Source organism: Hemibagrus wyckioides, linkage group LG07, assembly GCF_019097595.1.
Source record: "Hemibagrus wyckioides isolate EC202008001 linkage group LG07, SWU_Hwy_1.0, whole genome shotgun sequence".
NCBI classification, from domain to species: Eukaryota; Metazoa; Chordata; class Actinopteri; order Siluriformes; family Bagridae; genus Hemibagrus; species Hemibagrus wyckioides.
The window spans coordinates 26580188-26711057 of NC_080716.1; the positions used below are offsets into that span (position 1 = coordinate 26580188).

General features: G+C 37.7%; 4 protein-coding genes across 4 annotated transcripts in view; all 4 read left to right on the forward strand.

Moving 5' to 3' along the window:
* The first annotated feature begins 59204 nt into the window (after window positions 1–59204).
* LOC131356068 (desmoglein-2-like protein) lies at window positions 59205–78984 on the forward strand. The gene is made up of 15 exons (XM_058394840.1): window positions 59205–59384; window positions 60542–60667; window positions 64351–64497; window positions 66970–67111; window positions 67757–67923; window positions 68902–69051; window positions 69154–69339; window positions 71160–71425; window positions 72067–72209; window positions 72539–72760; window positions 72884–73114; window positions 73984–74111; window positions 74653–74712; window positions 74822–75064; window positions 75674–78984. Exons 1-15 carry the CDS (start codon window positions 59334–59336, stop codon window positions 76640–76642), a joined length of 3231 nt encoding a protein of 1076 aa, XP_058250823.1. The 5' UTR covers window positions 59205–59333; the 3' UTR covers window positions 76643–78984.
* Window positions 78985–81922: 2938 nt separating this feature from the next.
* LOC131356378 (desmoglein-2-like protein) lies at window positions 81923–103471 on the forward strand. Its single transcript, XM_058395348.1, has 14 exons — window positions 81923–82030; window positions 82431–82556; window positions 85725–85871; window positions 86121–86262; window positions 86489–86655; window positions 87072–87221; window positions 87747–87932; window positions 88505–88770; window positions 90450–90592; window positions 91693–91914; window positions 92054–92296; window positions 93580–93701; window positions 99847–100095; window positions 100617–103471. The coding sequence occupies exons 1-14, from the start codon at window positions 81974–81976 to the stop codon at window positions 101349–101351; spliced, it is 2955 nt and encodes a 984-aa protein (XP_058251331.1). The 5' UTR covers window positions 81923–81973; the 3' UTR covers window positions 101352–103471.
* A 13210-nt stretch (window positions 103472–116681) lies between these two features.
* LOC131356280 (desmoglein-2-like protein) lies at window positions 116682–118340 on the forward strand. The gene is made up of 3 exons (XM_058395185.1): window positions 116682–116792; window positions 117369–117554; window positions 118078–118340. The coding sequence occupies exons 1-3, from the start codon at window positions 116682–116684 to the stop codon at window positions 118279–118281; spliced, it is 501 nt and encodes a 166-aa protein (XP_058251168.1). The 3' UTR covers window positions 118282–118340.
* Window positions 118341–127925: 9585 nt separating this feature from the next.
* LOC131356281 (desmoglein-2-like protein) overlaps window positions 127926–130870 on the forward strand; it is a 23947-nt gene continuing 21002 nt past the window's right edge. Inside the window, exons 1-2 of the mRNA XM_058395187.1 lie at window positions 127926–127931; window positions 129289–129414. Coding sequence (XP_058251170.1) covers window positions 127926–127931; window positions 129289–129414 — 132 coding nt within the window. The remainder of the gene's footprint in view (window positions 127932–129288; window positions 129415–130870) is intronic.

The window sequence follows — 130870 nt, forward strand, 5'->3', positions numbered from 1 at the left end:
GTGGTTGTGGTATTTAAGGGTGTGGTTGTGGGATTGTTGGATGTGGTTGTGGGATTGTTGGATGTGGTTGTGGTATTTAAGGGTGTGGTTGTGGAATTGTTGGATGTGGTTGTGGTATTTAAGGGTGTGGTTGTGGGATTGTTGGATGTGGTTGTGGTATTTAAGGGTGTGGTTGTGGGATTGTTGGATGTGGTTGTGGTATTTAAGGGTGTGGTTGTGGGATTGTTGGATGTGGTTGTGGTATTTAAGGGTGTGGTTGTGGGATTGTTGGATGTGGTTGTGGTATTTAAGGGTGTGGTTGTGGGATTGTTGGATGTGGTTGTGGTATTTAAGGGTGTGGTTGTGGAATTGTTGGATGTGGTTGTGGTATTTAAGGGTGTGGTTGTGGAATTGTTGGATGTGGTTGTGGTATTTAAGGGTGTGGTTGTGGGATTGTTGGATGTGGTTGTGGTATTTAAGGGTGTGGTTGTGGAATTGTTGGATGTGGTTGTGGTATTTAAGGGTGTGGTTGTGGGATTGTTGGATGTGGTTGTGGTATTTAAGAGTATGGTTGTGGGATTGTTGGATGTGGTTGTGGAATTGTTGGATGTGGTTGTGGTATTTAAGGTTGTGGTTCTGGAATTGTTGGATGTGGTTGTGGTATTTAAGGGTGTGGTTGTGGAATTGTTGGATGTGGTTGTGGTATTTAAGGGTGTGGTTGTGGGATTGTTGGATGTGGTTGTGGTATTTAAGGGTGTGGTTGTGGGATTGTTGGATGTGGTTGTGGTATTTAAGGGTGTGGTTGTGGGATTGTTGGATGTGGTTGTGGTATTTAAGAGTATGGTTGTGGGATTGTTGGATGTGGTTGTGGAATTGTTGGATGTGGTTGTGGTATTTAAGGGTGTGGTTGTGGAATTGTTGGATGTGGTTGTGGTATTTAAGGGTGTGGTTGTGGGATTGTTGGATGTGGTTGTGGTATTTAAGGGTGTGGTTGTGGAATTGTTGGATGTGGTTGTGGTATTTAAGGGTGTGGTTGTGGAATTGTTGGATGTGGTTGTGGTATTTAAGGGTGTGGTTGTGGAATTGTTGGATGTGGTTGTGGTATTTAAGGGTGTGGTTGTGGGATTGTTGGATGTGGTTGTGGTATTTAAGGGTGTGGTTGTGGGATTGTTGGATGTGGTTGTGTGGTTGTTTGGTGTGGTTGTGGGATTGTTGGATGTGGTTGTGGGATTGTTGGATGTGGTTGTGTGGTTGTTTGGTGTGGTTGTGGGATTGTTGGATGTGGTTGTGGGATTGTTGGATGTGGTTGTGGTATTTAAGGGTGTGGTTGTAGGATTGTTGGATGTGGTTGTAGGATTGTTGGATGTGGTTGTGGTATTTAAGGGTGTGGTTGTAGGATTGTTGGATGTGGTTGTGGTATTTAAGGGTGTGGTTGTAGGATTGTTGGATGTGGTTGTGGTATTTAAGGGTGTGGTTGTAGGATTGTTGGATGTGGTTGTAGGATTGTTGGATGTGGTTGTGGTATTTAAGGGTGTGGTTGTGGGATTGTTGGATGTGGTTGTGTGGTTTTTTTGTGTGGTTTCAGGATTTAAGGGTGTGGTTGTAGGATTGTTGGATGTGGTTGTGTGGTTTTTTTGTGTGGTTTCAGGATTTAAGGGTGTGGTTGTAGGATTGTTGGATGTGGTTGTGTGGTTTTTTTGTGTGGTTTCAGGATTTAAGGGTGTGGTTGTAGGATTGTTGGATGTGGTTGTGTGGTTTTTTTGTGTGGTTGTGGTATTTAAGGGTGTGGTTGTAGGATTGTTGGATGTGGTTGTGGTATTTAAGGGTGTGGTTGTAGGATTGTTGGATGTGGTTGTGTGGTTTTTTTGTGTGGTTTCAGGATTTAAGGGTGTGGTTGTAGGATTGTTGGATGTGGTTGTGTGGTTTTTTTGTGTGGTTTCAGGATTTGAGGGTGTGGTTATGGGATTGTTGGATGTGGTTGTGTGGTTTTTTTGTGTGGTTTCAGGATTTGAGGGTGTGGTTATGGGATTGTTGGATGTGGTTGTCTGGGTTTTTTTTTAGTGTGGTTTTGGGATCTGAGGGTGTGGTTATGGGATTGTTGGATGTGGTTGTCTGGGGTTTTTTTTAGTGTGGTTTTGGGATCTGAGGGTGTGGTTATGGGATTGTTGGATGTGGTTGTCTGGGTTTTTTTTAGTGTGGTTTCAGGATTTGAGGGTGTGGTTATGGGATTGTTGGATGTGGTTGTCTGGGTTTTTTTTAGTGTGGTTTTGGGATCTGAGGGTGTGGTTATGGGATTGTTGGATGTGGTTGTCTGGGTTTTTTTTTAGTGTGGTTTTGGGATCTGAGGGTGTGGTTATGGGATTGTTGGATGTGGTTGTCTGGGTTTTTTTTTAGTGTGGTTTTGGGATCTGAGGGTGTGGTTATGGGATTGTTGGATGTGGTTGTCTGGGTTTTTTTTTAGTGTGGTTTTGGGATCTGAGGGTGTGGTTATGGGATTGTTGGATGTGGTTGTCTGGGTTTTTTTTTAGTGTGATTTAAGCACTTGAGGGTGTGGTTATGGGATTGTTGGATGTGGTTGTCTGGGTTTTTTTAGTGTGGTTTTGGGATCTGAGGGTGTGGTTATGGGATTGTTGGATGTGGTTGTCTGGGGTTTTTTTTAGTGTGGTTTTGGGATCTGAGGGTGTGGTTATGGGATTGTTGGATGTGGTTGTCTGGGTTTTTTTTAGTGTGGTTTTGGGATTTGAGGGTGTGGTTATGGGATTGTTGGATGTGGTTGTCTGGGTTTTTTTTAGTGTAGTTTTGGGATCTGAGGGTGTGGTTATGGGATTGTTGGATGTGGTTGTCTGGGGTTTTTTTTAGTGTGGTTTTGGGATCTGAGGGTGTGGTTATGGGATTGTTAAATGTGGTTGAGGAATTGTTGAATGTAGTTGTGGGTAGTTGGGTGTGGCTGTGAGATTGTCTGATGTGGCTGTGGGGCTTTTGATTGTGGGTGTGAGACTCTCAGTGTGGCTATGACAGAGGGATTGGTTGGGAGTTTGTCTGGTGACGCTGTGGAAGAGTTAAAAGTGGTTGTGAGATTGTAAGATATAATTATGCTATTTTTAGATGTGACTCTGGGATAATGTGACTGTGGGATTGCTGGGTTGTCTGTGTGGTTTAGCATTGTTGGATTATTTGCTGTGGTTGTAGGATTGCTGGGTGTGGTTGTGGGATTGTAGGGTGTAGCTGTATGATTCCTGGGTCTAACTGTGAAATTATTGTGTGTAGCTATAGCATTGTTGGGTGTGTTTGTGAGGCATGTGGTTGTGGGATTTGACAGTGTGGCTGTGAGATTTGGGGGTCTGGCTGTGGACATTTCTGAGTGTAGCTAGGGATTTGTGGGGAGTGGTTGTGAGGTTGTGGGATTGTTGGGTGTGAGTGTGAAACTGTTGGGTGTGGCTGTGAGACAGGATTTTGAGTGTTATACTAGCAGTGGAATGGTAAGGGTTGATACTGAGTGGAAGATGTTTTCAGAACTTAGCTAAAATTGCCTTGCGTTCAACCAAACCGAATAAATGCCTGCTCTTCAATGAATCTGAAATGAGAAGAGACAGAGGGCCATAACCAACCCTACTGACCTGCAAAGGACAAGCAGAGGGAATTTGAGAGGACAGAAAGCAGGGCATACTTTTTAAAGTCAATCAAAATGATGTATGCATCTATGAAAGAACAAGAAATTGAAAAAGAGAAAGAAATTTTGTCTGCATATTTATAATGAATTTTAAACTCATAAAAACACAAGGAATAGACCATGACCAACACTGTGTTATGCTAAAAGCTCATTTGGTTTGAAATGAAAAAAAAAAAAGAAACAGTGAATGATCTGCTCTAATTAACTCCACTGTAGTCCTCAGCAGCAGAGACAGGAACAGTTTATCTCTCCAGTGCCAGGCACCTTGCTCTCCTGAGCCTCTCTGCATACCAAAACACTGTCGTGTTCTCAAGTTACACCCCTGATATATTTCCATATATGGATGTAAGGATCTCAAGAGTGCATGCCAAGTCCATCTCTCATACAGACATAGTTACGGCCAGTGAAGTAGAAGTTCCGTTTTTTAACGGACATCTGGGGAAAAAAAAGTTTGGTCTAAAAATAATTCCACTGTCTCACTCTCTTCTTTCACTCTCATTCTTTTCTCATACAAAGGTAATGGCCTGAACCTCAGTGGTCTCAACCTGTTACTCTCCCGAGCTCCCATAGCTTCAAGGTCACTAAACCTCTTACCCTCTCCCCTGTCCTCGTCCAAGGGCAGGCAGTTTTCCTGCCAAGTGGACCAGAATGACAGAAAAAGAGAAGAAGAGAGAAAGTAGAGTGCAAAAAGAAAACAAAGTAAAAGCAGATGTCTCAAAGCCATGAATAGACACCTTCATCTCTTCATTTCTTTAACCCCCCCCAAAAAAAATAAAATAAAATAATAATAATAATAATAATAATAATAATAATAATAATAATAATAATAATAATAATAATAATAATAATAATAATAATGTGCAGTGATTTTAGGTGTGTGAAAATCATTAAGGTGGTAAATTAATTCCAAATAAAAAAAAGTCATGATTTAGAGAAATTCAGTAAGTACAGTATTTTTTTTTTACTATGTGACATACATCTAATTCATATCATCTCAGAGATCTACACATACTGTATTTTGAATACAAAATACAAAATAAAAACAAATTTAATAGAGTATTCAGGCCCCACAAATGAACAACATTAGTACTTTGTTGAAAGCTGCTGTTGGCAATTACAGCTTCAAGATTTTTGTGGTAAGAAATAATTAATTTATTTTGATCTTTTATTTTTTCCAGCAATGTGGTTCATTTGTCTTGGCAAATCATTCAATTCCTCGGGGTTATAAGGGTCCATTTGATGAAATTCTAAATCCTCCACAAATGTTCACTAGTATTCAGGAGTCCACACAAGGCTGGGTTATTTGTGCTGTAGGTTTTATTGTTGTTGTTTTGTTGAAACATCCGTCATCTCCCCAGATTAATTTCTTGGGCGAGATTAAATTCTTCTCTAATAGGTCCCAGTACATCACTCCATTCACGATTCCTTCAATGATGTGGACAATTTGCAGAGTAGAAAGCAGTCTATATAACATTCAATCTCATACATCAATTTCAGTTTTATTTGTTTAGCACTTTGTTTAGCACAAAGGCAGCTTTGCAGGAATATATACTCATTCAGGATAAAGTTTAAATTTTACATTTATATTTAGCCCCAATGAGCAAGTCAGAGGCAAAGGTAGTGAGAACAAACTCCCTGAGACAATATGAGGAAAAAACCTTGAGAGAAATCCAGACTTCAAAGGGAACCCATCCTCATCTGGGTGATATGACATGATGCTCCATCCTTCATACATCACTGTAGGTATGTTGTGGTGTTCTCAAGATCATACACACGTCTGTTCTTTCTCCAAACATGACAAGTATGATTATTTCCAGAAAGTTCCATTTTCTCTGTGTCTGACAAGAGGATATTGGTCCAAAATAGTTCTGATTTGTCTACAGGTCCCTGCTGGGCTCTTGAGCATGGCCCTTAACCCTCAACTAATTAGCTACAGTATATAAACAAATGAGATGAATGTAAGTAGCTTTGGGTAAGGGTGTCTGCAAATCTCAAATGGAAGTGGTTGAGGTATTGGACTACTATTTGGAAAGTTGTGAGTTCATAACTCATGATCACCAAGCTGGGCCCTTGAACAGGGTACTTAACCCTTGAACAGGGTATCTGAATTGCGTTATTGTATTAATGCGTTTAATATAAGTTTCTCTTGATAAGGGATTAGTCTGCCAAATTCTGTAAACTAGAAACTATTCGGAAAAAAAAGCAATGATCTCAAACATAGTGTTGAAGAATCCCTCCTCTCCTTATCAACACTGTTATAAAGGTCTACTTATTGATGCTTTAATCTTAATACAAATGTTATCTTATGTGACACTTGAGCTTAAGTGTAAGACATTACCTTCAATAAAGGATCTCAAACCCTTAAAGAACTGCAAATGACATTAACTTGGGTTTAATTTGGAAGTCCACCTGTCCTGCTTCTTTCTGCATTAAATGCTTCATTGACCCCATGGGATTATGGGATGGACATTTATGGATATGGTTTGCATGTGGGCTGTGGGCTGGCAGCGGTTAAGGACTTTTACTCTTAACCAGATGTTTATGAGATTAAATCCTGTGGTTGGTTGGGGGGATTGGGGGGTTGAGGGTAGGATGTGGTTTCGATTGAGGTGGGCCTCAAGACGCTGACATTGCATTCTGATCCTCTACTTCCTCTCATGCGTGAGAAGAGATATTAAATGATACGCAAAGACAGAAATTTCTTTCGGGTATTAAAAATGTCCAGGAAAGAAACATTGGTAAAAACTCACTAGGCCCCAACCTAGCAAATGGGATTTGAGTAAATATATTGATGAATCGTTTGCAAGAGCATTTACACAAAAATGTGTTTAAAATCTAACATATTAGGCTGCCTTTAATGAAAATGTTGTGAAACTCATTTGATATCAACAAATGCAAAAAATTGGGTCTAATAAGATTAAACATTCAGTTAGGGGTAAAAAAAGCAGTGGTGTACTATAAACAAGAGAAGGAGTTAGTGTGTGCTTGTGGTAGCTGAGGTGTAACATAGCCTGAGCTACATTATTACAGCATGCCGCATTTAGAAGCTCTGTGCTTAACCCTGTGTTCATTACTCATGGTACTAAATCCTGCTTTTAACCCCAGGTAGAGGAATGTATCACATGTGTAATTTAAAAGTGAGGTTAGTGCTGCTTTTTACCTGGGGTTATGAAACCCTGATCTGACTCAGGATCAGCACGGCTTTTGCAGTGTTAATTCTACATTGCAGTGACAAACGTGTACAGTGTGAAACAGTGTAGTGTTAGAGCAATTACAGCATTTGAGGGAAAAATACAAAAATAATATCAGAAAACAGTGGTGATGGAAAACATATTAATTGGCATAAAGAGGAGACAGTGTTTTACAGTTATGCTCCGAAAAATCTGTGCAGGACAAACTGGATGGCACTCCAATAATCCAGAATTTGACTGAAAAATAATCAAGGAAGAACGTGCAACAAACCCCTGATCACCTAGGGCAAGCTCAAAAAGGCCAAAAAAGATTAGAAAGGTGTGAAAGATAATGATACATGCTCCAGCACAGAAAGGTAGAAACGGATAAAAAGGTAGAAAGGTTTTTATTCTCAACGATGTGAAAGTGTAAGACAAGCCGTTATTTAAAGTGCTGTATTTATCCAATCATGGTTGTGGACAGAAGAGACAGGGTTTAGGAAAGTACAGTGTGAAACGTCAGAGTATAAAGAGCCAGGATTCATTGTTAACCCAGAGTGAAGAAAACCTCAAACAACAATAAACCAGGGTTTTGTTTTCTGTCACTTGTCACTCCTTAAATAGAGCTGAAAAAGACAAAATGGAGTTTTGTGACGCAAGTACAAAGAAATCCTGGTGGGATTTTTTAACTAAGAGAGCATTTACACTCAGCTTTACTAGATTGATAAATGGCCCAATATTCAGACTGGTAGCCATTATTGAGACTAAATACTGTTGTTGTTCTGTATAATGACTGAATGATGAAATCAGCAACTGCTACACTGTGAGACAAATGCGTTCAGTTCAAGACTGATCTGTGAAATTTGAAATTACTTTTTAGACAGACAGAAATAAATGTGAAGACATATTGTATTATTTTTCTTGATTGAAGTAGGGAAGTGCGAGACACTTCTGAGCTTGTCCACTTAAAAGCAACACAAAAATGTCCTCACAGTCTACTGCTTTTCATGACAGATGTGTGAATCAATCTTGGCACTTTCTTCAAAAATTCCAAATCTTATATGAAAATATTAACACTTTGTCCTTATTGATTTTTTTATTTGATTTTATTTTATTAAACATTATGTGACGTGTCTGCTATTTTCCAGACACACAGTCAGCCAGACACGTAGGCGCAAACGAGAGAGACAGTAACATATATTTTAAGTGAAGGGAAAAAAGCCGTGTTTTCAGGGTTATTTGACAAACACCGTTAGCAACAAGGCAAACTGTGACACAGGCCACATATTTCGAAGAGTAAGATCTTTTTATTCATTATTTATGATTCCGTTTGAGCATAAAGAATCAGCTCACATCCTCAGCTGACTTTCTGAACACTTGAATAACGTTTAGTTTTCCTTTGAGAGAATTTTTATGGAAAATTTCTGTAGTTCAACAAGACGTATAGAAGCTTAACTCATTTTATTTCACCTGTAATTTTCGAGATCCATCTTAGAAAATTGTCACATTATAATGTCACTGTAACTATAAAGGAATAATCGTGGTGATATCACTTGGTATTGAATTGACAGAGTGGCTTAGGTAAAGATAGCTGTCAATGTTGCAAAAATGCTTGATTTAGTGGCTTCCCCCCCAAATTTCTGATGTAGCTTGCAGAATTTTTGTTTGCTTGAATTGGCAAAACTGCAAGCACATGATTCTTCTTTTAAACTCCTACCAGTACGAACACATATGTAATGACTTTCCGTAAGAGCTGCACTCATGTTCACATCAATCAGAGAGAGTTTTGACTGAACCTGTGTTATGGTGACATCACACACATTTCTCAGCTCAAATCTGTGGAAAATCTGCAATAATTTAGAAAAATTGCAAGCTCCTAGTTGAATATCCTGCTTGATTTTGTGTTCATGCCTTCATTCGCAAAATTGCTAAATAATGGAGAGACTGATTAATGCTTTGTGAGGAAAGTATTTTAAAAAAAATACATTTTTAATATGGGCTAGCATAGTTAAAGTGGTGTATTCATGAAATCAGATTTCCCAGTATCCAAGCCAATGTTTCCATCAAAATAATAAATCTGATCATCATCTGATTGACATGATTTTGTACAAAGTTATCCTTCATCATTCTGAATTGTGTCCTCAGCTAATTTCAGGACGTTTTGAAAATGTTAAAACATACAATGCCTTTTGGTTTAATCAAGTTCTTTAGATGTATTGAGAACGTTTGTATCTAACATTTCTAAATTCTCCTGAAAGCCTTGCTGCAAAATGCTAATGCTAGATTTTGAACATTGTTTGACTAGGAATCTAAGAACTACCCATTGTATGGCAAAGTATGTATTTAGAATGTTGCAGGAACGTTATTTTAATGTTATTTTGCAAGAAACGCACAGAAATTAAGCAAAATTAAGCAAACTGAGAAATTTTGTCAAAAAGACTGCAGATTTTCTGGGCTAAGGAGTATGTGATGTCATTGCAACACGTCTTCTTCCATTTACATGCAGCAGACATGAGTGCAACTATCACAGAAAGTAAATGCACGTTTGTCTTCACTGGTAGGAGTTTGAAAGAAGAATCCTGTGCTGGAAATTTTGCGATTTTCTGCATCACAAATTCTGCGGTAAAATCATGCATGCAACAATCAAAAAAAGGACTGATTACTGTTGCATTCTATACCGCAGCCATGTAAAATTCTCAATTCTGATTGGTCAGGAGGTGTTTACTTTAACACTGGTAATCATTCTGGAACTTTTCTGGTAGAAGCCCTTATTAACATATTGTAAAGAGATTTGATATTGTGAAATATTCTGTGAGGAAAATAAGATGCTTGCTCAACCACCAACATCAACATCTTATGCCTGCTTTTACTTTACAGAAGGAGTCTCCAGTGTCAGGGGTAAAAGTGTAGCTTTAAGTTTTCTGACGCAGTCTTCAAGGCAGAGATTGTGTTTTGTGGTTCCTTTTCAACATGCTATGTTTTTGTTTTATTATCAACAGATATTGAAAAAAGAGAGTCTGATGAAGGAATAGCTGTTTATAGAGTATAGAGTATAACATAAGTTATAACAGGAACTAAAATCTTTTGTTGGTCTTGAGCGAGTAAAGATTGTTAGCAATGGCAAGCTGTTGTTTGAGAGGAATTGAACACTTCAGGGTGTAGTCATCTTCATTTCACTGATTATTTTCCTAATGCAGCACACCATGTTGTGTTTAATCTTTACATGAACACTTTACTGCAGTTCTGATCATCTTTTAATCACAGCTCCTGAAAGATTCAAAGTTTTTCACTCATCCACTGGTAAAAATTGAGTTTTGTCCAAAACCTCAGGTGTTGATGATGCTTGAGCACATTGCTCACTGAGTGCACATGCAGTCATGTTGTTTTACCCTGCACTTGTCTTGAGACAGTGACGAATGTATAGCTAGCATGCGTAAACCCTCAGGACAATCTTTTATTAGACATCTCAGCATCCGAAAATCCACACTGAACCTGGTCTTTGTAAACCCCCGACGTCAATATCTTGACAAAAGCACTCTGGCAATCGCATACCACACATAATGACGTGCTGATGAGTAACTTAAAGACGGTAAAAAGAAGAAAAGCAGACGTGAATGCGGCCATTGTACGCTCATATGGCAGCCAGATCCACAGATCCACACTCTTATCAGTGCACGCTTCTTGATGTTGCATGTTGGAGTTACACAATAGCACAGATGGAAATCTTTCTAACTGTCAGCCTGTGATGTCCTCAGCATTAGGTCATCACTCAGCAAAGGGCTTTGACCTCACTGACTTTCCAGACCACTGAGGTCTGAGGGGAGAAGATAAAGCCCTGAATTCAGTGCCCACCAAATATAGACCTACACAAGTTCCTATTGTTAGATACACCGACAAAACCAATGGCACGAATCCGTCAATACTGGTATGAATTAGTGAAGTTCAGACAGGGTGTTGTTATTGTGTTTATATAAACAATGCGTGACAGAATCATAGGATTCACATGTTTTTCACACGTGTTTTCATTTTTCCAAAGATTTATTTCGTTCCTGTGATATTTTCTCATGATTTGTTTATTTTCACATGCTAATTCTTCACATGCTCATTTCTCACATGGTTTTATTTTATTCTTTTTTATAAAGACAGTTATTTCTCTCACATGTTCATTTTTCTTATGAAAGCACACTTTTTTCACATGATATCTCACACAATGTTTTCCATCCTGCATAGTACATGTGAATGTTTTTTTTTTTAAATACAATTTAAAAAAAATTTTTCATGCAATTCTTTTATTTTCATGCTATTTTTTATTTTTGTAAGACATATGGTTTCGATTTATATGTGTAATTTTTCTCACACTAATACTTTATTGATCATGTTTTCATTTTCCATCGACACATCTAGGGCACAAGGTTGTTTTTTTCCAACTTACAGTATTTTATATCATATTAATTTTTCACATGAACTGCAGATGGAATTTTTTATGGCATTTTTATATTAGTAGTAGTAGTAGTAGTAATTGTTTTTATTTTTTATGTGTTGATTTTAATATCTGGCGCATCAGATTGGCTTTTTTTTCTTACATGATCATTCCACATATTTAATTTATTTTCATTAATTTTTCACATGAACTACATATGGGATTTTAAATGGGATTTCCTTCATGATGATGATGATGATGATGATGATGATGATGATGATTATTATTATTATTATTATTATATTTTTATGTTTCATGTTGTTCATCATCATGTCATATGCTATTTTTATGTCATTTATATTTCCTGCTGTTTTTTTCATGCATTCATTTTGATATCTAGGGCATGAGGTTGTTGGGGTTTTTTTTCTTTTCTCACATTATTTTCCACACAATTAATGTGAGGTTCTCATGTTAAATTTAGGGCAAAAAAATGTAGAGCTTTTTATTTGATATTTTCTGATATCTAACATTATCTTTTTTATCTTGATGTGGTCGTTGGTAACATGACAGCCATGTGGATATTTCTTTCCATGTGATATCACACACAATTCATTAATTTTTACATTTGATTTTATTTATGCATTTTTTTTGTAGTCAATATTATTTTATATTCACATGTAGGATTATGTGTTTTTATTCTGCATTGTTTTGTTTTTTTTTAAATCATATTTATACTCTGTGTTTTTCCCCAAATTATAATTCATTTTCATTGTTAATGTTGGGAATATTTTTATAATAGTTTCCATAATAATTTTTTCACATAAAGAGAGTAATTTCTGGGTATAACTTACTGAAAAGCATCTTCAAATGGCATAAAAAGTAAGAAAAAATATATATAAATATAAGTGAGAAGAGTTTAGCATTAACAAGACCAACCATGCAGACTTCCAGGAAGCCTGAAGAACAGAGTACTGAACATCAGAGTTTTATTTTGGATTATGTTAATTAGTCCAGTTACTTGATCAGAAACGAGAGAGCACCATATGTTGTTTTCTTTATATCTTTAAATAAAAATCATCTCAAAGCGCAGTCGGCAGTATAGGATGCTTTACTGCTTGTCTTTTACGTAACTAAAGAACACAATCTGCTCTTGCATTGCATCCCCCCAACACATAAACACACACACACACAGAGCTCTTCTGCCTCTTGCCTTCCTAAAACACACACCAGTCAAAGCCTCCACATTCATACATATGGATGCTTATAGTGTTCCACTTCCTCTGCAACACACCCACACACACATTAAGCACTTCAGCACTTCAGAAGGGACAGCAGTACAGAATTTTTTTTTTTTTCTGTGTGAACACAACGCACTGACAGCCTCTGTCCGTGTCGCATTTTTGAGTACGTGCGTGTGTGTGAGTGAGTGTGTGAGTGTGTGTGGTGTTGACAGCCTGTCTCCATGGTGTATGGTAGGTGGCGTGGAAAGCTCAGCAGATGCTGGCTGCTAATTGTGAGCTGGCAGCTGAGGTTTTGCAGAGCACCTGAGCTGTGTGAACAACACCACCACATCGTCACACACAGTCAGACGATTCCAACTGCAAAAAAAAAATCACAAATCAAAAAAGATGGATTCTTACTTTCTTTTTAAACAAATAATACATCAATACCGTATGTACACAATGCCACGTCTTGTCCAGAGTGTAGGATTTTGTCGGGTGGATTAATATGAGGCGGTTGACAAGGGTGAGAAATTAAAGGAAAAATTCATCATCTCTAGTATGCTATGAATTCTAATGCTCATCATTTCCTGCCATGCTTTGGCTCCTGTTGTCCATTTGAAAGAAGTGTCACTGCAAATCAATACGTCCTTCTGATTGATTGCCTTTATTCCACGATGAAACATTTCTATCCTGACAGGAGAGGTCTCTTCTAGGGGTTGTGCAGATTAATGGACTGATCCATTCACTAGTCAGCCCTGTGGGGATGCAGACCGGTTTGGGGCAGTGGGAAAAAAAAAAAGTCAGGCAGGTGGTAAAGATGACTTTATTAGTCTGAAAATGTTTGAGACTAGAAGCCATGACAGGGTCTTTGCTTTGAATGGACTCTTAAAATGTTGATATCACTTTCCCTAGAGTGTATATGTGTGTGCTCTCAAAGCTATATTTCTTGGCCTATACATAACATTTTTCTGTATTTGGCAGACACCGTTATCTAGAGCGACTTATATTTATCTCATATTCACAACTGAGCGTTTGAGGGTTTTAGGTCCTTGCCTAAGGGCCCAGCAGTGACAAGATGGTTGTCCATGGAAGTTGAACACACAACTTTCTGAGCAGTAGCTCACCTTAATGATGGAACTATGACTTCTAAATAAAATGTAAATGAAAGTCCTTGAAGCAAAGCCCTTAACCCTTAACTGAGCTGTATAAATAAGATGTAAATACGTGGCTCTGGATAAAGCCATCAGTCTAAATGCATGCTCAAAGATGTTCCAGGCTCTATTAAGCATTGAGCGTAACAAAACCTTCCATTCACTGATGCAGACGTTGCATCCTTCAACTGTTTAAGCTATGTTTGAGGAGCTTTCCTGCCATACTGCACACATACTGTGAAATCAACAATTTACACCTATGACATTTCACAGAGTCTCTTATCCAGAGCGAATGGCGTCTCTTTCATTGCCGACACTGGTTCACTGGGTCATGGACTAAAAACTCCTGGGAAGAAAAGGGAAGTAATATAGCAAGAAAAGCATGCAGAGGTACACAAGATAGGTTTTTAGCCATTGTTGAAATCCAGCTATTGACTCTAGGGGAAGTTTGTTCCACCACCTAGATGCCAGAACAGAGAAGAGTCATGATGCATACTGCACCTTCCCTGTATCCTGAGAGACGTTGTGTCCAGTCGAGCAGATGATGCTGGAGGATCTGAGGAATTGTGGTGCAGTGTGGAGTGTGAGAAGTGCTTTGAGGTAAGTGGGTGCTAGTCCGTTTTTGTTTTTGTAGGTGTTTAAGATCTGATCTGGGCAGCTACAGGAAGCCAGTGGATGAAGCGCAGCAGTGGGGTGGTGTGGGATTTCAGCTGAGTTTCAGCTCTCCTTTATATGAGCGAATTTTAAAAACTACATGTAAAAAAAAATAACTGAATTTGGAAATTTTATTGAATTTGTAGCTGTGTTTGATATGTTTTTTTTGGGTTTTTTTGCAAAGATAAAACATTAAAATAGTTTTTGGGAATTTATTTGTCACATATACAACACAGTGAAATTCTTTTCTTTACATGCTTCAGCTTGGGAAGCTGAGGTCAGATCACAAGGTCAGCCATGCTATAGTGCTCCTGGAGGTTAAGGTCCTTGATTAAGGGCCCTGGAGTGGTAGCATAGCTGTGCAGGGGCTTAAACACCAAATTCCTGGGTTTTAACTGTTGCCCTATAAGGAAAGAATTAATGCTAGATCTAGGATTAAAATCTTGTTTTAACCTCAGAAAATATGACTTCTAATTAATCACTAGTCTAAAACATATGTCAGGACGACTTCCAGTTCCATCTACAGGTCACCACCCCACAGTTTCCAGTAATGGCACGGCTTGAAGTGTTCTTTCCTCTTCTGCCACATTAGATATTGATTATAAGTTGTATTCAAGAAAATCATGCCATACAATTAATCTGTTTATATGTCGGAAACACAGGTTATCACTTAAGTTACAGCAGTTATAAATAACATTATTATTTATATAACATATATAACATTGTGTTACTTCTCTGCTCTGAAGCCTTTCACATGGCTCTGATACTGGATTCCTTCCATAAGTGCTCTATAAACACCTCCATATGGAAAACTTTTAAAACATTTTAAAACACATGCATTAATACAGTATATAGCAATGATCTGGGTTGCCTTGCAACTGCACTACTTTCAGAAAATGAATCTAAATTGATTTAATAAACTATTTAATATAAACTATCCTATAGGTTTTTTTTTTTAACAGAAGTCAATTAAGTTCACATTTCTGGTGCAACGGAAATCATCAAAATATAAAAATAAAGCAAATGATAATTTAATACTAGGGCTGATTAAATGATCTGAAAGTTTATCAAACTCCAATTGTTTCATTATTTGATATGTCTGATTTCCAGGGTAGATTAAAGGACCGAATTACAGCCTGGAATCTCCACTGAAAATCCATTTTGGTTCATGACTTGGCTTAATGTGTCTCTGGGAAACAGGCCCAGTGATGGGTTGGAGAGCTTTTTTTTTCCAGCTCATCTGGCTCAAATCAGCAATAAACACTTTGATCAAACAATTTAAAGATGGCACAGGGATAATGGTTTCTCAACTCCAACGTGCTCAGGGCAATCTTCTAAACCATTCATATAACCTTCTTATTCAATAGAATAATCTATATCTCTATAGCATTTTGAAGATTATTATATCACCATTATGGCTGTACAAATAGACAGGATGTGTTCGCTTCATGTTACATCACTACTTCATGTTATTATAAACGGATTTGAATTTATTATTTGATGCATTTTTCAAGCCACACAGGAGAACTCTGGGGTAAATAATTTCCTCGAGGCCATTAGTCATGAGCTGAACTGATTCCAAGAGAGAAAAGTGTCTGAGCATTGGGATGCCTTGTGTTACATGATCACAGGATTGCTGTGTGTCTAAAATGGATATTATTTCCTGGTGTGTTGTTGTAGTCAGTGCCCCAGATTTAAATACGGCAGATTGTATTATCTGGTATCTGGTTGAGACTGGTAGAAGTATGCATCAGGACTGGGAAACCCATAGGACACAACACAAACGTCACGCCAGAGGAACTGTTAAGTTTCATGTGAGCACGTGTGCTGATATAAAGCCAGCACGACAAAGACCTCATTTGTTAATTTTAATTGCTATAAAGTTAAGGCTGTGAATTCACACACACTACTGAAAGTGCTTCCTTTTCTACCACCAGTAAATTTCATCTCCATCCATTTTCTGTAGCACTAATCCTACACAGGGTTGGAGACTGGAGTCTGGAGTCCAGGTGTATAGACACCCTGGGTAGGGTGCCAACCCATCACAGAGCACAATCACAATCACACACACACACACACCACTTAACAGGCTATGAACAATTTAGAGATGCCAGTCAGGTTACAATGTAAGTCTTTGGACGCCCACAGCACGAGGTGACCATGCAAACTCTATACACAAAAACAGGACAGAGGCAGGAATCTTGCTAACCACTAAGCCACATGAACCTCACCATTCCTTTTTGTTGCATTATATTTGCTTTATTTTTTTATTATTATTTTTTTTTTTTTACCAGAAGCCAAGTTTGCTCCTGTTTTGTTGTGTTCAGCATATTCAGCATTGAATGTCATGTCCCAGTCCACAGTGGTGGTTAATATGAAACTTAAATGACGGTAGACACTTAGGGCTTTAAGAATTTGTAGTTTTTCACAAGTTTTTCCATTTTTATCTAGCCTATTAGGGGCAATATATTCATAGAAATGTTCCAAAAAAAATCTTCAAAGTTAATGCTGATATCAAACCCATTCTGAGATTCGTATTCATAAGCTTCTAAAATTTGAAGGTGTTATCTTCTACCACTAAAATTCTGTGTGTTATCCAAAAGAAGGAAAGCCAACCGAGTCCTGACTCATTTTATATCAGACTCACAGACTGAAAATCATTTATTTGTTTAAACTGATTGAAAATGTCTCATAAGTCCATTTCCAACACCAGGGTTCTGGTAAAAAGTGGCATTGTGCTTCACTCTTAACCATAATGCATATGTCTACCAGTGTTTTGATCCCTGTCTGTCAATGTCCATACAACACATGTTTACACAGTGTTTTGTAGATTTTACTCAATATATTGTAGATAAATTTGTAGATTCATCTTGATAAATTTGCTTAAGATATTTCCATTTGTTCCTGACTCTTTGGAAACCTTGTATACACAACCACTGCATGTGTTACACCTTATTCTTAACTCCTATTTTCAGAGCTAGTAAAAACTGGCTTGGTTTTACATTGTAACCAAAACTTGCATCATAACATCCCCAAAAGCTTGCATCAAAAGTTGCCTACCCTAGCTTGACAACTTGCGTCATTTGAATTATATTCCTTCTGTTTGATTTGAAGAAAAACTGCAAAGTACATTACAACCTAGTAATTCTGACACTAAAAATGTGATACAGTGCCATCCAAAACACTGCCAGTGTACATAAATCACACTTCTGACACTCAGCTCAACAGCACAAGAGCTTTTAAATGGAAGACTAGTCCTCGGAGGTTTGGATGGCTGTCTGTGTAGTGTGACAGAACTTTCTGGTTTGACGATACAGTGTAGGAGGAATCGGATCTCGAGCAGCACCACACTCACACTATCAAGCAGGTTGTCAAGTAGCGGCCTGCATATTTTCTAATCCCCAGAGTAAGTGTGCTCACGCCAAGTTCTGTGGGAGGCTTTGCTTATGTGCTGATAAAAATATGGCACAATGTGTGAGTACAGGTTTCTCGAAGTCAAGGCGAGCTTGGGGCTGATGAAACGCGTTCCCGTGGCCAGATTCCAATCTGAATTCAAATGAGCCCTTACTTCCCTCGCTCGCTTTTACTCAGCAGGCAAAAACCAACATCTTAATTCGGTGCATTCCTGAATGGTCTTATCCTGAATATTTCATCTTGAAAAGAAGAGGTTGCATGATTTCACCCGGTGCACTCCTGAACTCTAGATTAACTCATGTGAACGTGGCCAGGGGAAGTCAGTTTACTTCCCAGGAATACTTTAACCTAATCTCTGCCTATCACATCTGTAACACATGGTGCCTTTCCAAAGACGAAAAAAATAAAGTTTCCCTCTAATGAATAAGTCACTTGTAAAGGGAAGCCTGAGGGCAGTTGTTTTAAAATCTGTTAATATATACTGTACATCACAAAATCACTAGACTTAGATTCCTAAGAAATGGGTTAAATTAGACAGCCAGGATAATACAAGATGTTAATACAATACAAAATAGCTCCGGTGTGTGCCAACAAGCTGCCAACACAAGTACTTTCCAAAGTAAAAAGCAGACCTGTCTGTTATATTTGTGAATGAAGCTCTATATCAATATTTCAGCATTTTTATTAGACAGTACCTCTCTTGTTACAAGGAAGAATATGTTGTTTTATATATATTTATACACTTTCCTGAAGGCATCATAGTCTTCATACACCATCAATCCAACACAGTTATGTTGCTGATTTACTTTATATTAACAAATATGTTAATACTGGCTCATGTATGTGTAGTTCGCATGTTGTGCTGGATAAGTGGTACAGAGAATAAATGTATAAATGAAGGAGTCTCCACTGATTTCTTTTCCAGCACAGGAAAGAGGCTGGAGACGTAAGTTAGATATAAAACTATAGAAATATTTATAATTATATTCCTGCAAAATTAAATTCTTTAATATACATGGCTAATGTGATGTACCACATAGAGATTTTTTTTTTTAATTACTGAAATATTTCTTTAAACAGTCTGCATTATAATTCAGGTCCAATGATATTTTCTTCACTAATGACTAAAGTAACCTTGTATGTGTTTAGAAGTGTAGGAGTTCTGCAGTCTCTTGACAGTGATACTCCCAAATGACTGCTTTATCTTAAATATTTTCAGTAAATATTCTTTCAGCTGCTGTGGGTGAAACTGAAGAGGTTGTACATCTATAAAGGTTTTCAGTTATCCAGGTCACTGAATTGTCAAGCAATAATAAGTCAAGGCGCCTGTATAATCTTGAAGATGTTCAGCACTCAAGTAGATACTTCATCAGTAGTGTTGGGGACGCATTATAAAACCCAGTCTCTGCCATTTATACGGTACACACTCAATCACTGACATCTCCGACGCGCTTTCAGAATCATGGTTACATCCATTAATCTGGACTCTTGATGTGTGAGTGACTGGATAACATTCACTGCTTGTGCAATCTTCTGTGATTTTCTTTTTTTTTTTTTTTCCTGAGGTGAATCTGAATTTCTTACTGATACACGAACACATAGCAGAAGGCAGGCCTGATTACTGTACTCCACTGAGACAAGGGGAAATGAAGAGCGTTGAACCTAAATAGACTTCGCTGTTGAGTAAATCATTAAGAAAAATTGTAAAATTGTAAATCTTAGTCTATGCAAATCTACTTGCTGAGAATTTAGCACAGCAAGAGCAGCAGAGGTTCTCGGGTCCTTTGTATATGTAAATAATGAAATCCTTATAAAAGCAAGACAGATTAATACTTTGGTCTAAATTACAGTGTACTTCATTTTCAGGTCTCCTCAGTTTAATTGAAATTTATCATATTTATCTACTTTTACTTCTAAGTTGCTCACATTTACATAAAGCTTGTTATCTAGTGAGTTACCCACTTATATATCTACTGTTAGACTTCAAATCTAGCTGTCAAACACCTATTAGATATAGAGTTACTCTTGAGAGCTTTTCACACTCAAAGTTCTGGGTTATGTTGTTTAAAGTTTCATACTGCTCATACTTTACCTGTAGTTAACAATAAATCCTGGCTCTTCATAATCTGACATTTCGCACTGTACATTCTTAAACCCTGCCTCTTCCTATTTGCATATTTGTGCCATCAACAACCCTGAGTGAATAAATCCAGCGCACGGTCGATTTAAATAATGGCTTGTCTTACGCTTTCACATCAGTGAGAGAAACATTGACAGGTCTGGCGCTCTGTGCTCCAGCAGGTTTTGTTATCTTTTACAGCTTTCTAATATTTTTTGCCATTTAGTTCACCAAGAGTTCACTGATATCCAACATTTTTTTTTTCAGTGTGACGTATTTCCCCCACACCATGGAGCCTTTTTTCACATAGTTTACCTCTAGGTTTTTACATGATATGAGGCACACACTGGTTGTCTGTTAAAATCCCACATAAAACTCCATGCTACTGAATCTAAATTACACGTATGAAACTTATCTCTACAAAAGCAGGGTTTATAATGTTGATAACCTAGGGTTAAGCTCAGTGTCAAAAACAACATTTTGATCTAAAGTATCTTAATATTTGTTTCAGATAGATTAACTTTCAATTTGAATCACTTAATACAGTAAGTGTTTGTTTTTTCATCTTCACCTTTATTCTTATATTCATATCAAACCATACATACAGTGTATATGGAGCTTTGTGTTGAGAAGTCTGTGTCAGGTAAACTGTCCTACAATCTACTAATACCTCCTTCTCTTCTCTTCTGCCTTGGTGAGTGTGTTTATATCCATTTTTTTTTAGTGAAACACTATACAAATCATTCAACCTGTTGATATTCCTTTGTTAGCATTATTAGCCTTATTATCTATCACCACTTATCTCTATACACTTGCTCTGTGATGTTGCTCAGAAAGCATCATTCAACCTCCCAGGCTCACCACCACATCAGATCTTTCTCTCTGCAGTTTTTCCTCAGGCTATTCGACACCCAGAATTTTCTAGCTGGCCAAAATGCCACTTGCTAGCTCCATGCCACTAGCATGGCTGAATAGCTTTCTCTCCCTAAGCCTGCTAAGTTAGCTGGATTCTCCAAGCTCACGTTTCCTGAAGGTGAGCCTGCAGGGTGTTCTTTGTTGTGTTCTATGGTCCTTTTCACAGCAGATGGCGTCTATCTGAAACACATCAACTGTTCATCTGCCACAGAGGAAAGACATGTGGGACTGCCATCATTCAGAACCAAAGCCAAACTTGGCAAGGAGGTTCCAAGGAAAAATGTCCATATGACAGCAGTGTATATTACAAATGCGGCACTTATTGTGTGTTCTCATTCACACAAGTAGCATCCTGCCTTTAACCTTCCTTAGTGCCCCCTGGTGTTGACAGAACTACAATGATAAAGCGATTCACTCACTTTTAGATCTAATGAGTTTAAAATTGTGGACAGGGCACTGAGTTTCTTGTTGTTGGTCTACAAAAATAGTAGGTGAATGTCAGATCTAGTGATAAAAGTGAACTGTTCTAGATCTTTTAACTCTAGATCTCCATCTGTTGCCCTCTTCGACAGTTCACTGACAAGATTCGTGTAATGCTCCCTTCTCTTCAACGGAGAGATGAAACAGGGGAAGAAGGAACATCTGGGCAGCAGACCTCAGCAGGTTAAGGTAAACAGCTTCTCCTTTTATGGAAGAGTGTGCAGAGGTACTGTACAGCATGGAAGGCTTTCAAAGCTCCACTGAGGCCACAACATCTTGCTTCAATTTGCTGAGGAATCCATCCACCTCTCCTGGACCTTACGGGAACCGTGGTACAATAACATATACACATACACATACATACACACTACTGAAAAAAAAACCCCCAAAAAACTATGCCTAGCTTATATACAAATACACACACATGCACATCATGCCATTTTAAGGAGCAAATGTTTGAAGAAAAATGAATTAGTGTGAGCACTGCTTGGTAAGTAAAGCATTCACCCTTCTCTCATATGAATTTGTAACACATCTGGCCCATGGCAGCTGGCATCATCCATCAAAACACCTCTTGCCCAGACAGACCATGGCTGCAAAGGAAATGCTGCTTTATCAAGCTCCCATTTTGGGAATAATGTTTGTTTTGGGGGGTCTGAGAACAGAAGGGGGGAGTGGAGACAGAAACAGAAGGGAAAAAAATGAGACAGAAATGGATAAATATTACCATGTTATACCATGCGTAAATTGCTAAATGAATAAAGTTTGGGCTTCTAGATAAGCTGCTCTACATGCTGATAGAATATAGACTGCTGACAAACTCTACACACTTGACTATTAAGTGGTTTGAGTGATGTTTTCTCATCTTTTCTTCTGCATGTACAGTGAAATTAGTTCCAAATAAAATGTTTGTGTCATTTCTGGGTGAAAAAAACATAAACTCATAATGTTTCTAAACAACTGTACTCTTTTGTAATATACTGTAAATGTACAGTATATTAACACCTATTCATGCATATACTGTATATTATCCTGGGTTAATTAATCATCATTCTAAACCCTGTTTTCAATCCCGGGTACAGGAACGTTTCACCCGCATTATTTAGAAGTGGGGTTAATGCGTCTCTATAATCCCTATGGTTATGAAACTCAGCTTTGAAACTTTTGCAATGTTAAACACACATTACAGTGACAAATGTGTACAGTGTGAAGCAATGCCATGTTAGAATGTTCAGAAATTGAAAAGCATGTGCCTCAACACACAACAAAAACGGCTTGGTAGAAATGTGAATAGTCTTAAAGCCTTTATTTGCCTTTAAAGGCATTTCAAATCTTATAATATATACAATATTTATACCAGTGATGCAATTAAATTTGCATACATTATTATAGCTTGTACAGGAAATAGAACTAGTTACATTTGCTAGAACGTAACACAGACAGCTTGAAACGTATTAGAAATTTAGTGATGTAGCTGAGGATGAGGAGTCAAAATAAACAGAACAAGCTGACAGTGTTGATATTTCTACATCTGTTTTCTTCCCTAGTGTTTCAGGATTAGGCCACACCCACTTCCAAACAATCTAAATACAGATACAGATGATATTTGGTGCATCAAACTAGACAAATACAGATAGTGGTGTTGGGTTAGGGTACATCCCTCATTCTTAATGTGACCAGCAGGCACACATCCTGTCAATTTCAATCATCCATTATAGCATATGGATCTAAAGAAATAAATTTAAAGCATCGACTCTGGAAACCCGTGAGAATATAAAACGGTTAGAGTGACAGCTCCTCAATCTAAGATGTACCTGTCACATTTCAAATGAAGTATGCTTCCTCGGGAAAGGACTACGTCCATCATGAAAGGGTTCGTGTGCTCATCGTGTTTGCTAGAGCTCTGAACCATGGGGATAATCTCGCCGGAAATGTAGCCCCTTTTCCGCCCGGTACCGGCTGGCATTTTTGGAATTGCTGGCAGGTATTTCGCCGGGGAGTCCGGAATGTTCTTGTAAGGCAGCAATGCGGTATATTGTGCTGTTAAATCCATGCCCTACAGGCTCTGGAAGCTGAGATTGCTTTCATTGCTCCCTGCTTCCAGCCAATATAAGGAGGTAATAGAGGATGGAGGAGAGGCTTGCGTTTTATAGCTGCGGTCAATGGACACTCGCGCACATAAAGTAATAGGGCTCAATTTCTAAAAAGCAATGCAGGGGCAGATAGGAAAGCTGTTAAGAGCAAGATGTGGCTTTGTCATGTTGTACAAACCTGATTTGGAGATATTGAATATCATTTGGTTGCTTTGATGCAATTCATCCATGATAACGGGACTTTTCCATTCATTCTGATCCTGTTCCTGCAAAACCAGAGAACAGTTGACTCAGGAACTCTCATTAACACCCCTTTTTCAAATTTCTGAATAAAATTTAAAGAAGTTGGTGAGAAATCTGACTTTGTACAGTCTCACTTCAGAGTTTCGAATCATCTCGTCTCTGCTGGTCATCTGCTGTTATATTTATTCTTAAAGTACATCAGTGCTGAAATTCTACTTTCTCAAGGTATGTGGTGGATGTGGATCTCCTCACTTCTGAATACTCAACAGGGTTCTAACACATGAAATAGTTCCCTGTGTAATTGTAAACCCAGTGTAAAACAAAATCCTGGGTTCTGTTGTTTGAGGTTTCATGCTACTCAAACTTTACTCTAGGTTAAGAATTGATCCTGGCTCTTCACTATACATTCCTAAACCCTGGTTCTTCTTATATGCATATTTTCGTCATCAACAACCCTGATTGGATGAATTCAGCATTGATTTAAATTCAGGTCTGCCGTTCTGTGCCCAAGCAGATATTGTAATCTTTCACAGCTTTCTAACCGTTTTTTTTGTCTCTTTTGTTGTAGTTGACAAGGTGATATCCAACTTCTGTTTATTTTTCAGTATGACATATTTCCCGCTCGCTATGTTGTGCAATTCTGTGATGTATAGTGTTTTGCCAACTGACACAATCTACCGAGTCGTTTTTGTTCTGGTTGATCACGTGATATGAGGCACAAGCTGTTCAGTTTCTGGTTGGATGTCTGTTGCTAAGCAACTAGCAGTAACATTCTAACACTGGATCATTTCACACTATATATGTTGGTCAACAAAACCTGGAGTTAACAGTGCAAAAGCTTTGGAGAAAGGTTTCGTAACCCTCGGTGGTAACATCACTTCTAAATTATACATGTGAGAAGTTTCTCCAAATGCAGGGTTTATAATGACAATAAGACCTAAAAGGCACTAATGTGTCAGGAACAGCTGGATAGTTCCCTGCCAGGCCCAGAGAGGGCGCTGACAGGTGAACCTTGGAAGCCTGCTTCTTTGTTTGTATTTTGTGCCACGCCTTTCCCATTGTTCTCCTACCCTGTTGTGTCACCTGTTCCCAATTAACCTTAATGTGTAGCCCTATAAATAGGGACCCTTGCGTACCTGTAATTGTTGAATGTTCTGTGCTATGTTTTAGTTAGAGTCATGTCCAAGTTTGTGGCCAAGGTTTTTGATTTGTTTCAGTTTAGTTACTGTTATGCTAAGTCTGTGTGATTAGGTTAGTCTTCCCCATGTCTGTCTGTCTACGTCAATAAAGCAGTGCTTCGTGAAATCCTGCGTATGGGTCTGTCTCTATGGCGTGCTGGCGCACACACCACCATGGAGGTCCGGGTTCAAGCCCTGCACAGGGCGGGGGTGTCCGGATGTGACATAATGTCATCTGTATTTCAACTCTCAGGTTATATTACTATTATTGTGTGTGTTCAAAGACAACTAAATGTAACTATAAATGGATAAATTAAAAAACCTTACTCATTGGCAAATTGCTGAGGTATAAGAGGAATAAAACACTTTAAATCATATCACCTTCCACATCTTTGATTCATTTCCAATACCAGCATGCCCTTGAGTGTTTAATCCACACACAGCAAATTCCACTTTAAAGTGACTGACAGTGAGATTAGACACAGTACACTGTGTCTTCCCCTGTCCTAAATATAGGTAATGTTATATCATTGGCAATTAAAGATACACATTACTTCATTTCAGTCACTTGAGTCTATTGATGCCAGCAAGCGAGAATCTCTGTGCTGGAGAGTAGGTGCAGTAAATCTTGTTAAATATACACTACAAGTTTCAGGCTCTGCATTTTTAAGAGTGCCTATCCAACCACCCCCTGCAGTGCTTTCACAAAGCTGCAGGGGTCCAAGAATCTGCTTTCAGAAAACCGCAAAAGCATTATGGGAAAAGATCAGCATGGTTCATATACAGTGTAGTTAAGTGTAGCGAGTCAAATAACAAGAGCAGGAGCATGACCGAGTAGGAAGGACCTATGTCATTACCTCCTTTTTTGTTCTTTGTGCCTAAATTCAGTGACTCCTACCTATTGAAATCATAGTGCATTTAGACACCCATTCAGCTCATAATGAGCTCCTTTTGCCACAATCATTTCCTGCTACTTACTCTGTTACATTATAGCAGTATTTGTCCTCAGACTCGCTGTTGTAATGAACACGAATGCCTTGCTCATTTATATGGACCACCTACACATGATGTGAGGTCCTTTGTTTTGTTTCGCTTTCCCACAGAGATTAAAGCTCCTGGGTTATTTTTCTGCCTTATTATTTTAAGCTAGTTCTTGTATTTTTATTTATTTATTTATTTACTTTTTTGTGGACACTTAGACCCTGCCACAATAAAATCTTCTTCTCTTGTCTTATTGGAGTTATCATCTCAAGCTTATTAGGATTTTCTCACAAACTGTACAACACGTACAGCTAATTGTGTGTTTAATGTCATGTTTGCTCTACAATTTCTTATCTTGATATTATTCTTAGCATTACATTGTAATTTGAAATATTTGAATATTTAAAAATTTGTGTCTCACTTTTGTATGCTGCTCTGGATAAGAGCCTCTGCCAAATGCCAGAAATGTAAATGTAAATTGTATACTTGTGTATGCTTGGGATGACAAAAATGTTTCATTTCTTCAAAAAAATGTAAGATATAAACATACACTATATTGCCAAAAGTATTCGCTCACCCATCCAAATAATCAGAATCAGGTGTTCCAATCACTTCCATGGCCACAGGTGTATAAAATCAAGCACCTAGGCATGCAGACTGTTTTTACAAACATTTGTGAAAGAATGGGTCGCTCTCAGGAGCTCAGTGAATTCCAGCGTGGAACTGCGATAGGATGCCACCTGTGCAACAAATCCAGTCATGAAATTTCCTCGCTCCTAAATATTCCACAGTCAACTGTCAGCTGTATTATAAGAACGTGGAAGTGTTTGGGAACGACAGCAACTCAGCCACGAAGTGGTAGGCCACGTAAACTGACGGAGCGGGGTCAGCGGATGCTGAGGCGCATAGTGCGAAGAGGTCGCCAACTTTCTGCAGAGTCAATCGCTACAGACCTCCAAACTTCATGTGGCCTTCAGATTAGCTCGAGAACAGTGCACAGAGAGCTTCATGGAATGGGTTTCCATGGCCGAGCAGCTGCATCCAAGCCATACATCACCAAGTGCAATGCAAAGCGTCGGATGCAGTGGTGTAAAGCACGCTGCCACTGGACTCTAGAGCAGTGGAGACGCGTTCTCTGGAGTGACGAATCGCGCTTCTCCATCTGGCAATCTGATGGACGAGTCTGGGTTTGGCGGTTGCCAGGAGAACGGTACTTGTCTGACTGCATTGTGCCAAGTGTAAAGTTTGGTGGAGGGGGGATTATGGTGTGGGGTTGTTTTTCAGGAGCTGGGCTTGGCCCCTTAGTTCCAGTGAAAGGAACTCTGAATGCTTCAGCATACCAAGACATTTTGGACAATTCCATGCTCCCAACTTTGTGGGAACAGTTTGGAGCTGGCCCCTTCCTCTTCCAACATGACTGTGCACCAGTGCACAAAGCAAGGTCCATAAAGACATGGATGACAGAGTCTGGTGTGGATGAACTTGACTGGCCTGCACAGAGTCCTGACCTCAACCCAATAGAACACCTTTGGGATGAATTAGAGCGGAGACTGAGAGCCAGGCCTTCTCGTCCAACATCAGTGTGTGACCTCACAAATGCGCTTCTGGAAGAATGGTCAAAAATTCCCATAAACACACTCCTAAACCTTGTGGACAGCCTTCCCAGAAGAGTTGAAGCTGTTACAGCTGCAAAGGGTGGACTGACGTCATATTGAACCCTATGGATTAGGAATGGGATGTCACTTAAGTTCATATGCGAGTCAAGGCAGGTGAGCGAATACTTTTGGCAATATAGTGTATATCATATCATATTTCATCACATCATATTAATGTTAAGTTGTTAGGAAAAAAAGCCTAAGAAAGCATGGAGTAAGTAAATATTCTCAAGGCCAATTTCTTAAAAAAAAAAAACATGTATTCAATTCATTTTATTTATAAAGCTCTTTTCACATTAGACAAAGCAGCTCTACTGAATTCAGGGTGTAGATTTAAATCCATAATTAGCAAGCTAGAGGGAATGTATAACCCTGATTGAAGAGGATGTTCAACAAATTAAGTGTCTTCTTGTGATGCAGTGATAAATCCACTTATTGTTATTTTAAGAATTCTTCAAACATCATTTTTATGAGAGGCTGAATGAGGATAAATGCTAAGTCCACTTAATAAAGTTTAATAATTAATAAACATCAACATAAGGTTTTATTTTTGGTATCCATGCTATGTGATCATTTACCTTCAAACGTCTTAATGAAATTGAATATTTGAGGAAGAAAGTGCAACAGCACCACCAATGGTTGTAAGAAAAACACACAGAATGGGATGAAGATGCAAGCTTAGGGCTGATTTCTTTCTAGCCCTGATTATAGATTCATGCAACCTAAATGAATCAGTGACAGTCATATCAGGTGATGACACAGAGTCACACAAACCCCTGATAGGATTATTTACTCTGTTGGCCTGATTTACTCTGGCTGTCCCTAAAATGCTTTTAAAGGAGAATTTATAAAGCACACATTATCCAGAGAATAAATGTCGTACAAAACTGTCAGGTGTTTGGGGGTTTGAGTGAAATGGTTACTACTTGCCATGTTTGGGGTAGTTGTGGCTCAACAGTTGAGGCTCAGAGTTACTGATCACAAGGTAGGAGGTTCAAGCCTCAGCACAGCCGACCTGCTGCCTTTTGAACCTTGAGCAATGCCCCTAACTCTCTCTGCTCCAGGAGAACTGTATCATGACTGACACTGTGCTCTGACCCCAGAGTATATGCTGCAATGTATATGTGAAAAATATCTATATAAATAAATGCTGGCTTATGGTGTTGGGACAAACCTCAGTAAAGCATTACAGTCTTGAAAAAATAGAACTAACAAATACAGCTGTGTATCTCTGTTGGTTTGGGTGTGTCTCATCATCCTATTAATAATGTTATCAATCCTTAGATTAGATTTTAGCCACTCCCATCTAATATCACACCCAGCGGTCACCACATCTAATGGTGTGTAAGGGTAGTGACTGAGTCTTGAAGCTACAAATGTACACTGTATTAACATGTACCATATATAATGGATGGTTGATTACTTTTTTTTTCTTTGATGAGAGAGAGAGAGAGAGAGAGAGAGAGAGAGGGGTCACTCTGGGGCTGCTGTTATTACTGGCAAGGATAGCCCGACTCTGCAGGGTCCAGTTGGAAGAGCAGGTGGTGGATCTGCTCATTTGGGAGACAGAGCATCTCCATCAGCAGAAACTGGCCCTTTTTCACTCACCATGTCTTCCAGCGCACACTGTTCATCATGCTTACTTGCCATGGGGCCTGTTTCCTAAAAAAGTGCTGCTGTTCAAACATGACAACAGCATTTCAGCAAAAAAGAGCACAGCAGGTATAAGTGTATCCCATCTGTCCTAAAGTCACAATGGTAGTAAAGCACTGCAGCTTTTAAGAAGTGCTGTATACAGCATGATGTCATAATTGGAATAAAATATCCAGGACATTCAGGTGAGGGGAGTAGATTTTGTCTTTGCATGGTGTTAAATGTCAGTGTCAACCCTTCAGCAGCAGGAGATGTGTTATTTATCAACACAACAATTGTAACACATCTGTTTCCTTCCCAAATGTTTTTTAAATTTTGTACATTTTCTAAATTACATGTTTTAATTCTTTTCAATCTAAGAGCACGTTTCATAACTGCTTAATCCATAGACTCCTGTTACTATAGTGCTTGTGTCATCTTTAAGACAACAATCACATACTATCATGTAACAAAAATCAGGTTTTAAGTTTATGTTCACTGTAGAATTTAACATTTCAAGATAAATATGTATTATAAAGATAAAATATTTATCTTGAACATAAATGTGTACATAAAATGTTTGTGTGTGTGTTTTAATATGTGAATAACATTGATTATCTCATTACAATGGCACCTTTAAAGGTGTGGTATATATTAGTCATCAGTGACTTCTCAATGACGTGTTATAAGCAGGAAAAATGGAAAAGCGTAAGAATATGAGCAACTTTCTGAATAAACAGGTGTGGCTCAGGTGTGGCTCAGACTTGATATGAATGAAAACCTGCACCCAAACCTGAATATACTGTATTTCTTTATCTTTTATATTAAATATAATGTCATTTTTTTTAATCCTTTATATTTTGCAGACGTCTGAGGATGTCTTTTCTATGCCTCTCTGTCTAAGAGGTATTTCATGTAATGGTAAGGGTTAGGGTTCGTTGTTATTGTAGAGTTTTGGGCTTTTTCAGTGTATGGATTTTCAAAAGAACAGCCAGGTCTTTCTCTTAAGTCTTAAAGAGATTCTGTGCCACAGTTAATGTACCACTTTGTTACTCAGAAATTCCCAACCGTGTCTCTAATGAATGAGGTGTTCTTTAGAGTTCGACTGTAGTGCATGGAAGGAAAGCCTCCATGAGATGGCACTAATTAGACCCTTAGGGAGCTGTGAAGGAACGTCCGGAAACGACTGCTCACCATTGGGCAACTTTCAGAAGAATAGGGGAGTGCTTCTTCCTTGCCTGATCCTGTTATTACTGTCACATTACCTGTGATCTTCAAGAAGTTAGCGTGAGAGCTTTGTGTTAATGACTTGGGTGTTTAAATGTAGCAGTGGATTTTAGACCTGTCTGATTTCAATGCTTGATTACAAAAGCATCTTCAGTGCAAGTTCAGTGCATATTTACTTTCAGGTTCAGTTTTACAGTTTAAAGTACTATTTAGACTGTGCACGATTTCTAAAGATGTTAAATGTCATTGGAGGTGATCTGTAGTAATTATAATCGATTTGCATGATATATAACAGGTCTTTACCAACATGTCAGTTTAAAAGACTATATTGTATAATACCTGCGGTTATTTTTACTGTCCATTTTTATAGACACTTTAATCCTCCTACAATCAACCGATGAAAATGACTGGCAGTATGGATTTGGAAGTTTACTAAAATCCCTAAATAAATGTATAGTTATTGTGTGAAAATATCTTGAATATTGAAAGACAAGTAATCAGTGACAGATGAAGGTGAATCAACAGGTGAATCAATGACAGGTGAAGTAAATAACACTGATTATCCCAATGTTATTTACAATGGCACCTGTCAAGGGATAGGATAAATTAGCTAGCAAGTGAACAGTCAAGGGGCAAAAGGGGCATGTGTAAGGATCTGAGCAACTTTGACAAGGTCCAAACTGTGATAGGTTGACGACTGGGTCAGAGTATCTCCAATACAACAGGTATTGTGGGATGTTATGGTTATGCAGCAGTTAGTACAGGGTCCAATCATATCTGGAAAGGGCCAGTGTGGGGGCAGGTTTTCATTGAAAATAAAAGTAGAAGTCACACATGACTCTACTGAATGCCAAGATTTACCAGGTGTGGCTCCTGCTTGATTTGATTGGACACACCTTGGTTAGTACCAACCAAAATGGTCCAAAAAAGAACAAATGATGAACCAGAAACAGGGTCATCAGAGCTCAAGGCCTAAGCCACCTGCCTAACAGCTCTGACCTATCAAAACTCTGCAAGACCTCTGAAGGTGTGTTGTGCTATCTGATACCAAGAATTCACCAAGTCTTAAAGCCGATTCTTTAAATTAGTGAGTTGAGGCCTTCATGGATCCGACCTGTTTGTCCAGTACATCTCACAGATGTTTGATTGGATTGAGGTCAGATGTCCAAATAGGGTTTGGATAAGTACATCGTGAATGTACTCTTCTACTGGGCTTGGATATGTTCTACATCGGAAGGTTATTTTGTCATGTAATTTTATTATCCATCCATCCATTCATTCATTCTTTAGACTGCTTATCCTACTGGGTCACAGACAGGATTTCAATCTGTCTTTCACCGGGCACACACACTTCCACATGTTGCACAATTTAGAGATGACAGTCTGCAATGCATGGACTTTGGACTGAGGAAGGAAATCAGAGTACCTGCAGGAAATCCTGAGGCTCAGAAAAAGCATGCAAGCTTGACATGCCCAGAGGGGGCAGGTGGAGATTAAACCCCCATCCCTGTAGGTGTGGGGCAAGCATGCTAGCCATCAGACCTCTGTGCACAGACTCCACCACCACTACCACTAGCACCTAATTTCATTATAACACATAAAAGCTTTACAGATTTCCTTCTACATTTACTGTTTTTAAAAAGGCCCTTTGTGTGATTTCCATTGCTATCATCATTGTTCATTATTGTTATTATTCACAAATCAAACAAATGATATACTCCAACAGTATAAACAATATGAAATCTGTAAATATTTTTTTTTGTAATCTTGAGCTTTTTTATTGGCCTGCATTAGAAGAACACTGCATGGGCATTTGGCTGAGAATGGAATAAACATACTCTACATTTTCCAGTCGCTGTTGTTTGCCAACTAATGATTAACAATAAATATTGAATGACCATATGATTAAAAATCAAATGGCGCTCTTCCACTTTTGCAGAGTGCTGAATGTTACAGAAACTGTTTCCAGTACCAACAGGACTTTTGATGTTGTTGTTTTCTTTTCAGAAAATCATGAAGTGACGCATGACACTGTGTACTAATACTGAGACTGAATGAGTGCATGACCACAGACAGTTGTTCCACAGATCAGTGCACAGATCCAGTGAGGTGAGGATTGTGTTTCCTGAAAGGAAATTCTGTTGACCTTCTTTGGAAATAGTTGTTTACACTGTAAAACAGGAGAGCCCTATTCAGTTTTGTGAACTTATTTCTTCTCTTTAATGGCAATTGATATGATAAGTTTTTGATACTGACATTACGTTTAGAAATTAGTAATCCGTTGTATTGACTACTTGTGAGTTGTGAGAAGGTTTTCTTCAGATTTACAATCTACAGGAACAATTTTCTCTAACCATAAACCAAATTTTTTGTTTATTAATGTTTATTTTCACTGACCATTATTCTTTGGAATGAAAAGACTGCTGCTGTTCATTGTTCTTGGAATGAACCCTTTTGTCATTTGATAACTTTTTTTCTTTTACTGTTAATAAGATCGGGTTTATTAACACAGTGCACAATACTTTCTCATCTGTATAAATTAATTCTGTGTTCCATCAACAGGATCCTGTGATGTTGCTGCTGTGGCCTGGATTCGATACCCAGTCACAGATGGGTTAACTCTCAGTGCTGGTCCCAATCCCAGATAACTGGGAGGGTTGCATCAGGATGAGCATCCAGAGTAAAACCTGTGCTAAAAATCAAAATGTGGAGAAATGGATGATCTGCTGTGGTGACCCCGAACAGGGCGTAACAACAATGTTGAACGAAACCATGATTGTTATGTCAGATTTTGACAGCTTTATAATAAATGTAATTAAAGTTTTTATTAAATGCTTTGCTTCGCACCACCCGAGGGTTGGGGGTTCGATTCCTGTCTCCACCCTGTGTGTGTTCTCCCCATGCTTCAGGGGCTTCCTCTGGGTAATCCAGTTTACTCCCCCAAGTCCAAAGACATGCACTGTAGGTTGACTGACATCTCTAATTTACCCGTAGTGAGTGAATGGGTGTGTGTGTGTGTGTGTAATAAGTATAATGGGTTTTTCACCTTGTCCAGTGTGTCCCCCGCCTTGTACACCCCCAGGCTCCCTGAAATATTAATTTCCTGATAAAAGTATATTGTTTGTAATCAAGAAATTACATCAAGCACATTTTTGGAGTTGGATGAGACATTACTAGATTATTTATTTATTTTTTTATTTTTTTTGAGTGACTACTTTTAAGCACTGGACACATGGTGGATTTAATAAAGCAAATACAATCAGCACGTTTAAACTGATGTAATTGACTTGATTAAATGTGTGAATCTGGTTAGCTATAGAAAAGTATGTGGGATATGTGGGTAGTATGTGAAGGCTAATGTTATAACATAGTGTTCTAAAATCATCTAAAAAGTCTGTATATTGCTTTAATATGATTTTGTTCCAGATGTTTCTGCAGCTTCCACAATCACCTTTCAGTATAATATGATTTAGTGCCAGCAGAGAGAGCCAGTTCCCCAAAAATCCTACTCCTACACTGTGTGTGTGTGTGTGTGTCTGTGTGTGTGTCTGTGTGTGTGTGTGTCTGTTTGGCTTATTCACTCCTGCATCCTGTGAATCATTAGAGAGCCAGTCAGTAAAAGAAGCAGTGCAAAGGTTTAACACTGCACATCATTTATGCGAATAGATGGATGGTCCATTAAACTAGCTTTAGCTCCTATTAAAAGCATTAGTTTCTGTCATAAACAGGCTTGGCTGAGTCCACACACACACACGCGCACACACACACACACACTAGCCATAACAAAACTACATTTAAATATAAGACACACTTTCAGTGTTTAATAACACAGCAGCAGTAATGGCGCTCATATCATATCCCAACCCCTCACTCCACTCTCCACTCCAATCTTTCCTTCCTCACTATTCTCACTATTTATTAAGCTTGTTTACTTCTTATGAAACACTACTCTGCAATACGCAAGCATATTTACTGTGGGTTTCAAGATGGACTCTCATCCTTCTCTCCTCAGGTTAGTGAGATAATTATTCATACTAGGGCAAGAACCTGCTGCTTCCTTCAATTTATTTTTAATAAAGGTCGAGCAAAATGATTAGAGAGGATGTTGCCGTGGGCCTAAATAAAGCTCTAGATACATAAATAATTAAGCATTAAGCTTAAGAAACATTTAAAATCTCAGTGTAAACAAACGCACATGCAAATGTAATATGATACCTTAAAGACATGATGAGGCATGCTGTTGAGGCATTAAAACATAATTGCCATTTATCTTTTTTTTTTTCATATAACACCACATCTTGAATTGTTTATACAGTTTGGCCAAAGGTTAGAATTTTTTTAATAGTTCATTATTAATTGTTAATGTATTCATCTACAATCTTCCTGAATGTTATTTAAACATGTATAGTATTATCATTTTGTTTATTTATTAGAGCCACAAAGCTTTTTATTCCTGAACACATTAAGTGAGGTGATGTTTGGTTTAAATCCTTTCACTTTTAATTCTTTCAATTAAAGAAACCAGATGTTAATAACTCTAAGAATTTAAAAATAAATGTAATAACGTGTAATGTGGTGTTGTGATTTCTTTTGCTGTAAATAATTTAAATAAATCACAAACCCTCTGGCTTTGCTTCAGGGACACTTTGCCAGTGCAGCAGTGTCTGTGTGTGTGTGTATGTGTGTGTATGTGTGTGGCCTTGCAATGGACTGGTTTACCATCCAAAGTAAGTTCTCCACTCGTGTAGTGTCCAGCTGCGTTTACACTAACCCTCCTGGTGCATGTAAGTGGTGACATTTCTGACTTTCTGTGTTTTAATAATAACTAGGTTTTATTCCATTTGACATGACACTAAAGACGGGGTTTAAATGTAGAAATGACAAAAGTTTTCTTCTCATTTCTGTAGGCTTGACCTTTATTTCAGTATGCTGTTGGATCACTTGGCAGTATGCTGTTAGATTGTTATTAAAAACCTTTTTGAACCCTCTCCTGAAAACAGTAAAGCTAGTTTTATATTCAGACATTATGAAAATGCACACAGTCAGCACACAAACCTGTCGTAAGACTAGCTGCCTTAAATATGACATCAAAACGAGAGTCAACTACACCTGTTTAAACAAGCCAGAAAACAGAACGAGAGGTATATTTTCTGCCAAAACACGAGAAATTGTTTTCATAGCGCTAAAATCTCAGGGACCGTCGCTACTGTATAGTGCGGCAAGAAAAGAAAAGTTTGACATTACCCCCATAAAAGTCCAGTTTAGTCTGACCACATTTCAACTGCGGAAAGTCTTGCTTTACTAAAACGAGCAATAAAAATCGCTTTACTTGTTGTGTTACTTTATTAAAATGAACTTTTCGCCAAAGTAACTCTGGCAAAGATGGTATACCAGTTTGACCAGCTAGACCGGTGTTTTTGCAGCTTGTAGCTAGACAGCCTTAGGAAGTATCAAAAGTGTATTATCTTTTGGAACAGTAGCTATGGAATGTAAAGCCAACATTAAAACATTTTTAACTAAAACTAATCATTGATCTTGGGGAAAATGACATTAAATGGTAATTAGATGTTAGACATTTAAAAAATGATTACGAAATATAAACCAATTATTTCTGAAAATATTGCTACCAAACTACGCACACCATTTGTAATTAATTATGACTGAAACATGTACACAAAAAAGACAGCATAATGATGCAACTTAACCTTCTCCAAAATACACTACAAATGCGATATTGTCTGACTGATACTGAATGCATCAGTTAATCCTGCAAAAGACATAAGGGTTAGGTTAAAGTTATTAAAGACTTCTGTTAGAATGGACTATACACTTTGGCAAGTTTATCCTTTATTGATTTTTCATGAAAGTTTTATTGGAAGTAAATACAAATGTATACAAAATGTATACAAAAATAAATACAAATGTATATTTTGTAATACAAATACAAAATAAATGGCTAAACATATTGCTCTAGCACAACTTGTGTAAAATGAAGGATCTTCTCTAGAATATATTGCACCTCTTACTTTTCTTTTTTACTTACCTTTTCTCTTTTAATGAATTTTAATAATAATAACTTTAAAAATAATTTTAAAAAATAAGTTCTTTGAGATTACATTGCAATAACTTCTTGTTAGAAAATTAAGAATGATTTTATTTTATTTTATTTTTATTTTTTTTAAATATTTAATTATGCATTTGTTTGTTTGTTTGTTGGTTTGTTTGTTTTGCATGGTCATTCAAGTGCAAAAACACATACTTCCAAAATTCTGGAGGTTTACAGGGAGAAATACACATTTAGGGGAAAATAAAGTTCTACAGTGCAAACAGGCTGCAGGGAATGCTGTTACCTTAAATAAAAATAACCTTTGTGGATTTAAAAGTATTCAAATCAAATCCATGGATAAAGTTTTGCATCCGGCTGAATGTCCTGTAGTTCTGTGGGATGGACTCATGATTTTCTAAACAGAAGTGTGAGACACTGATTTAATAGAGAACCCATTTTTTCTGAGTTTCTGCTAATTCATTAAATAAATAGTAAAACATCTGCAGCCTATAAAAGTTATCTCAGAGATATGTTTCACTCAGTTTTGCAGCAAAGTTTTGGTTGAAATATATTCGATTATTATTTTCCATACTTTTCTTTCGGTTGAGGAGACTCTAAGTGTTAGAGGACATTTTGGGATGTGCTGTTATCAGTTGGTAATTAATGAAAGGGTGTTGGTTTATTATTTTCTCAGAACAGCACATGACAAAATGATTTATTCCTTGCAGCATTTGCCAACATTTATAATTTCCCACTGATTAAAAAAATGACACAAATTACAATTTATGAATTACATTTAATGGTGTTCGGTGACCACAAAACAAGTTAGTACCTGTTTTCATTTACATTATAAAAGCCACGATAATGACGTTTCATTAGGTTCCTTTATCATGCAACTCCTCATGTTCTGCAGTAACTGCAAAACTTCTCAGTCCTGAAGGATTTCTCTGTGCATGGTCAAATGTACATTTTAAATTACAGCATTAACTCGGACTGTTAAAAAAAATAATAGTAAAAAAGCTCTGACACTGCTGAGTAGCATTAAATACTGAGTAAATTAATTATTAATTTATTTATTAATTATTATTAATTAGGTTATTTAAATGTTTTCTTCTTAACATTAACTTCACATATCAACAATTACATGTCTTTTTATGTTAAAACATGTATTTTAGTCCCTGAACACTGTGACTATATAAACGATAATTTATTAGAATGAGTGCATTAATAGAAACCTGTTAATTGCACTATAGCCAGAACTAGAATAGAGTAGAGTAGAGTACAGTAGAATAGAGCAGAGTAGAATAGGGTTGAGTGGAGTTCAGTAGTGTATATTATATTATATTAGTGTATATAGAGTTAAGTTGAGTAGAGAAGACTAGAGTTGGGTAGAATAGATTAGAACAGAGTAGAGAATTATATAGTAGAGTAGAGTGGAATATATTTAAGTAGGGTAAAGTAGTATGGATTAGAGTAGAGAGGAATATGTTTACATAGAGTAGAGTAGTATGGAGTTGAGTCAAGTAGACTACAGTTGAGTAAAATAGAGTAGAGTAGAATAGAGTAAAATAAAGTACAGTAGAGTAGAATATATTTAAGTAGAATACAGTAGTATTGAATAGTGTAGACTAGAGTTGGGTATTATAGAGTAAAGTAGAATAGAGTAAAATAGAGTTGAGTAGAGTAGAATACATTTTAGTAGAGTAGAGTAGAATATATTTAAGTAGAGTACAGTAGTATTGAGTAGAGTAGAGTAGAGTAGAGTAGAGTAGAGTAGAGTAGAGTAGAGTAGAGTAGAATATATTTAAGTAGAGTACATTAGTATCAAATATTTTTTTTGGACATAAGGAATAAAAAGAAACTAACAAGGATAATCTCTACTCAGAACATAAGTAGCAGTGTTTCAAAACTTGTAATCATGTAGCATCCCTAAATGCATAAATAATTCAAGCAACCCTCTGAAATGAAGCTTTAGCTCATTTCCCACCAGAAGCGTGTCTGTGAGACAGAAGCGAACAATTTATTTAAGCAGCATTTAAATCTGTATCCAGCATTTCAAAGAATCTGACTACTCTATAATCTTCTATCGTCTAGCTTTAGACATAAGGCTGTCGCTGTAAATGGATCTCATCAAACTTCTGTAGACAAGCTATAGCTACGTGAAAACAATGTGAGAAAACAATGTGAATCCTATGCAGTCGGATGCATCTTTAGTGTTGAATTCTGTAAGTCAGCACGTCATGTCCATTCAAAACCAAAGCACAGCTCTTCATTTGAAAATGACCTGTAATGGCTTTTCTCTGAAACGGCTGGATTGAAACATAGTTGTCCCGATGAAACCATGATTCCTGCTCAAACTGATCAATTATAACAACTACAGCAAAAACAAAGGCCACAATAAGTTCACAGAGCTGCTGACTGTCCACGTTGATGGATAAATACTAAGGGCGGAACTTCAGGCAATCTCTGACCAATGAGAGGACAGTTACTCACATGTGTCTTACATAACCAAATTTTTTACACTGTGATATTTTGCTGTGTGAAAGCAAACTGAGCCAAAGAAAAAATGCATCATTCTAACATTTTACGGCTCATGTTTTGGAACAAAGCACAGATCTATTGGACTGAAAATTCCCATTTAAATATTTATGACATGTGTATGTGTTTAGTCTCACGTTTCCCATGACTCTTAGACCATACAGAATGCAGTTATAGGTTTTTTTACACTGAAAAGTTGTGTTACAATCAGCCTCCATGTTTTAAATAATTTAAGTGATGTAAATGAGATGGTGTGATGAATAGGAAAAAACGTTTTCAGACGTAAGTTCAGAGACTGTTTTGGCTGAATTGGCCATTTCCCCATTTTTACCTTTTCCAATATGATACAGCACCAGTAGAGAGAGCCAGTTCTCCAGATATCATTTCTCATCTTAACATCACGTGCCCACTTCTGCACTCCTGCAGTCCTGAAATGCACTGTGTGTGTGTGTGTGTTTGCTTAGTTACTCAGGCATCCTGTTAATCATAAGACAATAAGTCAGTAGAAAGCAGCAGTGCAAAGGCTTATTCTATTTATTCAAATAGATATGCAGCTTATTAAACTAGTTTTAGCTCCTATTAAAAGCTTAAACTTCTGTCATAAACAGTTTTGATTGATTCAAGCCAAGACTGAAGCCGACACAGCAAACACACCCTAGTGTTTGAGTGTGTTTGCTTTTTGTCACGCCTTGCATTCCCTGGCTTTATGTGAAATACCGTGCAGTGACACTGTAGTCATTCATATCAGTTATCACCAATCATAAATGCCTCACCCAGGCAACACACACATTTCTGTCATTAAGGATCTTCCACCTAAGTAACTAATGCAGCTCTTTAATGCTATGATGCCTTTGAAACCTAAAAGGTCAAAACTGTCAGATAATTCTATAGAATACATATATGGTTTGCATCAAAATATAACCTCACACACACAAACACACACACACACAAACCTTCTTTCACAGAAATATTTAAGGCTATTATTGCTGCAGCCAGTTAGCTGGTAAGCTGGTAAGCTGGTAAGCTAGTAAGCTTTGATACACATGTGACCTCTATTTTGGGTTTTTTTATTTATTTATTTTGTATTTTTTAGATAGATAGATAGATAGATAGATAGATAGATAGATAGATAGATAGATAGATAGATAGATAGATAGATAGATAGATAGATAGATAGACTTCATATCAGACAAATAGGACACACCCTTTTTCTAACACGGCACCATCAATGAGTTTGAAGGTCATGGAGCACAGTGTGTGTCTCCCTCCAGCAACAGTGAAGCTGAGATGAGAGCCGAACCTTGGCTTTCTTCTTCCACTCGAATCTCCAGTACCAAATCTTTTTCTTTTTTTTAAAATCCTAAATCCATGTCACTGCTTACGTTTTCACAATCTGGTGTTAATAATAATACTCAGTCGTGAATAAGGCACCGTTGTCAAGCTCTTATCAATGGAATGCTGTGGCCTGTTTCTCACTTTTATCTTGGATAGTGAACTATGTATAGGAGAGACCATGTGACCTCTGCTCTCAGCACGGAGGAATGTGTCTGTGCCGGGCCTCAGTGAAGTGATTCAGCGAAGTACTCACAGTCTGCATCTAATCCCGAGAACTCAGCAAATCCATCCTGATCTAATGGATTAGAAGTAGATATTTAGGATTAGAAGAAGATATTATTTTAGAGAGAGTCGTCTAAAATTTGTCTATTTTAAAAAGTGAGGATTTCCTCATACTAAAGCATCTAGGGGAAGAGGGGGGAGAACATTTTCATTCTTCCCCAGTGAAAAAAAAACACATTGAGCACATGTTTTTGTAGAATCCTGATGAGGAAAAGTGGTGAACAATGCAGTGTCCTTTGACTGACCGTTGACTTCCTCAATCTGGTGAAGTTGCACTTGTAAAATTCTCAGCAAGAAATGAGCAACATCCTGTGTTTTGATTAATTTGGCAGCAGGGCTTTACCGGAGCTTTGCTTGCCCATGTGTCATTATTGTTGGAACATGTCAGGCATATTATGCAAAACTATGTAACCTGTAAAAAAAAGGTGCCACAATAAGAAGCAGAAGTAGCAGAAGAGAAATACTTTCTTACAACCCATAATGTCACACCCTAACAGACTTTTCTCTTTTTCTCAGATCAGAATGGGGCTGCTGAAAACATTTTGTGTATTTCATTTGTGTATTTGTTTCATTTTTGTTAGTATTTAAAAAAAGATTTGATTATTAAATCAATGATAATTTGACTGATTGTGACATGCCCAGTGGTGCTTTAATAATAATAATAATAATAATAATAACATTTTTTATCATCATAATTTGTGCATTGTGATAATGATGATGATGATGATGATGATGATGATGATTAGTAGTAGTAGTAGTAGTAGTAGTAGTAGTAGCAGTAATAGTAGTAGTCTTAAAGTATGACCACTGGGTATGTCTTAAAATAAAAATGTAAATGTTATGTACATTTTTGCTAAGAGTTTCTTCTTTAAATGAATAAATAAATAAATAAATAATACCTGTAGTACCACAAAGTGTTGTACAGTAATGTTTAATAAATAGAAAAATTAAAAAACTTAAAATAAAAAAACAAATGATGCACAAAGATATAAATACACAAAATGGGTGTAAAATAATATTAAATAAATTCTCCTTTTCTCCTATATGTCAATATACACTATATTGCCAAAAGTATTCGCTCACCTGCCTTGACTTGCATATGAACTTAAGTGACATCCCATTCCTAATCCATAGGGTTCAATATGACATCGGTCCACCCTTTGCAGCTATAACAGCTTCAACTCTTCTGGGAAGGCTGTCCACAAGGTTTAGGAGTGTGTTTATGGGAATTTTTGACCATTCTTCCAGAAGCGCATTTGTGAGGTCACACACTGATGTTGGACGAGAAGGCCTGGCTCTCAGTCTCCGGTCTAATTCATCCCAAAGGTGTTCTATCAGGTTGAGGTCAGGACTCTGTGCAGGCCAGTCAAGTTCATCCACACCAGACTCTGTCATCCATGTCTTTATGGACCTTGTTTTGTGCACTGGTGCACAGTCATGTTGGAAGAGGAAGGGGCCAGCTCCAAACTGTTCCCACAAAGTTGGGAGCATGGAATTGTCCAAAATGTCTTGGTATGCTGAAGCATTCAGAGTTCCTTTCACTGGAACTAAGGGGCCAAGCCCAGCTCCTGAAAAACAACCCCACACCATAATCCCCCCTCCACCAAACTTTACACTTGGCACAATGCAGTCAGACAAGTACCGTTCTCCTGGCAACCGCCAAACCCAGACTCGTCCATCAGATTGTCAGATGGAGAAGCGCGATTCATCACTCCAGAGAACGCGTCTCCACTGCTCTAGAGTCCAGTGGCGGCGTGCTTTACACCACTGCATCCGACGCTTTGCATTGCACTTGGTGATGTATGGCTTGGATGCAGCTGCTCGGCCATGGAAACCCATTCCATGAAGCTCTCTGCGCACTGTTCTCGAGCTAATCTGAAGGCCACATGAAGTTTGGAGGTCTGTAGCGATTGACTCTGCAGAAAGTTGGCGACCTCTTCGCACTATGCGCCTCAGCGTCCGCTGACCCCGCTCCGTCAGTTCACGTGGCCTACCACTTCGTGGCTGAGTTGCTGTCGTTCCCAAACACTTCCACATTCTTATAACACAGCTGACAGTTGACTGTGGAATATTTAGGAGCGAGGAAATTTCACGACTGGATTTGTTGCACAGGTGGCATCCTATCACAGTTCCACGCTGGAATTCACTGAGCTCCTGAGAGCGACCCATTCTTTCACAAATGTTTGTAAAAACAGTCTGCATGCCTAGGTGCTTGATTTTATACACCTGTGGCCATGGAAGTGATTGGAACACCTGATTCTGATTATTTGGATGGGTGAGCGAATACTTTTGGCAATATAGTGTATGTCAAAATGTACCTGCTGAATACAGCAATACATCAGATTATCTATCTATCTATCTATCTATCTATCTATCTATCTATCTATCTATCTATCTATCTATCTATCTATCTATCTATCTATCTATCTATCTGTCAGTCTGTCTGTCTGTCTGTCCATTCATTACACAGTATCTGGTGCCACTCAGTCAAGGTCTGGTTCAACTCAAGGTTTTTAAATTGCTACCTAACAGATTGAAATTGTCTGATTAATAAAAAATTGGTATTACAGTCTACAGCATAGTTTACAACATTTTCCACATTTTTTGTATTTTACAGAGAGACAATTTCAAGGCCCTCAGGTGCTCAGATCATGTTTTAAGGCAGACTTACAAATATTCAGTTAATTAGACTGAGCAAGTTAGTCCTTGAAGGCAAGACACTGCATTTAGAAACGATTATGGTTATGTCAATCATTTTTTCCTCTTTAACATCACTGCACTCATCAAAATGTCAACACTCAACAGAAATATGTTTATGTCCATGTTACTTGCCTCTGTCACGTAACACCTTTTCTGAACTCTTTAAGCTCTGCCTGCTTGTCTGAGTCGAGTAATATAATATATCCCTGAGAAGCTTGTTTCCTGATGTCAATGTATGTCTATTAATGATATGTCATAAATGTTATAAACCCACAAATTCTACATAACTCACAGTCAGGAAAGATTGCTTGTTCATTTGTATCCCTAATTACACAAAAACTACTGCCAAAAAAAATTCAACCATTACACTTTGATTAGATTTTATACTGAAAAATTTAATGAAAAAATTTAAAACAATTTCAAGCAAACTGTTCTGAATTCTCAGTGAAATAAAATGTTTCATTTTTTTTTGTTTATTTATTCTGTGCATTTTATGTGCTTTAAATAAATAAATAAATGTACTGAATATTTTTTTTGATGTTTTATATACTGTGTACTGAATATTTTACACATTTTGTGGATTTTACTTAAAACATTTAAAATATTGAATGTATTTTATGTACTGATTTTTTTTTTTTCTTTTATTCTATGTACTTTACATATGTACTAAATATCTTGGGTATATTTTGTATTGTATGTACTGAATATTTTATGTGTTTTTTAAATTTACTTTAAATGGATATTTGAAGTATTGGTGTATTTTCCATACTAAATATTTGTTTATTTCCTGTATTTTCTGTATTATGTTTCTTTGGTGTATTTTACATTCTGAATATACATTCTGATACTGAATATACTGAATATTTTAAAACATTTTTAGATTTTTATATACTGTGTATTTTATATTTTATCTCAATTTTGTGCATGTGCATTTTACATACATGAGGTATAAATATAAATATCAGACATTTTAAGTCTTTTACTTTTTTCCCATGGGTTACTTCCCCATTTCACAGATATGAATCTTTACCTCTGCAAATGTATGGTTGGATAGCAACCAGCAATGATTGCAAAGCTTGCACAACAGGTCTAGGCAGGTTTTGTCCTTTTAGTGTCTGATATGCAAATAGTTTGGTGAAAAGGTGCCATGTTCCAAATGTAAACATAACTTGCCTGTATGGTCTTAGTCTTGATTTCCGAAACCGATCAGAAACAAGTGCATAATCAACATGGGGAAAAGCTTTATTCATCTGATTGAATATTATTCACAATCGCACAGGAAAAACAAGCGAAGGTCTATTTTAAAATGTGATTCAAATGAAAATGCACATTCAAATGAATTGAAATAAAGACACACAACCTCATGTGAATATGTGCTCAGACATAAAAATACCAATAATAATTTTTAGAAAATGAATTGTGAAAATTAATGAATAATTTTTTCATTATTAATAAATAAATAAATTTATTAAGGGGGTGCTAATCATCTGAGAAAATAAAAAAAGACCTTATACAGAAAATGTATAAATGAAAAAAATCATTTATGGGGAAATCACCTGTTGAAACAAAAATGGGAATCTTGTGAAATAGCATATGAAAATAAATGAATCATTTTGGGTGAAAATCATGTGTAATGTATGAATCTTTGGGAAATCAGATATGAAAACAAAATAAATGTAAAAAGAAGAAGCATGAAAATAAATGAATCATTCCCAGAAAATCACATGAAAATGAATCAGAGAAAATGACCTATACATAAATATAAATGAATTTTGTGATAAAATGATGCATTACACGTCAAACAGATTAGAAATACATGTAAACAAGGTGTACATTTTCATGTAAATCACAAGATTATATTTCTATGGGAATGATCATGTGACACAATGTTAACAAAGTCAGGTAAACTGTGTATATTACAAATTATAATATAAGTATTTCTACAGTTTATTACTACAGTCATTGTTTGTCAGCAGTCGACATGGTGGAAAAAGGTTCATTCAGATTCAGATGCTGGTTGAATTGTATCCTGACTTGTTGTATCCTGACTAGTTGTATGTTCCAATGTAAATGCAAATGAAATATAACAAATATATGCAAATTATTTACGCAACGTGTGTAGCACTCTCGAGATGGATCTCAGAGATGTTGTTGTTTGTGGATAAATGAGGACTGTGGCTCAGGATTGCTGAGCCACATTTCCAGCCTAACTAGAGGAATCTAGGAAAAAAGGAGATGTTTTACACAGGAAGCAAACTGACTGTATCACCCCCACATTACTGATCTGCAATATGACTTTTTTATCATTTAATTTTAAATAAACGCTTAAAAGTCTAGAGGAATTACAACTTATTCTGCAGGATCTTGTTCGCCTTTTTTAGAATCTTATTGGACGTTTTTTAATGGAACTTAAATTTGCCCTGTAGGATCTTAAGAAATCTGTTAATCTATGTATGTATACATATTAATACATATATATATATATATATATATGTATATATATATACAATTTTATGGAACCCAAAGAATTCGAAAGTTCATTTCTTATATTTAAAGCTTACATATAATGTGGTGGCAGTTAAATATTAGCACTCCATGGTGTTTATGAGGTTACTGCAGCTTGACCAGTTTGCAACATACAGTAAGTTGATATTCTCTACACTGTCTATTCTGAGGTGAGTTTAAAAAGACAGTCAAAAAAGTATTTTTTCATAGTTTAGTAAAAAAAAATCACAGTGGAAAAGTGCACCTTACACAGATCAGCCATAATATGACCACCTGTCTAATTTTGTGTTGGTCCCCCTTATGCTGCCAAAACAGCCCTGACCCTTCAAGGCACAGACTCCACTAGATCCCTGAAGGTATGCTGTATCTGGCACCAACATGTTAGCAGCAGATCCTTTAAGTCCTATAAGTTGCAAGGTGGGGCCTCCATGGATCGGACTTGTTTGTTCAGCAAATCCCATAGATGCTGGATTGGATTGAGATCTGGGGAATTTGGAGGCAAATCAGCACCTCAAACTGGTTGTTGTGCTCATCAAACCATTCCTGACCCATTTTTGCTTTGTGGCACGTCACATTATCCTGCTGAAAGAGATCACAGCCATCAGAAAATACCTGACTGGTGTATATCACACTACATTCTTATATAGAGAGAGTTGAATAGGAACCCAGATGGAGCCCATTAAAAATTCTTTATGCCCTGTCCTGTAAGATAATTTCTACAGGAATCTTATATAAATGAATCTACAATATGGTAGAAATTCTCATAAGAAGTTTTTTATTGGAATTGGATTTTTTTTTTTTTTTACAATTAAACTGTATCTTAAATCAGAGCTTTTTAGTTTTTCCTTTGACTACATATGCAGAAATTTGATCAGATTACTTTTTTTCAACCTGCAAGTTAGTTCCAAAACTACCCCCACTTGGCAACAAAAAAGGTAACCCTACCTACCGTAGGAAGCAATTATTGATATTAATTGTGGGTCTGCTGACTTGTTCTAGCATGACATGATCTGATTTCCTAAGAACCCAGCTCTTATATATATGCAATAAAGCCAGGGGCATACCCATGTTCTTAATTTTACCTTTGTGTCTCTCTCCAGGTCATGGGTTTCCTGGTACTGGATTATTTCTGTTTTGTAAAAACAAAACTTGGAAGTTTAGTATATGCATAACATCCATGCAATAAAACACTAGAAGTTCACAACAAGACTAAAATGAACTTTTTACTGTACCAACTAAATGAACTGAAAGTAGCACAGCGCTACTCATAAAACATTCCAAGCCCATAGCAGAAAAGCGAGTATTACTGGATGGCTCAGGAGCTGCTACAGGGAAAACAAATATTTGGTATTAAGAAAAACACTGATAAAATTTCATCACTTTTGCCCTGGGCATGGGTATTACCATCGCTTTTGCTGTGCCCATTTTCTTCGCAAGGGAGGGTCCGAAAGACTGAAACTGTGTCTAAAACTGACACTACAGTGCATTAAATGACTGGAATTACATTCCAATTGGTGCCAATTTGTGTATAGCTACAGGATTTTTCATCTTAAATATTGGGATGCTCAAACTTAAGACCACCCACAAGCTTGAATCTATATTACCGAATCCACATTGAATCTGTAGGTTTTATCTGTTGTGCTAACATGCTAATTTAAAAGAATATGTGTGTTGAAAAATAACATGAACAGCTAGGCTAACTGACTTAATTCAAATAGGTACATCAGTTCCAAAATAAACCTAAACACCAGCTCAAACCAACAATGCTGGTGTTTCACAACGGACACATCGCCAGTGCTTTATTCTACCAAACATGTTTTAGTTACCTAAATGTGACACTATAGCTATAGTGTATTTCCCATTACAGTAGTGGCAGCATCCTCATGAGATTTCACACTGTAACTGGTTTGATGAATTGATCATGCTCACTCTACATTGGTCAACCTGGTCATTTGAAACCGTTTTAATTAAGTTTAGTATAACAATGATATCTTTTTTTTATTTATTTATTTATTTATTTATTTATTTATTTATTTATTTATTTATTTATTTATTTATTTATTTTTATTTATTTTGAAAAACATAATATTTTTAGGCAACATATACATTATATTTTTTTTTCTCAAACCTGACTGGCCACATATTTTGGTTTTATTTTTTTATTTTTTTTTCATTTTAAAGCTAGCTGCTACTTCATGCTAGGTCAGACAGCACTATCTGTGGCTTGTGACAACACAAATAACCTTGTGGTAGATCTGAACAACAACCTGCCCTTCTCTAACCTGACTCGGTTCTTCTTTTCAACAACAGGAAGACTGGTGTTTTTCTACTTATATTACTGTACATCCTGAGAAGATTATTGCATCTTTCTCATAGTAGATGTTCCCCTGTGTTCCATCTGACTCCTAATTCAAACCCCTCTAAGTTCTCAACCATACTCCATAATGGGTTCTTACACCTGTCCTCATCAGAAAAACTAGAGATTGCCTACAAAGTCAAAAATGTCCACCCCCATACCAACCTGAAGGAACTCATTAAACGCTGCATTACATCATGTTCTTTTCAAGCCACTGAGATTTTTAAACCCATGTCTAGACATTCTTATCAATTACTCAAGCTTGAAACTTGTCTTGTTCTATTGGCTGAATATTTAATTATCTTATATTTATATTCTAGATTTACATAACAAATACACCTTTGCAAGTAGTATCACTTGAATAAAAGTGAAAAATAAGGCAAAATATGTCAATTCTTTTTTATTATGAAATGATTATATAAAAATGTAATAAAACTGTGTTATATAATGAGATAGAATAAGCTAGAATTTGGCTTAATAAAATAAGGTAATTTGTTGATCCCAAGGCAAATTTAGACATTTACCAGAGCATATAAAATGCTATATTTTTGTTTCAAAAATGTAATGAAGAAAATTACTTGAAGTTGCCTATACTGAATAGTAATACAAATAAAAATGTGTAATTTACATCTTTTTTCTTTCAGTGTGTCCTTATAATCTATGTAATAGGCTGTTGTAAGAGCTAACACAATAAGAATTTCATTGTATGGTGCAACAGACTGTTTCCTGTACAAATGACAAGAAACTCCTGAATCTTGAACCTTAAAAGAGGTGCTGTTTTTAACAGTTTAAGGCTACATAACTACTACAGTACTTCAGTAAGTTTCTCAAAATATGGACATCTACCCAGTTTTATATACGTGAATGTGACGTGAGGCCACTGAGAGAACTGCTCACATACTGGTAGTAGATACGGAGCAAATGCTGGTTATAAATAAATAAAATAAAAATTGCTGTTGGAAAATATATGTCATCTAGTGATGTATGAATTGATGCAAGAGGTTTGGTAAGAATGGAAATTTCTTCTTCCCTGGAGAATTGTTGCAATAGCTCTGATTGTCTGTACCTGCACTATGAATCTGCACATGTTCTGGGTCTGGGTGTGTCTGACTGCCTGCCCATCCTTGTTTCTTAAGAATGGTGACAAAACTCTATTCATTCCATTACTAGGCATTATAGTAAAATGGGAGATCATTAGCATAGTTTTTTTTTTTTTTGGGGGGGGGGATAGCTTGTATAACGTCTGTGGAAATTCAGATCACTGATGCTGTTGAAATATCAACAGCATCCTTGTCATCATCTTCACGATAATGAACTACCTCATAGGTTTCCAGGTCATTGACTACACCCTTTCCCACATAGTTTGTTTGTTTGTTTTTTCAGTCAAAGTGTTTCTACAGAACTTGATATTGTTACCCACAGCCTATGTGGATATGTATTCTCTTCTTTTACTTTTGCACCTTCATAGCTAGAGAGCAAAGTAATAAATCTGATTCACAGCCAGATAATACATGATAAGAGATTAAACCACTGAAAAAAAAAAGATCAGATTGAGATCTGCTTAAAAATATGGAAATATGGGGTGAGGTGCAAGTTAGTTGGCTTTAAACATTATAATATTTAGGTATATTTAGGGTTAGGGTTACACACACACACACACACATAAAACCGCACACGCACAAAAATCTGAGAACTGTGTTCCGAACGAGAACTGAACTGTGCTGGAAACAGACAACTGAGAACTGCTTTCAACAGAGAACTATACTGTGCTGGACACACACACACACACACACAGAAATTGTCCTGTTTTCACGCATAAGTCACTTTACACTTTATATTGATCCTGTTTACATGTTAACTTTAATATTTGCACTCACTGTCAACATTATTCTTTTGCACAGAGTCGGTCCTGTGCACTTCTGATTTATGTCTAGTTTAAAGATCGCACCTTAAGTATAGTTTAGTTTTATCTCTATGTTTAGTTCTATGTTTGTCTGCGTCACTGTACTTTGTATGGTCTAGGAGGAACGTTGTTTCACTTCACTGTGTACTGCATCAGCTATATATGGTTGAAGTGACAATAAAGCTTCTTTGACTTTTGACTTGACTTGAAAATACAGCAAACTTTCCCATGTGTAGGTGAACAAAAGACTTTTGTTTTTGTAATGCAACATTTAGGTGCTGCTGGATCATGTTTCTAAGGGTTTCTTGTAAATGACTCACTCATAGCAAAAAAAAACAAACAAATAAACAAAAAAAACCAACAGACACATTCTTGTCTTGCCTAAACGAATGAATTTTAATTGTTGTGTATGAGTGTTTAACTGGTGTATTCCCATAAAGGCATCAGTCATAATAATAATCAATGAATTATAGAGGAGCTTGGATGGCAGACAGGCCACAAATTCTAAGTCTGATAATAAAAAGATTTTAGAAATGACTTTAAAAAAACTTTGATCAAGCTATTTGTTCACTGAACTTTTATCCACAAGTCTCCAGAGTAATCTTCAGCATGCTTACAGAAACTACACATACTGATATTAATTGATGTTTTTATTACTGTTATTATAAATGATATAAGCTGCATAATCAATCCCCAGCTACAACAGCAGAAAACCACATTCCACCAATACTGGACAGATTCCTGATCTTAGCTGATAGGAATGGAGCCTGATGTGGTTTTCTGCTGCTGCGCTCATCTCATCCACCTCAAGGATCAATATTTTGTGCATGCATGGTTGTAAAAAGTGCTTACTATATCACTTCCTGGCAGCTCTGGCCATTTTAAGACATTCAAGCTTGTCGATGTTTGAGATGATTTAAAATGACACTGAATTTCTGATGAAAAGCAAGACAGTGATTGTGTGTTTTACTGTAGGAATTATCGATTTGATTATTTAGAATGTGTAATAACCTTAGCATGTAAGATAGGCTTAGCATGTAACATAGCCTCAAAATTAGCTTGGTTTGCTTCATTTCCACCATCCAAATTACAAATACTTTTGTGTCATTAAGTTAAAGCAAGTGCTCACTATCACGATCGTATATCATGGAGTCACATTTCAAAAGAGCATGCTTTCAGGATAGTCAACATAGTTGATAAATAATTACCAAACACATTCCTCTGAACTACACCAAAGAACTACTATGAGCTGTCTTATGAATCTGTCTTATCTCTTGCCTGGGCTACAAATACAACCTAGTACAGGTGTAACACAATGCCACTATCTATCGGTATCCGGAATGCTGGATGTGAAAATTGTCTAGTAGTCCCTTGTACATAGAGGCCACTGCGGGCATTTTAAGTACAGGTTTTTGTTCTTGTTTGCATGTCTTGGGTGTTTTATCTGCTGACAACCACTCAAAAAACCCTCAAGAACACTGAAGCCAGTGCTCCTTCTTAAAAAAATAAGTAATTTTTTATCATATTTTCCTTTGAACCGCATAATACATTTAACTGGCAGAACACTTACCAAATTTATGTTTTCCTGATGTATATTTATCTTAAACAACAACTTTCTCTCTTCTGGAAAGGTTCTCAAAATTTTAGGAGCATTTAAGTTTCATTAGAATGAGAAAAAGCTTTCATTTTAAAGTTGGTAAGTCAATATCAACAATAACTAGTTTTTGCTATAATTAGCTGTACTTGCTCTCAAGATACACTTCTCATCTATCTAGCTAACATAACTACAAGGCAGCATGACAGGGAAGAGCTGCTCTACTGCAACTTGGTGAAGATTTATTGTATGTAATGACGTGCATAAATGCAGTTGTTTTATTATATGTAGTGATGTGTGTAAGTGCAGTTGATTATCAAGTCAAAGAAAAGTTGTGGCTTGGTAGGTTGTGAGTTCAAAACTGCCAAGCTGCCGCTGCTGCTAGGCCAGCAGCAAAGCCCTTAACCCTTAACTGCTCAGTTGTATAAAAAAGTAAATAAACGTAAGTTGCTCTGAATAAGGGTGTCTATCAGATCTGGTAAATGTAAATGTTGTCAATGAAACAAAGCACAAAATCATTGATTCAGTACCTCCTCTTTTTAGTGGAAAAAGGTGACACTATAAAGAATAAGGAAATGCCACCAACCCCCTGATGTGTAAATCATGATGGTGAATTATTAACTGCTGTTTTGCAGGCAATGTTTTTTCCAGAGGTATTTTTGTCCAAGTCCTGGCTGCCTGTGAGACTTAACTGTAGATGGATCATCCAGCAAGGTAATCATCAAAATGGCAGCAATTACATATGAAATGCAAAGAGACAATAGACCATAAATACACCTGTCAGATGGTGGAGATGGTTACAGGTTTAGTTTCTTTTTTTGGTTTTTTTACAACGACAAACAAATCCAAAATGAGATGCAGAGTCAAAGTGCACAAACAAGAAGAAGCCAGGCATTGTGCAAACAGAGTTACTTAGGCAAGAGTAAATGACATGAAGCTGAATTATAGTCATAACCATAAAAATGATGATAGTAGTGAAACTGAAGGCTTTGTATAGCCAGGTACGTGACACTGATAAATATTTCACAATGAGTTGTAGGAAACGGAGTCCTTATATAATGAGTGAATGTAACTAAGTCCAGGTGTGCAGCCTAAATGGCCGTAAATTTGAAGGTGAAAGAGTATGTGATGGAAGGTTGTTGTAGTCCTCTGAGGCCATGTTTACAGGCTGAATAGCATTCTGGGAACTGTATTTGGAGTCAATGTCTGTAGGCCAATCTGTGTTACCTGATCTGGAAAGTAACGTTGTCTTTGTCTTTACCCTTAACATGATCCCAGAGGAACTCCAAAAGATCACTTATATCACTACTGTATGTTAAATTAGTTTGTTTATTATTTTGTTTATCAGTAACAAATGATGGCAATCGCAAAGTTCCTGGTACTGATTCAAAGGCCACTGGACCTAGAATACATTCTTGGGGATTGTCATGACAAATTAGTTCATCAATTAGCTATGCATTGAACCACAAAGGTTTTTCAGCACCATTTCCTCTTTATCTTTGCAATGCTAAAGCTTACAAATGAAACCTAGCATACAACATGGACCTCTGATAAACCCTCAGATACCCATTATCTCTACGACAAATGTATTTGTTTTGGAAAGTTGAGAGTTCCATTGCTAGTAATCATGGCATTAGAACCACCTAGAAACTACAGAGATAAGATTTGGCTTAGCTTTTTTTTTAGTTTTTTGATTATTTACTATGGCTTATACAACAAATCCATTCTCCTTCATTCAGATCCAAGAATTGTGAGTGATCATGATTTTTATGGCAATTCAAAAAGATTTCAATGCAATTCAATCAGTGCTAAGAATTTGAAAAAGATTGTAAAGACAAGCTTGCTTACAGTTTTCTATTCAACACCAAGGTTGCCTAAGAACTGAGTTTGTGTGTGTGTGTGTGTTTACTGCTGTAGTCAAGATAATGAATAAACCTGTGGTTGATGCGTAAGATAGCAGAGACTGTATGATGGCTTTTTGCCTTGTCTAGAGCAAAGAAACAGGTTAGAACTGGCATTTGACAATAATGAAACGTAAAACTATCAGGTCACCGGAAAAGACAAACATTAAGGCATGTGTGTTTGTCCTGTCCTGTTCTGATGAAGCTGCTTATACAACATTGTAGGGGTCAACTCAGTCATTCACTCACTCACTCACTAACTCAGTCATTCACTCACTCACTCACTAACTCACTCTCTCACTGATGCAATCAGGCATCTCAACAGAGAACTGAGCTGAACTGGACACGCACTCACACACACACACACACACACACACATGTACAACCAAGATCTGATCTCAGAGGAGAACTGAACTGTGCTGGACACGGACACACACACACACACACATACATAACGCAAAAAAAAAAGAGAACTGAACTGTGCTGGACATAGTCAGACACACACACTAAATTGTCCTGTTTGTACGCATATGCCACTTTACATTTATATATATTTATATTAATCCTGTTTACATGTGTTGCTTTAATATCTGTATACACTGTTCTTTGCACATTGTCTTGTTCATTGCACAAAGTCGGCCTACATGTTGTTTGTCTGCACTGTCTTGTCTTGTCTTGTCTTGTCTTCCTGTGCACTTCTGTTGTATGTCTAATTCTTAAAGTCTGCACCTTAAGTATAGTTTAATTTTTTAGTTTAATTTTAATTTTTAAATTATAGTTTAATTTTTTTTATCTCTGTGGTATAGCTCTATGTTTGTCTGCGTCACTGTACTTTGTCTGTGTTCTGTGTAGCACCTCTGGTCTAGGAGGAACGTTGTTTCACTTCACTGTGTACTGCTATATATGGTTGAAGTGACAATAAAGCTTCTTTGACTTTGACTTTTTTACTCACTCACTCACCCACTCACTCACCCACTCACTCACTCACCCACCCACTCACTCACCCACCCACTCACTCACTCACTCACTCACTCACTCACTCACTCAGTCATTCACTCACTCACTCACTCACTCACCAACTCACTCACTCACTCACTCACTCACCAACTCACTCACTCACTCACCCACTCACTCACCCACTCACTCACTCACCCACCCACTCACTCACCCACCCACTCACTCACTCACTCACTCACTCAGTCATTCACTCACTCACTCACTCACTCACCAACTCACTCACTCACTCACTCACTCACCAACTCACTCACTCACTCACCCACTCACTCAGTCATTCACTCACTCACTCACTCACTCACCAACTCACTCACTCACTCACTCAGTCATTCACTCACTCACTCACTCAGTCATTCACTCACTCACTCACACACTCACTCAGTCAGTCATTCACTCACTCACTCACACACTCACTCAGTCAGTCATTCACTCACTCACTCAGTCAGTCATTCACTCACTCACTCAGTCAGTCATTCACTCACTCACTCACACACTCACTCAGTCAGTCATTCACTCACTCACTCAGTCAGTCATTCACTCACTCACTCACCAACTCACTCACTCAGTCATTCACTCACTCACTCACTCACTCACACACTCACTCACTCACTCACTCAGTCATTCACTCACTCACTCACACACTCACTCAGTCAGTCATTCACTCACTCACTCAGTCAGTCATTCACTCACTCACTCACCAACTCACTCACTCAGTCATTCACTCACTCACTCACCCACTCACTCACTCACTCAGTCATTCACTCACTCACTCACTCACTCACTCACCAACTCACTCACTCACTCACTCACTCAGTCATTCACTCACTCACTCACTCACTCACCAACTCACTCACTCACTCACTCAGTCATTCACTCACTCACTCACTCACTCACTCACTCACTCACTCACTCACTCACTCACTCACTCACTCAGTCATTCACTCACTCACTCACTCACTCACTCACTCACTCACTCACTCACTCACTCACTCACTCACTCACTCACTCACTCAGTCATTCACTCACTCACTCACTCACTCACTCACTCACTCACTCAGTCATTCACTCACTCACTCACCAACTCACTCACTCACTCAGTCATTCACTCACTCACTCACTCACTCAGTCATTCACTCACACACTCACTCAGTCAGTCATTCACTCACTCACTCACCAACTCACTCAGTCATTCACTCACTCACTCACACACTCACTCACTCACTCACTCACTCACTCAGTCACTCACTCACTCAGTCAATCACTCACTCAGTCATTCACTCACTCACTCACTCAGTCATTCACTCACTCACTCACTCACCAACTCACTCACTCAGTCAATCACTCACTCACCAACTCACTCACTTACTCAGTCATTCACTCACTCACCAACTCACTCACTCACTCACTCAGTCATTCACTCACTCACTCACTCACCAACTCACTCACTCAGTCAATCACTCACTCACCAACTCACTCACTCACTCACTCACTCACTCACTCACTCACACACTCACTCAGTCATTCACTCACTCACTCACACACTCACTCACTCACTCACTCACTCACTCACTCAGTCATTCACTCACTCACTCACACACTCACTCAGTCAGTCATTCACTCACTCACTCAGTCAGTCATTCACTCACTCACTCACCAACTCACTCACTCAGTCATTCACTCACTCACCCACCCACTCACTCACTCACTCACTCACTCACTCAGTCATTCACTCACTCACTCACTCACTCACTCACCAACTCACTCACTCACTCACTCAGTCATTCACTCACTCACTCACTCACTCACCAACTCACTCACTCACTCACTCAGTCATTCACTCACTCACTCACCCACCCACTCACTCACTCACTCACTCACTCACTCACTCAGTCATTCACTCACTCACTCACTCACTCACTCACCAACTCACTCACTCACTCACTCAGTCATTCACTCACTCACTCACTCAGTCATTCACTCACTCACTCACTCACTCACTCACTCACTCACTCACTCAGTCATTCACTCACTCACTCACCAACTCACTCACTCACTCAGTCATTCACTCACTCACTCACTCACTCAGTCATTCACTCACACACTCACTCAGTCAGTCATTCACTCACTCACTCACCAACTCACTCAGTCATTCACTCACTCACTCACACACTCACTCACTCACTCACTCACTCAGTCACTCACTCACTCAGTCAATCACTCACTCAGTCATTCACTCACTCACTCACTCAGTCATTCACTCACTCACTCACTCACCAACTCACTCACTCAGTCAATCACTCACTCACCAACTCACTCACTCACTCAGTCAATCACTCACTCATTCACTCACTCACTCACTCAGTCATTCACTCACTCACTCACTCACCAACTCACTCACTCAGTCAATCACTCACTCACCAACTCACTCACTCACTCACTCACTCACTCACTCACACACTCACTCAGTCATTCACTCACTCACTCACACACTCACTCACTCACTCACTCACTCACACACTCACTCAGTCATTCACTCACTCACTCACTAACTCATTTACACACACACACATCTTTTCACATAGCTGTGAGAGGAACAGATGATTAAACTGTTTGGCATTGTTGCCTCTATATCACTTTCCATGAAACCTGCCTTTGTCATCAGCCCACGTAGGAGTCAGAGTTCAGTGTTAGCACATACTTAACACCACATGCTGAGAACTAAATTCAATCATTATCAAATTATTGTGCATTTCTACAGTAACAGAGAGAAGAGTAGATAGGCCAGTTGTAGGAACTAAGGGAAATTGATGGAATGTGGATCTGTATGCGACTGTGTGAGCTAGGATGAACTCAGGCAGTCAGAGAGAGAGGTTGTGGATGTGAATAGTTCTCTATAAACCACAAAAATCTTTCCACCTGTGGTTACATTTAATGCTGGAATGACCACAAATGCTGTCCAGTCTTGAAGCAACATGTACCAGCTGTGAGCTATTAATAGAATGTTTTATGCAAAGTGCAAAGGGGCCAGAGAGAAAGAACAACTATCTTTGAGGGCATGAGGAAGAAACTAGAAAGTGTAAAACTAAATTAAAAGAAATTACTGTCAAATTTCATAAAAGAGACAAAGGGTTCCTAAGTATTTTAAAAACATCAGCCTGAAGTTATTAAATTCAAATATATCTGGAATTGGATAGATGAGGATGCTGCCTGCTGTATATTAAGGCAAAGGACTAAGAACCTTAAGAAAAATTAGTACCTTAAGAAGGTAAGGTACTAAAAAAAATTAGTAACCTTAAGAAGAATTAATTTTAATTAGGCACACAAAGATTACAACTAAGCTGTAAAACATCCCTTTCATAGCAACCAGGTGTTAGAAAGAGTCACACAATATACGCTAGATCTACAGAACCCTGACCAACTTTTTAAAATGACAAGAACAATGCTGTGTTTACAATGTTTACAAATCCATGTTCCAAAATCAAGTGTGAATGATGCATTTGCTGTTCTGAACAAGCTATAGCCTGTTCTCTATGCTTCTTTTCATACACGTGTTGGCAGTTCAATCAAGCTCTACTGTCTATTTTTGATTCACAGCCAGCAAGGAGAATTTATATCTTTTCTTATTGTCTCATAATTGTCTTGTAATAATAGAATAAAGATTAGCATGGTGTTAAAAACATGGGAATAACAGTGGTCCAAGATGAGAACTTTGTGGTACTCCATGGGGAACATCAGGTACTCTGGAGATTTTTTTCACATTAATTGTTGCAAAATGAAACAAAATTTTATCTAAAGTTAAAAAGTGCAAATGAAAAAAAAAGTTGTAAATCAATCAAAGCAATTTAGTGCAGGTTTAGACACTCTAGATTTTATAAACAGCCACTCCCTCACCAGCCTCTCTTTTTAAGACCAAAGATATAAATAAATAAATCGCCTTGTCATGTTACATAGAAAAAAATCTGTGTGTGTGTGTGTAGTGGATGTCACATATAGTGTGTGTGTGTGTGTGTGTGTGTGTAGTGGATGTCACATACAGTGTGTATTCCACACCCAGTTTGCAGGGGACAGACTACAGATCCACCACGACTCTGAACAGGATAGATCTATCTACCTATCTATCTATCTATCTATCTATCTATCTATCTATCTATCTATCTATCTATCTATCTATCTATCTATCTATCTATCTATCTATCTATCTGTCTGTCTATGTCAGAGTTTTGTTTTTTTGTTTTTTTATTGAAATAACTTGAAACAATACAACATAGAATACAAAGCACATTAAATACAGTTAAACAACAACAATAACAACAAAAAAACATTAATTACAACAAATCAGACACAAAGGACAAAGAATTATAAATAATATGGCAGTCCAAGTAAAAGTAAAAGACACGAGAGGATAGTTATGATATATAAACAGTGGGAAAGATGTAGCAAGAGCTATATTTACTTCAATTAAAAACAGTGTCATAGAAATGTAGAAGTCTATTATTCTTCTTATTAAATCGAAGTAGTTTAAGAGAATTAAAAAGTCAGGGCATTTCCATTATGAAAAGGTGGAAATTCAATTGTTCCTTTCGAATTCTTTGTTTATGTATAAAGAAGTTTGCATTTGAGACAAAATAATTAACTACAAAAATTCAAGAGGTTTATTTTCCGAATTCTCATAATAAAAAATGACGTCTTTAATGCCAAAGGAGTGAGATACATTGAGGTGGTCCAAGAGGTGGCATTTTAGGAGAGATAAGAATCTATCTATGTCAGAGTGCCTCCCTCCTTGTGGTGTCCAATGACGTCATGAACACGCACTCAGGCGCCGCCTCTTGTACAGGGCGCAAAGTAGCGAGCTCCAGCTGCAGCTCTAACACTCATATTAACCCACTCATATTAACACACTCATATTAACACACTCACACTAACGCTCAAAAATCGTGGAGCTTTTGTGGACTTAAATGGCGACGTTTCTGACCTTCTGCGTTTTAATAACCACGTTTTTTATCACTGTAAGTATTTTACTTGACTGTTGGGACCATAGCGGATTTTAATGTCGGAAAACAGGGAAACGTTACCTTCTCATTTTTGTTGGTTAACACTGTCGGGGTTTATTTGGCGCTGTATTAATATATCGTATGATTATCTTTTTTTGTTGTTGTTGTTTTTACTATTTTCATTTCAACAGATCATAAATCTCTCTCTCTCTTTTTCTCTTTCTCTTTCTCTCTCTCCCTCTCTCTGATATGTCCGTTATCAGAGTTTTCACGTTGCGGTCATGTAAAACTATTAGGGAGTTTTCTTGGAGACATTTCATTGGGTGGAATTCCCCAATAACCATCACAAGATAAAATTTATTCTCCCCTTGTTGCAGCTGATGTTTTAATTGTATTACATTTTACTTTAACATTTTTGGATACTTGATTGTTTATTTTGATTGTTTATTTTACTTCGCTTTTACTTTTTGGTGTGGTGTACGTTTGCTTGCTTGTGTTTGTTTGCATTTGCTTGTCTGTGTAGTAGCCTTTACAGGGATGTGCGTGGTCACTTGTGAGAAAATGCACTCATTTACGTACTTCAATTGTTCATTGTCTTAAGTAAGACAACATCCTGGCCCTGGCCATGAATTAAATGTACAGGCGTACCTGTTATCAGTATGCCCAATGAAAATATTTTTTAAAAAAATGTGTTTTCTGCCTGTATTTGTTGCCATGCAATTTATATTCTGTCTAAACAATATTGGTTTTATTTCGACAATATGATCAGATTTCATAACATGCTCTAATAATAAACATAATAAAACTTATTAATAAAAAACGTTTTTAAATATTCACAGCTGACCGCACGTTATTCTTACCATTTACAATGTTAAAAAGAAGGCTGAAAATCTCCTTAACAACATTTTCATTTAGATTCAAGTTCACCAAGTTTGTACTAGAACTCATTCAGTTAGAGCGAATGGTCAATTAGACTAATAACCGTAATAAGTGAATAATATCTTTTAATTGGCAGTTTGCCATGTCATTGTAGATGTCATTAATTTAATTTAAAAGAAAACCCAGAACTGGCTGAGTGACTGTGACATTGTGACTGTTTCTTTAATTGCGTTAGTATGATTTCTGTTAATGGATATAAATGTAAAAGTGTGATTGTGTTTGTGTATGAGCAGGTACTCGGGGTTGAAGCTGATAAGGGAGAGCTGCGAACGCTTAAGCGACAGAAAAGAGAATGGATCATCCCTCCAAAGAGGCTGTTTGAGAATGTGGATTATACCAATGACAAAAGTATTGCCAAAGTGAGTATTATTTTACAATCTTTATGGACAGTTATAACATCATTACACTCTTACTTCTTAAATTTTTTATTTTTTTTTGAAATCATAATAAAAGTACAAAGTATCTTCGTAACATAAAAATGCTTTTATAAATACCTTGAGTATTTTTGACCCTGATGTATAACTCTAACAAAGGGTTATGGTTTGCATCCGGCTGAATATCCGGCAGTTCCTCCTTTTGTGCTCACAGACTGCAAATGTAGACTTTAGATATCCAAAGTAAGTTTCAGACATAATAAAATAAGCTGGAAGTGATTTCATTTGAAGTAAACCAGAATTATATGCATGTTTTCAGAATTTCTATTTCGTTACCAAACATTAAAAACCCCTAACAACTTAGAGATCTCAGAGAAAGTTGTTGCATGAATCCAAAAAGGGAGATGCGCTGTAGTTTCACAACAAGGTTTTGGCCTACAATGTATTTCTGTACACTGGAATCATCTAGTTACTTCCTTGTTTTGTTATTATTCATGCTGAACATGGGTCTAACTAGAACCAGTCAATACAGTTAAAACAAACAGAAACTCGTTTATTTACAGCATTGTATTTGTATTTAGCAGAGTACGTGGACATCAAGGAGCGTAGAATTCAGGTTAATCGCAAAACCATTATTTACAACTTTGACACTGATAGGTTGATTCGCAGTAAAATGGTTGTTACCAAATATGACAAAAATGAAGTAATATGACAAAATTGTATAATTTGTTGTTGTTGTTGTTTTGTTTTTGTTTTTTAAAAAACAGTCAAAAATATAGATACATAACATGATACTAGCTGATTCTTAGAAAATCGCAGACTTAAGTTAATTAATCAGCTTCAATTAATATAACTGGTCATGAGTTAAAAAAATTCTTCCCTGTAAAAGGATTAAGGTTTTAGTGTGTGTTTGTGAGTCATCATTTTATTGTATTCAGCAAAATAGTATCTCTTAGTATTTAGGGGCTTCTTTCTTGCATGTGAATAAATAAGGCCCTTGGTGCAGGAAATTTCTCTAAAATTGACTATTTTCTTTACAAACCACTGGATGACATGGTCTCAACAAGCAAGCCGGGCTTACATTTTGAAAAAATCTGCATAATTTCCCCTCAAGTACATATCTTTGTGATGAAATGAGTAAGCCTGCAAGAAAAGACAGCCGTTTCTTGTCAGATCCCAGGTGGCTGATATCAGCCCATGACTGAACTATGAGAAGCTTGGAGTCGTTAAGGTTGAATTTAATACCCCCATATTACAGGATAATCAGTGAGCAAAAACATTTAAGACAAGGGTGCACAGGTACAAGGCATCTCTATGTCCACAGTGAAGTAATTGTTTTGTCACTAAAGCTTTCCGGAAACATCCCTACTCTCATAAATCTCCATCCAAGGTTGCTTAATCTGTGCTCTCAGATCTGAGCACAGATAAGTCCTTGTAACTGCATATCAAAAACATTGATGTTAGCACACCAGCTTCACAACAAAGGTACAGATTCAAGTGTAGGCTTGCAGTAAGTAATATCAGAGTTGCCCCTAAACTTGTTTTGCTAATTATGCATTTGAAGCACTTAAAATAATAATCTGCCTTGGTTGGCAGCTGAACAGAAAAAGTTGCTTGAACACACGGGTACTATTAACCTTAAATAACCAAACTGAAAATAAATCCAAACCAATACACAGCATTTTCTGTTTTTGGTAAATGAGTTACGTTTCTTTATAAATTCCACTTGCCTGTTAAATATTCAGTAAGTTTTTTAAAAAGGTTTCTTAAATGGACACAGCAACATATTTTAATACATAGGAATTATATAAACACACACACATATGTTTAGTGTGGTAGTGTTCAGTATGACATCCATAATGACCCGATTTGTTTTACTAATTATTTTTTATTTATTATTATTGCACTAATAATTTAGGTGTATGTATTTCCTTTTAATACGTTTATTATTTAAGTGCTATTTTTGTCATGTTTGCAGTCATTAAAATCTACCCAAAAATGTAATTCTACTGTAATATGAAATAAGAACAAAACATCAATAAAAAAATTTAATTCCTGTAAACTGTAATAAAGCCCCCGAGGCAGAATATTTGGAATCTATGTGCAGAGTTTATTATACAAATCACAACAAACAAATCCAAAATGTAAGCACAAAATCTGTGAAACAGGTGGAAATCAACAAATCCGAGAAATCAGTCGAGGTAAACTAAAGAAGCTCAAACAATAGCAGGCAAACTTACAACAATAGAAATGCTTGGTATAAACACAAGGAAACGATACTTCATGCTGATGTTTTCATGCACACCACATAAATGTCTGTCGAACGGGACGTGGTTGCCTGGAAACCTGGGCTATGAGCAGTGTGGACTCATTTGGATTACCCAAGGGCCTAGAACAGCAGGTACATATTGTTTGGAGGGAGGACACTCCAGAGGCAGAGGCCCAAAAAACGTGATGGAGGGAGGTGTCATTCCACCAGCTTTGAGCAGTTAGGGTCTGAAACCTTGGCACAGAGATGTCTCTGTCCCCCGCAGGGTACTCAAAGAACTCTGACTTGAGGGTCACTGTCCTATACAGCAGCGGCCCAATCCAGCACTTTTCCTGTGAGCCGGGACATTTGGTGCTCTCTTTCCGGTAAGCGGCAGGTTGGTGGGAGAGGAAAATGTTGCATTGGCATAGGAAGTCATGGACTTTGTGAGCAAACAGAAGTCGGCACTTGTGGCTAAATGTATTAAATAGTCAGAACATTTCAATTGTAAGTACTGTGATTGATTCTTAAGGAACAAGTGCATCAAATTAGTTTTTTCAGCCCAGTTTTGATTTCCAGGCAGGAAACCAAGTCTCAGTGTTGGTTCCAACCATGGGTAAAACAGGAGGCTTGCATCAGGAACAACACTGGGTGTAAAAACCTGTTCCAAAACTCAAATATACGGATTGGATGGCCCTCTGTGGCAGCCCTACACAAGAAGCAGTTGAAGGACAGCGTTTATTGTTGTGGAACACCCACAAAAAGAGTTAGTTCCATGTTATAATTTACATTTATATTTATAGTATTTTGGCAGATGCCCTTATCCAGAACAACTTACATTTATTTAATTTATACAACAGTTGAGGGTTAAGGGCCTTGCTCATCAGGATAAATACAAATAAATTTAAATATAAGTCTAATATTGATCTTGAACTTTTTGTTCTATATATCTGTGAACTGAATTGAATTGCAGGCTTAGCTGTTCCAGCTCGATGGTCCTGGTATTTGAACTTACAACCTTCTGATCAGTAGACATTTATCACCTCTGTTATTAAAGCTATAATCAGTCGCTCCATCATTGGCTCGTTTTTATCGTTATGTGAAGTTAATTAGACAAAAATCTGAAGCTAATCATATTTCAGAGAAACCACAATGTTCAAAAGGAAACATTACCTTATGAACATTTTGCTATGTAAAACAACAAGAATTTTCTAAAACATGTTAATTAATAGTTTTATAATTGTGCTGTTGCTATTTTGTATCATGATTTTTTTTTGTTTTGTTGCTACAGAAAATGCATCCATACTTCTGACCAATCAGAATTAATAATTCAGCAGCACTGAGCTGTAAATCCAGCTTACAAGAATAACTTGAAGGACATCACACCCATATATATAAAATTCTTTGTGTTTGATTTCAGATTCGATCAGATGAAGAGACAAGGGAGAATATTATATATTCTCTATTAGGACCTGCAGCAGATGAAGGATTATTCTCCGTAGGCAAAAAGGATGGTTTGGTCAAGATCCATGGCATCTTGGACAGAGAGACAGTCGCTTTTTATGATGTGAGTGTATCCTCTTTAATGTTCTTTAATAATGTTGATGGTAATGATGTTGATTGAATTACTAAAAGTAGTCCAAATGTTTAGTGAAGATTTGTTTAATAATACAGCAACATGGTTGTAGAATGGGTAACGTGGCCATTCTTCACATCGCCAGGGTCCCAGGTTTGATCCCAAGTTTAGGTTACTGTTTGTGTGTGAGTTTCACATGTTTTCGCCATGTTCATGTTCCCACAAGGTTCTCAGTCTTCCTCTCACTGTACAAAATACCTTGATGCTTTGGTCATGTCAGATTTGTTCAAATTCTTTGAAATGTAATTTTATGTTAAGTAATTTAAAATGGTTTGGTATGGATACTACTAAGCAGATTAACTTAAATGCAAATGTATCATTTGAGCATTTCCTTCACCTTTGACAACAATCACAAAGCAAAACTGTTTTAAAGTGTTTATTATTATTATTATTATTATTATTATTTCGCTCAGCTCAATAACAGACAAGTTGGTTGCATTACAAATAAGTTGTCATTTATTGTAGGTGTCCAAAACTATGAACAGCCAGGGATCAGATTTAATGTAAAATAAATAATCTATGGGCCTTAATGTAGCTATAATGCAGCTGGTCAAATATTTGAAAATTCAAATGAAATGTCTCATTATTTGTTATATATGCATCTTAACATTTGATTCTTGAACCTTCCACTTATAGTACACATATTTAATCAAATTGTCATTGGACTGAAGATGTTATTTTTTAGTGCCATTTGTTTTTCAATTATTTCAAGTGAGCAGTCAAACTGACTATTAATTTTTAATAATAGTGGGTTGTTATTTCCATCACTGTAACTAAAATAAAAAATAATATAATTGTGCAATCCTGAGGGGGAGAAGTGTGGGTCAAATGGTGTTTAAATGAAACACCTTCCTCATTAAGGGCATTAACATAAAATTGAGGTGTGTGTACTTAACATAGACTATGATGATTACATTATGAGTGTTCGTCATTGAATTTGTAATTGCTCAGCATTCAGCTGTTAGTGTTTGCAGTGTGGTTGCTGACCAAATGTTTCAGAACTGCCCTGAGCTCATCATCATGATATACATGATAGATTCCTTGGAAGCGGCATCACATAGATGTGGATGTCATTCACGTCATTCTACTCAGGCACCGCTAGAAAAAATATTTAAAGCTATTTTAAGCCTTCTTAAACTGTTTAAGAAGAGCATGTCTAACTGTGGAGGGGCACAGTTTCTTAGTGGTTAGAAGGTTTGCCTTGTACCTCGGGGGTTGGGAGTTTCCTGGAACCCTATCCAGGTTGTCCCCCTTTCTTGTGCCCCAAGTCACCAAGGATAGACTCCAGGCTCCCTGTCCTTGTGTAGAATAAGTGCTACTGAAAATAATTAAATGTATGGAAAGATGTGTAGCAGAAGGCTTTCCATAGACCCACTTTTTTACTTTGAAATTGACTTTGAAATTAGAAATTGTGTTTCCTACAACCAGAAATGACACTTTTGGAGCAGTAGTTGTGTGTGTGTAAATGATGCAACTACATGGCGGGTATAAAAATTAGACAATCACACATAGGGACAATTTACAATAGTCAGTCAACTTACCTACATGTTTTTAGGGAGTTGAAAGGAAACTGGACCTGTAATTGTGAGACGGAAATGATGCTCGATAAAGATGTACTGTACTGCACAATGGGTGTTTTTTAAGCTATACCGTTGACTTACAATCCCCATAAAACCCTTTAGCACAAAATTTTTAATGCAAGCATGCTATACATGGCTACTGGGAGAGTTTACATATATCAGTGAGCTAGAATTGGATGTAATGCAATTGTAGTTGCATAAGATGTTCATTTAATCATATAATTCATAAGAATCAATTTAATGAATTGAATCAAACCTCTGTCACTATGGAATAAATAGCGCACACATATTTTGTTCCCAAACCCGAATTTTTGTGATCTAAATAATACCGCAGGTATTCTCACCTCACCTGTCAGACTGAGGATTGAATGTGTTGCATTATACAGTATTAGAATTTGTTCAAAATTACATTGAGACAATGTAGTGTATACATTGAGTGAAGGCGGGTTAGGACCCGTTAACATCGGGATCTTACACTTTATTTATGCTTCCAGGCAGTGGTAGCTCAGTGGTTAAGGTGTTGGCCTACTGCTTGAATGGTTCTGAGTTCAAATCCAAATGGCCACAAAGCTGCCCTTGTTGGGCGCTTCACCCTCAACTGCCCAAATGTAAAAAAAAAAAGAGATAAATGTGAGCTGCTCTGGTTAAAGGTCTCTGCCAAATACTGTAAATGTATGAGGAATGCTATATACAACAGATAGGGGGAATGTGGCCTTCACATGGCATTAAGTTGTTTTTTCTTGCAATTGTTAACAACTTACACTATTTGAATGCTCTGTGTGTGTGTGTGTGTGTGTGTTTGTGTGTGTGTGTTTTCTTTTAGCTTAAAGGAAGAGCCTCTCTAAGAAATGGAACACTTGTTGAAAGGGACCTCGATTTGAAAATCATAGTTCTAGACCAGAATGACAATCCCCCTGAATTTAAGGTTCAGGTGTCTGGTTCTGTCGAGGAGCTCAGTGAAGAAGGTGCATGGATTTTTTTGTTTTTTTTTAACATGTAAATTTGGTACAATAAGTAAGAAAACACAGGGTGGGCCATGAATGAACGGACGAATGACTGACTGACTGAATGAATGAATGAATGAATGAATGAATAACAATGTGTTGGTGTGATGGGTCCTGACATAAAGCAGATAGTTAATCATTCAATAAAAGGGTTTTGATTTCTTTTATACTAAAGGAATTTGCCAAAACATATTTTTTAATGAATTTATTCAACAATGACATGCTATATCTTTTCAAACATGTAGTTAGTTAATGTTATCACTTGTGTTTTAACAGCCACAAAGTGCTTAACACTGGAGTCTCCTGCTATAAAGGTTAAAAACACATTGCTTAAAAGGAAACTTGAACAGCGTTGTGATATATTTGAATGACCATTCACTTACACATAGCAGTGATAATCAGCAGTGTCATTAATGATTATATCTGTGATTTCAGGGAGTCATTTATCACAGTATTAGTATTGCATCATCATATGGCCCATACCTATTTTCCACAATTATATTTTGTTTTCATTATATAAACAATACAGAAATGGGAAAATGGAAATATTCTACAATAAACATATTCCATATACTTCAGTTTAATTATTAATTCTTTTTTTCTCAGGCACCCACATAATCTCAATCACAGCTATTGATGCGGATGAGCAAGGCACCCCACATACAGAAATTGTCTATGATGTTATACAGCAGGAGCCAGCTGGAGAGAGGATGTTCACAATCATACGATCATCTGGAGAAATCAAAGTCAGAATAAACACCTTGGATCGAGAGGTAAGAGCATCGATCACACAACCGCAAACGTAATACAGAATCGCAAGTCATGATAAAAGCAAAATATGCAGAAACAGAATCCTGTTTGCTGAAAAAAGATGAGACCGATTGTGTCAGGATCTTAGTTTTCAAAAGGTTTGCTTACACAGTCAGCTCCAGAAGTATTGGCATTCCTGGTAAAGATTATGAAAAAATGTCTCTGTGGTTCATTAGCTATATCAAATACTATAAATATAAAGGGCATCTAACCTTTATCTGAAATATACTGATTCCAAGTAAATAAAATACCCAATCTATGCCCATGTATATATATTTTGTTGCTGTTGTGTAGGTTACATAAAATACTAAATGCATGGGGTGCCAATAATTTTGAAAGGGTGTTTTTTTTTTTTTTTTTTTTAAATCTTACCATAGATTTTTACCATAGAGAGCAACAGGTGCTTATGTTTGTGGTTAAAGGAAAGGCTTTCCAAATATATTATTGGCATGGTGCTTTGTAGATTTGTAGAAATTTGTATTACCAAAAGTCTGCGATCACCTTGGCATTGCTGATTGCTAAGAATGAAAACAGAATTTTGAAAACCGAGTGCTTTAGCGGAATGTGTGTTTTGTTATGTTGTCACCTGACACCTAAAAATACCCAGTGTGCGTTACTCACTCACTGGAAACAACTGGAAATGTTTTCAACAGACTTCAGACAATGGTAAATTTGGGAACAATAGAGAAATGAGTCATTCACCTGGAGTAATCTGCTCTGTTATAATGATGATTAACCACCCTAAAGGAGGTCAATTTTCTTAGTATTCAAACTGTGAAATTGTGCCTTCTAGCTATATGAGGCCTTCTGCTGAGCTTCTGCTGTATTTCACAGATCAGATCTGCTTTAATACAAGGCAGAGTGCAAGAGAATATTTATTTTAATGATTGTTAATATTTATGGGATAAGATTATTTAAAATGTTTCTTTTTTTTTACACAGACACACGAGACATACCGACTGATTATCACAGGTACAGACATGAAAGGAGCCAAGTCAGATGCTACTAACAGACCACTGACAGGAACGGGGACTGTGATCATAACAGTTTCCGATGTTAATGACAACATTCCCATATTAGAAGAGAGCTCTGTGAGTATTTTTTTGTTATTCATTGTGTATGTGTGTGTATATATATATATATATATATTTATGTGCGTGTCTGTGTGTGTGTCTGTGTGTGTATGTGTGCAGTATGAGGGTAGTGTGGAGGAGAACATCATGCATGTGGAAGTGGTCCGGATTAAGGCCATAGACTTGGATAAGATCTACACAGAAAACTGGGAGGCCGTGTACACCATCATCTCAGGAAATGAGGCCGGTTACTTCAACATCAGCACAGACCGAAAAACTAATGAGGGCATCCTAATGGTCACAAAGGTACGCTGTCAAATCTCAGCATGTGTTCACTGGATCTATAAGTTGCTGCTGTAATCATAATGGCTTCTCTTTACTCTTCTAAACCTGTATATTGTAATGATATACTATGTAATCTCATTATCTTGTGTGACCCAGCAGAGAGTCTAGTTCCTCTAAAGTTTCTTTCTTTTCTGGGAGATTTTCCTCACCTCAATTGCCTTTGAATTTCCATAGATTTGTAAATTAGGTTGAATTTATGTTCAGATTTTAAAAGGGGGGGGCACACAACATTAGCACCTTGCATTAGACAGACACCCTTATCCAGAGCAATTTCCATTTTTTATGAGTTAAGGGCTTTCTTGGGGACCTTAGCAGACCTGGGATTCAAACTCAAAACCTTCCAACGCCCAATGTCTTAACCACTGAGCTTCCACATCCCCCACCTGCCTCACAGCTTCAGGATTAGGGGTTCAGTTCCCACCTCCAGAGTTTAAATTTTCTCCCTGTGCTTTAGGGGTTTCCTCCATGTACTCTGGTTTCCCCAGTCCAAAGACATTGCTTTTGGCTGACTGGCATTTCTAAATTGTCCATAGTATGTGAGTGGGTGAGTGTGTGTGTGTGTGTGTAATTCTGGCCTGCTGTACCTTGACACGCCATCCGTTCTGTCCATTGCCTTAAGTCCACTGGGATATGCTCCAGGTTTTGAGCAAACCTGTTTAGGAGGAGCAGGACAGAAAATTAATGGATGGATGGACTTCTGTAAAGCTGTTTTGTGACATTGTCTATGCAGATTTTTGACATTGATTGAATCAACTTAAATTAAGGTGAATCTCACACTTATTCACACACTGATCATCCTGGAATGGCTTATATTCAGGAATATAGTGGAGGCCTATACTGTGTACATGTTTTTCATAAAAGGTATAGTTTCTATTAAAATAGAACTAAAATCTTTCAATTTATGTTAACATTATTCATGAACTCATTCATTCAGTTGGGTTAATCCCATTCAGTTCAATAAAACATATTAAACACATAATAGAAATGTTTTTCTAAAATGATACATTACGATTTGTGATTACCATTTCAGTGAAATGTTAAAAATAAATAAATTCATGAAAAAAAAAAATTAGATCCCTTGCCTCATGGATGCTGCCTTTTTGGATGTTGAGTTTTTGAGGTTCTCATCCTGTTCACATTGTGATTTGGTATGAATTAGCCAAAAAGCTCCAATATTTTATTTGCTCATTTTGCATGCTAACGAATAAGAAAAACATTTACTGACCTGAAATTGAACCTGCATTATTATTACTTTCATTGATATTAATGTTTTACAAATATTTTAGTACTAAATTGGCAAAAAGCAGATAAGTGAAACTGAAAATTTATGTTTTATGTTCATACTGTTTAGGAAGGGGGATTTTGAATGTTTACAAGATGATGGCAGTGTAGCACCCCCCCCCCCATAAACTAACCATCTCTATAATTTCATATCATTAGTGAGAGAAACTGCTCAAGATTCTGTGTTGCAACTTTAAAAACAAACAATTTCCACATGATTTTTGAAGTCTTTTACACTTTTTTGCCTCAAATATGAACAAAATGCATATGAAAAAATGCACGTGACGGATGATCATATGTCATAAAAAGATAATTCTCATTACCTATTTGTGGGTTTTTAAAATGTTGAAATCTTGAATTTGTGAATTTTTTTTATTATTTTTTAAATAATATCAGCCTCTTTATACATTTCAGAAATGAATAATCAGATTTTCAGCCAACACCTATTGCTTCTTTTCTTTTATTCTCTGACTTCTATATTATTTTTGTATCTGTTAAAGGAGCTAAACTATGAAGAATTGAAAGAGGTCAATCTGAAAGTGGTGGTCCGCAACAAGGCAGAGTATCACAAGTCAGTGGTGATTGGAAAGCATCAAACATACCCCATTAAGATCAATGTATTGAACGTGCCCGAAGCTCCTCATTTCCAACCTGCTGTCAAAGTCATTTACATCTCTGAAAACAGCAAAACCATTGACCTGAAGAGGGTCATTGCCATCTACAAAGCCACGGACAGTGATACACTGTTAACCGCCACTAACGTCAGGTGAGAAATAGAAATTTAAATAGAAAGTGTTTCCCTCTGGATTAGTTCTTTTACTTTCTCAAGACTGTTAAAAAATTCCAGTTCTCTTTAAAGCTTCAGTTTGTTAGATATCAGCTGATGTATGACTGAGCTATGTCAGCATGTCAGATTTAGCTGTAGCTACACAGTAACATTTAGAATTTATTCATTCGTTTCCAGAAACTTTCCACTTTATACTGCTAAAATCAGCACTGGATCTGCAGCATAGCATCACTAGTTCACTTACACAACAGTGGCTAAGGAGAAGAATAGAATTCATTCATATTTTAACAAGTGGGAAAAAAGAATTTAGAAAACTTTTAATCAACATATTAAGAAATTTATTAAATTATATGTATTAATATTATATAGTTTTGAATGGAGTGATTATATATTTTCTGTAGGTTATGACGGTCGTGTAAACAAAACAAACACACACACAAACACTTGGAATTGTGCTGTTATAGGAAATAAGATATACAAATGTTTTATTTCTCTTACTGTGAGTAACTTGGGCTTGTATCTATGGTAAAACATTGGCCTATGGGCTGAAATTGAAGAAAAGAAAACATCGTCATTTTATCTCATATCAATACATTTATATCATTATTTTATTGTTGTAGGTATGTAAAAGGACAAGATATCGACAACTGGGTGAACATTAATCATACAACAGCTGAGATCAGACTCAACAAATATCCAGACCGTGAGTCCAAGTACCTGATAAATGGAACATACTACATCACAGTCTTAGCAATCACCGATGGTAAGTTATCCAGAAATAAAGGTCTTTCAGATCATTTGGAACATGCACTGGTGACTGTGACTATGTTTGAAATGTGTAATAAGATAATAATTAATGACATAGCATTTGAAATGTGTAATAAGATAATAATTAATGACAGTGTAATGCTTACTGTTAACTTGAAGTTAGTTATGAACCTAAAATTGAATATGGCATAATGTTTTCTCCTGTACGAAAGCAGCTTTATAACCTCAGTGCTTATAGCATTAGTTCTGCAAGTTACATTATAAATGTATCGGCTGTATTAATAGAATGTCAGAAATTTTATGATGTCCCAAACCTTTCTATAGGTTTTTCAGCCAAAACTGCGACAGGAACTGTTGCAATTCAGGTAGAGGATTACAACGACCACTGTCCGATTCTGAACAACATAGTCACAATGCTGTGTTATGGCAGCAGTGTAGTGTACGTCTCAGCCACAGATGGGGATAATTTCCCCAATGCAGAACCTTTTGAGTTCATCTTGGCTACCAAGGGAACAAAAGAGAAATGGAGTGTCGAGCATCTTAATGGTTAAGTATAAAACTCTTTTAATGTGATTTAACATTAATGCTGTAACACTTTCATGATCAGTTTAATACCTTGTATGTGTTTCCTCTTTGTATATTTCATGGCTAAATAAATTTCATTTCCAGCAACAACAAGCATTTTGCGCAGCCAGGAGATCCTATGGCCGGGACGCTACTCAGTTGAAATGGAAGTGAAAGACCAGCAGGGAAAGACCTGTGAGGTTCAAAAGCTTCAGGTATCCGTGTGCAAATGCACGGAGGCGCAAGTGTGCATTCCCATGAGACAGACAGGCAAAGGCACTGTACTGGGAGCAGGTGGTGTTCTGGCACTGCTGTTAGGAATCCTGCTTCTCTTGTGTGAGTTCCATCACCTTAGGTCTTTTCATATTCTTCACTGGTCTGCGTTTTTCTGTTGACTTATTTCCTGAGTCTAGCCTTCCAAAAATAATGTACTGAGCCCAAGTAACATGCAATGAGAGGAAGGATGCGTAAACTATTTATTTAGGCAAATCCAGTATTCAGAAGGTGAATCAATATCTGAGGTCAAAGCACAGGCAACCAGCCATTTCAACATAGTCATGGTTGAAAAACAGGCTAAAGTCAAAAAAGCAATCCAGGGAAACAGGAAACAAGAGAATGAGGGTCAGATGTAAAGATAGAAATAGTATTAGGCAGACAAACTAATCACTTACAAAAAATGGTGGACACAATGAGATAAAAAACAATGACAGCCCAGGGGCAAAAGTTTGCATTGTCATTTTTTCAGTGGTTTATTCAACAACAGTAAAATATTCCCATGCTAATTGCTGACATTAGCCAGATTAACTAACCAGCTCAACACAAAAGTTCTGTTCTTAAAGATTTTTAAGTTTGTAACTCGAATGGGGCTTATTATATGTAATGTTCCCCTAATTATGCCTTTTAATTTAAATACCAAGAACAAATTTGTTTTAATGTAAAAATGGGGCACCACATGTACATATTTGACCTAAACACAAATCTTTGTAAATGGAATGAGTTATGTAAGTTAAACATTTAAAAATGATATATAGTTATATTGAATTAAAATAAATGAAGAGAGTAATGATGATACAATTATTATATATTGATTGGATATATGTATTAGTGTATTAGTAATCAGAAGGTTATGTGTAAGAGACGTTAGGCATGTCTGATGTCAGTTTTGAGCTGTCTGAAGCAGTAAACATTATTAAATTTGTTTGCAGTGATTCCAATGCTTTTGCTGATGTGTGAGTGTGGAGGAGCTGCTGCTGGTGGTAGGTTCCAGGCTTTCCCCTTTGAGCAAAAACAGCAACTCATCACCTACCACACAGAAGGCCAAGGAGAGGATAAGGTAGAGTGTATCATTCATCATGTTAAATGTCAGGCTCTCAAGTGGAGCAGCTGTTTAATAGCACGTCTCCACCGAACAGCACAGTAAGCCATGGTTTGCAAACAAATTTAAAGGTATGCATATCCTGGCCAAGTAGGAGAAGTTTTTTTTAAAGGCTACTGCTGGTGCCTTGATACACACAGATTTTAGAATCCATTCATTCTTCTCAAGTGCTTTATCCTGGTCAAGGTTGCAGAGGATCCGGAGTTTGTTCTAGGAACCCAGGGTGTGAGGTGGAAAATACATTCTAATTAAGACACTTAGGAACTGTGTACACACATATTTACATATATGGATAAATTGCCACAATCACCACCTCAGCTAGAAAGTGAAACATTTTTAATGTGTGTTGCTTTTTAAAATGTGCGCTCTGGATGTTAGAGTTTTCAGTGGGATTCTACTAACATTTTTCTTTTTTAATGGAGAAAAATCTATGTAAGAATTGTTGAAATCCTACCAAGATGACATGCTAAAATGCAGCATTCTATCTCCTTTTTATCAGGAACTATCACTGCTTTCTCAGGTGCCTGTGAATGTAAACGGTGGAAGTTTCGGGCAACAGGTATCTGAATGGGAAGCACATGAATACTGGAGAAAAATCTATGTAAGAATTGTTGAAATCTTACCAAAATGACATGCTAAAATGCAGCGTTCTATCTCCTTTTTATCAGGAACTAGCACTGATTCCTCAGGTGCCTGTGAATGTAAACGGTGGAAGTTTCGGGCAACAAGTATCTGGATGGGAAGCACATGAATACTGGAGGAAATATGGATGGAAAACTCGAGAGGAATACCTAAATTACCTGTGGCATCTTAAGCAAACTGGAATCATAGGACATTATGATTTTTTTACAGAGAGCACATTGAATTCCATGGCTCTATCTGAGGCCTTCTTAAGCGAGTATTATGCAACGGTTAGTACATTTCTCACAGAGAACAGAACCAAAAGAAGACACCATGTCATGCATTTCTTGATCTCACAGGGGCAGAAGTGATCTCAAAGTAGGGGCAACCACAAGTATCGAGTCACTTAAGACACCATTTAAGCATTGTGTGTGTGTGTGTGTGTCTGTGTGTCTGTGTGTATGTGAAAAAATGATTATATGTAGCAAAACAAAACAGTATTTTTTGCAAAGTAAAAAATTTTCCGTTAAACATACATTTTCAAGATGTCGTTCCTCCTCTAGACAGTAACCAGGAGGACATCCAAACAAATGTGAAAACTTCACAAGGGATGTGATGAGGCAATGTTAGCTAATGTTTACTGCCTCTACTCACTTTAAAATGTAGGTTTGGCCCTGCAAGATTTTGCATTAATAGTATTTAATTTTAGTTTTATGTGGAGTAATTTAGGTAGAATAGTTTAGTTAGGTAATAGTTAGGTAGTAGTTTTAAGCATGTAGTTTTAAGTGTTAAGCATGTGTCCAATTTACAGCTAGAACATTTTCTGGCAATTTCCACATTCAGAAACATTCTCTCTGTTTTGCCAGTGTTGATTTCTGATGTCCTGTGTGTTGTTACAGAAAACATGGGAAATTATGAACCAGGAAGCTAGTATGAACCACTTGCTGGTGTCTAGCTATGAAGACTGCATTTCAGTCACAAGCTCCTTTGATGATAGCAGCTATTTACACGAAGAAAACAATCTGGATTTCCTTGATGACCTTGGGCCGCCCTTCAGAAGGCTCGCTGAGATATGCTGTGGCTCAGCCATCAAACTTGAGGTCAGCTCCACTCCTACGCCTGCCAAAACCATCTCCTCCAGTTCACAAGAGGGCGTCAAAGTGGAAGATGTTGTTGATGTTGTTCACAATGAAGCAACCTCTGTCTCTGCATCCAGCTCCTCCTCCACCACCCAAGTAACAACTACAAATTATGCAGAGAATATAAGCAGTGGAAGTGTTACATCAGCAGCAACTGTAGGCCAAACTCTGCTTGTCCAGCAGCCAACTGTCTACCTTTCATCTACACCCATGTATGTAGTGGAGCAACAGTGCCAGCCTGCCCTTTTTCTAGCTTCTGGTCCAATCCTGGGTGTTCAGGAAAGGAATATGGTACTGGTGGAGAAAGGGGCTACAAACATAGCAGTCGCTTCCCAGAACACCCTTCCACGTCTGGGGTTGCAGCAAGCAAACACCAGAGTAATGGTGGATCCAGGAATTGGAGGCACAGTGGTGCATGGGTTCTCAGGCCACTCTGAGCCTCAGGGCACTGCTTCTGGTACCTTTCGTGTAGTGGAGAGCCGACGAGTAGAGAGCACAGAGCCTGTGCATGTTGTGCAGAGCTCCTCACACTCCAGCATCAGCAAGAGTCAGAGTATGCAGGCCAAAGGGCAAAGTGGAGGGAGCTTGGCTTTAGGAAATGCTTCAGGTTTCCCAAGTGCCCTTTCTATGTCTCAGAAAGATGTGTCAAATGGTGGTACTCACAAAGAAGTGCTAGAGGAACGGGTTTCAGTTGTCAAGAAAAGTTTCCAATCGAGCTCCACCTCCTAAAGCAACTACAAACACACTCGTACATTCTACATGCCACATTCTACAGCTGTGGAGAATATGCCAATGAACTGAATTCGCAGAAGAGAAACTAAAAAGAGAAAGATGAAGACTTTTTAAACATCCATTAATGATATTCAGAGTGATTGCCATGAGTAAACGACTAATCGAGCACTTGTTATGTAGCCTTCTACTCAATTAGTAAAATATAAGTGATATATGCCATATTTGAATGGCATTTAGTGTGTTTGAGTAGTCAGCTAGAATGTCCATCACGAACAATTAGCAGGATAAGCTTTTTAGAAGATTTTACTATACTGGTGTGACTTGAGATGGGATGTGATAGGTGTACAGTGATGGGTTTCTACACATTACATGTATCATCAGTTTATTTCTTTTTTCAGGTAGCAGATATTTGCTTCAGTTTCTCTGTTTAGGTGTCTGTTTTTCATTTCTAATCCACTAATAGAAACAGACTGCACAGCATTTCCCTAATATTACTATATCTTTATTATGACAGCTTTCCACTGATATAAAAACAAGTGCATCACACAAACACACACACAGACACACACATTACACAATTCCCTATTTTCATTTTGTATGCATTCCTTGAGCAATGTAGTGCCACCTGTTGGAATAAAGCACTGGAATTAAACTGATTCCTATTTAGTGTGAATTGGTGACTGACACTCTAAATTGCACAAGGACTGTATGCTGTTGGTACGGACACTGGTAGAATTTGTGCTGTAAGACTGATGAAAATCTCTATTACTTTGTTGGAACAAACTGGAAGCCATCCTCAGTTTCTTCTTTTGGATTCAGAACCAGTTTTTCAACACAAGACAAGAACTTCTACTTCTTGACCTTTTTTTTTGTTTTTTTTTTTTGCAAATGTTAACTATTACAGTATAGTGTTAATATCATTATTGCATTGTCCCAGGGCACAACCCGGTTTATTATCTTCATCTCATCATTTATCAGTTGTCAGATCACCTGCATCTGAAACCTGAAGAATATATGGGATGCTGACAAATTTGTGCCTACTTTTTAAAGAAGCAATAACAATATGTGTGTCAGTTTTGACCACAATTGAATTAAATATTATCTGGAAATGCCTATTACAGTATAGATTTACAAGTACAGTTTCAAAAGTTTTCACCTACATTTCTGACTTTATTGTACCAGATAACCTGGAAATTCTTTTTTATTTGTTTGTATTGTTTTGTTTTGTTTTTATTGTATTGTGTATATATTCTGTGATATGTTCTGTCTGACTGCTGTAGCTAAAATCTGTGTAGTATTTTAGATTAGACATGTGGCAGGTCTGTTTTTATTTAGAAATCTGACTCCTACCCACACATGATGGAGGTTAGGGTTAGGGTTTTGACTAATCCCTCTAGCCCATGGAAGAATAATGACCAAACCTGCAAAATATTTGACCAATCTTGCCAGCTCTTGAAGGAACTATGACCAATCGTGCCTTTTCCTGGTGGTTTTATGAACACTCCTGTCAAATACTTTTGACCAAAAATGCCCACTTCTGAAGTTCTTCCCAATCCTACCCATTCCTTAATGACTTATATAACCAATCCCATGCACTCCCATAGAAAATTTGATCAATCCCTTCCTGTTTTCTGAAGGATTTCTGACCAATCCTGTAGGGAATTTGACCAACCTTACCAACTCCTGAAGGACTTATGACCAACCCTGCCTATTAATTAAGAATTTGTGAACAATCCTGTCAGATCCTTTAGAAAGTTTAACCAAACATGCCCATATCTGAAGGAGTTCTACCCAAGCCTGCAAAATCCTTTAGGAGTTCTGACCAATTTTGCTCAGCCATTTGTAAAGGAGTTCTGTGACCACTCCTGTAGAAGGTTTGACAAATCCTGCCCACTCCTGTAGAAAGTTTGAACCTACCTTCTTGTTTGTGTAGGAATTCCTGCCAATCTTGCCTTCTAATACAATGCAATGAGTGCAAACGTTTGCCAGTTTTTGCCAAGTTTGCAACACACCCTTTTATTTTAGCATGTTGCTACTGTTGACTGTGGTGAAGGGTCGTGCTGATTTAAGAGCATGCTTGTGGATTTTTTTTTTTTTTATCAACGTCTCAAATCTTTGCTGCCAACATTAACATGTGAGTCTTATTTTAAAAAGTAATTACAATAATTTGGGATGGAGAGGGATTTTTTGTTTAAGGAAAGGGTGATTGAGTAATATGTGCAATTATAACTTTTACTTATTTTTATTCTCAGAAAACCATGAAGTTACAGTGATTATAATTTCAAGAATGATTTGTTACTAATATGAACACTAAATAAAAATGGGATTTTTTTTATTATTGGTGTCGTTAATTTATGTTTTTTTTTAAACCTTGAAACAAATAAATAGACAAACATTCTAATTTGCAGTGTTTAGTACTTGCAGTACCAACAAATGCAGGAGAAAGCCATTAATTAATTCCAGACCTGCATGAAATGTGATTTTAAGATCTGGGTTCTAAATCTTTATCCTGGTCAGGTTATGATCATTCCAGAGCATATCCTGGGTACGTCACTCAGTCATGGGCACCATACATTCACACATTCAACACCTGGGGACAATTCAGCATAGCCAATCCTCCTACATGCATGTTCATTCAGATGAGGCAGGAAGCCATAGAATATGCAGGAAACCCCCGATGGACAAAAGGGAGAACATGAAATTCCATGAAGACAATAAACCAAGGGATGATAATGATTAATAATTATAGACTTAAAAACAAAATAAAAATAAAATTTGTTCAATCGTGAAAGTTGATCATGTTGAAAACAGATTACTCAACCTATGAAAATTTGAGGGAAATTTGAGAGTCTTTATTTAAACAAAAAGGTATAAGTGTCTTTACTACAAACAAAAAGGCATAAGCATCAACATAGGGTTGAAGAGGTTAACAAAACAAAACAACCCACACATGCCCAAAATATTTTTGGAAATTGTTGCCTTTGTAAAGTCTAAAAGACTTTAGGCAAAGTTCCAAAGAAATGTTGTTCAAATTAAGGCAACAAAGCGCAGGTAAGACTTTACAAAAAAAATTCCAAGACTGAACAAAGGCACACCCAACAAAATAAAATGAAGGGCTTATATACATGCATAGGTAATCTCACTGAATAATAGGGTAATGAAAAGGAAGTCAGGAAGAGTTTGGTCTTGTGCTCTTATGCCTCCCTCTGCTGGACAGGTTTGGTATGTCAGCTTTGCTATAATTATTTGTACTGCTTTGATGTCTGTGATATAGTGTTAAATAAAGATGAATAAAGGGGGGGGGGGGTTATATGCTTCCAGAACAGTTTTAATGTGTCTTGTTACACATTCTACAAATATCTGGAACTGTACTAGCGAGATAAACTCAACAATATTTTCAGAAACATAGCAGAACAAGAAGCAGTAATAAACTGGCTCACTCCTAAACTATTAAAAAGCTGCAGCATTTTCTATGACAAAGCACCTGGCTTGGAACACAGCAGCTGAGCAAGTCATGCCCAAGTTCAAAGTTGCATTCACAACAGCTCCTAGCTTCATGCACTTTGACCCAGCAAGACCCTTCAGTGTGGTCCTGGATGCCTCTGAAATGGGAGTAGGCAAAGCCCAAACTCCTTTCAGAAGAGAAGCCCAAACTCCTTTCAGTGGCTGCTTCCAGCATTACTGGTCACAATGTACAATGTACTTACTATCTGCTAGAAATGAAGTACTGGTGGCTGCACATGAACTCCCATATAGCCATAAATGTTCTAATTGAGCTGCCTGAATCAGAATGTAACACCACCATTATAGTTACCACAGACCAATTCTCCAAGTCAGTCTATTCAATTCCACTCCCCAGACTCCCCTCTGCCTTCACTACAGCCAAACTACTGACTCACTAGCCCAAGACAACTGCCACAGAGGACAAAACCCCCACTATCAACCTGGTGACAGAATCTGGCTTACCATCTCTGACATGCACCAACCACACTCATGTAGGAAACTCAGTCCAAGGTACATTGAGCAACTTCAATATATGCAAACATAATGCACCAAATCATCATTGGTGCATTACCCCTTGGTTTCACATCTCCTGGGTCAAACTAGTTGTCCCAGGCCCCCACACAACCAACCTGCCTGCTATCAGCCAACTACCCCTTTTAACACTGAGGGTCAGGCTGCATACCTAGGCAAGTCCATCCTAAACTTAAAATGCAAATCTGGCCAGCTTGAAGATCTCATTAATTGGGAGGGTTATGGGCCAGAGGAGCTGTTCTAGGTAACAACTCATGGCATGCTTGACTCTAACCTGATCTAAGAAGTTCATTCAAGTCACCCTGATTGTCCCAGCCTTCAAACCAAGGGGAGGCCCAGGAAGTTTTATACCCCCAGAGTGAGTCCTACACACGTACCTGCCCTGGACTCCCCAAAACACTCAGCCACATATATTCACAGACTGTTTAAGAGGACTTTCATTCTTTCACTACACTGCAAAGTATTTGCTAAGTTTACACTAGTTTCTGGCTTTACCTAGCCTTTGTTTGTTGTGCTGATTTCACGGTTTGACCATTGTTTCTGTTTCATGTTCCCTGTGTTTTGTGTCTGCCTGTATTGTGTTGTTGGCTAATCTCCTGACCTGTGCCTGTTTCACAATATTGTTTCTGGCTGCCATTTTTGATTGTCTGACTGAGTTTTTTTCATTGTTTACATGAGTTTTTAAAGATGGGAAATAGATAAATATAACATCTTTGTAAGTGATTGATCAACATGTCAGGAAGAACTTCATTAAGGGACTGCAATACAGAAGACACTCAGATGAGGCCATATTCTCTCAACTCTGTAAGGGGTCGTACTAAAGGCTGTTTTCCATCTGTCACCCTCTCTGATGTGAATGAGTTTATATGCATTTCACAAGTCCAGTTTGGTGACTATGTATGCCTCTTGGAATTGCTCTAGTTGCTAAACACAAATGGGATTACAGTAGAAATCTGACAGAAAATCTAAACTGGATAGGGGAAAATCATCTAATTTTTTTTTTTTTTTACATAATTTTTCCAGTAAGTAAGACATTAACATGCACTTTTCTAGAGTATTGAAGCGGTACGATTGAGAAACTCTGAAAGTTTTCTTGCAGGATCAAGAAAGTATATCTATTTATCTACCTTCAAGGGTGACTCCTTCTCTGTAGTATCCAATGATGTGATGAAGCCGCACTCAGGCACCACCCACACTCTGGATGCAAAGATGAGAGCTCTAGAGAGAGCTCTCACACTAACACACCAACACTCACACTGACACATTCTGCTACTTTTGTGGATTACTGTTTTGATGACAATGTTTCTAACTTGCATTTTGTGCATTTTCACAACCATGTTCTCTACAACTGTAAGTATTTCAAATGCTATTTTTGTTAAAATGCTAACATATTTCTTTATTATTTTGCGGGGTATTTGTTTGTTAGTTTGGTTAATTATTTATTATTTAATTATTTATAAAAAATAGTTAAATATTGTTCAATGTGTGTTGGTTAAATCACTTAAGGATTGATTGATTATTTAGCATGTTTAGTATGGTTACTTTTGAGAAAATTACTTGTAATAACAGTATTAAGTAAATGTGTAGCTTATAATCAATGACTTTAATTGAAGAAATCCCAGGAGTCCTGGCTGTGTTTCTTGCAACCTACGACACCAAACTGTTTCTTTAACTGCTTAAGTGTGATTTCTGTTCAAGGATATGTTTATGAAAGTGTGATATATTGTGTGATGTATTTGTGCATGAACAGATAATCTCAGATAAAGCTGATAAAACAGAGCTGCAAAGTCTTCATCGACAGAAAAGAAGTTGGATTATCCCTCCAAAAAAACTGTTTGAAAACGTGGATTATACCAAAGAAGAATATATTGTCAAAGTGAGAATTTATTTAATATTTATAAGACATTGACAGTATGAATAATTATGACATGCTCTCATTAAGGTAACTGAATGTCATGGAAGGTCAGTGAATGTACTAAGTACTAAGTACTAAGTGAACTTTTTTTTTTTTTTTTTAAAGGGGTAATATTCATGGCTTAAAATACATTTTTTAAATACTGGAGCTTTGCTTTTCAAAAAGACTTTAGATTAGACTTTTGATTTTTGGAGATGGCATCAATTTGATTTCATTTTACAATTTTGTTCTTCTTTGTGAACTTATAGTAATTATTTAAATATATTCCAAACATTTAAAGCCTCTAACAAGGATTCTGGCATGTGTTTATGTACACAATAATCAGCTGGTTACTTCTGTGTTTGATTGTCCTTCACGCTGAGCACAGGCCTAAAAGACTAGAGCTGGTCAAACAGTAGTCTAATCATTTATTTACAGTTTGTTTACATTTAGATGACCTCCTATTAAGAATAGCCAAGTACAAGGACAACATGGAGGTTAAATTCAGGTTCATCACAATACCACTCTTTTAATGTTGACATCAATACCAAAGTTTTGGGATCAAAACATTTGACGCCAAATGACAAAATACATTTCTACGATTTTATTTACAAAAATACTTCTAAATAGATATCATGACACCATGATCTTAAATGGAATCAATGCATAAAGTGAAAGTCTCTGTTTCTCAAGACTCTAATGTATCTAAAAATATGAAATGTATATAATGATATATATGGAAATCTAGTTTCAGATTGAAACATTATTTTCTAAGTAATTACTAAATGGTGCCCATTGAATAAGAAATGAGAGGTATTAATGTATTAATAAAATTTTATTAAAAAAAACTTGGTACAAAATATCAACAAGCAAATTATCTTACTTTCAAGTAAAAGTGTTAAACCTAAGGATGTCTGTTAAAGTTATTTTTCTCTTTAACTGCTGTCTAAAAATACATTTTAAAAATACATTTTTAACATACTTTCAAAATTAAAGTGCACTAAGCATAAAACCCAAAGAAGTTTTACAAGTTAAGAGTTTGAAAAAGGCAGCTAAGGCATTTCTGATAGTAGTGCCATGTGAATGCATCACTGACTTTCACATTAGACCTGGCCATAGATAAGAGCTCTTGCACTACAGGAACCCAAACTTCATATATAGCAAAACAACAGATTGTATCTTGAATATTGTTAGTCACAATCAGCATACCTGACTATTGGAATTTCTCCAGAATTAAGTCTTTCAAAGAAGTCAGGTTGACTCTAATTGGTTATCTGTCTTTCAAGCATGACGTAAAGATTGTGTTTTTCCATTAGTCGTTCATGGTAAACATTTAACTTATTCAAAATGAGACAAAAAAACATTTGGACACTCAATAGTGGCTTTATTAATGGTTAATTATGTTTTTTGAACATACTTTGTTTTACATTGTTTAACTTCTTATCACAGATCTTTTTCTCTTAACTGTTGTATATTCTAAAACTGAAACTTTTTGTAGAGACTTTTTGTTGAATAACAAGGAAAATGGGTCACAAAGAGCTAATTTATATATATATATATTCATCAAGAAACTTTGGGCAAGAAAATGTGAGCTGTAGCAACTGTATTGTTTTTAAAGTAACAAGTTTTCTTAGCCTGAAGTTGATCTGGATTATCTTATATAATAAAAGACTACAAGATGTTTTTCCACTGAAATGAGATGTCCTGCCCCCTTTGACCATAAGTTCCTGCCAAAAATACGGGCAGGAAATATTGCTTCACTGGCCCAAATCTCATATAAGCACATTAAATAGTATGCTAAATTGTACACAGTAGTTACTATAAAGGACATACTGTTATACCATACTATATAGTATGGTGCTGTTTATGACATAGACTTTAATTTGACAGCTACTGTTGAAAACTGTGACATTCATCTGCTAGGAAAGGGTAATGTTAGTATAGAAGACTGAAAATGGACACTAGTGGGTAATACTGCTGGTTTTATTCTCCTTAAGCAAATCTTTACCAAAATTTTATCATGAATATCGGGGCTGCTTGAGATCCAGATCAAATAAAAGTTGTCACCTGTGGCTAGATATATGAAATGGTCAGAGCACTGAAAAGAAAAAGAAATGACAGGGTGTGCTGTTAAACAGTCATGGAAAAAAAGAATGTACACAATCCTTCAATTCAAGGTTTTTGTTTATGAGGACCTAAATAACAATTGGGTGGTCCTCACCAACTTCAATAAACAAACAAATAACCTCAAGTTTAAAAAAATTAATAAAAGAAATTTAAAAAAAATTTGCACCAACAATTTGAAGTCAAAATTTTTAGTAGGAGTTTCTATCAGTCTCTATCACATCGTTTTGTAGAATGTTCTTAATGCAGTTGAGGTCTAAACTTGGACTTGGTCATTCCAACATCTTGAATTTTCTTCTTAAGCCATACAGATGTCCAGTGTGCTTTAGATCACTGTCTTGTTGCATGACCCAATGTCATCCCAGTTTAAGCTCCTGGACAAGCTCCTGCTGCAATATTCGTTTTGGAAAGAAGAGCTTTTTCCTTGCCCCCTTTCATGAAAGCTATACTTGTTCAATCTTTTTGTGACTTCATAGCCATAAATAATTATATATGTGCAAACAGAGATCAGAGATCTGCAGGTCACATGATATCGCTGTGCATTAAATGGTCAGATCTTGGACTAAAATGAAGGAGTGGTCCTCCCAGCAAATTCTTACAGCTTACTTATACTGAAGCTTACAGCCTTATCCCTAACTGTCACAAAGTGACAGTGGAGATTTTTCCAAAACTTTACCATATGAACTTTACCATATGAATTTGTTAAACATAAACAATTTTCTAGATCATGTTAATTATTAGTTTTCTTGTGTATTCTGTTAAAACAATCCTGTATTAGAATTAGTCTGTTCATTTAAACCCATAATTTCTCTTGCTGTAGAAAATTAATAATTACTCTCTGACCAAGCAGAATTATCAGTTCACAGTGCTGTTGAATTCTAAACTCTGATCATAATATGAATACTTAATGCTGTCTAGTTATGAAAAAGTATAACAAGTCAGTAAAATTCTTTGTCATCTGCAACAGGTCTCAGTTAAATGTCATCACGTTCCTGTATATATAAAATTGTATGTGTTTCATTTCAGATTCGATCAGATGAAGAAACCAGGACAAATATTACATATTCTCTATTAGGACCTGCAGTGGATGATGGATTGTTCACCGTAGGCAATAAGGATGGCTTAGTCAAGATCAATGGCATCTTGGACAGAGAGAAAGAAGCTTTTTATATAGTGAGTCTATCCTCTGCATCACATGTTCTGTAATGATAATGAACAAATACAATACTCATAGAGCTCACATCATTTGTTTCCTCACCCTAATTTGTATGATTTACACAGTTATTCTGTAGAAATCACCTGCAATGCATGTCTGCCAGAGGTCTGAATGTCTTGCATTATACAGTATACATACAGCAATGTATGTATGTATGTGTGTGTGTGTGTGTGTGTGTGTGTGTGCGTGTGTGTGTGTTCTTTTAGCTCAAAGGGAGAGCTACGCTACCAGATGGAACACTTGTTGAAAATGACCTCGATTTGGAAATCATAGTTCTTGACCAGAATGACAATGCCCCTGAGTTTGAGCTTAAAATGATTGGTTCTGTCGAAGAGCTCAGTGACAAAGGTACATGGATTTTATTTTCTTTCATTATATGTCCATATCTGTGTTATGTCTAATTTGATGTCATTTATCACATTATCAATATTGCATCATCTTATCACCCTGTCCAATTTTAAACAATTTTATTTTGCATTGAGATTTTCTTTGGGCAAAGGGGAAAATGTTCCACAATTTTGTTCATTAAATAAATCTCATCTGTTTGAGTTTCATTGTCAAAACTCTCTCCTAGACACCATGGTATTTACAGTCACAGCTAAGGATAAAGACCAGGAAGGCACAACATATTCAAAAATTACCTACAAAGTTATACAGCAGGATCCGGCTGGAGAGATGATGTTCAAAATCAACCGTGCGACTGGTGAAATCAAAGTCAATATGAACACTCTGGACCGAGAGGTGAGAGCATCAGTCACAAAAAAGACAGACATCACAATCACTAAGTTTTTCAGCAGAAAGTGAGTGCGGATGCAAGTGCCGTCAATGTATTTGTAAAATGCAAGAGAAAACTGAACCAAAGAAAGCTAAAACCATGAATACAAGGCAAAAATAGGCTATGGGTGAGGCTGTGGAACACACACACACACACAACAAATCTTTAACACACAGACCCTGACAGGCAGGACATTGAAATGTGAATTGAACTGTGCTGGAACTGATGGATAATGTAGTTCAGTGGGGATTCCGGCATTATACTGCTCTGCTAATATTTTTTATTGAGTGCCTCTTCAATACAAGGAAGAATTCAAAGCAAGTTGTTAAGTTGTTAAGATTTAAGAGATGAGATCATTTTCAACTTTTCTTTTTTTGCAAAGAAACAAGAAATGTACAAACTGCTAATCACGGCTACAGATATGGATGGAGCAGATTCTGATCCCAACAACAGACCAATGACAGGAACAGGGACGGTGACCATCAACATACTTGACGTCAATGATAATATCCCCACATTGGAGAACGTGTCTGTGAGTGTTTTTCTATGGATTCATTTGTTATTATGAATTCCTAATGTCATTTGTCTCAAAATTTTTATTAAAAAATCTCAATTATTTGCAGTAAAAACATTTAAAAAAAAAAAAAAAAAAAAAAAAAAGCCTGATTGTATTAGCAGAAAACAGAAATTTCATGAAGCCGGTCTATATATTGAAGTTAAATTATATGTTGTGAAAAGCAAAAAATTTGCACCTGAATATGCAAAAGTTCAACAAGTTAAAATATTTTATTAAATATTGATCTTATTCAGATGGTTGAAGGTTGCTGAATGATGGTAAAGATGACCTTAGTTCAAATATATTGGTTATAAGCATATGTTGCTATGCTTGAGGCATAATGCTTAAATTTAGCATATAAAAGGTTGTATGTGAAGGGTTTTTACTGTCAGACTGGGTTGCTATCACCACCAAGCAAATGACCAACCCAGAGCACAAAAATCTGACAAATGGCTGAACACTTCTTCTTATAATGTGTGTGTGTGTGTGTGTTGTGCGCAGTATGAGGGTAGTGTGGAGGAGAATATCAAGAATAAGGAAGTGATCCGGATTAAGACCATAGACAAGGATAAGGAATTCACTGAGAACTGGGAGGCTGTGTACACCATCATTTCAGGAAATGAGGCTGGTTACTTCAACATCACCACAGATCCCAAAACTAATGAGGGCATCCTGATGGTCACTAAGGTAAGACAGCTCATTTACGCATGTGGCATAACTGATGAACACTCTGATCGTCCTGGAAAATTTTATTTTCACACAGCTTCAGCTTCAGCGAATATGACTCTGGAAATAGTAGAGGTCTTTATCATGACTGAAAGTGAAAGTTTACATAATCTGAATTATTTAAAACATAACCCTTTTTTTCAACAAACATCTCAGATGTTTTACACTCAGGGGACCACTTTAACTATTATAAATTTAAAAAATAAAAATCTATTGATCCTTTCTGTACAGATTTGTTCATATTGCACATAATAAGCTGATTGTTTAAATGTGTACAATAATATGTTGTCTCTTTGTTCTATTTATCAAACCTACTTGCTTAATTCAGTTACAATAAACACTTTTATGTGAACAGCTAGGTTAAGAGCTATAATAATAAACATAAATAACTCAAGAATGGTGTTTTAAGATTTCTGGGTAAAGATTGTATCTAAATGAAAAACAAACTTTTAATGAAATTACAGACCCCTTTGGCTATTCCACATGGACTCCACTATGGATCTATGCCTTTTATATTGTCTTTTCTATTAAAGGAGCTGAACTATGAGGAGTTTGAAGAGATGACTCTGAAAGTGGTGGTCAACAACAAGGCGGCTTATCACAAGTCAGTGGTGAACGCCAAGAACATAGAATACCCCATTAAGATAAAAGTGCAGAACGTGCATGAAGCCCCTCATTTCCAGCCCGCGGTCAAAATCGTCAGAGTCTCTGAAGACCGCAACGTCACTGATCTAACGAAGGTCATCACCACCTACACAGCCACAGATACTGATACAAAGCTAAACGCCACTAATGTCAGGTGAGAGATTCTAGACTTGAAAGTCTTTAATAGATAAAAATGTTTTTTTGTTTTTTTTTTATCTATGAATAGCTACCATAAGCATTATGTTAAACATTAGCATGTCCTTTAGTGATCTCTCATAGAACACAAGCTAGTGGTGGAATTTATCAATGAAAATATAAAGACTTAGTTTCCTTGCAGAAACATGATCAATTTATTTATTGACTGCGGTGGTTCAATGGTTACCGCATTATTGGGTCTGGCGTTCTGTTCAGCATGTCTTTGTGACAAATAAAAGCTGCTTTTTTTCTTCCTATTTTTGACACGACATGTTTATGCAGGCATTTACCTCAATTCAGTGTATGGTCAGAAAAATTCCGTGTATAAATTCCCAACCAATTAGGTTGATGTGGGAGCTGACTTTCACTTTATTAACTCTTCAGATTAAGTTTGTTATTTATCACAGGATGTATGAGTGAACTGGAATTACCTATTTAGACATTATAGTGTGTCAAATTTAATTACAGCTGCACAATAATGATTAGGATGAATCCTAGTGATAGTCAAACTTTATCTGGATCCAGTCCATGAATGGGAAAGCACACACACTTTCATTCACACACTCATTCACACACTCGTTTTCAAGCATAGGATCAGTGACAACTGGTGCTAAAAAAAATTTTGGAAGGGGGTGCAAACAAACTTAAAATCAAACTGTTATGCAGGACTGTAAATTGCCATTTATCAGGTGATTATGTATCATTACTGCTAAGATAAAATATTGAAAATGTTACTATTATAGTCAACTGTTAAAGCATGCAATAAATGTACTATGAATCAGTGAATTTAAGTTCAATGTGGGTTTATTAACAGAAATGAAGTAATGAAGATAATCATTAAAACACACACACACACACTGGAAAATTGCCTAATCACAGGCCAGTGGCACAATTTGAAAAGAAATTTTGCTCTTGTTTCTTTCTGGCTTGCCAATTTCTCAGTCATCAATCAGTCATCTCAGTGACCAGCCTCTTTTCCATTGACAGCATGGCCATTGCATTCAATAAGAAGTGCTGGAAAAGCACAGAGTGGAAGCTCGACCTGCTGCTGAATTTGCAAATTGGGTCGATCTGCTCTAAGCTCCTTTGGTCTTTCCTTTTCTTCATCCAAACGCTAACCGAATTATCTTTCATCTTGAGATATTTTGCTTGCTTCCACATTAATCAGTACCTGTCCATTACCTGACGATCTGCTGAGCGGTAATGAGTTGGGAATGGTCCATTCACATGAGGCCAAATATATAAAAACAATATTGATTCGCTAACAACAAAAGTGGAAGGGTTTGGAATGCAGAGTGCTGCATCCAAAAGAGAATTTGACACAAGCCAATCAGATCTAAGCCCCATTTCACATAGTTTTCAAAAGTTTACGGACCTACACACACACTCTTCTGTCCAGCGCCCCGCACACACACATATGAACGAAATACAGTTTTAATTTTTTATTTTAAATAATGAATAATATGACTAACAATGGAAAAGTATGACTAAATGATTTTATTTTGTTATTAAAATATATAATTATTGTTAACATGTTAAAGTAGCATTCTTCTCTGGCTAACTTTAAGGGGCCCCCTATTGATTGGCTGCCACTGCATAGGATCACTAAAAATTGATGGCATTGTTTTTTTGTTGTAGGTATTTGAAAGAAGAAGATGCTGACCATTGGGTGAGCATTGATGAGCACACAGGCGAGGTGAGACTCATCAAATATCCAGACCATGAGTCTGAGCATGTGAAAAATGGAATATACTACATCAAAATCTTAGCAATCACCAGGGGTAAGTTAACCAGAGTTGGGAGTAGCCACATGGCTGGTCTTTCAACATGTGTAATATGTGAACTAATGATATAGATGCCTGAATATGATGACTCACAACAGGACATTGTGGATACTGTTACCACACTGAAGCATAGCAGTATAAAGTATACTCATAAACAACATTTAAAAACATTTTTTATTCATTTATATACATGTTTCTCCCTTTGTATATTAAAGAGCATCAGAAAACTCTTCAGGTTACAGCTCTATGTCTGACTGTTACGAAACACCAACACTGGAGACTCCTTCCATAAACATTTAATAAATCCTTACAGATAACCTCAACATATCAAGTTAAATTTTTGTTTGTTGTTAAAAAAACTTTTTAAGTCAATATATTATTAAACACTGATGATGTGGAGTGTCCACTTTTTAAGTCTATGTTTTACTTTTTGCTATCGAATCATATTACACTGAGCACTTTAATGTGAACCTTCTCTATTCTCTCATAATGGGGACTTCAACAGCAGTGTAGAATAATATAAATATGTTGGTGTTTTTTTTTTTTTAATAAATCCTGATGCTAGATTCAAGTAATGTGTGAGAAGTCAGGAGAATAGTGAAACCTCTCAATATTCCAACATGAAGATGACTACACATTGCTGTTTTAATTAGTATATAAAATGGCATTTTAATCTTCTTCTTAATCTTCTTAATCTAATATTATCCAGCATTAACATTTACTGTATGTGTGTGCTTATGTTCCACATGAGTGCATGTCTTTCTGATAGTCAAGAAAACTGAACCAGATTATGCAACTAAAATTTAAGCTTAAATTGAAATCTAAACAAAATTCTTATTTAATTACTTAATTTTCTAGGACATGTGACATGTTTATGTATTAGTTATTTCTCATTTGAAACCAGGAACTAGTGCTCAAACAATATCCAACTGATGTGTCCTGTTTCTACAGTCAGAAGGTGGAATTCTGTTTTGTTTTTTTCAAATATGGAGTGAATGCAATATTTTAATAAATTAATACTATAAGTTACATTATAAAGCCATGTATTAGTGTATCACCTGTAATATAACATTCTAATGTCTCAATCCATTCCATAGATGTTCCACCCAAAACTGCAACAGGAACTCTTGCAATTTATGTGGAGAATATTAATGACAACGCTCCCATTCTGAACAGCTCAGTCAAAACGCTGTGTTATGGACACAGCATAGTGTATGTCTCAGCCAGAGATAAGGATCTTTTCCCCAATGGAGAAAAATTTGAATTCATATTGGCTACCAAGGGCACAAAAGAGAAATGGAGCATCAAGCCTATTAATGGTTAAGTTTAAAACTCTTTTATTGTAATTTAATATTAATGCTGTAACACTTTCATAAACTGTAACATAAATGATCAATTTAAAACCTTGTACTCATTTCCTCTTTACCTATCTCATGACTAAATTAATTTATTTTCCAGCAACAACAAGCATTTTGCACAGCCAGGAGATCCTGTGGCCAGGACACTACACAGTGGAGCTGCAGGTGAAAGACCAGCAAGGAAAGTCCTCTGTGGTTCAAAAGCTTCAGATATTTGTGTGCATATGCTCACATCATGAACAAGACGAACCGGATTGCCCACAAGTGAGACAGAAGAGCACTGGTACTGTACTGGGAGCAGGTGGTGTTCTGGTACTACTGCTAGGAATCCTTCTTCTCTTGGGTGAGTACTGTACCATCACCTCTGCCCTTTTGTCAGATTTTCTGAGTCAATTCAGATTAAGATAATGCTCTAAGACCAATAAGGGAGTAAGTAAAGTAAAGTAAAAGGGAGGATGCATGTAAGGAAACAAGGCTCAGAATTAAAAATAGGAAATATGCATTATGACAAACAATAGTTTGACAAACTAATCAATACCTAACACAAAACAGGTAGACACAACTGGATAGCAAATCAATGCAAGGACATGGGCAAGTACGTGAGGGCAACTGTGGCGCAAAGGGGTAATCGATGACAGCATGTATGTTGAATGTTGAATATTTACTTTCAGTAGCTGTCACATTTGTATATATATATATATATATATATATATATATATATATATATATTTATATATATATATGTGTGTGTGTGTGTCTGTGTGTGTATATAAATATATATATATATATCTATATATATATATGTATATATATATATATATATATATATATATATATATATATATATATATATATATATATATATATGTCATTTGAATTTGAAACTCAAGAAATTATTATAAGTGCCTTGGAAAATCTTTACACTTTTACTTACTTCATTATACTCATCATGCCCTTCAGGATTATAAGCCACTATATGCCCTCCTCAATCCCTTTGGCTTTTACAAGAGACCTATCTACCTCAGTTCTTGCTTCATTTTCGGAACAAACTCCTTCACAATTGTTGTTTTTCCTCCTGAGCTTGTGCCCTGTGTACCTCCATCATTTGACCAAAGGATTTTAGGATCCTTCTCAGGCATTTCCCATAGAACACATTTTGGAACTATAAAGTACTACATTGCTGGTGTTAAGTTTCATCCTGGTGCTGTATTTTGTTGAGCTCTGCAATCATAGTGATAGTGAGTGTTTATTCTCATTGGAAAACAGTCTCCAGTTAACAGATGACTTAACTACTAGTACAGTAGCTTGAATTTAAATTTTAGCTGTTAAAAGACAATGCTCTAACTAAAAATATCTGTGTATTGGAATAAGCTAAGAGAAGTTAAGCCTTCACAAATTATATCTAGTTTCAATTAGTTCAACTGAATTAAGGAGAGTATTGATGAGAGTAATAAGTAATGATGATTCATTTATGATCCAATGCATTTGTAATTTATTGGACATAGTGGACAGATTGTTAAATTTTCAAAAAAAATATGCAAGAAGTTGGGCAAAGGGAAATATGTTACCTGTCTCTGTCAGGTTTGAGCTGCCTGAAGTGATGAATATTGTTAAATGTTTTTGCAGCAATTCCAATGCTTTTGCTGGTGTGTGAGTGTGGAGCAGTTCTTGGAAATAACCAGGCATTCCCATTTGAACCAGAACAGAATCTCATCACCTATAACACTGAAGGCCAAGGAGAGTATAAGGTAGTGTGTGTTATGCTTCATACTAGATTTCAGGCTCTCAAGTGGAGCAGATGTTTAATAGCACTTGCTGTATCTATGCAACAAATCTGACCTGAGTAGCATGCAAAGCCTGACCAAGTTGGAGGAATTTCTGTAAAGGATTTTTTTTTCAGGCACAAAAAGTAAAATGCATTAAGTCATTCATCTTCAGTTCTTTATCCTGGTCAGGGTTGCAGTAGATCCGGAGTCTGTCCTGGAAACACAGAGGGTGAATTGGGAACATGCTGTGAATATGAAACTCATTGATTGCAAGGCATCATGCATATACACTACTCACAAAAAGTTAAGGATATTCGGCTTTCGGGTGAAATTTCAGGATGCACCTAAAATGCACTATAACCTTTACAGGTGAACTTCATTTGACCTTCTCACTTTTGAATGCACATGTCCAACTGTTCAGTGTTTCAGTACTTTTCGCATAACTTGCTGTTCTCTAACAAGGTGCTTAACGGCAAAATTCACAACAGGTGTTTGATTCATGAATCGACCAATAAATTTTCTGGTTCAATTAGAATTGGTATTTAAACAGTCCTCTTCATCATGCTGTTCACATTTTGACATCATGAGACCAAGATGACACCTAACAATTAATCAACAGTTCCTCGCTATTGCGAGGCTTCAAACAGGATGTTCTCAGAGGGAAGTTGCCACTGAGCACTGAGTGTCATCAGCAGGTTGCGACAGAGATACAGAGAGACTGGAAGAGTCACAGAAAGGCATAGAAGTGGACATCCTTTGGCCACATCCCACGTTGATGGCCGCTTCATTGTGAACAGTGCCCTGCGGAACCGGATGATGAATGCCACTCAACTCCAGGCACATTTAAGGGAGGTGAGAGGCACCCAAGTGTCACATCAGACCATTAAAAACCATTTACATCAGCGTGGTCTGCATGCTAGATGACCTGCAAGGGTACCTGACCACACCACGAGGCACAGGTGACATCGTCTTGCATAGGCCAGGGACGAGGGACCAGTGGGCCTCAGTGCTGTTCTCTGATGAAAGTCGATTCACATTGAGCAGAAATGATGGCTGCCAACGATGTTGGAGACATCAAGGAGAGCGCTATGCATCAGCCACTGTTGTGGTGGTGTTACAGTCTGGGCAGGTGTGTCTACTCAATACAGAAATGCCCTACATCTTGTGAATGGTACAGTGACAAGCCAATACTACCTGAATAACATCATTTGGAGCGTGGAATGTAAGAACTCTATTTCAATATGGAAAGTTGGGCCAAATTCTCAATGAATTTGACCGCTACCAGTTGGACATCCTTGGGATTAGCGAGATGCACTGGACGAATAGCGGGCATATGACCAGCGATGGAAAGACCATCATCTACTCGGGCCATGACACCGAACACGCATGCGGAGTGGGCATTGTTATGTCTGAGAATGCGGCATCGGCACTCAGAGGGTGGAAGCCCACCAGTGACCGGATCATCACAGCCCGATTCCGAACAAGCCTCGCAAAGATCACGGTCATTCAAGCATATGCCTACATTGAAGATGCAGAGGATAACAGTAAAGACACCTTCTATGATCATCTTCAAGAGAGTCTGAACAAATCCACCTGACTTGACATCATCCAGCTCATCAGCGATTTCAATGCCAAAATCAACAAGCAATGACACGGTCTGGAACAAGTAATCGGACCACATGGCTCAGCTGAGGAGACCAATGGCAACAGGGACCGGCTGATTCAGGAAACGGCCTATCGATTGGTAACACCTACTTCGGCCACAAGCAGATCCACAAGAAAACATGGAGATCACCTGATGGAGAGACGCTGAACGAGATCGACTACACCTGCATCAGCAAGCGGTGGCGATTGTTGCCGCTGGATGTGCGGGTGTGCAGAGGAGCAGACATTGGCCCCGACCATTACCTCCTCCTCTCAAAGTGTCGTCTCCAATTAAAATGACAACAGGTGCAGCAGAAACGGCCATGCCCATTTACAGTGGACCGACTTAAGGATCGAGTGATGGCCGAACAGTTCAAGATAGAACTGAGTAACCAGTTTGAAATACTGGCAGAAGAAATGTTTCTCGCACAACATGGCCTCACACAACATGGCGCCGGACTTTCATTGACGACCTATGGGGCAAGGCAGAAGATCGATCTCTGCCGCTGATCGAGCTCACTGGAGATACCCTGCTGCCCAATGTGCCGAACGGAGCAGAAGGAGGTGATTGATTGTTGAACATCATTAATCTAGTCATTGTGCCCCTGCATGATCAACACAGGCCTAATTTCATCTACATGGATGACAATGCTCCAGCTCATCAAGGTCACATCATTAGGGAATGGCTGCTGGAAGCTGGGGTACCTCAAATGGAGTGGTCTGCACTTTCTCCAGGCCTGAACCTCAATGACCTGAGGACTACCCTTCAAGAAGAGTAGAATGCCATGCCTCAGCAGACAATAAGTTGACTCGTGAACAGCATGAGACGTCCTTGTCAAGCTGTAATTGATGGTCAAGGACACATGACAAATTATTGAGACATTGGCATTTTTTGTTGTGGTATACAGACCACTATTGTTGGCTTTTGTTTCAATAAATTGTTTGAGATGAGGAAATCACCATTGCATGCTTCTACTTAAATGCCCTACTAACATGATACAGTAATATCATTGTTGCCTGAACTTTTTACATTATCCATAATTTCACCCAAAAGCCAAATATCCTTAACTTTTTGTGAGTAGTGTATATTTACACCTTGGGGCTATTTATAGTCACTTATCCACCAGAACAAGACAGGAGAAACCTGCATTCAAAGCAAACTTTTTCAGATACAACTAGCAAGCTGTGGTAAATGTAGTGCCTCTAAACTATTATTAAAACAATCTCATACATAAACCATTTTTAATAACACACTAGCTTACAATGAATTGCAGTTTTTTTCAAAAACTTGGGCTCAGTAGATCAGGGAGCATCCTCTTCAGCTGACCGATTCTGGAACACAGCCAGAGAGAGACAGTGTGGCACATTAGCTATCACCCAGAAACTTTAATCTTACCTCCCCCTACTGCTGAGCCTGGCTTTCTCCAAGAATCTTCGCCTTGAGGGTGAAGAGTTAGGGCACACTCCTGATTGGTTCGTGAGGTTTTGGTGTGCTTTCAGTTGCCCTGCTTGCAACCTCACTCAGGTGTGCTGGCCTTGGTGTTGAAGTGCTGCTGTTTCTTCAGTGTTTTAGAGGGATGATGAGTGGTTTTGTGTGGCTTGCATGTGGTGGTGTGTGTGCCACCTGCACAGGGTCCCTCCCCTTAGCTCTGAGCCCCCATCTGGCAGATATCTTGGCCAGAGGGTTCAGCTGCGGGACAGGCCATCTGCATTTTCATGGTGGACCCCTGCACTGTGCTTGACCTGAAAGTCTTGCGGCCTACCAGGTAGTACCAGAGTTTCTCGATGGCCCATTTGATCACAATAGATTCTCGTTCCACTACGGATTATTTCTTCTATGCAGGGGTCAGCTTACTGGAAAAAAATCAGATGAGGTGCTCCTCATCTTTGAAGCTCTGGTACAGGATGGCCCCCAGGACGGTTTCTGATGCATTGTTCTGTAGCATAAGGGGAATTGAAGTCGGGGTTCCTCAGGACAAAATAGTTGATTAGAGCTTCCTTGAGTTTGAAGAACACCTGCTCAGTGGCGTTGGTCCACCTCCTGCAGTCTGGCTGTGGTCTGGCTATAGAGGAGAAGTTAGGCTTGGGTACAATTACAATCAGGCTGGACCATGGGCTGTTGGACTCTTTGATGTTTCCGACCTTTAGCATTTTGGCCACTTTCTCCTCTATAGCAAGACAGCAGGCTTCTATGGTCCCTGTATGGCAGCTGGCAAACCACCACAGTGGGAGGGATTTTGATCTCATGTTGAATCAGCTGTGTGAGCCCGGGAACTGAGGAAAAGACATCTGCGAATTGATCCACAAGTTCTGTGAGATCCTGATATTGTGCTGGTGTGAGATCATTTCTCCTCTGCACACAGCAGGCCAAAGACCATTCCACTTTTTAAGAGATTATTTTGATAAATTTGAGTGCCTGCATGCTTACCTGGTTGTTGCAGGCAATAATTTACTGGACCCACTTTACTGTGTATGATCCCTGCCACCTTGCCAGGAATTTGCATGCTCCACTGAGGACTAGGAGCTATACCTGATCACCCAGGATGAACTCTTCTGGCTCTGCTGTGCAATTGTAGGTGTGCTGCTGCTTTCTGTTGAACCATTCAATGAACCCATCCATTTGGGGATAGTAAACAGAGGTCCTCAGTTTCACTTGTTTCACTTGCAACAACCAACACAGATCCACAATTAGTTGAGGCACAAAGGGCATACCTTGTTTGTTGAGGATGTCCTTTGGAATGGCCACTGAACAGAAGAGTGTGAGGAGCTCCCTGGCAATGTTTCATGAAGTGGCCTTCCAAAGTGGGACTGCCTCAGGGTAGCGGGTTGCATGCTTCATGATGAACAGGATGTACTTATGTCCTCAAGCTGTCTTTGTTAACAGCCCGACAAGATCCATGCCTATTCGCTCAAATCAGATGCCGATAATGGGGAGAGGGATTAAGGGTGCTGGTGCCGGCTTCTGAGGGGCCACACGTTGACAATGGGAGCACCTTTAGCAAAAGACCAACAGTTTCCCACTGTTTAGGTAATCTCTGCCCACCTCCTACTTTACAGTCAAAAATAGCCTTCAATACTACCACACCAGCTCAAGGGCACTGAGCATCTCTTTAGGATTAGAGGCCCCCTTTAGCCCCACAGCTTTCCTTTCCTCCAGTGGTATGGCTCATAAGGCTCATTTTTATTTGTTTTTAAGTATACATTTCTAATATACAATTTAACACTATTGGCATGTCTAGTATAATGTTATCTACTATTTTTGTAGTTTTAGAAATTTATGCACCTGCAAAAGAGGAAATAAGACATGAGAAACTGATTGCATTCAATTAATTATTAAAATTCTCTTAATTATTGATTCATAGAGTTTTGACTCCTCCTGCATTGCAGTGCACTAACTTTGACAAGTATTAGCAGCATCAGACTAATGGCTACATTGAAAATGGCTAAATGAAACAAATAAGGGGAATTCAACATACTGTCACTCAGGATTGAACCAAGGACACTGAACCTACAAAGCAGTAAAATACAACATTACATTAGGTGCGTTTACATGGACACTTGTAATCCGATCGTAACAGGACTAGAAGCTCAGTCAGATTAAAAAATGTCATGTAAACGCGCATAACAGTCTGATTACTTTATACCTCATTCATGTAAAGCTGCGATCGGATTTGTCAATCTGATTGAATTCAGTCCGATCTGATTAAAAAGTGTCCATGTAAACACACTTATTGTTGACATTAACACGCTCTCTCAATAAATACTTGTACAGAATTTACTTTAATGTAAGCAGCTGGGGATGAATTTCAAATGCTTTTTACAGTATTCATGTGGGCATCAGATGAGTGTGCAGCACCATTATGTTTTGTTATATCCTACAACATGAAGGGTATAAACAGTGAATAGGAAGCCATCAAAGATACTTGGATCACAAGGAAAACAAATACAATCAAGCAACATAACAATAGAAAAACCTTACTGTGTAAAGAAACACATTGCTACAGAAAACATTAATTGGCTGCTTAAAACTGAGATGTCTCTTGAGTTCACCGGAAAAAATGAATATTTTGCAGACAGTCACAACTATCTTTCTACTGCTTTTTTGTGATGGTAGATTTGTGATATTGATCAGAATGTTTGCGCCTATGTTTGACACCTGTTTGATGTTCTATGTTAACATTAGCACTGCTCACATGGGATCTAGAGCTAAAAAGGTAACCAAGTTCAGGGCAAGACAATCGTATGGAGAATTAGAGTAATGTATTAAATCTGTCTTGGCCACACTGTAAAAGGCAGATAAAAGTGTTGTGAGTAATGTAACTTAACTCATGGTTAACAGATTTTGTATCTTAGCAATATGTAGGCCAACTTACTTTGCTTATAATATAGACAAATAATAAGATAGATAAATGGTTGTGAAGAATTGTTGAAATCCTGCCAAGATGACATGCTAAAATGTAGTGTTCTATATCCATTTCGTCAGGAACCAGGACTGGTGATTCAGTTGCCTGTGAATGTAGAAGGTGACAGCAGCAGGAAACTGGTAGCTGGATGTGGAAAACATGAATACTGGAGGAAATATGGATTGAAATCTCAAAAGCAATACATAAATGAACAGTGGAGTGTTGATTATAAGGCAACTGGAATCAAAGGGAATTATGAAAATTTCACAGCAAGCACCCTCAGTTCCATGGCTCTAGATGAGAACTTCTTATGTGGGTACTTTGAAACGGTTAGTACATTTATCACAGAGAACAGAACCATAAGAATGACAGCATGTCCTAAGTTTATTGACCTCACAGGAGCAGAAATGATCTCAAACTAGGGCTAACCACAAGTATCCAGTGGACACACCATGGATACATACCATGGATGTACCATGGATGATCTAATGGCTGAGAAATTTCCCATTAAGACAGCATTTAAGCATAGATGCCATGTGTTTGTATGAAGAAATGATAACGTAGCAAAACAGTATTTTTTGCAACTAAAAGTTGTTCAGTTAAACATACATTTTCAAAACATCATTCTTCCTCTAGACATTAACCAGGAGGACATCCACACAAATGTGAACATGGAAAACTGCAATTTAGGAGGAATAGTAGTTTTGTTAAAAAGGTGTCAAAATAATCAAGCAATGGAACATGGTGGACCATAATATACAGCTACAATATTTTCTGCTAATTTACACCTCCAGAAATATTCTCTCTGTGTTAGCAGTGTTGATTTCTGATGTCCTGTGTGTTGTTGCAGAAAGCGCAATTAATTCATGAAGCTAGTCCGAACCATTTGCTGAGGTCTAGCTGTGAAGACTGCATCTCAGCCACAAGTTCCTTTGATGATCTCATCAGCTATTTACATGAAGAAAACAATCTGGATTTTCTCGATGACCTAGGGCCTAAGTTCAGAAGCCTCGCTGAGATATGCTGTGGTTCAGCCATCAAACTTGAAGTCAGCTCCACTCCCATGCCTGCCAAAACCATCTCCTCCAGTTCACAAGTGGGCATCAAATTAGAAGGTGCTGCTGATGTTACTCACAAGGATGCGACCTCTTTCTCTGCATCCAGCTCCTCCTCCACCACCCAAGTAACAACTACAAATTATGCAGAGAATATAAGCAGTGGAAGTGTTACATCAGCAGCAACTGTAGGCCAAACTCTGTTCGTCCAACAGCCAACTGTCTACCTTTCCTCTACACCCATATATGTAGTGGAGCAACAGTGCCAGCCTGCCCTTTTTCTAGCTTCTGGTCCAATCCCGGGTGTTCAGGAAAGGAATGTGGTGCTGGTGGAGAAAGGGGCTACCAAGATGGCAGTTGCTGCCCAGAACACCCTTCCACACCTGGGGTTGCAGCAAGCAAACACCAGAGTAATGGTGGATGAAGGAATTGGAGGCACAGTGGTGCATGGGTTCTCAGGCCACTCTAAGCCTCAGGGCACCGTTTCTGGTACCTTTTGTGTAGTGGAGAGCTCCATGTCCACCTCTTAATGCAACAACATAGGCATTAGCAGTTTAAATATAGAAGGCATTATCTGATCATTTGCAATTATCTATAGCTCTGGAAAAAAAAATGAGACCACTGCAAAATTATCTATTTTTCTTATAATTTATTACTATTTATAGGTATATGCTTGAATAAAATCAACATTTTTGTTTATTCCATAAACTATCATACTTGTGATCATCCATCATCCTCTTCATCACATTGTAAAGGTTTTCTGTCGGGTCTGGAGATGGCTGGCCATGACAGAGGTATGATGTGTTGGGGAACATTGTCGGAGCAGAACAAAGTAAGTTTTCTTCCAGGACAACATTGTATGTGGCTTGATTCATGCACCCTTAGACTCATCATTGAAAATGACCTTACGCTAGTACTCTATTGTGCAGTCCTTATGGTCTTTTGCAAATTTCAGCCTGGTTCTTTTTTGTTTCTCATTGATGAAGGGTTTTTTCTAGCTTTGCATGACTTCAGTCCTGTCCCTTGGAGCCTGTTTCAAACAGTCCTTGCCATGCTTTTCACTCCAGCTGCCCATTGCCATTCTTTTTTTTAGGTCACGTCATCTTGTGGCTGTTAAGTGACATTCAAATGATTTTACAGTCATTCCGGTCAGTGGAGTCACGTTCAACTGTAGTTTTGTTGTTTCCAATGTCTGCAGCTTGACCTTGTTCTTATGAACCGCTGTCTTTAAAATTTTAAGGATGGAAACAACCTGACACTCACTGTTTAACTCTACCAGTAAAGCCAGAATTGAACCCTTCTTTTCCTCAATCAGTACTTTTCTTTTCAACTCTTTTGGTATGGTCAATGGATATTATTTGACTCTAATTACTTTTGAGGTACTACAAGCACTGTATTTGCCACCCAACTGGTCCTACTGGAAGAGAAGAGGATAGTGATGACAACAGCAGTGGTTTTTGCACTTTTACTCCGATCACCTAATCAGCACCTCATTAAGCAGAATAAGGTATATCTGTGTTGTAATTCAACAGACACTGGAATGGAATGGCTGCCATTCATAGATTGATGCTGTTTTCAGAAAAATGCATTAAGTGGTCTCTTAATTTTTTCCATATTTTGCCTGCTTTTTACTGGTAAAATTATTAGACGATTGCAGGGTTGGTAAAAAAAAAAAAAAAACTGGAGTTGCTATGTAAAACAAAATGTCACCTGCAGGGATCCTTACCATTCCTGGAGGACCTATGACCAATCCGGCCTATTCTTTAATAATGTCTGAGCAATCCTGCTTTAGATCAGGGATTTCAAAACTTATCTGCAAAGGGTTGGTGTGGGTGCAGTTTTTCATTTCAACTGAGCATAAGCCACACCTAAGTCTATTAAGAGCCAAGATCAATTGATTAAACAGGTGGAATCAGGTGTGGCTCATGCTTGGTTGAAATGAAAACTTGCACCCACCCTGGCCCTTTGTGGATAGGATTAGACACCTCTGGTTTAAACAAACATGCCCATATCTGCAGAAGTTCTACTCAATTCTGCTCAATCCTCAGCCATTTGTGAAGGATTTCTGTAAACAATTATGTCCACTCAAGTAGAAGGACTGATCGATCCTGCCAACTACTATAAAAAGTTTGGCCAATCTTACCCATTCCTGAAGAAATTGTGTGACCAATCCTGCCCACTCCTGTAGAAAGTTTGACCAGTCCTGCCCACTTCTGTAGAAAGTCCTTCTTGTTTCTGTAGATTCTAGATTCTACAGGAATTCTGACCTTCCCTTCTCCAGCAATGCAAGTACAAACTTTTGCCAGTTCACAAAACATCTTTCTCTTTCTTTATAGTGTTGCAGCTTTTCTATGTGGTGAAGAGTTGTGCTGATCAAATATAGAGCATGATTGTGTGCATACCCTACATATTGCAAATTAAATTGATTTTTTGATCAGGGTCTCAAATCTCTGCTGCCAACATGATCCTGTTTTTAAAAAGTAAATATAATCATCTGAGAGGGAGAGGGATATTTCTGCTTAAAGAAAGCTTGATTGATTAGCATGTGCAATTTTAAATTTTACTTATTTTTATTCTCAGAAAACCATGAAGTTAACAGTGATTGTAATGTCAAGAATGATTTATGATTGTTATAATATGAACACTAAATAAAAAGGGTTGTTGTTGTTTTTTATTATTGGTGTTATTGTTTTATGCTTTTTTAAGAAACTGAAATAATAAATAAATAGACAAACATTCTAATTTGCATGAACTCATTGATTACTATGTGTAGCATCAACAATTCCAAGGTGGAGTTGCATAATTAAATTTCACAAGTACAGACAAGGCCAACTCTAATTGTGTTTGACACTGAACCAGTAAATGAACTGCATGGTTTTGTGGTCTGAATTAAGATTCATGTTTATTTATTTGCAATTTTACTCATAAAATTACAGTTAACATACAGGAGTGTTGTAGAGCTGGGGGTTCACTTTGCTAGTTTCTTACGGACTGCTGCTTTTACATCTATGTATATTATTGAGGATGCAACATGACACTTAATTAATTCTGGACTTGCATGAAACACTTTTTGAGATCTGGGTTCGGGATATTAATCCTGGTCAGGGTTATGGTGGTTTCAGAGTCTATCCTGGGTACAGTATGTCCCTTAATCATAGGCACCATGCATACACATATTGAAGACAATTTAGCCTAGACAGTCCACCTATTTGGATGAGGGAGGAAGCCATAGAATATGGAAGAAACCCACAAGGACAAAGAGGAGTTCTAGGTGTGAACTAGGGGGAGGACAAGGAAGGTTTATGCTTCAAGAGTGAGCCCTTAAGGGGGTGGGCTTCTGTCACATCACCACCATCCATGGACTCCAATTCCCAGTGAACATCATGGCGTACATACATACCTGCCCTGCATGACACTTCCAACAACACACGCCAAGCTTGTGATTGACTAGATCTGTGTTTACTATACTATATATTCTATACACTCACTATACTATATACTCACAGACTGTTTATAAGGACTTTCATTCATTCACTACACTGCGTCTACCTCTATTGTGTTGTTCGCTAATCTCCTGACCTGTGCCTGTTTCACAATATTGCTTTGGGATGCCATTTTTGAATCTCTGCCTGAGTAATGCATTAAATATCTTTCTTATCTGCATTTGCACCTGCCCCAGCAAGTGTATTGTAATAGTGGATTTATCTTGTTTAATCTATACCTGGTTTTGTAGCAGGCTATTTAGTACTTGCTTGACATGGGTTACATGAGTCCCTAAAGATGGGAAATAGATTAACATTAAATTAACATCTTTGTAAGTGGTTGCAGACTTGCTCAGCATGTCTGAAAGACTTCATTAAGGAACTGTAATACAGGAGGCACTCAGGAGAGGCCATATTCTGTCGAATTGGCAAGAGGTGGTACCAGCGGCTGTTTTCCATTTGTCATCCTCTGTGATGTGGATGAGGTTGTATGTATTTCCCAAGTCCAGCTTGGTGACTATGCATGCCTCTTGGAGTTGCTCTAGGGCTCATGGAACCAGTGAAAAAGGGGTAACGATATTTTATGGAGACTTGAATAAATCAAGTTAAGGCATGCCTGAGTTCCCCCCCCTTCTGTTCCACTAAAAAGAATCAAACCCATATGGCTGACATGGAGGGTCGATTGTAGCCCAGTTTAAGGTACCTCCTCCCATAAAATCTTCTATGGCCTGATTTAGTTATGTTGATGTCACAGGCATGCCGGACCCAACCCCTCACCAGCGCCCTCACTCTCCCGAGTATTGATTTAGATCACCTGCACCTCTTCAGTTAATTACCTCCACTCACCTATTTAAGAGCACTCTCTTCACTTCATCCCTGTCTGGTCTCATTTAGACACCGACTCCATATCATGCTGACGTTTGTCAGCATTAGCACTATAGCTTCCGCTATTTCCCATGTTGCCCCGAATACCGTGGCTGCATGGTCACGCCCTCCATCTACTCCGGTTCGGCAGAAGATTGCAGTGGCTTCCTGCTCCAGTGTCAACTCGCAATGGAAATGCAACCCCACCGCTTTCCCACTGACAGGGCAAAGATTGCATTCATCATCTCACTTCTGACTGGGAAAGCACTCCGCTGGGCTGATGCCCTCTGGCAGCAGAATGGCTTGGTTCTTCAATCCGTTGACGCTTATGTCTCTTATTTCAGAGAGGTCTTCGGCAAGCCCTTAGGGGATACGAGTGCTGGAGAGAAACTATACCATCTCAAACAAGGTAAATGCTCAATCACTGAATATACCTTGCACTTTCGCACTCTAGCTGCTGCCAGTGGGTGGGACGAGTGCGGCCTGTTAACCACCTATCGTCAGGGACTCGAACCAGGGGTTCGTCTGCAGCTCGCCACCGTAGACGACTCCATTGGGCTGGAAATGTTTATTCAGACAGCCATTCGAGTCTCTGAATGGAGGAAGCGCTGCCTGGCGGACCCAGGGTTGTCACCCTCACCAATTTTCCATTGCTGTCCCAAGGTTTCCCCCTCCTCCACCTCTCTAGAGCCAGACTCAAAGCCCATGCAGGTGGAACACTCAAGGTTGTCACTCTCCGAGAGACAACGCTGGCTGACCCAGGGCCTTTGCCTCTACTCTGGCCAACTGGGACATGCACTGCCTGCATGTCCCTTACGCCCAGTACACCCTGCGGTGAGTACTATTACCTATTCTCCTAATCATTTAAAACCACTCACCACTCTAGTAGAACTGATATGCGGCGTATCTCCCATTACAGTTCATGCGCTCCTAGACTCTGGATCAGCCAGCAAATTCATCTCTGCCGACCTCTGCCATCAGCTGAACCTCAAGAAGAGCCCTAACGCCGTCCACTACCACATTCACTCCATCACTGGTAGTCCCCTAGGACGGGGGACAGTGCGCTACTTCATGGGGCCAGTTCACATGAGGATCCGCTTCCTGCACTCTGAGAACATCCACTTTCTGGTTCTAGAGAGGTCCACATCGGAGATTATCCTTGGACGTCCCTGGCTTATGGAGCACTCTCCAACTATTTCCTGGGCCACTGGTGAGATTCTGAAGTGGGGAGGAGGCTGCTTCCACTGCTGTTTTCCCGACCTCCTGCTCCAGGTGCCTGAAACCCCGACCTTAGCTCTTCGGTCCACCTCCATAGAGAGCCCACACCAACAACAACAACTGTCCATTCCTCCTCAATACTCGGACTATCAAGATGTGTTCTGTCCACGTAAGGCTTCCAAGCTTCCCCCGCATCGACCTTGGGACTGCTGCATTGACCACCTTCTAGATGCCCCAGTGCCCAGAGGCAAAATATACTCCCTGTCCCTACCAGAACACCGGGCCATGGAGGATTACATTCAAGAAGCTCTAAAGCAAGGCTACATCCGCCCTTCCAAGCCCCCGGCAGCCTCAAGCTTCTTCTTCGTGGCCAAGAAGGATGGAGGACTCCGTCCATGTATAGATTACTGTGCTCTTAACCAGGTCACCGTGAAATACTAGTATCCCCTTCCACTCGTTCCAGCCGCTCTCAAACAACTGAGAGGAGCCTGGTTCTTCTCCAAGCTGGACCTCCGCAGCGCCTACAACTTGATCCGGATCCGCAAGGGAGATGAGTGGAAGACGGCTTTCGTCACCCCTACTGGCCATTACGAATACCTTTTTATGCCGTACAGCCTGGTTAACGCACCATCGGTTTTCCAGGGGTACATGAATGAACTGTTCCGGGAGTACCTACATCGCTTTGTCATTGTCTACATCGACATTCTGGTGTACTCTTGGGATGAGACCGAGCACATTCATGTCAGAACCGTCCTCCAGAAACTCCGGGAACACCATCACTTCTTAAAGGCTGAGAAGTGCTCCTTCCATTTGACTTCCACTAGTTTCCTAGGATACATCATCAGTCCCGAAGGTGTTAAAATGGAAGAGGGCAAGGTGGAAGCCATCACTGCCTGGCCAGTCCCCACCACGGTGAAGGAATTGCAGAGGTTCCTGGGGTTCGCCAATTTCTACAGGAGGTTGACCGGGGGGTACAGCTCCATCGTCACCCCTCTCACGAACCTCCTCAAGAAGGGGCCCAAGACCCTGCAGTGGAACCCCGAAGCCGACCGAGCCTTCCACCTCCTGAAACAGTGCTTTGTGTCGGCTCCCCTTCTTTCTCATCCAGACCCCGATCTTCCTTTCATCGTGGAGGTGGATGCTTCCACCACCAGTGTGGGGGCGGTTCTTTCCCAAGAGCATGGTAGTCCGGCACGACTCCATCCCTGTGCCTACTTTTCAAAGAAACTCTCTCCATGTGAGCAGAACTATGACGTGGGGAACAGGGAGTTACTGACCATTAAGCTAGCCCTGGAAGAGTGGAGGCACTGGCTGGAGGGAGCGCGTCATCCATTCACAGTCGTCACTGATCATAAAAATCTCCAATACCTTTGGGACGCCAAATGACTGAACCCCTGTCAAGCCCGGTGGGCCCTGTTTTTTACCAGATTCCACTTCAAGGTCACCTATCACCCAGGCTCCAAGAATGGTAAGGCAGATGCCCTCTCCCGTCTCTACTCCCCTGACACTCCCTCCAAACAGCCAGAACCCATACTGCCTCCAAGCGTGTTGGTCTCTCCCATCCAGTGGAGCTTGGATGATGACATCATAGCGGCCAGTGCCTCTGAGCCGACTCCCCTAGGATGTCCGTTGGACCGCACGTATGTTCCCTCATCTATGAGCCAACGTCTTATCCAGTCAGCTCACTCCTCCCTGGGCACGGGGCATCTAGGTATCAACCAGACTCTCTCACTCCTGCAAACCTGATACTGGTGGCCTGGCCTAACCTCAGATGTCAGAAGGTACGTCAGGGGTTGTCAGGAGTGTGCTATGGCCAAGACCCCTCTACAGCTGCCATCGGGCAAGTTGGTCCCACAACCCACTCCTCAACGTCCCTGGTCACACCTAGGAGTGGATTTTGTCACTGACCTACCCGCCTCAGATGGTTACACCTGCATCCTGGTGGCAGTGGACCGGTTCTCCAAGGCCTGTCGCCTTATCCCTCTTAAGGGCCTCCCCACAGCCTTGGAAACTGCAGAAGGCCTGTTCCAGCACCTCTTTCGGAACTTCGGCGTCCCTGAAAACATCATGTCTGATAGAGGACCCCAATTTGTGTCTCGTGTCTGGAAGGCCTTCTTCCATCGCCTAGGTGTGACAGTTAGCCTGACTTCTGGGTATCACCCTCAATCTAATGGTCAGACTGAACGTAAAATCCAGGAGATCAGTTGCTATCTGCGTACCTTCTGCCACCACCAGCAACACTCTTGGCATCGTTACCTTCCATGGGCCGAGTATGCACAAAACTCACTCCGCCAGTCTACCACCAGCCTCACCCCCTTTCAGTGCATACTCGGATTCCAACCTCCATTGTTTCCCTGGTGAGACGAACCCTCCACAGTTCCCTCGGTTCAACATTGGTTCCAAGAGAGTGAGAGAGTCTGGAACTCAGCCCACCAGAGACTGCAACAGGCCATCTGGCGCCATAAGCGGGCAGCGGACACCCGGAGGATGGAAGCACCCAAATACCAACCTGGACAGAAGGTGTGGCTCTCTTCCGCCTACCCTGCAAGAAACTCAGTCCCAAATACATCGGTCCATTCATCATCTCACGGCTCATCAATCCTGTCACAGTAGAGCTCCCTACACTACAAAATTCACCCTACTTTTCATGTTTCTTTACTCAAACCGTATGTCTCACCAGTCTCTCCCTCTCCCTCCACAGAGTCCGGCAATGCAGTGGATCCCCCTCTCCCTCTGGTGGTCGAGGACACCTCTGTCTACACGGTCAAGGAGATCCTGGTTGACTGGGAGGGGTATGGTCCGGAGGAAAGGTCGTGGATCCCTCGTCACGACATCTTGGACCCCAACCTCTTCACAGACTTCCACACCCATCACCCAGAATACCCCGCTCCGCGTGCTAGAGGCCGCCCGCCGTGACGCCAAAGACCTCGGTCCTCAGGAGCAGACTATGAAGAGGGGGTTCTGTCACAGGCACGCCGGATCCAACCCCTCACCAGCGCCCTCACTCTCCCGAGTATTGATTTAGATCACCTGCACCTCTTCAGTTAATTACCTCCACTCACCTATTTAAGAGCACTCTCTTCACTTCATCCCTGTCTAGTCTCGTTTAGACACCGACTCCATATCACTCTGACGTTTGTTAGCATTAGCGCTATAGCTTCCGCTATTTCCCGTGTTGCCCCGAATACTACCTTCTCCTCCTCCTTTTTTTTCTCCTCCACAATTGCTGCTCTTCCCAACTCTATGCTCCTCCGTGCATGGCCTCATCTCCCTCCAGCTCTGGCTTTCAGTCTCCTCAGACAAGCTGAGTATTCTCCACTCTCCCTTTTTCCACCCGCTTTCATTTACTAATAAACATACCCCTTCCGGAGTTTAAATACTCCATTGCCTGTTCTTCTCTGGTGTTTTCTGACAGTAGAGGTGTGGTGCCTATGGTCTGATGAGCTCTATGTCATAAAGCTCGTACCCATAAGGATGATGAGGGGGTAATTTGTGGCTTTGAATTTTCTGAACACATTGGAACATAGAACAGTAACAAAATGGAATTTCAGTGGAAATCTGGCATAAAACCCAAACTGGATTGTTGAAGATACGGATTCACCTGAACTTAAAAAAAAAAAATCACATGATTTGTCCATTAGGGAAGATATTGACATGTGCTTTGTAGAGTATTGTAGCAGCAAGATTAGAAACTCAGAAATTCTTTTGCAGGATCAAGAAAATATATATGTCAATCTCCCAGGGTGACTTCTCTATATTGTCCATTGATGTGATGAAGCCACACTCGGGCACCTCCCACACTCCAGTTGCAAAGCAGAGAGCTCTAGCTGAAGAACTCACACTAACACACCAACACTCACACTGACACATCCTGCTACTTTTGGTTTGGATTACTGTTTTGATGACAATGTTTCTAACGTTCTGCATTTTCACAACCATGTTCTCTACTACTGTAAGTATTTCAAATGCTATTTGTGTTAATATTCTAACATAATTATTATTTTGTTTTGGGTATTTGTTTGTTAGTTTAGTTAGTTAGTTATTATTTAATGCTTTGTAAAAAAAAAAAATAGTTCCATATCAGTTGATTCTATTGGTTTTGAATTGATTTTGGATTGATTGATTTAGTATGGTTTACATGGTTAATTATGAGAAAATCTCTTGTAATATGCACTTAACAATGTTAATAATTTTAACAGTAATGAGTAAATAAATGCTCTTAGTCAGTGGGCTGTCAAGTCATTGGAACTTTAATTGAAAAGAAATCCATACCTCCTGTCTGTGATTCCTGCATACCACCAAACTGTTTCTTTAACTGCTTAAGTGTGATTTCTGTTTATGAAAATGTTTATGAAAGTGTGATATATTGTGTGATGTATTTGTGCATGAACAGGTAATGTGGGTCAAAGCTGATAAAACAGAGATACAAACTCTTCACCGACAGAAAAGAAACTGGATGTTCCCTCCAAAAAAACTGTTTGAAAACAAGGATTATCGCAATGAAGAATATATTATCAAAGTGAGTATTTATCCTGAATTTATAAGATATTAACAGTATGAATAATTATTAAATGCTTTTATTAAGGTTAATGTGAGCATGCAACAAATGTTATGGAAGGTCACTAAATGTAAAATTAAGTATTAATGGAAAATTAAAGTTATTACAAATTCTATTATAATTATTACATCAACTATTTTAAAGGCAGAAGAACAATTTAGGGTAGTATTTGTGGCTTAAAAATGATTTAAAAAAATAGTAAGATGGCATCAATTTGATTTATTTTTACCATTTCAGAACCTCTGGTAATTCTTTAAATATGTTCCCCACATTTAAAGCCTCTAATAAGAATTTGTCCTTGTGTTTATGTACACAATAATCATCTGGTTACCAAAAAGACCAGAGCTGGTCAAACAGTATTCTACTTATTTACAGTTTATTTACATTTAGATGACTGCCTATAAAGAATATCCAAGTACAAGGTCAACATGGAGGTTAAATTCAGGTTCATCGCAATACCATCATTCCGATATTAATGCCAAAGTTTAGGATCATAACATTTGATGCCAAATGACAAAATATATTTATTATGATTTTATTCACAAAAAAGTAATAAATAGATATCATGATACTGGCCATGTTTGTTGGCATTGACCTTAAATGGCACCAATGCATAATTTTACATTATAGTGAAAGTCTCCATTTCTCAATAATCTAATGTATATATGAAATATAGTTTCAGTTTGAAAACATTATTTTCTTAGTAATTGCTAAATGGTGCAAATTGAATAAGAAATGAGAGGTATCAATTGGACAATTTTATTTACAAAACATGGATGAATATCAAGCAAATTTAATTCCTTTCAAGTAAAAGTATTTAACCTGAGGATGTCTGTTAAAGTTATTTTTCTCTTTAACTGCCTAAATGCATTTTTAACATACTTTCAGATTTAAAGTGCACTAAGCCTATGACCCAAAGAAGTTTTACAAGTTAAAGAAAAAGGCAGCTAAGGCATTCCTGATAGTAGTGCCATGTGAATGCATCACTGACTTTCACATTAGACCTGGCCATAGAAAAGAGCTCTTGCACTACAAGAACCCACACTTTATAATTAGCAAGAATAACCCAACAGATAGTATCTTGAATATCATTAGTCACAATCAGCATACCTCACTATTGGAATTTAGAAGTTAGCTTGTCTTTCACTGGTTGTTAATCTTTCAAGCATGATGTTAAGATTGTGTTTTTCCATGAGTCATCCATAGTAAACATTTAACATAAGGGTTATATATTATATAAAACTATATAATATTATAATACTTTATTCAAAATGAGACAAAAAGGATTTCTACACTCAATAGTGGCTTTATTAAAGATTAATTACAGTGTTTTTAACATACTTTGTTTAACAGAACTTTTTTATTGCACGTTCTGAAGCTGAAACTTTTTGAAGAGCCATTTTGTTGAATTACATGAGGAAATGGGTCACAAAGAGTAAATTTTATAGAAATTCACCAAGAAACTCCAGGCAAGAAAATTTGGGCTGTAGTAACTTATTGTTTTTAAGATAAAACTTTTTATTGGCCTTAAGTCAATCTGGATTTGTTCATAGTTGCTTATACTAAAAGACTACAAGAGGTATTTCCACTGAAATGAGATGTTCTGCTCCCTTTGACCATAAATCAAGGTCCTACACAAAATACTGGCAGGAAGTGTTTGTGCATAAATGGCATTCATGATGTGCAATTCTGTCTGTTACTATCAAAATGAGTCCAAATGAGTTGTCTATTTATAACAATAGTGAATCTCTTAACTGAAGAACAAATATTGCTTTACTGGCCCAAATCACATAACACATTAAATAGTATACTAAATTATACACAATAGTTTAGCTGGTGCTATGAAGGACATACTGTTATATCATAATATTTTGTAAAGTTCTGTTTATGACACAAACTTTAACTTGTATAGTTTTTTTATTGGGATTGCTTTTAAAACTAACATGTATTAGTTAATTTAAACCCATGAATTCTGGTCAAACAGTGTTCTACTTATTTACAGTTTATTTACATTTAGATGACTGTTTATAAAGAATATCCAAGTACAAGGTCAACATGGAGTTTAAATCCAGGTTCATCGCAATACTGTAGCAGCGTATGCAGAACCTGTATGCCAGAGGGAGCCCTCGCCTGAGTTTTAACATTGTGTGCTTATTTCCAGTGTTTCTAGGCTATTTAAACTGCATGCTGCCTTTGTTCTACGCGAAGTATCGTTTCCTCTTTAGAGTGCGTACCAAGCCTTTATTCTCTGTATTACGATTGCTCTGTGTGTGATCCTTGCCTTCCCTAGTTGACTACGAGTTCTGGTGTTCGGCTTTGGTTTTGGTTTTCCCAGTGTGTTTGATTTCCCGGTTCTGATCTATTGCCTGCCTATTTCGTTACGTCTTTTGGCTGCCGTTTTCTAATAAAGATCTGCATTATGGATTCTGATCCTACTGCCTCGAATGCATCCTTACAAATATCATCATTCCGATATTGACCCCAAAGTCTAGGTCAAAACATTTGATGCCAAATGACAAAATATACTTATTATGATTTTATTCACAAAAAAAGTAATAAATAGATATCATGATACTGGCCATGTTTGTTGGCATTGACCTTAAATGGCACCAATGCATAATTTTACATTATAGTGAAAGTCTCTATTTCAATACTCTAATGTATATATGAAAATATAGTTTCAGTTTGAAAACATTAGTTTCTTAGTAATTGCTAAATGGTGCAAATTGAATAAGAAATTAGAGGTATTAATTGGACAATTTTATTTACAAAACATGGATGAATATCAACAAGCAAATTTAATTCCTTTCAAGTAAAAGTATTTAACCTGAGGATGTCTGTTAGTTATTTTTCTCTTTAACTGCCTAAATGCATTTTTAACATACTTTCAAAATTAAAGTACACTAAGCCTACCAGCATACCTGACTATTGGAATTTCTCCAGAATCAAGTCTTCCAGAGAAGTTAGCTTTCACTGGTTATCAATCTTTGAAGCATGACGTAAAGATTGTGTTTTTCCGTGAGTAAATGTACACAGTAGTTTAGCAGGTGCTATGAAGGCCATACTGTTATACCATAATATTTAGTAAAGTTCTGTTTATGACACAAACTTTAACTTGACAGATACTGTTTACAACTACTAACATTCATCTGCTTTGAAAGGATTACATTAGTATAGAAGACCGAAAACTGCACTAGTGGGTAGTACCGCTGGTTTTATGCCCCTTAAAGCAAAGTATTTGTCAAAGTACTGCATTTGATGTATGTGGCATATATTAAATTCAGGAATTCATTTTATCATGAATATAGGGGTGGCTTGAGATCCAGATCAAATAGAAGTTGTCACCTGTGGCTAGATACATGAATTGGTCAAAGCATTGAAGTTGTAAGTGATGTACTCACCATGATGGGAATAAAAAAATGACAGGGTGTGCTGTAAGACAGTCTTGCACAGTCAAGAAAGTACACAATCTTTCAATTCAAGGTTTGTGTTTATGAGAGCCTAAATAACAATTGGGTGGTCCTCACCATGGAGATGAGACCAACATCTTGATTTTTTTCTTCTTAAGACATACAAATGTCCATTTACTGGTGTGATTTGGATCACTGTCTTGTTGCATGACCAAATTTCATCCCAGTATAAGCTCCTGGACAAGCTCCTGCTCCCATATTCTTTTTGAAAGAAGAGCTTTTTTCTTTCCGCCTTTCATGAAAGCTATACTTGTTCAGTCTTTTTGTGAAGTGGTAACCATAAATATATGTACTTACAGAGATCTGCAGGTCACATGATATCGCTGTGCATTAAATGGTCTTATCTTGGACCATGAAATGGAGGAGTGGTCCTCCCAGCAAATTCTTATAGTTTACTTATACAGAAAGTTACAGCATTATCAGCATTATATTAACTGTCACAAAGTGACACTGGAGATTTTTCCAAAACTTTATCATATGAACATATTAATTTGTTAAACATAAACAATTTTCTAGATCATGTTAATTATTAGTTTTTTATTGGGTATTCTGTTAAAACTATCCTGTATTAGTTAATTTAAACCCATGAATTCTTTTGCTGAAGAAAATTAATAAATACTCTGTCTTCAAAAGCACTGATGAAGAAACCAGAACGGATATTATATATTCTCTGTTAGAGGAGGAATTGAATTTATTCACTGTAGACAGAATGAGCAGCTACGTAAAGATCCATGGCATCTTGGACAGAGAGAAAGATGTTTATGAAGTAAGTGTATCCTCTGCATCACATGTTCTGTAATGATAGTGATGGTTGTGATGTACTGAATGTAATGCAAATGTTTAGTGAAGGGTTCTTTATTAAATTATTGTAATATGCATTTGTTTGTTTTTTGTTTGTTTGTTTGTTTGTTTGTTTGTTTTAATAATACAGCAGCATGGTTGTACAATGGAGTGCATGGCCACCTTACATCTCCACGTCCCTGGTTTAATCACTTCTTTACTGTCTGTGTGGAGTTTCACATGTTTTCCTTTCAATGTACAAAATACTTAAACTATATATTTCATGAGGCACAGTTGTTGTGAAATTTTAACTTTGGTCATATGAAAATTTGGTCAAATTCTTTAAAAAAATAATTTGATGTTAAGTAATTTCAAATGGTTTGGTAAATTGAATCAAACTGCTACAGCACTGGTAGAGCTCACATCATTTGTTTCCTCACCCTAATTTGTATGATTTACACAGTTATTCTTTAGAAATAACCAGCAATGCATGTCTGACAGAGGTCTGACTGTCTGAGCTAAGGATAAAGACCAGGAAGGCACAACATATTCAAAAATTACCTACAAAGTTATACAGCAGGATCCAGCTGGAGAGATGATGTTCAAAATCAGCCGTACATCTGGTGAAATCAAAGTCAGTATGAATACTCTGGAACGAGAGGTGAGAGCATCACTCACAAAAATACAGGCATCACAACCACTCCACACAATCACAAGTTTTTCAGCAGTCTCATGAAAGTGAGACAAAGATTACCATCTTCTGGGCCTATTTTAAAGCACTTCTGCTTTTTTTGAATTTGGTAGATTTTGTGATTATCCATTTTTTTAATTTACCAATATAAAGATATAAAAATAAAAATATCCAATGTTCATTAATCAAATGTCACACAACCATTCCTTAAAATTTTATGTATGTATGTATTTATGTATCTATTTATTTCATGTAAGTCTAAGGCAGATGAAAGTGTGGACAATGTGTTTGTAAAGTACAAGACAAACAAAACTGAACAAAAAAAGCCAAAACCTTAAATACAAGGAAAATAAACAAAGGCTATGAGCGAGGCTGTGGAACACACACACACTCACACACAACACACACACATTCACACACACACAAACACAACAAACACAGAGCTGAAACAACAAATCTTTCACAAACAGACCCTGAAAGGCAAGACTTTGAAATGTGAAATAAAATGTGTTGGAGCAGATGGCTAATGTAGTTCAGTGGGGATTCCGGCATAACCATGTTCATTTACCTCATCATGACAGGGTTTTCTTGGTACTCATACTGGGAATTTCGTCACGGTCATTTGAGGCATTCTTCTGCTCTACTGATATTTTTTATAGAGTGCTCCTTTAATACAAGAAAGAATTTTAAACAATCATTTTTTAAGTTGTTAAGATTTAAGAGATGAGATTATTTTCAACGTTTCTTTTTTTGCAAAGAAACAAGAAATGTACAAACTGCTAATCACGGCTACAGATATGGATGGAGCAGATTCTGATCCCAACAACAGACCAATGACAGGAACAGGGATGGTGACCATCAACATACTTGACATCAGTGATAATATCCCCACATTGGAGAACGTGTCTGTGAGTGTTTTTCTATAGATTAATTTGTTATAATGAATTCCTAATGTCATTTGTCTCAAAATGAAATAACTCTCAATTATTTGCAGTAAAAATAGTATTACCTATCGGGCCAAGTGTCACAGCACCTTCTATGCACTGAATATTAACATTCTAGCACAAGCCTATGTTGCATAGCCATGTATCAAACTTGGATTCTCTATATGATTTGCATTTTAACCAGGCTAATCTCTCCTCACTGCCCTATTTGAATAAGACTGATATACAATAATTAAATTCACTCCTTCATATATAGATATATAGTAACACATTCATAATATTCAGATAGTTGAAGGTCACCAAGGATGGTAAAGGTTCCCTAAGTTCAAATATATTGGTATTGAGAATTCAAACTTAAACTTGATATGTTGCTATGCTAGAGGCATAATGTTTACATTCAGCGTTTAAAAGGTTGTATGTGAAGGGTTTTTTTTCTGTGAGACTGGGTTGCTATCAGCACCGAGCAAATGATCAAACCAGAGCACAGAAATCTGAAAAATGGCTGAACACTTCTTTATATAATGTGTGTGTTGTGTGCAGTATGAGGCTAGTGTGGAGGAGAATATCAAGAATAAGAAAGTGATCCGGATTAAGACCATAGACAAGAATAAGGAATACACTGAAAACTGGGAGGCCGTGTACACCATCATTTCAGGAAATGAGGCTGGTTATTTCAACATCACCGCAGGTCCCAAAACTAATGAGGGCATCCTGATGGTCACTAAGGTAAGACAGCTCATTTACACATGTGGCACAACTGATGATCGTCCTGGTAGCCTTTATTTCACATGACAATCTTGAGTGACTCTGTCTTTGGAAATAGTGTTGTCTACATTAAAGACTACATAAACCTTTTTTGGAAAAAAACATCTCAGATGTTGTACAGTCAGGGAACCACTTTAACTATTATAACTTAAAATCTATTAAAAATATATTGATCCTTTCTGGGCAGATTTGTTCATATTGCACATAATAAGCTGATTGTTTAAATGTGTACAATGTGTTGTCTCTTTGTTCTATTTATCAAACCTACTGGCTTTATTCAATTACAATAAACACATTAATGTGAACCGGTTAAGAGCTTTAATAATAAACAGAAATAACTAAAGAATGGTGGTTTAAGATTTCTGGGTAAAGATTGTATCTAAATGGAAGAAAAAAACTATCAATGAAATTACAGACCCCTTTGGCTAGTCCTCATGGACTCCATTATGGATCTATGACATTTATATTGTCTTTTCTATTAAAGGAGCTGAACTATGAGGAGTTTAAAGAGATCAGTCTGAAAGTGGTGGTCAACAACAAGGCGGCTTATCAAAAGTCAGTGGTGAAAGACAAGATTATAGAATACCCCATTAAGATAAAAGTGCAGAACGTGCACGAAGCCCCTCATTTCCAGCCTGCGGTCAAAGATGTCAGAGTTTCTGAAGACCGCGAAGTCATTGATCTTTGATGATTGGTCATCACCACCTACACAGCCACAGACACTGATACGATGTCAACTGCCACTAATGTCAGGTGAGAGAGAGAAACTCTAAACCTGAAAGTGTTTAATAGATAAAAATTACAGTTTTTATCTGAGGTTAACTACTTTGAGCATTTTAAGCAATAGCATATCCTTTACTGATCACTTATAGAATTGAAGCCAGTGGTAGAATTTATCAATGAATTTATCACTGGTCACATTTGACTCAATTCAGTGTACGGTCAGAAACATGAAGTATTTCAGAATATTTCAACGTATAAATTCTCAACCATTCAGAGGTTGATATGGGAGCTGAATTTCACTTTATTAATGTCAGTTCAGTTTCAGTTAGTTATTAATTTCTAATTAGTTTCTAATTCAGTTTGTTATTTATCACTCGATGTTCGACTGAGCTGGAATTAACACTTTAGACATTATAGCATGTCAAATTTAATTACAGCTGCACTGTAATTAAATTACACTAATTTAATTATTAACTAATGATTTAGATGAATCCTAGAAATAGTCTTTATCTTGAGCCAGTCCCTGAATGGGATTGCACACACACACTCATTCACATTTCCATTCATCTCAGGATCACTTTTATTAAAGCTTGCATTTAAACAAAGGCCATTTTGGCATTAACTTTATTTTTATATGTTTCTTTATATGTTTCTATTTTACTTTATTTAATTTTATTTCTGTTATCTTAGCTTACTGTTAATTCAATTTTCTCTATTTTTATAATAATCTGACTTTTTATATAAAAAGTCGCACAAAAAGTCGCACAAAAAATTTCACTGAATTTAAATGTGAATAGGAAACGATACATAATGGCTTTCGTTCACTTATACAACAGTGGCTTGTAAGGAGAAGAATAGAATTCATTCATATTCTAACAGGTGAGAACAGAAAATTAGAAAACAAAAAATAAAGATATATATTTGATTATCTTTTGGCAATTCTCTTATTCTTTGTTTCATGTTGAATCACATAAACCCAGTTTATTTATTTTAAGCAGTGTTCATTCTTGCAGCTACCTTACACTGACCTCATGGAGGAAGTTGTTTTTGGAACGAGCTTTTGTGGTTAAAAAGTATAAAAAACTTTAATTTTATAAGACAATTACAGATCGTTTCGCTAGATAAGAGCCTTCTTTCTTGGCTGGGCTTGTTTAGAGCCCCCTGAAGCTGCATTTAAACTGCATTTTAGAAATTCAAACTCAAATGGAGAAAAATCCTGAAATGTGTTCCTAAAAAAACATCATTTCTTTACAACTGAAGAAAGAATGATAGGAACATCTTGGATGACAAGGGGTTAAGTAAATTATTTGTAAATTGTTGTTCTGAAAGTGGAATTCTCCTTTAAAGGAGGTTATTCCTTTTTATTTATTTTTCTTACTGTATTTTGGGCTTGTTTAAAAACATACTGTATCTTTGTTTAAAGTTGTTGGCTGAAATTGTTGTCAGGTCTAAAAATTAAAAGCATTGTTTTATTGCTGTAGTTATTTGAAAGGAAAAGATGTTGACCAATGGGTGAGCATTGATGAGCAAACAGGCGAGGTCAGACTCATCAAATACCCAGACCACGAGTCCGAGTATGTGAAAAATGGAATATACTATGTCAAAATCTTAGCAATGACCGATGGTAAGTTAACCAGTGATGAGAGTAGCCACAAGGCTGGTCTTTCAACATGTGTAACATGTAAACCAGTGATACAGATGAGTGAATCTGATGAATGTGTGAAATTCATAGAGAATAACACACTGATATAGGATAATAACAACAGGGCATTGTGGATACTGTTACCACACTGAGGCATTGCAGTATGAAGTGTGCTTGTAAACAACATTTAAAAAAAATGTTTTGAAGAATGATAAGGTCACACTTTTTAGTCATTTCTACAAATGTTTCTCCCTTTGTATATTGAAAAGCATCAAACTCTATGACTGACTGTTACAAACCACTGACACTGGAGACTCCTTCCATAAATACTAAAGAAATGTCTCCTTTCAAATAACCTCAACATTTCATCTCAACAAGTATACATTTTTTGTTCAGTGTTAAAAAAAACTTTAAAAAATCAATATATTATTCAACTTTGATGATGTGGAGTGCCCACTGTTTAAGACCCTGTTTAAATTGTTGCTTTAAAAACATATTAGATTAAGTGCATTAATATGAATCTGCTCTGACCTCTCACAATGTAGAATTCAACAGCAGTGTAGAATAATATGTTGGTGTTTTTTTTAATCAATCAATTTAGAGATCAATCCTGATTCTAGATTCATGTAATGTATGAGAAGTAAGGAAAATGATCAATATTCCAACATGAAGTTGATTACACACTGCTGTTTTGTTTACTCTATAAAAATGGCAGTAGTTTTTTTTTCATCTAACTTTATCCAGCATTAGCATATACTGTGTGTGTGTGTGTTCATGTTAAACATGTGCACATGTCTTTCTGAGCAAAAATGAAGTGGACTGGGCAATTTATATTTTAAATCTAAGCTAAAATTAAAATGTAAACTAAAATTTTATGTCATTAAATGTCATGTTTGTGTATTAGTTGTCTCAGTTGAAACCAGGAATTAATGCTCGAATAATATCTGACTGATTTGTCTAGTTTCCCCAGTCAGAAGGTGGAATTCTGTTTTGTTTGTTTTTTTCTTTTCTTTTCAAATATGACATGGATGCAAAATTATAAACTCACTGTATAATAAATGAATATATTAACACTTACATTATAAAGTTATGTATAGGTGAATCACCTGTAAACTAATATTCTATTATTTCAAAACTTTCTATAGATTTTCCACCCAAAACTACACCAGGAACTCTTGCAATTCATGTGGAGGACATTAATGACAACGTTCCAATTCTGACCAGCTCAGTTGAAATGCTGTGTTATGGTGACAGCATAGTGTATGTCACAGCCACAGATAAGGATTATTTTATTATTTATCCCCGGACCAGGGAAATAGCGGAGGTTGACAGCCCAGTACACACTGAAAGGGGATCAAGCCGGTGGAGGAATGGTGTAAAGAGTTCTGGGCGTATTCAGCCCAGGGGAGAAACTCACTCCAACGATGCTGTTCACGGCTGCAGTAGGTTCTTAGAAATCTCCCCAGTTCTTGATTAAGCCATTCAGCTTGGCCGTTTGACTGGGGATGATATCCTGAGCTGAGACTGACATTGACGCCAAGTTGCCTGCAGAACTCTGACCATACTCTAGAAGTGAACTGCATACTCAATCCAAGACAATGTCTTCGGGGAGGCCATAATTATGGAAGACATTCTGGAAGATGGCCTGGGCGGTTTCCATAGCTGTGGGTTATCAGCTTTCATGGGGATCAGCTTGCAGGCCTTTAAAAACCGGTCTATCATGACCATGACTACGGTAAAGCCCCGAGATTCTGGGAGGTCAGTGAGGAAATCCACAGATAAGTGAGACCAGGGATGACGTGGGATCGGTAGTGGCTCTAGAAGACCCTCTGGTAGCTGGGGGCTTGTACATGATTGTGTGCAGGCAGAACAGGATTGTACATATTCCTCAACCTCATGGCTGAGTGAAGGCCACCAGAACCTTTGGCGCAGCAGCTGGATGGTTCTGTGGATGCCGGGGTGTCCTGAGCTAGGGCTCTCATGGGTCCACTGTAGTACTATCTGGCGGAGGAACATAGAGCTTAGTGGGTGGACAGGTTGAGCTTCGGCCAAATGGCCTCGTTCAATCTCCTCCACTATGCTCCATTGCACTGGGGCTACTTGGACGGATGGTGGGAGGATGGGTTCCGGGCATGCTGGTGGTTCGAGGATCTTGTGAATATGTGATAGGGCATCTGCTTTCCCGTTCTTAGAACCCAGACGATAGGAGACCGAGAATTTAAATCTCGTGAAGAACAGAGCCCACCTGGCTTTGCGAGAGTTGAGTCATTTCACTTCTCGAAGATATGTGAGATTCACTGTACACTCACGCCAACTGATCTATGAGAACCAGGAACGGGTGGCGGGCCCCCTCTAACCAGTGTCTTCATTCTTCCAAGACTGCCTTTATAGATAGAAGCTCCCGATTCCCCATGTCATAGTTGTGTTCAGCTGGCGTGAGTTTACGGGAGAAAAAGGTGCATGGATGCAACTTTCTGGAACCTGGTTGATGCTGGGAAAGCACTGCCCCTATACCACAATTTGAGGTGTCCACCTCCACCACAAATAGCAGCTCGGGGTTAGGATGGCAGAGTATGGGGGTGGACGAAAAACTTTGTTTGAGTCTCTGAAACGCCCCTCTGTCCTGATCATTCCATTTAAGTTTCTTGCACTTGCCTCTCAGCAGGGAAGTCAATGGGCATGCTATGGCATGTGGCTATAATTCCGAATAAAGCGTCTGTAGAAGTTCGCAAACCCCAGGAAATGTTGCAGTCCTTTGATGGTGGTAGGTTCGGGCCAGGACGTGATGGCGGAGACTTTAACTTGGTCCATCTCCACCCCCGTATTCGAGATTACATATCCCAGGAAGGTTATGGAAGGACAATGAAACTCGCATTTCTCTAGTTTTACATACAGGTTGTGTTCTGCAAGGCATTGGAGGACAGCATGAACATGTGAAATATGTTTTTTCCCGGCTGGTGGAGTAGATTAGAATGTCATCTATGACATTCTAATCTACTCCATAATCTACTCCATGCTATGCTATAACAAATTTATGGAGCATGTCTCTAAAAACCTCACTGATGAGGGACTGGAAGATGGCGGGAGCATTAGTGAGTCCATATGGCATGACCAGATATTCATAATGTCTGTGTGTAGTGTGGAACGCTGTCTTCCATTCATCATCCTCCTTTATCCAGATAAGGTTGTACGCACTGCGCAGGAAGGGGATAAGGAACTGTGATCACGTTCAAACCCTGGTAATCGATGCATGGACGAAGGCCCCCATCCTTCTTTTCCACGAAGAAAAACCCTGCAGCAGCCGGTGATGTGGACCGCCGGATGTATCCAGTTGTGAGGGACTCTTCAATATATTCCTCCATAGCACTTTTTTCTGGGAGTGAAAGGGGGTAAACATGACTCTTTGGTGGCATGGCATTGGGGAGAAGTTCAATGGCACAGTCCCATGGTCGATGTGGGGGTAACTTGGTGGCTTTCTCCTTACAGAAAATCTCTTGGAAGTCTTTGTATTCACTTGGGAGTGTAACCTGGAGGGATGCTTTGGGGCTCTCGATGGACGTTTAGAGGAAGGGATGGGAGCAGTGATCATAAAAATAGTTCTCTAGGCAGAAGGTAGACCACTTTCTTAGTTCCCCTTCCTTCCAGTAGATTTTTGGATCATGAAGCTGTAGCCAGGGAAGGCCTAGGATGACAGGGTTAAAAGGTGAGGAGATGATGAAAAATCTGATCTGAACGTCCAGGAGCAGTGTCTGGTGGGTGAGAAGGCCCTTCCCAGTGGGCTGGCCATTGACTGCGGTCACTCCTAATGGCAGGGTGCATGGAATGATGGGTAATCTGAGTTCTTGTACCAGGCTGTTGTCCATAAGGTTGACCGCAGAACCGGAGTCAATTAGCACTGTGACAGAGATACGAGAACCATTATGGAAAAATAGGGCAGGAAGAGAAACCTTTGAAGCCAGCTTAACAATCTCTACCTGTGACGTGGTTGGCCTCTCCGGGCATTCAAACACTCAGTGACAAGGCTTTCCGCAGTAGAAACAGAGCTGAAGCTGTGTATGGCATTGACGATCCACTTCAGAGACATGTGACCTCCCCAGTTGCATAGGCTCTGCCATTTCCTCCCTGGGACACTGGTATTCCATAGCACGGGGAGGCATAAAAAGTGTAGCGTGGTGGCAGGAGGTCAGTGCTGGTGTCGTAGGTTGTTGAGACGAATGGCAGTGGTGATGTATTAAGACAGTGTAACGTTCGTCTCCTGGCACGCCATCTTTGCTTTCAGATCGGGATTAAGACCCTCACGAAATACTGCCACGAGTGCTCTCTCATTCCATCCCGACTGAGCCGCCAATGTGCCATTAATATATATATGTATATATATATACCATTAATGAAGTGATGTGGAGCAGTTCCTGGAAATAACCAGGCATTCCCATTTGAACCAGAACAGAACCTCATCACCTATAACACTGAAGGCCAAGGAGAGTATAAGGTAGTGTGTGTTATGCTTCATACTAGATTTCAGGCTCTCAGGTGGAGCAGATGTTTAATAGCACTTGCTGTATCTATGCAACAAATCCGACCTGAGCAGTATGTAAAGCCTGACCAAGTAGGGGGAGTTTCTGTAAAGGTTTTTTTATGCACAAAAACTAAAATGCATTAAGTCATTCATCCTCAGTAAGGGCTTTATCCTGGTCAGGGTTGCAGTGGATCCGGAGTCTGTCATGGGAACACAGAGTGTGAATTGGGAATTGCTATGTAAAACAAAATGTCACCTAAAGGAATCCTTACCATTCCTGGGGGACCTATAACTAATCCTGCCTATTCCTTAATAATTTCTGAACTATCCTGCCAAATGTTTTAGAACAGAGATGTCCAATCTTTTCTGCAAAGGGCCGGTGTGGGTGCAGATTTTCATTTCAGTTGAGCAGAAGCCACACCTTGGACACTATTGCACTACACTCTATTCACTTTACACTTTATATAACTTTATATAAATTTATAATTTTACATAACTTTGCATCACAGCTGTTGTATTTTACACTTCCTGTATGTACATTTTACACTTTTACACATATACATATTCTTATTTTATATACATATTATATATACATACCCTACTTTATTTATATTTATTATATTTTATTCTGTTTTTATTCTATTATATTTTTTGCTACTGTGAACTTGTTTTTATATTTTTATATTTCGTATTTTAGTATAATTCGTATTCTTATTTTTTATATTTCGTGATTTCTTTCGTGAAGGATTTCTGTAAACAATTATGTCCACTCAAGTAGAAGGACTGATTGATCCTGCCAACTACTATAAAAAGTTTGACCAATCTTACCCATTCCTGAAGAAAGTTTGACCAGTCCTGCCCGCTTCTGTAGAAAGTTTGAACCATCCTTCTTGTTTCTGTAGGAGTTCTGACCTTGCCTTCTACAGTACAAACCTTTGCCAGTTCACAAAACACCTCTCTTTTTTTAGTGTTGCTACTTTTCAATGTGGTGAAGGGTTGTGAGAGGTTCTGAAATGGTATTATAGACCATGATTGTGTGCATACTCTACATAATAAACTGATAACTCTGCAAAATAAATGGTTCTTTTGATCAAAGTCTCAAATCTGCTGGTACCATTAACACATGTTCCTTATTTAAAAAAAATATTTATAATCATTTGAGAGGGAGAGGGATATTTCTGTTTAAAGAAAGCTTGATTGATTAGCATGTGCAATTTTACTTTTTTTTATTCTCAGAAAACCATGAATTTAACAGTAATTTTAATGTCAAGAATTATTTGTTTATGTTATAATATGAACACATGGGTTGTTGTTGTTTTTTATTATTAGTGTCATTAATTTATGCTTTTTTTAAGAAATTGAAAAGATAAATCAATAGACAAACTCATTCTTTATTAGTTAGTAATTCCAAGGCTTACTGCGTAAATGTATATTTTGTGGTGTTTTTGTGTTTAATTAACTTTCACAAGGCCAACTCCAATTGTGCATGACACTGGACCAGCAAATGAAATGCTTGCATGAAACGCATTTCAAGATTTGGGTTCTGGATATTTTTCCTGCTCAGGGTTATGGTGGTTCCAGAGCCTATCCTGTGTGTGTCCCTTAATCATAAGCACCATACATACACACATTAACACCTGAAGACAATTTAGCCATTGACCATTGTTTCTGTTTCATGTTCCCTCTGTTTTGCCTCTGCCTCTATTGTGATGTTTGCTAATCTCCTGACCTATGCCTGTTTCACAATATTGTTTTAGGCTGCCATTTTTGATTCTCTGCCTGAGTAAATATCTTTCTTATCTGCATTTGCACCTGTCCCAGCAAGTGTATTGTAATAGTGAATTTATCTTGTTTTTTAATCTACACCTGGTTTTGTAGCAGGCTATTTAGTACTTGCTTGGCATGGGTTACATGATTCCCTAAAGATGGGAAATGGATGAAATTAACATCTTTGTAAGTGATTGCAGACTTGCTTAGCATATTTGGAAGGACTTCCTTAAGGAACTGGAATACAGAGGCACTCAGAAGAGGCCATATTCTGTAAAATTGACAGGTGGTACCAGCAGCTGTTTTCCATTCCATTTCTATCCTCTGTGATGTGCACTGTACAAAAAATCTGTATATTTTACGGTAAAATATTGGCAGCTCGGTAAACTACTGTAAAATAACAAATATACTGTAAACTTAATTACAGTCTTTCTCAGATAAAAATCACAACACAACCGTATATCATATTATGGTATTTTATTGTAAAGTTCAAATTTACTGTAAATTACTGGCAGCTGTGGTTGCCAGAATTTTACCATAAAAGATAGAGTACAACACATAATGCATTACAGTTGGTTTGCCTAGATTTTACTGTCAACTTTTTATGATAAATTATTAAGTGAATAAGGTCCACTGTAAAAAAGGCACAAAAATATCACTGTCAGACTAAAGCAAGAAAACATGTACATATTCAGTGTTAAAAACAGTTTGAATTGATCAAATACCTATCTATCACTGAATTAGTACTATCAATAGTTCAGCTTGAGGACTTGCATATTGTCCACTGTGGGCTGATATGATCCTCTCTGCAGCCAGAAAACATACACAAAGCAAATATTAGATTGATGCAGTGTTTGAGCATGATGCCTACAGAGAGATAAACAGCCTTCTAGTTGTTCAATAAGTGGTTCAAATATGTTAAATTTTGCTCCAATGAATTATACATTAATGAAGGCAATATTTATTAATTAATTAAATAATTAATATAGTTTTGCAGGTTATTTTTATAACTGATGGTCTCAGGGAGAAAGTTTTCATTTCAGAAAACATTGCATATAAGTCATCATAAGCATTTATTTTATGTCTGTTGACATGAAGTCTAAACACAGTTGCCTCCACTGAAGCAATCAATAATCAAATTTACTACAACATTGAAATGTACAACCACTTACCAATATTTATCCTGGACAAGACCAGCGTCTGATGAAAAGGGGGAATTTGTAGAACAGGAAAGAAATTGATGAGGTCCATTTCAAGAACAACTGCTGGCAGATGACAGCAACAAAGACAGTAAGAAATATATTGCCTTAATTGAAAGTAAAATCATCTCAAGCATTTCTATGTAGGCTGTAAACTACAATCAAATGGCTATATTAAATAAATAAATGGCTAAACAAGTGCCTCACCTGGTAGAACGCGTACCACATACTGTTATTCGGGCAGTCAAGCTTCAGTTCCAACTTAGGCCCTTTGCTGCAGATCATCCCATCTCTCTCCACTGTGTTTTTACTGCCACTGTCCAAAAAAGCAAAAATACCAAAAAAAATTACAATTACAGCCTATGATCATTTTAATTGGATATAGCACATTATCAGATTCAACCCATATTTAAACATATTTTAATTTTAAATCAACCTAATTTAACAAACACATTCCATATTTTTAACATCTTGTTTCTGTAGAAATGAAGGTATGTTTTTGCTGAATGGTGAAAGGTTTTATATCGTAAATTTAAATAAACATATTAGCAAAATCTGTAATTTAGACAGAGTGATACCTTTGATTTTAGGGTAATTACTTGTTTATGAAGTTATGGCATTTTACCGTTAATTTTACCAAAATTTTCTATTTTCACAGTATCAATGTGTATTTTTTTACATATTAGGACAGTAAAAATGAAAGTACATACTGTTTCTTTATTTACAGTAATTTGTACTATGGTGAAATACTATTTTTTTTTTTACTGTTTCTATTTCACAGTTTTTTACTGTAATTTTCAAGTACATTTTTTACAGTGTGGATGAGGTTGTATGAATTTCCCAAGTCCAGCTTGGTGACTATGCCTCTTGGAGTTGCTCTAAGGCTCATGGAACCAGTGAAAAAGGGGTAACAATATTTTATGGAGACTTGATTATATCAAGTCAAGGCATGCCTAAGTCAACCCCTTTCTTCTCCACTAAAAACAATTAAACCCATACGGCTGAGATGGAGGGTCGAATATAGCCTAGTTGAAGGCACCTCCTCCAATAAAATCTTCCATGGCCTGATTTAGTTATGTTATGTATCTAAACATATTGCAAATTAGAACAGTAACAAAATGGAATTTTAGTGGAAATCTAACATAAAACCCAAACTGGATTGTTGAAGACAAGGTGGAAAATTCACCTAAACTTAAAAAAAGATATTAACACGTGCTTTGTAGAGTATTGTAGCAGCAAGATTGAGAAACTCAGAAATATTTCATGCAGGATCAAGAAAATATATCTATTTATATGTCAACCTCCCAGGGTGACTTCTCTATATTGTCCATTGATGTGATGAAGCCACACTCGGGCACCTCCCACACTCCAGATGCAAAGCAGAGAGCTCTAGCTGAAGAACTCACACTAACACACCAACACTCACACTGACACATCCTGCTACTTTTGGTTTGGATTACTGTTTTGATGACAATGTTTCTAACTTTCTGCATTTTCACAACCATGTTCTCTACTACTGTAAGTATTTCAAATGCTATTTGTGTTAATATGCTAACATAATTATTATTTTGTTTTGGGTATTTGTTTGTTAGTTTAGTTAGTTAGTTATTATTTAATGCTTTGTAAAAATAGTTCCATATCAGTTGATTCTATTGGTTAAGGATTGATTGATTTAGTGTGGTTTACATGGTTAATTATGAGAAAATCTCTTGTAGTATGCACTTAACAATGTTAATCATTTTAACAGTAATGAGTAAATAAATGCTTTAACTGCTTAAGTGTGATTTCTGTTCATGGAAGTGTTTATGAAAGTGTGATATATTGTGTGATGTATTTGTGCATGAACAGGTAATGTGGGTCAAAGCTGATAAAACAGAGATACAAACTCTTCATCGACAGAAAAGAAACTGGATGTTCCCTCCAAAAACACTGTTTGAAAACATGGATTATACCAAAGAAGAATATATTATCAAAGTGAGTATTTATCTGGAATTTATAAGATATTAACAGTATGAATAAATATTACATGCTCTTATTAAGGTGAAGGAGAGCATGCAGTGAATGTCATGGAAGGTCACTAAATGTAAAATTAAGTATTAAGGAAAAATTAAAGTTAAAGTTACAGTTCTTACAAATTGTATTATAATTATTACAACAACTATTTTAAAGGCAGAAGAACAATTTAGAGTATTATTTGTGGCTTAAAAATGTATAAATACTGTAGATCCTCTATTTAAATAGACTTCATATAAGACTGTGGATTTTCAAAATGATTTAAAAAGAAATAGTAAGATGGCATCAGTTTGATTTATTTTTTACCTTTCAGAACCTCTGGAACATTTAAAGCCTCTAATAAGAATTTGTCTTTGTGTTTATGTACACAATAATCATCTGGTTACTTTTGTGATTTGTTATCCTTCATACTGAGCACAGGCCCAAAAGACCAGAGCTGGTCAAACAGTATTCTACTTATTTACAGTTTATTCACATTTAGATGACTGCCTATAAAGAATATCCAAGTACAAGGTCAACATGGAAGTTAAATTCAGGTTCATCGCAATACCATCATTCCGATATTGACGCCAAAGTTTAGGATCAAAACATTTGATGCCAAATGACAACATATATTTATTATGATTTTATTCACAAAAAAGTAATAAATAGATATCATGATACTGGCCATGTTTGTTGGCATTGACCTTACATGGCACCAATGCATAATTTTACATTATAGTGAAAGTCTCCATTTCTCAATAATCTAATGTATATATGAAATATAGTTTCAGTTTGAAAACATTATTTTCTTAGTAATTGCTAAATGGTGCAAATTGAATAAGAAATGAGAGGTATCAACTGGACAATTTTATTTACAAAACATGGATGAATATCAAGCAAATTTAATTCCTTTCAAGTAAAAGTATTTAACCTGAGGATGTCTGTTAAAGTTATTTTTCTCTTTAACTGCCTAAATGCATTTTTAACATACTTTCAGATTTAAAGTGCACTAAGCCTATAACCCAAAGAAGTTTTACAAGTTAAAGAAAAAGGCAGCTAAGGCATTCCTGATAGTAGTGCCATGTGAATGCATCACTGACTTTCACATTAGACCTGGCCATAGAAAAGAGCTCTTGCACTACAAGAACCCACACTTTATAATTAGCAAGAATAACCCAACAGATAGTATCTTGAATATCATTAGTCACAATCAGCATACCTCACTATTGGAATTTCTCCAGAATCAAGACTTCCAGAGAAGTTAGCTTGTCTTTCACTGGTTGTTAATCTTTCAAGCATGATGTTAAGATTGTGTTTTTCCATGAGTCATCCATAGTAAACATTTAACATAAGGGTTATATATTATATAAAACTATATAATATTATAATACTTTATTCAAAATGAGACAAAAAGGATTTCTACACTCAATAGTGG

Coding starts and splice junctions, on each gene's coding strand:
- LOC131356068 (XM_058394840.1), top strand. CDS start 59,334: ATGGCGACGTTTCTGACCTTCTGCGTTTTAATAACCACGTTTTTTATC. Junction 64,498..66,969: donor AGACAGTCGCTTTTTATGAT/GTGAGTGTATCC, acceptor GTTTTCTTTTAG/CTTAAAGGAAGAGCCTCTCT. Junction 74,713..74,821: donor GTGGAAGTTTCGGGCAACAG/GTATCTGAATGG, acceptor CCTTTTTATCAG/GAACTAGCACTGATTCCTCA.
- LOC131356378 (XM_058395348.1), top strand. CDS start 81,974: ATGACAATGTTTCTAACTTGCATTTTGTGCATTTTCACAACCATGTTC. Junction 85,872..86,120: donor AGAAAGAAGCTTTTTATATA/GTGAGTCTATCC, acceptor GTGTTCTTTTAG/CTCAAAGGGAGAGCTACGCT. Junction 100,096..100,616: donor TATGTGGGTACTTTGAAACG/GTTAGTACATTT, acceptor GTGTTGTTGCAG/AAAGCGCAATTAATTCATGA.
- LOC131356280 (XM_058395185.1), top strand. CDS start 116,682: ATGGATGGAGCAGATTCTGATCCCAACAACAGACCAATGACAGGAACA. Junction 116,793..117,368: donor CCACATTGGAGAACGTGTCT/GTGAGTGTTTTT, acceptor TGTTGTGTGCAG/TATGAGGCTAGTGTGGAGGA. Junction 117,555..118,077: donor GCATCCTGATGGTCACTAAG/GTAAGACAGCTC, acceptor TTTCTATTAAAG/GAGCTGAACTATGAGGAGTT.